Source organism: Diadema setosum, chromosome 13 (genome assembly GCF_964275005.1).
Source record: "Diadema setosum chromosome 13, eeDiaSeto1, whole genome shotgun sequence".
Lineage (NCBI taxonomy): Eukaryota > Metazoa > Echinodermata > Echinoidea > Diadematoida > Diadematidae > Diadema > Diadema setosum.
In genome coordinates this window covers 30,923,800-31,037,209 of record NC_092697.1, presented here as the reverse complement: position 1 = coordinate 31,037,209, position 113,410 = coordinate 30,923,800, and the positions used below count along the sequence as shown (strand labels likewise).

Genomic DNA, 113,410 nt, shown 5'->3' with positions numbered 1-113,410 from the left:
GTACGGTACCCACTGGTCCGACAGACAGGTCAGAACAATCAATGAACAATAGTCAATAGAATTAAAAACTAGAGAAGCACTCTGAGAGCGCAGTGATCATCAGTGATTTCCACCCATAGGCCTACGTACTTATAGCATGCTGAAAGTGTTTATAGTGTGCTGAAAGTCGCCCGATTTCCCAATATAGAAGCCTTTAATTGTTACGTCATAAACCCTCAGCTGCACGGCGCGCCTCGCCTTAGCAGAAACTAGAGCACGCACTATAGTGTGCGAATACAAACCTCAAATACGCGCAGCCTGAACTCCCAAGTTCATTGACCCTACATGTACCTGCCAAAATATCAAAAATCCTTCATACTGTATACGCCATATATTTCGCGAGTCTAAATTTTCGCGAATCAAGACTTCCCAACAATTTCGCGAGTGGTTAAATTCGTGATCGTAGAGTCGTGTACTAAATGGAAAAATGTTAACACGTACATCACATTCATATCGGTATTAGAGTCAATATCATCGCGTTTTTAATTTCGCGAATAGCAGCCAACTCGCGAAATTCGCGAAAATAAAAACCTCGCGAAATATTCGGCGTACATTGCATAGACCTAGGGACTACAGCATAAATTCCCCCAAAATTCTCGGATCACTACCAAAAGTTAATCGTTTGGTACTTGTGTCATTCTCAACCTTTCCTGCAAGTTTCATCCCAATCTGTTCACTACTTTTTGAGTTATTTTGCACACAGACAAACTAACTAACTAACGAACACACACACAAGCCAACGGATACGAAAACATAACATAACCTCCTCCGCTCCCTTTGGCGACTGCGGAGGTATAAATAAATGGGCTATCGTGTGCGTGTGCAGCTCCGCTTTGTTGATGGCGTGATGCCCATAACACATGTAAATTTGGTTTGAAAATTGACTTTCTTCAGCGACAAATACCTGCTGTTGGAATGCACACTACAAAATATATTTCTAATGACGCTAATAGGCAATACTAATTACAATGACTCATAGTAGATCTAGCACTAATTACGTTAAGAACGTGCTTTTCAATGGGAAACGTAAGCGTCACAAATTGTGTGTAGTCCCACCCATTTACAAACGAGCTGGTTTTAAAGTTAGCATTCTAAGAGAGAGAAAAAAAAAATATCTCATCGCCTTGCTCATTCATCTGTTAAACAAGTTCTAATTACAAAACATAATCTATCATCTAAGTGATAATAATTAAGCTCATCTATTTCTGCAGATATCAAAGTCACTAGTAACTGTCTTACCTTTATTTAATCATTTTGTTCACCTCCAGATCTCAATTTTCCACACTGTGACCCTCTCAAAAATAAACATTCGCGTGTGCAGTCACAATGTGCGCAGCATGCAGCATAGCATGCAGGAAGCGCAGCTAGCTCGAAAAGCTTACATTGTAGTGTAGTAATCAAAGGGCATGCACGGAAGCGTAAGCGGAACTCATGCGTGCGCGTCGCAACATGAGTCTTTTCACTCAAGTGATAAAGCTTAGCAAGCTTGCATAAGAAAACGAAAAGTAAAATATTGCTGGGGGGGGGGGGGGACCTTCCGGTAGGCCTATATTCATGAGTGTACTCGACGATGCGGAGCATGACCAGTGTCAATCACCCTTTTCTTTAAGAGGAATTCAAAGTGTATTTCATGTATTTTGATAAAAATCGGTTTTGAGATGGCTAAGATATCAATTGATTACAATTGCTACTGCAGTATGAACTCAAATACCATCCTCTCCGGTCCCAATCAAATAATTTCTTTGTTTTGTGCCATCTATTAATGCAAGGGCCTACAGTTGTATAACAGACAAAACTTTTCTGGTGCCATGAAATAGACCTTCCTATGATAATACTGTTCCACTGTACAAGCTTTAAAGATTAAAAAAATACAAATGATGCATCTTTCTCACATTTAATCAGTTTGAAATTAAATTGTTAATAAAATATCATTGCCTACTACAGTGCCTTTCTTATAAGTCAACCGTAGTTTTCCTTCAGAATCTACTTTTAGTAAGCCAAGCTAACTGTTTAGGCTTCTCTCGATATAGGATAGAAAAAGTGTTTGTTGCACAACTAGATTATGTCCATGCATTGATACATAATACATGTTCTCTCTCATTCTATTTCAGCACAAAAGACGAAAAAAAAAAAAAAGACAGATGCCAACATTAAACATGGGTGCAAGTCATCATGCCCAGTCTTTTGTACCTTATAATTACTAAGTATAATAATAATAATGCTTAAAATGTTTAGAAAACCTTTTCATCTTTCTTGATATTATTGAGTGTTCCCACTGTTGCTATTACATGATAGCGTTTGACGTGAAAGTGTCAATAAGTCTTTCAATAATATTGTTAGCATGGTCACGTTCTTTTGTTTTGTTTTGTTTTTCTTTTGATCGTGAACGTTAGTTAGAACGACATTTAAAACATGTTAAAAAAATACGAACTAGCAAAAATAAGTTGAATTATCATAAAAGTTGTTTATTAGGACTTTTCTGCCTGATTTTTTCCCCCGCCCTTACCAATAAATCTTCTCTGTTATTGAGGCTGATGGGATCTGGTATTAGCCGACAGTCCTTGAGCGGTGTACGAAAGAAAATCATTCATCCCTAAAGTTATATGTGGAGTGAAATTTGTGAACTATGCAATGCAGCATCATAATACAAGTTAACAGCGAGGAAACTTATTTTCCATCAAGCACCTTTAAAAAAAAAAAATCCTGCAACTCATTTGTGCTCGGGCATGGACGCATACATTGTGTGCAGAAACTGCCCAGTTTTAGGGTGCACGTCACGAGACCGACACCCACGAGTCATACAGCCCACAAGTCATACAGCTCACAAGTCATACAGCCCACGAGTAACTTTGACACTAAGCCAACAAGGCCCACGAGAGTCTTACGCGCCGTGTTGTATCTGTCGAACTCGTGGGCTGTTTTTACCTATAGTGTCGAATTCATGGGCTGTAATGACTCGTGAGCTGTATGACTCATGAACCTGTTTTCAATGTCGAACTCGTGGGCTGTATGGCTCGTGGGTGTCGGTCTAATGGGATGACCCCCAGTTTTATATACCGGTTCATCAGTCCTCATAATTTTATAATGCATGTAATAGACCATCACCAGGGGCGGATCCAGGAATTCTATAAAGGGGGCGCAACTAATATTTCTGGTGCCACTTCCGGGTTTCATTTTTTTTTCTTTTTATTTCTTTTGCTTTTAACGATAAATAAAGGGGGGCGTGCGTCTCTTGCGCCCCCTCTGGATCCGCCACTGCATCACTGTATCATAAAGATCTGTACCAGCTACATTTTTGATAATGCTTTTATTCATAGTTTCTTTCAGAATGACACATACATATGGATTTATCATAGTTTATGAAATACAAGGGGTCATAGACAGAGAGATTGAGTACACGGAACGCAACTGACCTTTCTCAATCAGACAAAATCGCAATGAATTAAAACCACTTGCGCGATGCAATTACATTAAAATGCGTATTCCCACCTTTCTGATGAGGCTCTGAATCAATCAGTCAACGCATCTTGTTCAGTCCGGCATGAAGTCTGCTTATCGACTCAATAAACTGTTATTTCCCCTTATCGACTCAATAAACTGTTATTTCGTCGATTTTTTTTTTCAGATTTAAAAGTTATATAGCCATTAACGCTAATAAAGAGGGATATTGTTGCTCTCTGTGTGTTGAAACTGGGATACATTTTTACACTGGGACCTTCCTCCTACCGGGGAGCCAAAACCTTAAAACAGAGGTCGAGTTGCACTCTCTCTACAAACTAAGTAGACCATGCTTATTTTCAAGATTTTATTGTAACAAACAACATTCCACTGGTCTACCTCAAAAAATTTGTTGCGAAAGCCTCCAAATCCAAGATGGTGTCCAAAATGGCCGCCATATTTACTGAATTTGTTATTTGAATGATAGAATTCGAGAGAAACATCAGATTTCAACAAATGTGATGTCATATGAAAGAGAATAAAATTTTCTACAAGTTGATACCATTTTTGAGGGTTGTTGTGATAACTGGATTGAGATTTTAAGGAAAAAACACTAATTTTTTGATATTTTTCTGAAAAAAGGAAAATCATGAAAATGCTTGATTCGGCATAAATCAGAGAATGACTGAAGGATTATCTTGAAACGTTTCAGGAATTTTGTTTGACATATAATTAATATTTGGAGAAAATTAGGGGTCAGTACCGCTTTTTGTTCAGGAGTAATAATGTCTCAAACTTGAAAACTCACTTTGTAAAAATGGGCACTTTAGTTGTGACAAGACCTTGTTGGTCATAAAACAAGTCTGCGCGTGTCAAGACTACTACACGCACCACTAGCACTGGCGCGTGTAGCAGTGCCAGTGGTGCGTGTAGTAGTCTTGGCAAACGCAGACTCTTGCTTTGACAAACAAGGGTTTGTGCCTGCAAACTAACTTTTCGTACCAAGTGGTAGCACAGGTGACGCTGGTCGCTATTATTTCAAAGTAGATTGTTCTGAAGCAAATGAGATAAAGCATTTTTTTTTTTCAAATAGAGGTAGTAACTTGAAACTTGGCACCAATCTTGTTATAGATAGTTTAAAGGACAAGTTTTCCCTCATAGACATGGGGGTTGAGTGAATGCAGCAATATCAGTAGAACACATCAGTGAGAGTTTGAGCAAAATCAGACAATCTGTTAAAAAAATTATGAATTTTTGAAAATTCTACTTAGTCATTGCTGGATGGAAAGACTACTATAGCTTTAAATGTCACATGAGTACAACGATATAAACAAAGAATAAAGAAAATTCAACATATTTCCATTTTTCTCGCATAACAAAAGAACACATGACTTCTCTCTTTCAGAAGGCAGGGGGAATAATATTACCATTAACATACGTCAGTCGCAAGTCGAAGAAATGTGCACTTTATTTAAAAAGTAAAGTCAAACTTTCACTGATGTGTTCTACTAATATTGCTGCATTCTCTCAATCCTTATGTATATGAAGGTGGACTTGTCCTTTAAGGCAGAATTCAGATCAACCACAAAAAAAAAAAAAAAAAAATCAAGATGACAGCCATCAAAGTTGACATAGTTTATTGCGCCAAATTAAATGTATTATCATGATTTTCATAAAATTTTGTCTGTTGTACTATCTATTTATATGTTTTTACATATTTCAAACATTGTAATGCTATTTCAAACCGTCTTAGATTTTTATGGAGACATTTTTAAGACCAGTGATATTCTACTCTCCAAAAAAGAGAAAAAATCGAGTGGAAGTATTCACTTTTGAAGGAGTGAATAACAGAAAACAGTGAATTTAGAGTGAAATTGGATTGAATTTTGAATGAAAATGCTCATTTTCACTCATTTTAGAGTGACCTCACGGAACACTCGTCATTCTTCGAGTGATCCCTGAGGTCACTCTAAAATGAATGAAAATGAACACTTTCACTCTCAAGTGATTCTGATATCTACTATGGGAAAGCATGAAATGGCCTAAGTTCAGATCAATAATTGTGACACTATAACCAACATGAAATCAGCCTAAAAACAATGTAGGAAAAATCTTATAACAGTAAATACAGTTTCAGCATGCTTATTTGTAAATGTGAATATACAGCACGAAAAATACATTTGGACAGTTTTATTCGAAAAATATACTGAAAAATGATTTCGCACAAGATATTTAAAGGCAAATTTGAGAAATTGCCGCCATGTCGGATTTTCCGGGGGGGGGGGATCAGAAGGGCTTTCAAGGACAAGGATCTACGGACATTATTACACATAGTACCATCATTATTCACGTTTCTGCAACAGCAGAGTAGCATACAAGTAAAAAAAAAAAGCATATCTTTGATACAGAAGCATTTCTTTTTCATCAAAGATTGGGCCTTATGTGACCCAAAATGAGTTCCACTGGAATGAATTCCACCCCCCGCAAAAAAAAAAGACCCTCAATATGGTTTACACTATACAATATCGTTCGGATGTATAGAAACATATAATAGACAGCAATATAAGATGATTAAAAGAATATATAAATCATAAGTTGAGATTTAACTTTGACGCAACACACATAATGTATTGTTTACCATTGGGATATCACATTCGATTTATATGTGCAGGTTGGTTGTATCACAAAACATTCTTCCATGTATAGAAATTAAAATAAAGACTAAATCATACGAAGATATCACCATTTCTTTACAAGACACCATTAACCATGATAACTGTTGACAGCTAAGTATAAAAAACCCCCGTTCTTATCAGATCTATTTAGTATATCTAATAATATTTGCAATGATTATACTGATTTAAGTTTGTACATTAGTTGTTCTATCCCTAACTCACAGTTTAGAACTAGTTTGAGGAATTAACTAAAGGTGGGTTTTGGTTTTACGTGCACTTATGGTAAATAATGCCTTGAACGACAATCTCAATCAATTACTGCCATCTTGAATTTTGTGCTGATACTATTTTTGTCACTAAATATGACACATTGGCAAAATTTGTGCCAAATTCCAAGCTCCTATCTCTTTTTGGAATATACTTTTTGTTCAATGTTCAATCTAATCTGCCTCAGAACAATCTACCATGAAATGCTACAGTAATAGCGACCAGCGTCACCTACCTGTCCACTTGGCATGAAAAGATAGTTTGCAGGCACTTATAAGTCAATAGACCATTACAGTATTACATGTGACCATGTATACATGTGACCATGTAAACACATTGTATGCAAAATTTATAATGCATAGATATATCTTTTTTTTTTTAAGTTTTAGATATTAACATGTCAACAGTGTATGATATTGCTTGTAATTCCATAAACATGAATTATGTCTCCTCTCAGTAGATCTCAATCACAATCGCAGGTTTCAAAATAATTATTCGGTTCTTCTTTGATAAATACTAAATCATGCATTTTTACATTTCATTCTTTCTTCAAAACAATATAAAAATATGAATTTCCTCCCCCTCCCCCCCCCCCCCCATTTATCACAATACACAGCTAAAGTGGTATCAACTTTTAGGAAGCTTTTATACTCTCCTTCACATGACATCAAAGTTTCTGCAATCCGATGTCTCTATCAATAGAAATGTTAAATCAATAAAAATGGCGACCCTATTGGACCGTATCTGTACTTTGGAGGTTTTTGTAACAAATCTACTGAGGTGTAATTACGACACATTGCTTAGTACGCTTAGTAACTTTATGTATGGTCTTATTCATAGAGAGAGTGGAACTCGAAAAGTAAGCACAAACTTGGATTTGACCCTCTGTGACATCTTTGGAAACAGATGCGTGTAAAAACATGATATTATGTAAAATGAGATTTCAAGTTTGAGACATCACAACTTCTGAACCAAATACCATACTGACCTCTAATTTTCTCCAAATATTGATTATATGGGAAAGATGTTAATTTCTACATGGTTTTCGTAAACATTTTTAATTTAATTTTTTTTTTTTACTTTTTAGAGAAATATTTACGGTGCATTCTGAACAATGTCTCCATAAAAACCTAAGATGGTTTGAAATTTACAATTTTCAAATTTATATAAAAACCATATAAACAAACCATATAAGCAAAACAGACAAAATTATATCAAAATGGAAATGATACATTACTCTGGCGAAACACACTATGTCAGCTTTCATGGCCTGCAATCTCGATCTTTTTTTTGAGTGATTGATCCAAATTTTGTTAGAAACTTTCTAAAGCCAGGTTGTTTCAAGCTTCTACCTCTATTTGAAAGAAATTTTTGCTTCATCTCATCTGCTTCAGAACAATCCACTTTGAAATAATAGCGATCAGCGTCACCTAAGCTACCACTTGGTATGAAAAGTTAGTTTGCAGGCACAAACTCTTGTTTGTCAATGCAGGAGTCTGCGTTTGCCAAGACTACTACACGAACCACTGGCACTTCTACACGTGCCAGTGCCAGTGGTGCGTGTAGTAGTCTTAACGCGCGCAGACTTTTTTTATGACCAGCAATGTCTTGTCACGACTAAAGTGCCCATTTTTACAAAGTGAGTTTTCAAGTTTGAGACATTATTACTCCTGAACAAAAAGCGGTACTGACCCCTAATTTTCTCCAAATATTAATTATATGTCAAACAAAATTCCTGAAACGTTTCAAGATAATCCTTCAGTCATTCTCTGATTTATGCCGAATCAAGCATTTTCATGATTTTCCTTTTTTCAGAAAAATATCAAAAAATTAGTGTTTTTTCCTTAAAATCTCAATCCAGTTATCACAATAACCCACAAAAATGGTATCAACTTGTAGAAAATTTTATTCTCTTTCATATGACATCACATTTGTTGAAATCTGATGTTTCTCTCGAATTCTATCATTCAAATAACAAATTCAGTAAATATGGCGGCCATTTTGGACACCATCTTGGATTTGGAGGCTTTCGCAACACATTTTTTGAGGTAGACCAGTGGAATGTTGTTTGTTACAATAAAATCTTGAAAATAAGCATGGTCTACTTAGTTTGTAGAGAGAGTGCAACTCACTCGTTAAATAAGCGAGTTTTTGGGGTTTGGCCCTCTGGTTATCCCCTGGAAATCTGTTGATTATTTTCTGAGACGTTACAAAATAATTTGGATGTTCGAATTCATCAAAGTTTTGCCCACAGTAGTTGAGGACGGCAAAACTAAAGCGGTTTGATACTAGTTGCAAATACGTCACCTAAAAATATCATATATATATATATATATATATATATATATATATATATCATTCATAAACTGAAGACACACGACTCACACTATATATATATATATATATGTGATAGAAATAATAACGTTATATTTCTATAGTGGATAATTATGTATTGTGATAGTTTACATCAGCAATAATATCAAACACCTTGAACAATGAAGAGTTTTATCGCAAAATGAGCTAACTCAATTCTTGTTAAAGTTGAGATATTTGTGATTAAAACTGCTAAAAACAAAGAAAACAATAAAAAATACAGGATGTATTTAATTATAACTTCCAGAGCATTCCTTGTTATGTCACAGAGAGGTTTAATTTTGCTCTATCTGATGATGGACTTACTTTGAAATGTTTAAAAATGGCGCTTAGCTCATTTTGCAATAAAACTCTTCACATGTTTACACAAGTAAAAAGACAATAAGTTAATACATTAACAAACATACACAAGACGGGCTTTTTGTAATTTGCATATTTCTTTTTTTTTTTATCAACGATGATAAACAGGAAAGGTGTGAATTTACATAACATAATTATCTTAGAACAGTCAGAAATCGTTTAGGAATATTTCCACTGCAGGAATATCTTCTTTTTTTTTTAATTTAAATTTCATCAATGTTTTCAATGAACCATTGAATGAAAATAATCTCCATTGCCCTCTCGCGTGTACATGACATTGTAAGCTATATATTCAGTCAACTACATGTGTATAAATGAGCAAAACATTTCAACTGCCGCAGGTATGTGACAATTATAGATTGATCGTATTTAAGAAAATAAGATGACGAATTAATAGAATCATTAATTGCTGCAAACAGACTTTATTTTGAGTCAAAATCAACAAAACATGCAAAATTATAATACAAAAGTGTCATGCTTATTACGGCTGTTACCAACAATGATGCCTTAACACGTTAAAATGTTGGGCTCTGTATATGGTTGATGTTATTTATTAAAAAAAAATCAAATGCAAAATGTTCATACCATATTCTCAAGAATCAGCGATATAACGTAATCAGCGTATTAATATCGTAAATCTAATTCTGTTTTTGATATCCTCCAGCACGATGACGGTGAATGATTAATGACTTGATGGATAAATGTTATTATCATTACACTAGAAATATTCAGTTGCTTTGGATAATCTTCGACAGAAATGATGCTCTTAAATCCAATGTTTCCCCTGGAACTTGACTAAGCAGCAAATTAATGATAAACAGCAATCTGTATAATACACGTGAAACATCAGAACATGAATTGCACATTTTGAATGCTATGATGTGGTTTGTTATTCCGGATTAAGATTACAGTTAAAGGCTAACCCCAAATGAGTGAATGGAACAATAGTAGTATACAGAATACATCAGTGAACGTGTGAGGAAAATCGGACAATCCGTTCAAAAGTTATGAATTTTTGAAGTTTTGGTGATGAGACCGCTGGATCACTATAGAAGACTATATACGGATCATGACATCACACATGGACTGGTGGCTATATACAAAGAAAATATAAAGAAAATTAAACATTTTTTTTCTTCATTTTTCTAGCATAATGAAAGAGCACTAGACTTATACCTCTTTTAGAAAGCAGGGGGAATAATATTACTCCTGACATAATATGTCAGTAACAAGTCCAGGGAATGTGTACTTTTCACATGAAATGATATTTTGTGGAATTGTCTTTATATTTTCTTTATATCGTAGTCCACATTGTGATGTCATGATCTGTATTAGTCTTCTTATCCACCAAATTTCAAAAATGCATAACTTTTCAACGGATTATCCGATTTTCCTCAAACTTTCACTGATGTGTTCTTCTAATATTGCTGCATTCACTCAATCCACATGTATATTTGGGGTAAATTCCCCTTGAATCTGAAAATGAAACAGTTCGTTATTCCGAAAACGTAATAAGGGTCGCAATTCCAACGGTTCATTATAGTACGCATGCACCTTCTCTTCATCTTTTTTTAATCTGATTAACTAACCGTCGGAATAAGAAACCTTTCATTTTTCATTTTCGAATTAACGACCCTTTATTCGCGGAATAGTTAACATTCGGAATACTGGCATTATATGTTAAATGTTCAAAATGAACGAATCCGTTTTTGGATTAACGAACATCTAGGTATACGGAATTTGCGTGTTTCAGAATAACGAACCGTCGGAATAACGAACTTTTGGAATGATAAACATTATAATCTTGAAAGGATTCTTTTATAGCTGACTTTCGGATTTTTTGTTTCTATATACCAGGCCCGTAGCCAGGATTTTTCAAGGGGGGGGGGGGGGGGGGTGCGGTCACTAAAAAAACGGACCTTCGGTACCAATACCAATGATGACACACACACACACACACAATTATATATATATTCTTTGGACGACCGAACTACAAAAGTTATATAAGAATTTGCGCGCGAAGCGCGCCGCAAAATTGTGAATTTTGACTGTTTTAATGACGTTTTAAAGTCTCGAGGAAATTTGTATTTTTGTCTGTTGCATGCAATCGCGTTACGGTATTTCATCTAGGAAATAGTAAAAACTCATATTGCCAGGAAGTTGCAAAGTTTAATTGTGTTCGAGACTCTGCGCGCGTAGCGCGCCACAAAATTGAGAATAGTGATTTTCCTGGTGTTGTTTTAACTTTTATTTTTTCTATTGTATACCCGCGTTAGCAGGCCTGAAGCCAGGATTTTTAAAGGAAGGGGGGATTGCGTTAATTAACAAAACGGTCCTTTGATACTGTCCCGGGAGGGGTAGCGACAATTAAAAGGTGGACACCATGCATGCTCATACATGGACTTTTAAAATGGCCCCTAAACGAGTAATGATCATATGATTTTTCCGGGCCTTAAAAACAAGTATTCCTTAAATGTTTCTTGCACCCTAAAGAAGTACTTCATCATGATTGAACAATATACAATTTTCCCAAATTTCGGCCTTTTTGATACCCTTTGATTATATACGCTCGTACATCACACTTTCCATCTAATCCGTGAGAAAAAACGACCCCTATATTACGCGTTTTCTTTAGCGAGTATGGTCACGGTGTCCACCTTTCAGTTGGAGTTTTCCATCCCATTGGATGCTGTTTGGAAGATTAAACATTCACTCTACTATACAGTATATCAGCCGTTGGTATGCGAGTTTGTCAAAAACGAAAATAAATAAGAATTTTTTTAAAACGAAATGAATTGTAAATGTGAACCATTTATATTTTGCCTCCTTCTGGTAGGATATTTCCAGCATTTCCGAACTTTCAAATAATCATTTTAGATTTAATAATATTAAAGGTAGTAGATCCGATTCGCAAACATCTCCAATATCAGTCAAATGTCATATTAACCATCATGCTAAGAAGGTTTTCTTTGTGAAATTTGGAGGTCAGTGAAATTCAAACATTAAACATCCGTTAGCCATTGGAAGAAGTTGAGTGCAAATTCAGACCTAAGGCTTAGTGCTCAGATGTTTTCCTATTTGATTTGATCTGTCTTACTGTGCACACTAAGATACATACTGGAATGGTTATTTCTTATTTATTAAATTATAGTAGCATATTTGGTTACTAGCTGTCTCTAGGCATTTTCGAATTTGGGCTGCAAAGAGATCCACTACCTTTAAGTTAGAAGAGAGATAAGTAAATAATGATAAAACAAACAAACAAAAAAGAATGAGTTTCTTTTGTAATACTATCTGAAAATTTTTTTACTTTACCATTTTACTTCATAGCTCAGCACTTTCCATTCTCTCTCATACCCTCTTACCCATTACATTTAAATGAAATACAACTAAAATGAGTTTGCGTGCCTGCATAATACTCTTTGGAAATTATAAGTGAAAATGTTCTTAGGTTTTGGCTCACTTTAAAATGAGAACCAATAGAACTGTCACAACATGAGAAAATGTATAAGTAATAATCAACACTACATTTCCGAATTTGGCCTGCAAAGAAATCCGTTACCTGTAAGTTAGAAAAGAGATTAGTAAATAATGATAAAATAAACAACAAAAAAGAATGAGTTTCTACCGCCGTATCCAGAACAGAGCCTGAAACGGTGCAGGCTCAAGAAATCGTTTGTACTATAATACGTCTTGAAGTACTGTGTGATACTGTTGACTCAGACTTCTACAAAGCTGTGAGAATTGTAATCCAATCCGACTCATTACCTGAGATATTTATGAAAATATATCAATAAAGAATGTAAATTAAATAACGATGCGTCACAATGCAGTCTAACGCTCTCACAATGCCATCGTACGTAGGGTTTTTCACTGACTGTTTTTACTCCGGAGCTCTTGCAATATCCAGGCTTTATCTTTGTGAGACGTAGATATAAAATGTCTCAGGTTTTCGATTATAGTAATTTCGAGGAAATCTCTTTAATTTTTATCATATATGTAAACTTGAGGCTATTAGATTTTCATCCACTTACCTCTGTTCCTGTGAAAAATGCAAGTGTCAACCTCAATGTCATCCACGAATCGCACGTACTCGGGCGGCCAGTTGAAAAAAAAAAAAAAAAAAAAAAAAAAAAAAAAAAAAAAAAAAAAACCACCGGTCACACGCGCCAAGGGCCATGGCATGCAGTGCCAATATAATAATAGCTCGCACAAATTGATACATAGCATTTGTGTTTGTGTGCATGGGGACGATCCGATGGTTCATACAACAAAAGGGTTTCGTACAATTATTTTTAACATTGTTAAACGTACTCTTCCACATTTACGTAGCATATAAGGTGTCTTTATATTTATCGGGATTGTTATCTTGAGAATTGCTAAAAACCGTTATTATGAAAAAGTGGACCTTTCAGAATTTGGGGGGGGGGGGGGGGTTGCGTACGCACCCGACGCACCCCCTCTGGCTACGGGCCTGTATACTCTTTAATACGGTGAAAATTTGGTCGAAGTGTTATTTATCGGCAAGGAGTTCCTTTCAAAAATTTAATTTGATAGTATCTAGATAGATTGTTTTGATTTACACTATAGAGAAACCAAAAGAAATTTAATGCTCAACTGGAACTACTGAAGGATAAAAAACTACTTGCTATAAGTATTGGCAGCAAAGAAAGAGAATAAAATATGAAAGGAAGTTATAGAAAGAAAAGAAAATGAAAGAGATGATATTAATAAAACATATCTAGGGAGAAAGATCTATATTTAAAAAAAAAACAACAAGGAAAGTTAGAAGAAGGAAAACGAAAGAGAGAAAGAGAGTAAGTCAGAAAACAATAAAGAGCGTGAGAAAAATCTCTCTCCCATGATAATTTGTACCGAGTAGTTTAAAGACTACCCAAAGAGATTTTTAACTCTCCTCTCCACCACTTATACGAGTACTGGGGAAAAGCTCTTTGAGGCTACCATACAAAAGGACGCCACGCGAAAGCGCCACCACGCCGCAGTGGATGTTCGGATTGCTTTTATCATTGGCATTGTATTGTGTACACTACTAGCTAGCGCGAACTAGCGATGAGCTACAGGTCAAGTGCATGCACGATAAGAGCTGTGTGCACTCCAACGTTGAAACTACGTCTTCAATTTGAGTTGCACCCTGAAGAAACATTTGAAACAGGTGATTTGGGGTCTGCATGCGATGATCGCCACCCTGTAGTTACTAGAGGAGATTCTTCTGTCCAAAGCAGGAGTATTTCGCCCTTTTCCCACTTAACGAGTACCGGGAAGGGGCGATCTTCTCAAGATGGCAGTAACAAAAGTGGCGCAAGTAAATAATGTGTCGTCGGCAGCGACGCTGGAACAGGTGCGAACTCTGTTCAGCTTCCTGGGCAAAATCGAAGACATTCGACTCTTCCCAAAAGAGTAAGTAAATTTACCAGAATCTGGCCTGTAGACCATTCAAGTTAGAGAGCAAGACTGACTGATTCTACCGATTCTTCACTTATTAATTTAAGTGTAACTATTAATGTGTAAAACAACTCTTAATGTGCTATGGTGCAAACATGGTAAACAATTGACCGAAAGATCGGTCTGTATCTGTCCGTCGGGGAATGTTCCGCGGAGACTACGTCTGGCTTCACGGATCCCCTCCGTATACGGAGGACAGCGTCAATGGCAAAATATAAAAGAGTCCTCCGGACAGACGGATCTTTCTGTCTAGGTAAACAACCGCATGTAACGCTACTGCTAGGTCCTATAATGCCACATTATTTCTGAGACACCACTCACCAGTGAAGCCATGCTTGGAGAAACAATCCGCTTTTCCAGAGCTACCAAGTCTCACGCATTGTGAGTGAGACTCAAGCATTTAGGGTGTGTCTCACGATCTCACGCATGACACCCGTTTTTCTCACGCATTGGGAGCATAGCCCAAAATATTAAAGTCAGAGTTGCAAGTGAAGGCATATTTCCCTTTTGTCTTTCAAAATAAGTAAAAAAGAGTCACTTAAGTATGCACCAGCTTGAACCATTAAGAGCTAAAAATTGAAAAAGCTCCCTACCGTGGGAGGGTGGACACCCCCCTCCCCTCGCTCAGTCGTTTTGCTCCCTCGCTCACGCACATGCACATGATGCATGCGCACCGAGATGCCGAGTCATGAAAATCTCACTCATAAAAATTTTTTGAACTTGGCATCTATGCTTTTCAAATCTTGTTAAGTTAAAGTAAATTTAGATATTTGTTACCCAGGAAATGTTGAGCAAAGTTGTCGTGAAAATGCCAAACTTTGCTTTTTTTGAATTATTTCATTGATGTAGGATCCTAGGGCCTAAATTGTATGACAGGTCTACGAAGTATGATCATTTTTCTTTCAAATGACCGGTTCAGTAGCCATATTATTGTAGAGGCATTATTTTACTTTTGCATGCAAAAATAGTCCCAGAAACTTACAATTTATTCGCAAATCCAGTAGGGAACACCACTTCGGCACTTGATAGCCAGTCACCACATAAGATCAAACTTGTCTAGATCTACCTGTGGCAGGAATGGAATCACGAGAAATGCTTTCATCGTACTGTGGCATTGGGCGATTAATCGGTCCGTTTGGGTGGCTTTGTGCTTTTGAGCAGAATAGACTAGACCTATGCGAAGTTGGCATGCGGTCGACTGAGTTGGAGGTGTGAACGTGGCACATATTAGAGTTAATGGTGTTCTGTTCAATGTTACTGATTAGCTATAGCTGAGTGATGTCGTTACTGTCTGAATTAAAATATGTAGATCTAAATTCTGAAATTCACGTAGACTTTGAGCTGAAGAGACGAGAAGTTAAGCAGTTGTTATGCTTAGACACAAGTCTAGTATAGTAAGGATACTAGATCTCGTGCAGGGACTTAATGGTCGCGCATAGCGAAACTGCATATACAGTCTGTAGCAAGCGATATTATGCGTACCGGTAGGACTTAGCGCAAAATTTGCCGATACGCCCATGGAATAAACATACCTGACAACCGCTAAACATGAGAAGGAAGCCGGTAAGAAATTTTGATTTCGAACAAATTTTTCACTAAATTTCCAATTTTTTACCTTGTAATTTACCTACCGTACAGTAGCTTAAAATCTGTTTTAAGGATGTTGTAGCTTAGAGACGTGTCGTCTCGCTTGTCTCGTTCGTAGCCGATAGAATTCGTAATTTGTTCGATCGATCGTTTACGATATTTTACGAAAGCCGAAGCACGTTACAGCCGCAGAGGGGCAGACACTTTCACGCATGAAACTACATAGGGCAGCTGCGCGACCTTTACATAACCCGAGAAATTGAACGCATAAAATTAAGTCCGACATACAAATGGTGACAGCGCACTACTTCGTCATCGTATCATGAGGAGATTCTGGGAGGTGATTTTTCTGCATTTTCGTGATACATGTATATATTGAAAAATTCAGATACGATTGTGGAATAATTTCTATTATAAGAGCATCACAAATTTTCGTGCACGATATCTAGACCCCTCAACCATACTACCCTAGTAGGGTTGAGCTTACAATAGTAATCTGTACGTTAATTGCAACAAAAGTTAGGCACCATGCACCACCACTCTAGCTACAAGATCAGGACCAGACGTCAAGTCTACTTGGGCACTAACCAGTAACCAGTAAATTTAACTCCGGCCGGGTGCTGCTTGCTGTAAAGTGTAAAGTTTAACCAGGAATTTACAGTAACACTAAACACAAAGAGACCTACATGTAGATTCTAGTATAATTGAGTAATACGTACGTACAACGAACGCACATGATGGGGTCACTTGTGTGGTCACTCTAGCGCTAATCTAAGTTTGTGCTTTTGCTTTTTGTACCCACTTTGATGTTTTGAATTACCAGTCCAAGTTGAACCAAAAATTACAGGAAATACTTAGAGTTTAGATTTTAATAGCTTATAATAAAGTTTCCAATAATTATTCACATAAATTTGCACCAAAAGAGTTGTTGGGAAGCATTGATGTTGCTGTTTTTGATTTTCACACTGTTGCTCAAAACAACCCACTCTCCATGTACATTGTAACAGCACATACAATGTACACGTAATGCAAAAGACCTGCACTAAGTTTCAACCTCCTGTGCCAAAACTCAACCGCACACAAAAGCATACTGTTTTACATTGTACAATTTTGCACATACCATATATAGGCAGCAGTCAAATTTTGGAGGAAGTATTACTAGGAGTATTAGTAAGAATGCATAATGGTCGAATTATGGGCAGCTTGCTTTGATAAGTCACCCGAAACTTCACCACAATGCACTCCAAAATTTAACCCCTGGCTACATGTAGAAACCTATGCTTATGTGCATGGTCAAATTTTGGCATGGGAGGTCGAATCTCGGTACTGGTACTGATTCACCTCAAAATTCTTTGTTTCTTGAGCAGCAAATGTCGGCCCCCTACTATTTCTTGGTGTTTGGAATACTGTAAAAGTCGCGTAACAACTCTCAGTGACTGAATTAGCTTTCAACTGTTTTACCCAATGAATGCCATAATGACCATCATTGTTAACATTTTGTGCTTCCTTTTACAGCCTGTAGCTGTATATGCAAAGTCTCTGTGTACAGTGTGACCATCATTTGTTTTGTTTTGTTTTGTTTTTCTCTCTCTTTTAAAGGGATTCTGTCCTACCGGTGACAGCACGGATATGCTTTGTGCACTTCGAGGATCCCACCAGCGTGGGCATGGCCCAGCACCTGACCAACACAGTCTTCATTGACCGGCCCTTGCAAGTCACACCATTCCTTGACGGTCAGTTGGAGAGATTTGGTGTACTCGTAAAAGAGTTGCAATCGCCATTTGTCATGGAGAAACAATTTTGTATTAGTGCTCACTGATATAGAGTAAATGTACGGTAATTGTAATCTCAGTATGAAAATTTTAATTCACAGTTATAGGCAACCTTAAATCACCTAAAGTACAATGTACATAGTTACAATGTACACCCTTGCATATTATTCCAATAATATTGGATATTATGATGCCATTGGCACTGTTGACTGGGTCTTCATCGTATAAGAGGGATTACATTGTCCCGTCCGAGTTAGGCAGTTGAGATGTTACTAGTATTATGTTTCTCATTCTGTGTGTAGTCACAGACACAAGTGCAATGTGACTTCCTTGATTCAGTATTGCTGTACGACTGTAGTTTCAACTGTTTATCAAAGTGTGTCTGGTCTATATTTTGTCCATTTTGAATCAAGTCCTTATGATGCTCCCCTGGGTAGATGGGAAGACCAACTTCAGTGGTAGTCATGTGATCTTGAATTGCCTTTTCATTATGTAATCCAGGGGAGCATGCTTGGAATCAATGTTTGTTGACATCATTAGCCTCCACGTTTTAGAACTACTTGTACCTTTGCTTAAACGTATGATTGATTGCCTCGTAGTAAGTAATGATGATAATAACAATAATAAGAATAGTAATGATAATAGTGATGGTGATGATGACGATGATGATGGTAATAATGATAATCTAATTGATAATAATAATAATAATAATAATAATAATAATAATAATAATAATAATAATAATAATAATAATAATAATAATAATAATAATAATAATTATAATAATGACAGTGATAATAATACTAATACTAATAATAATAATGATAATAATGATAATAATAATAATAATAATAAATACAATTAATGATTGAGTTTGTGGTTTGATTTTTTGCTGAAGGTGCCATGCCAGAGGAGAGCAAGGCGCTGCAGATGGTTGCCAATTTGACGGGCGGTCTCAGTGGTGGGATTTCGAGCTTGATGAACAACCCCGGGACTGGACTCCTCCCGACCCCGCCACAGCCCCTCATGTCTCAAATCACTCAGGTAAGGCATTCATTGAACATGAAGGGTTGTCTCATGTGAAAGAAGTGGACATACAATTCACAATAATTCATCCACCTGTTCCATGGACTTGATGTATATATGTGTGCAGTACAGTTTGCTGTCTATTTTAAAGAGGAATTGTTATGTTTTTCACGTCACTTAGACACAGCTGAGCTGTCATTTTGATGACTGTGCAGTGAGAAAGCATGCTGCTTTCATTCTTGATACATTTTGGCAGAGTCAGGGATATCACCCTATCAGTAGACAAGGATTTTTTGTGTTGAGGTTGTGCCTACATGTACACCAAAATTTTGCACAGTATGTTTGAGGGAAGTATACAAATGTAGGACCTAGGAGTGTGTGCAATAGAGAGATATACGGTTTTCTCGCTATGATCTGTTGGTACCTACTTATGCAGGCTTTCATTCACTTGTAGGTCTTATACTGCACTCCCGATAGAAAACCAACAAAATTCTTGTTGCAACATAGTTACGATATACATGTACAGCTGTAGGTCCCAAAATTGTCATCTGTCATAATGTGACCCTGCACCTCAAAACAAACAAAAAGTCACCAGACATGAATTTTTAGTTAAGACCATATTCTGAAAGAGCAGACTTTAAGCTTTAAAATGATGTATAACTCAAATCAAATGGACTCTCCTAACCTATCTAAATATTGGAAAGAAAGCACAAACTCGGGAAAAGTGTGAACTGAGAAAAGAGGCTCTGAAGTACAGTGTCTATTCAAGCGCTTAATCTTTACCAAACCGTGCTGGCTGTGCGATGAATGGGACAAAAAACAAGTAAACTACCATAGTAACAACAATGAAGGGATTATCAGATTAAACTGAAATTAAGCATGCCTCATTAACACATTATGTCCATAATTAATGCCAACTTTCAAAGCAGTAGCACTATCCTTTCAAAAGTTATTACAGTTGAAAGTGAAGAGTGTGGACAAGGTTTTTCAGAAATGAAAAAGGGATTCTAAAGACACACCTAATCACACTATTCTACCAAAAATGTTCGAGATAAACTGCTAAAAAACACACTTTCCTGCCCATTTTATGATACCAAATTTTAGCATAATGTAAAAGAAGACCCGGTCTGTCAGAAAATATGAAAAAGTCAAGTTCGGCTAGGTTGACCCATTTCACTTATTTTCAGTCCTCATGCAAAATCAGTGTGTGCGACTTTATGTTCGTTTTGAGGTGCACGGTCTCATATATACTTTATTGTTCAACTGTAACAAAATCTTGGTATAATGAAAGAAAAGTGCTTGGACCGAGAACTTTGTAATAACAGTATAAGTTCTCATACTTTCCATTGTTGTCATTCTACACACATCCAGCCTCCCGCTGGCCTGGCTGCTGCCAGTGTTGCTGCAGCTGCCGCCGCCGCTGGAGACAGCTTCTCTGCCCTTGGGGTTCCCCAGCCACCCCCGCTCAACAATGTGGACCCGTCCAAGGTAGAGGAGATCCGACGAACGATCTACGTAGGCAACCTGGATTCTGCGGTGAGTTGAGGCTTTTCAGTCAAGAAAAAAAAGTGGAATGTCAGGAGTGTTGTCTCCTTATTTTTAGACTTTTATTTTTTGTTAATTTTGATGGTCTTGGCATTTTCAATGCAAATTCTGTTATTAGAAGAGACAAAAACCAAGAGGAAGGTGGATTTCCTCTCATTTTCCATTTAATTTCCACAGAATTTGAATGTTATGAAACATGTTGATATCATGTAAATTATCCTGACTGGAGAGGGGAGTCATTAGATGACAGTAATCTGACATGATGTTCATGTGTGCACCTAAAGTATCATGCAGATCCAAATCCGAGGTGATCTATCACTTAGACTACTCCTACTTTGTCTAACAGCCATTTAGTCTCAACCCACATGGTCTAATCCTGTGTCTTCTACAAGCAGTTCATCTAATGACCATTTAGTCCAATTTCCTATTAGCCTCATTACCAGTTGGTCTACTTACAGATGGGCTATGCCCATTTCGTCTAATAGCCACAGTTTATTAGACAAAATGGAAAAATATCCAAGGAGTCAAAATTGCAATTATACCATCTGGTCATTAGACAAAATGATGATTAGCCAAACTGGACATTAGACCAAGTGAGGATTAGACCAACAGGCATTAGACGAAATTGATAGTAGACCAAATGAGTGTAGCCGTAGTGGTGTTAGGTGAACTGGGAAGTAGACCATCTGATATAAGACCAAGTGGCAATAAATCCAAATGCTATGTACATTATAATAGTTTGTTGATATTCAAAGAACATGGCACCAAAGATATTCCATGAGTTTGTCCTACTAGATCTCTAGATATTATCTTCAAATCCCAAGAAGTTTCCCATGTTTTTTTTTTTTTTCAAATCCACTTCTTTCTCATTGTGAAATTTGTTGTATTCTGTGCAGACGGTGACGGCTGAGCAGCTACTTACCTTCTTCCAGCAAGTTGGCGAGGTTAAGTACGTGCGCATGGCAGGGGATGAGACGCAGCCGACGAGGTTCGCCTTCGTCGAGTTCACCGACCAGAACTCTGTTGTCAAAGCCCTCACCTACAATGGAGTCATGTTTGCTGGAAGACCAATCAAGTAAGTTTCTGTTCTGGAATGTACCTCCAAGTCATATAATCAGTGCTGCTTCTGTATGTTCTCTTCATCTGCCAGTGCTTAATATCAGAGACTCCAAACCCGAGCATATCTTAAAGGGACTGTACAGTACTGGTTGAGGTGGGGATTCATGTTTTGAACACTCCTAAGTGAGATTATGAAAAGCCTCTTATGAAATATGAAAGAGCATGTAATTTTAAGAAGGATTCAACGTTTATTTGATGAAAATTGTTTTTCAAATGGCTGAGATAGCCAAAAAATGCTAATAATAAAAGGCGACATGCCACAACTTTATTAGGATCTATTTGTTTCACCCTGTTTTTGGATATCTCAGCCATTTCAAAACCGATTTTCATTGAATAAACCTTTGATACCCCTTAGAACTGCATGCTCTTTGACATCTCATAGAGTGGTTTCTGAATATCTCGCAAAATGTTAACAGCAAATCCTCACCTCGACCAGAACTGTACACACCCTTTAAGGGTTATAGATGCTGTCTGGTGATATATCTAAGGCTTAGTTTGAGCACATATGACAAAAATAAAGTTTTGCCTGAAGGAGCTAAATTGTTAGAGGGAGACACAAAGCCAGAGTAGGAGAAACTCGACTCAAGTGTGAGAGCGGTAAATTTTGCATCATGGCCTCAAAGTAAGAGATCTCCTGCCAAAAGCAGGAGAGTTTGAGTCTTTGTATCACCTGCAGCAATGTCAGTATTTTCTATTCACAATATACATGTGTGTGTAAAGTTCATGATAACTTAACTTCTTAAAGGTAACGTCGACTGGGGGCAAATTAGAAATGTTTTTAAAAATGTGAAAAACAAAGAAAATGGAAAGAGAAATTGTATTTTCTGTTATGAAATGGAATTTTAACTATGGAAAGTGTTGATTGCCCCCAGGAAGAGTGTAACATACGTTTCGATGTCTTGGTGTGTACTGTGTTTGTAAATGAATTTCATTTATTGTTGAGGCTTGTATTTAAAAAAAGAAGAAGAAATGTAATGTCTGCATCTTTGTCATAAGCAGCAAAACCACAAGCATCAGTGTCACAGAAGTAAAAAATGGGGAAAACTGAAATTGTAAATCTTCCATCTAAAGGGAGAAGTGAAATATTCATTATGAGCCCCTGATCCTTTGTTAGTTTCTCATTTTCAAATCTTGGTTTCTAATAAAATTGCTTCAAATGTTTGCCGCAGGATAAACCATTCCAACAACGCCATTGTGAAGCCGCCTGCGAAGACCCAGGAGGCCATCCAGCGTGAGCTGGCGGAGACCATGAAACAGGTCCGAGATGCCCAGGCTCTCATTCAGGCTGCTATCGATCCAGGTAAGCTAACCTTTTCTCTCGCTCGATTCTCTTCACTAGGCTGTGAAACGCACACACACAAACGCACATCCCTTCATTTATGCTTTATTTACCATCGGTAAATATGTCTTAAAGCAAGGTATCGTTTTTCTCTCTTTCTCTGTCTTTCACTTACTTTTCTCTTCTCAACCCAACCGAGTGTATCTTGCTACAGGGCATCACCCTTAATGTACATATTTAGAAAAAAAAAGAATGGTTGGATCATAGGCAGATGTAATTCAATGGGGAGATAATGTTTAGAACTAAAATGTAAAAATCCAAGTCTCTTCAAGCAGAAAAATTGGTCTAATGGGCAGTGGCAATTTGACAGGAATGTTATTTAAAGGGATCATATAGTTTTAATCAAGACCCGATTTCAGGTTTCTAGCATTTTTTTGGGCAAGATAATGAGAAACCTCCCATTAATTATGACAGAGCATGTAATTCCAAGAGGGATTCAACATTTATTTCATGAAAATTGGTTTTGAAATGGTTGAGATATCCAAAACAGAGCAATCCAATAAAAGGTAGGATCCACTTTTTATTAGGATTGCTTTGTTTTTCGTTGATTTTGGATGTCTCAGCCATTTCGAAACAGATTTTTATCTAATAAACTTTGAATTCCTCTTAGAACGGTATGCTCTGCATTATTTCATAAGTAGTTTCTGGTATCTCGCAAATAGTTTAAAGCCTAATCCACATCTCCACCAATATTATACTATCCCTTTAATGCAAGATTACATTGATTGATTACTTTAATGAAGATGAAAATTAAATTGATGAAGAAACTGATCAAGGGTACATACAACTTGGGAAAATACCTGGATGAATACCACTGACGAAACTTAATATATCGCCAAGAACAGACAATGGATCTATCTGCATGTATTACTATAGTCAGAATAAAAATAATGTGATCGTTGAGGTTGAGGAGAAATCGGTGTGTGCAATAAGTAATTGACATCTGCATACTTGCCAACTAATAAGATTTTATCAGATTCAGTAAGATTTTTTGCATTTAAAATAGCAAAATAAGATTTTCTACATTAAAAATAGCAAATAAGATTTTCTGTCAGAGAAATAAGATTTTAAAAGAATATTTAGATATATCTTTCATGTTTATTTTCTGAAGATTTGACTGAAAGTAAGATTTTTAACTTGTTTGCATATAAAATAAGATTTTTGCAATCCACGAGTAAGATATTTCATCTTGAAATGTTGGCAGGTATGCATCTGTTTCCACGGATAAACAGATTCTTAAGAATAGTATTTAGAAGTGCAGTAATACCTATCATATACACATACTCTGCCAGTCAACATAACATTTACCCAATGTCAGTCCCTGTGCATCATATTTTAATCCAAACCATGTTCGTGTTTTATCAGGAGTTCTTTCAAATAGTCATATTCTTGACCCCAACCCTAGAACTGTTCTGGTACTTTGTCTTCCATTTACCTCCACAGGAAGCTGCTCAATTTCTGATAGTGATTTTAGCCGCTAATTATTAGTGTATGAATGTTGTATGTATACATGATGAAATGTTTTGCATCCTCTGGAGTAGATAAAAATTCTGGGTTTTGATTTGGTTTGTTATTTACACGAGACCTCCACTACCCAGACAACAACAGCAAGAATGTGATAATAAAGTTTTATTTCTTTGTTTTATGTTTTTCTCCCGTTATGTTGTCATTTTGGGGGAGAGGTTGGTCAGGTGACCCTTTATAATTAAGGTAGAAATTGGTTCAGCATATCTTTGTGTGGACATTTGGAAAGGAGTTGATTGTTATGCACAGTGTGTCATGTGTCTTGTGTCATGAAATGGTGGGACAGTTCCTCCTGTGCATGTCAAACCACAGCTTTGCATTCATATTGCCTCTTGATAGCGGTCATTAAGAATGAAGAGAAATTCCAGTTGCTGATAACTCGAGGGTTCACACTCATGTAATCCAAGATCTGTTTAATTATGGAGGGTGACTTCATAATGTGCCGGTCAGGTTTAAATCATTGGCAGTGTGCACACTTAAACGATCATTAAATATTGTGAGCTGTTGCCTGTTACAATTTTTCTTGGAGAATAGCAGGAGTGGTACAATGCAGTGTGTAGGTTTGCAAAAATTAATGCATTTTGTTTCTTTGCAGCATTACAACCAGAGCTTAAAGACAAACCCAAAGGTAATAACACCGAAATGTCGTATGAATATCATAGAAAGTACAAATATCATTTGTCATCATGTTCATACTGGGCTCAACAGCAGTCCTTACAAAATGCCATATGATTACTTGATTGTAATAGATTGCTAGAGAGATTCATGCACTTTACTATTTGTTTGGGGATTCAGAAGCAGTAGAGGTGAGTCAATATATCCATACAAATTCAATAGTTTACAAAAATTATATGGAAGCCCTCATCTCAGTCATTAAAATGTCTGAATACCCGGGTACAAGCCTGCTGTACAAAGTACATTGTATGTGTTTTTTAAAGTGGAATATGATCGTTTATTTTTTGTGCTATGGGACTTTTTAGAGTTATTGTTTTAGTTTGTCTGTCACCATAATTGCTACTCAATTACCAATTTGAAGGATGTGTATTTTACTGTTTTTAGCTTACTGGTACACTGTATTATCCATCTTCATAATTCTGGTATGAACATGCAATGTACATATGGTATTAGATCAATGGAGATACACAGTACAACGTCTGTACATGTAGGTCTGACACATGTTAAGTTATCGGGACTGGTCTAAATCCTTTGTCCTTAATTGTAATTTTTGTTTTTCTTTGATTTAATTTGCTGAAGTTTTTCTTTCCTGGGTGCACTCTACCCATTTTGTCATTGGTGTTGCACGCTCATCATAAAGAAATATGACAGTGATCATTATTGAAATGTGTGCCCATGATTAAATTGTGTTTTGTTTTTATTAATCCTCTTCTATTACTTGTTATCTTGCCCAGTCATTGCACCTGTCGTCGAGGAGAAGGAAGAAAAGAAAGAGAGGAAACGCACCCCAAGCCCGAGTCGGCGTCGCCGTTCACGATCGCGATCCCGTCGCAGGTCACGATCTCGTTCCCGCAAGCGGTCAAGGTCTCGCCGAAGATCCCGGTCATGGACACCTGCGCGTCGCCGTTCCAGATCACCAAGAAGACGCTCTCGAACTCCGAGGCGCAGGTCCAGGACTCCGCCAAGACGATCGAGAACACCCCCACGCAGACGAAGGTCACGTACCAGAACGCCGCCGAGGCGCAGACGTTCAAGGTCTCGCAGCCGGGACAGAAGATCCCGCTCAAGGTAAATAGGAAAGACTTGTTTTCTCAGTCTACACTCTGTGCTGCTAGCATCATTATTTTTGCAAGAGGGTGTCAATACTTTTGCACTGTCAAAGTCTATTTGTTGGTGACAGGTAGAATAGACTTACATGGAAAATGGTTTTCGTAACTTAAAGTAAATATCCTGGGCCCAATGCATAATTCCAATTTTAAGTACTTCCCCCGCCTCCAAAATAATGATGTAATTATCTAAAGCAGGGCTAGACACAAATCTTTAAATCTGAAATTTTTGTGGCCCGAAATAAATGGAAACATAGCAATCCATTTTTAATCGTAAGTGCCTAATTGGGCCACCAGAAAATATCCTTTTTCGAAATTTACTGCCCCAACATCAAGGCCCTGGGCCATTGAGCCTTGGGCCATCAGGTCACTGCTAATGTCGAGCCCTGTCTATAGGCATGCATTCGTATGTACTATTTCTTGGATGACTTCATGGCAGTGGTTGTGGTTGTCAAAGGTGCTCCATTTCCTCATGTGTTAACGCTTTAAGTAGCCATTTGCCTGTTCAGTCCCCATTGGAGTGACATAGCAGAGGGTCACAGATTGGGCACACCATTCATCATGTGATATGTGATTTCGGCCTATTTGTGCTCCTTCTATACTTATGTTTCTTTGCCCACCTGTGTCATAACTTCTTCCGTTGATTTATGATTTGACATTTCACCTGAATGTGTCACATTTTTTTGCAGGGAGCGGCGGAAGAGATCGAAGACGCCCCCCCGAAGCTACAGTGCACGGAGGCGATCCAGGAGCAAAAGTCGGTGAGTGTCATCAAACCAGGTCCTTTCTAAACTTTTCAACAGTTTGGGGTCTATTTCATGTGTACATCATTGTAAAGGACCCAGTAGTGTAGGAAAACATGGGTGGTCCGATTGGATCAATCTTTGTTCGCTGCCTACCGAGGTACATTCGAAAACCACCAATAGCGCCCGTCAGCGAATATGTGCATTGATGCGTACGCGCATGTGGATTCTTCAGCTGTGTGTATACTGACATAGAGATCAGTGATGAAGCTGTACACATTTCGTTATGGGGATTCTTGAATACATCCAAGCTGGGCCAGCCTTCCCATTCCATGGTATCCCATGCAACATGGTCTTTAATTCAATCATGGCAAGAAGATGATGGGTAAGGTTTATTATAAGAACAAAACGGGAAGAAGAAGAAAGAAAATGGTACTTGATTGATTGAATGTCTGGATTGGTTTGTAATTCTTTGTAAAATGAGTTGCATCAGTTACTTCATAAGATTACCAGATTTGGGATACGGTTTTGTATGGACAATTTTCTCCATGCAATAACAGTTATGCTTGATCAACAGTTAAACGTTCATGGCAAAGAAGCCAAGCTGATGTCACATACCTCTGATCATGGACAACTCTGGCCATGGACAACAGAAGAGAATAGTAAAATTAGCATGACTCCTTCACATTGCTTGCAGAATGCATTTAATAGTAATTCCACTCAACTTGAAACACAATCATATTTTAGTAACAGCAGGATTCTTCAGAGTAAGATTAGCATCTTCAGAGATGAAGAAAGCTGGCACATTTTCCAGAGAAAAGAATGTGATCATGATGTTCAAGTGTGCCCATGGGAAAGAACAAATGTCTGATCTCGATACTGACTGATGGGTTCACATGAAATGTTATTCTCGTTTCGTTTCTGCAACAGGGACCGCAGCCGCTCCCGATCTCCGCCACCCAAGCGGCGTAGCTGGAGCAAGTCACCCCCGCCCCGCCGCCACAGCCGCACCCGCTCCCCGCCCCCATCCAAGCGCCGCAGCCGTTCCAAGTCCCCCTCCAAGTCCAGGCGACGCTCGCCCAGCGGATCTCCCTCCCCACCTCCCAGGCGGAGGTCCAGGTCCGGATCCAGGTCTCCTCCAAGGAAGTAAGTTGTCACCATCTGTGAAAAGCTCCATCAATGCAGTTTCATTACAAACAAACAAAATAGTTTATCAGGGGATAGCTGGACATGAAGATTGAGAAAAAGTATTTTGTAGACAACTTCCACCAAGTGGTGAAATCATTTCGATTGTGTTGAAGTGTGTTTGTGGGTCTTCTTTGTAAACTTTAACACTTTTTGACCTTTGCACTCAAATTATTTGACACCATATACATGTATGTTTCTATGTAGTCAATCAATACCATCACTTTTTCCCCCCTTCCATTTGATCAATAACATGTTTATCAAATTATCTCTCTTTCTGTACCAACACTTCCTAAGGCTAGGACCATCATTAAGACAAAATTGCGAGTGATCTCTAAAACAAAATTGATCATTGAAGCACCATTTGAGAATACGTTTGAATGTATCAGCATTCTCAAAAGTTTGATATTATTCATTTATCATCGGGGTGGGACAAAGAAAAGAGGTAAGATGGTGAGTGATGGGTAGACAGCCGGATTTCTCACAGATACTCTCAGAGGGCCCTGACTTTCATCATAGAGAACTAGAATTGGTGTGGAAATACTTTTAAATTTGAGCTGAAATTTTAATGAAGTGTGGGAAATTGGATGCACTGTGGTGAATTTTTCCTTTGGTGAGAACTCTTAGTAAGACATATGTTTCCTGTAGCCCAAAGGCCCAAAAGTAAAAGAGTAGGTTTCTGTGCTCAAGATTCTCATTCATGTGTGCTATGTCTGACACAGTTAACCTCAAGAGGCATGAATATAGCCAAGTTTTGGTAGATCGTTTCTGGAATTGTACTTAGCTTAAGGATTTTCTTAACTGTTTGTAAAGCCACTGTGTGAAAAATTTAGCCTTTTAACCAGCATTCTTTGATGATTCACGTCACTCGTCAGGCACAAGAAAGAGAAGAAGAGCCGGCGCAGCCGCAGCAAGGAACGCAGCAGCAGCAGCAAGAAGCACAAGAAGGACAGGGAGAAGGAACGCGAGCGGGATCGGGATCGGGACCGGGACCGGGACCGGGACAGGACCTCGGACCGCACCAAGTCCAAGGAGGAGGAGAAGAGCTCCAGCAGCAGTAGCAAGGCATCCAAGGTGAAGCGGGACTATGACGAGGAGGAGAAGGGCTTCAACAGCGATAAGGAGGAAGAGAAAGGGGTGGCCGAGGGCAAGGGGAAGTCTGGAGGGGGCGAGGGGGACGCGGACATCCAGAATGTAGACATGGATGTCGATTCTGATTAAATCTTCTCAATTTGTGACATAGGACAAGTTAATCTAGGAGTATGTGCAGTTTTTGTTAGTTTAGTTGTAATACATTTTGTCGTTTTTGTGTAGCTACTTTTTTTTTTCTTTTTTGGAAAGTCTCTGTTGAAATAACATAAGACCTGTGTATGGTGAATGCTCTAAAGTCCCCCCATCATTCCTTTGACCCCATCATAAAAAAGAAATGATAAAGGGCATTGTAATCTTTTGCTTGGATATCAATGTTGGTTTGTGCATAAGAAGATTTAAGCTACTAAGATGTCACTTAAAAAATTCTGCCCCTCTCACTCTCGTTTGATGTATTTGCTATGGTTAATCCTGCAGATGTCAGCACAGTAGAACATTCAAAGAGGTTCTTTTCGACTTAAATTTTAGGTAAAGGCTTTATCGTCATACGACTCCTGGATACAGCTTTGGGCATGTATTGACATCTATCTGCAGTAGCTATGTGTTTGTGCTTCAAAAATCCTGCTGCTTAGATTCATCACACATGTGCTATAAACATATTCAGGCTGACTAAATTCATTTTATAAATCCTGAAGTATGATATGAGAGGGTGATGCCAAAATTGTTTTCATGTAATTCTTTGACTTGATCCCATTTTTTTAGTTTTCCGCTTCAGGTGTCCCAGGTCTTGGGGTAAGCACTTGACAGCTGTAAATTTAGGGAGGTAGTATCATATCCATAGAAATAACCTACCCCAAAGCCCACATATTGTCATAGCCTTTTTTGCAAAGGCACAAGAAAGGGTATGCAAGTTGTTCATATTTTCTAAAGTCACAAGTGTTGACGTAAGAATACAAAAAACACAGAATGCTAAGAAAAAAACCCAAATACTATTTTACTTGGGGAGAACCAAGAAATTTGTATATTATGAGAGAGGACGAGTAAAACCAATTAGGCGAGGTCTCAAGTACCTGTAGTATACCACGTCCTGTAATTTTTTTTTGCATTTTGAGGAGTAACCAGCTTAATACCTTTATACACCATTTGTATTTGTCTTGAGGAGCATGCCTTAGGTGCACAGATGTGAATAAAGATTTCAGCCATGCAATGCCAAAACCTACAGTTGCTTCCTATTTTTATTCCATGTCGTGTGCGATTAGACTCGAGGTGGAAGATTTTGTAAGACTCTGCGAACTTGTGTGTGTGTGTGTGTGTGTGTGCAGGGTGTTTGAGATAGTAATTACGTTCAGAATTAAGTCTAGTTCTTATACAACACAATCTGAATGTATGGGAAATAGTATGAAAAGATATAAGTGAAGATAGAAATGACAAGGAAGATAGAAATGACAAATCTATTTGTAAACCTGTAAACTAGTGTGCAATGAGGGTGGTTGTCTTGTCTTTGCAAACCATTGCAAACTAGAAAAGCTCTCCGAGAGCGCAGACTTCCGCCAAGCATGCAGCCCATTTCCACCACTGATCTTGTTCTTCCATAGAGATATCAGTTATTTCCACCCATACGTACTTATATAATAGCATTGTGTGCTGAAAGTCGCCGGATTTCCCAATATAGAAGCCTTTGTTATGTCATAAACCCTCAGCTGCACGGCGCGCCTCGCCCTAGCAGAAACTAGAGCACGCACTTTAGTGTGCGCATGCAAACCTCGCGCTGCGTGAACTCATTCATTGACCCTACCTGCCAAAATGTTGAAAATCCTTTATAAATTCCCAAAAAATTCTTGGATCACTACCAAAAGTTAATCGTTTGTTACTTGTATCATTCTAAACCTTTCCTGCAGTTTTCATCAAAATCCGTCAACTACTTTTTGAGTTATTTTGCACACGGACAAACAAACGAACGCACAAACCAACGGTAACGAAAACATAACCTCCTCCCTTGGCGGAGGTAATAATGTGGTATTTTGCATTCCAAACCACAGCTTCAAAGGTATGCATAGAGCTACATGTAAGTAGGGAATTCCCCGAAGAGTTAAAATGTACACAATATCATGACTTGGCCATCTTACACTCTAAATTCATCTATTAACCACTACAATCTTGTCTTGATTAACAGGGTTTTAGGGTGCACTGGGCATTCAATGGCCCGAATTCACGAAGGTGGTACAAATAAAACCATGGTTTAAACCATGGGACAAAAACCATGGAGCGCCAAGTGTCGCACGGAATATTTCGTTACGAAATTTGTCATTTCGTAACGAAATGACCGTTTCGTTAACGAAATCATCATTTTGTGGACGAAATGTTCATTTACAGGGTAGTTACATAATATTGTCATTTCGTTACAAAATAATCATTTCATCGACGAAATGACTGATTTTGTAACGAAATATTCTATGCGACACTTGGCACTCCATGGTTTTTGTCCATGGTTTAAACCATGGTTTCATTTGTACCACCTTCGTGAATTCGGAATAAGTACAATGTATTTGTAGCACACTATTTCTACCCATTTGTTTGAATCTGGGAACATTGTAAATGACACTGTGTTGTGTTGTACAAATATAATTGTGTAACAATATGCAGAACTGTTCAGCAGATTGCACAAATTACCAGGTACAAGATTCTGGTGGACCACTCAATCTCACTGTTAACAATGGCATCAACAAGCACCAGGCAAATGTTAAATCTGCAGAACTATACTGAAACCTCACTCAAAATAATGAAAGCAAGTTTAACAATTTTTTTTTATTGTTTGTTTTTGATACGTAAATTTGTTGATATATTTGCACAGTAAAGACAAAGTAAAAAAGAACATACAAAATCCCTTGCAGGATTGTAAATAGTTGAAATATGAGTCACATTAATGGATGAAAATAGTTATTAAAGTGATCCACAAAGATTGCTTCTGTAATAGGTATCCTTACCAAACCAAATACAGTATACAAGATTTACAAACTACAATGTAGGCTGGCATTCTACTCTTTCAGTATTTACCAGGAGCCCTTTCTTGTGGGACAACTTGTACAAATGAATGCTCCATGGCAGAAAAGTTATATGACTGCATCGGACTGTACATGGTATACTTCATATTGCTATTAGTGGATACAGTACTCGCCCTTCAAACATTTCCCAGTCTCGTACATGCACTACGATTATGACAGTGAAAATCTTGAGCATGAATAATTGTGTATCTTTTTTTTTTTTTTTTCTGGGCCTATTTCACAGAACGTCACCTGTGAATTTTATGGACAAGAGTGTTTCAATACACATCTGAATAGCTTAAAAAATTGAGTGTTGATATTTTCATGCTTGTTCAGTACAGTACAAAACTCGCAATAAGATCCAGACCCTGAAATATTTCCTGGTCACTACTAGAAATATTTGTGACCGTGCACCACAAAACAAACAAAAAGTCGCACCCCTTGATTTTAAGTGAGGACTCAAAAAAGGTGAAATGGTTCAACCAAGTCAATCTTGAGTTTTTCATATTTTCTGAAAGAGCTATCCTTCTATATTATTCTTCAGTTTGGTATCTTAACATGAATGGGAAAGTGTGTTTTTAGCAGTTTTTCTACAACCCTTTTTGGGGGAAGAGTAGAATGATCAGATATGTCTTACAGGCCGCTTTTCGTGTCTTGAAATCATTTGCACACTCTTCACTTTCAAGTCTAATAACTTTTGAAAGAATGACACTACTGCTGTGAAAGTTAGCATTAATCATAGGCAGAATGTGCTAATAGAACATGCTTAAGTTCAGCCCAATCTGATAATCCCTTCATTGTTGTTACTCTGGTGGTTTACTTCCTGTGTTTTGTCCCTTTCATGGCACAGCTAGCACGGCTTGGTAAAGATTAAGCGCTTGAATAGACAGGGTACTTAATTCGTTGAGGATGGACTGATTTTGCTACAACACACATTTCCCATAGACCCCTGCCCGAGTATACTCAGGACTCGTTCTCAACGGGTTAAGAGCCTCTTTTCTCAGTTCACACTTTCCAGAGTGTGTGCTTTCTTTCCAGTATTTAGGTAGGTTAGGAGACTCCATTTGAATTGAGTTATACATCATTTTAAAGCTGAGAGTCTGCCCTTTCAGAATCTGCCCTTAACTGAAAATCCATGTCTGGCGACTTTTTGTTGGTTTTGTGGTGCAGGGTCACACTTACATTCTCACTTGTCTTAACGGTGAATTAGGAAACTTAGTGAAAGGCAGATGACTATCCATTTTCACACCTTTCACTATGGAAGTAGAAACATTTCATTTATCTTACCATTTCAAGCTAATGACAAGGGAAGTCTGAGAATGAACACACATTAACCCTTTCAGTGCCATGTACTTTGGACAGTGTGTACAACCCTTGAGGGATTTCTGTGCCAATTGGGACTTTAAGCACACAAAGGTTTAACATCTATCACAGAGACTACCTGATACAAACGTTCTCATGCAGGTCAAATACATGAATTCAAATGACACACGGGATGGACAAACATCTTATGTGTACCATGTATGGCAAATAAGTCTAGGCAACTTTACTCTGTCAGCTGCATCCTGAGATGTCTTTGCTTTGATGAAGAGAATCATTTTCATTTTGCCACTTACTGAAAAGAAAGAGCATGTGAAAACTAGCCCAAAGTCCCCTGTAGAAAATAAGCCTGGCTTGTATGAACTGCTTAACCTTTATACCTCCTGACAGTATTTATAATACAAGTAATGCATTTGTATTTGTGTGTATGTCAAATTAATTAAACTTCATCCGAATACCAGCTTTTAATAACATTTGGAATGAAGTCACGATATTAGTAAAACAGGGATGCCAATTAGAATGAAAGAGAGGACCTGAGGAATATATCTACATGAAGCAACTTTGTACACAACAGGGCCTGAACTTTGAACTACTGGGGCGTGAATTCAAATTTTTGCCTGAAAACTGGCATCCCTGTTAAAAGCAAGACAAGACAAGTGTATAAACTACATCAATATCATAAAATCTATGCAGATTAAATGAGAATTCATCAGAACTCTCTCAAAACCTTGATATCATCAGCTACTGTAAATCTGGGTGGAATGACGAACTTCTGGAAAGCAAAATCATATAATTCATATGCCAATCCCAATTGTCACAGTGCTCCAGTAAGTAACAAGTTAACGTTTCTGAAATTGTTGCATGTATGAAAAAATGCTACGATCACTTTTACTTTCTATAGAGAACACTGATTTGTTATGCTGGTACAATATAATGCTGAGCTTGTCTGAATCAATGCTTTACAACTCAAAAGACAAATGCACTGCAAATGGAAATCTTACATATAACTGCCAACTTAAATGTATATTTATGCACATATTCAGGTGTCTCTTATTTACATCAGCATAAAATGTGTAATGCAGTAGTGACAGAGATGGACAGGGTGTTCACAAAAGTTCACATGAATGCACATGTACTGCAAGAATTTAAGTTTTATAAGTACAGATGTCATATTACTAATACAAAGTAATAAGTACAGAGTGTACCAAAACATGGGCATTGTTTCTTAGATTGTCATTGGAAATGACAAATCTAGAGAGGGCACAGTTTATTTGCAGCAAACACATATTTGAAATACCAGTAGTGAAAACTCCACAAACCTTCAAACTTTCAAAATCTTTTCCACTCATTTCTGTGAGTCTCTGAGATTGCTGTCTTTCTGACCAGCAATGTGTCCACCTAAGAACAGAGTCCAACTGTTCACATGCAAAGCCAGTCTCCTATTAAAAGGTTAAACGTAGCATGTGATGTTGTAGGAGAAGACATTCTTAGTGAAAAGTTAGCCTGGTCTGTCCATCCTTGGCTCCCGGCACCTTCTCAAAGGTCAGCCTCCGCTTCTTTGTCATGGCATCGCCAAAGGACGTGCTCTGTGCATGGACTCCTGGAAAGGCCAAGCAAAGAAATGAAAATGTGACCGTGCATCACAAAACAAACAAAAAGTCGCACTCCTTGATTTTACGTAAGGACTCAAAAAAGGTGAAACGAGTTAACCAAGTTAATATTTAGTTTTTCATACTTTATTAAAGAGCTATCCTTCTACATTATTCTTAAGTTTGGGATCATAAAATGAGTGCGAAAGTGCATTTTCAGTAGTTTTTCTACAACCCTTTTTTTTTTTTTTGTAGAGTAGTGAGATCAGGTATGTCTTAGAGGCCCCTTTTCATTTCTTGATAACCCTTTGCACACTCTTCACTTTCAAGTCTGACAACTTTTGAAGGGATAATGTTACTGCTTTGAAAGTTGGCATTAATCATGGACAGAATGTGTTGATAGAACACGCTCAATTTCAATTTAATCTGATAATCCCATCATTGTTGTTGCTCCAGTGGTTTACATCCTGTTTTTTTTGTCCCATTCATCGCACAGCTAGCAGAGTTTGGTAAAGATTAAGCGCTTGAATAGACAGAAAGACCGTGTACTTCAGAGACTATTTTCTCGGTTCACACTTTTCCATAGTGTGCGCTTTCTTTCCAATATTTAGATAGGTTAGGAGAGTCCATTTGAATTGAGTTATACATCATTTTAAAGCTTAGAGTCTGCTCTTTCAGAATCTGTCCTTAACTAAAAATCCATGTCTGGCGACCTTTTTTTTTTTTGTTTTGTGGTGCAGGGTCACAAATGATAACCAGGAACTAAACAGGGAAGCTCCTTGTATCAAGGACCCCCAAAATAAGACAATTACCTTGTTACGACAGGGTACAAAAACAGAATTAAAAAGAAAGGAGTCACAGGGACGAGCAAAATCACCTTGTTTGTTACATCTGACCCCACGACGTGCCAGATTCACCATGCACACTGTGAGTTATTTGTGTCAAGTGGATGCAAACAATAAAAATTTATTAACTTTCCCCTCCCCCCCCCCCACCCCATCCCCTCCCTGATCAGTGAGGAATGCAATTATGCAGAGCAGGGTTGTAATAAGGAAATCAAGCTGGTAATTGGTTCTGAGAAATTGATCATAGATCGTGGTCAAAGTTTGAGCTGCAGATACCTTGGAGGAAAAAGTCTCTTGATGGCATCCTATCTGATATGGCACCTTGAAAGAAAGCTGGCCTGCATGCAGAGTTCTGCCAGGAGGTCTGGTAGCCAGAAGACTCTCTCATAGCTTTGCTGGGGTGCGGGCAATCTTGGAAGAGGTGGCCGGGATAGCTAACACCACCCTGTGTGGCATCTTCCAGGCTTTGACTCCACTCATGTGATGCTGTGTTCCTCGTGGTTCTCTTATTGCAGCTCCTGCCTTCCAAGATTGGAGCAGCCCTTGGGCACGGTTGAGCCACACCTATGTGCCTCATGGATGGTGGACCTTCCAATGGCTTACTGTATGACGATCTATGTTGACCAACATCTGATGCAAAATTTGAAAGAAGTAAAGTGTAGATTAGATGGCTTTAAAGCTAATAATGAGATCATTTACTACAAAGTTCTACAATGTTACATTTTGAAAGATTATATTTAGAAATGATATACAGGATGTATTTACAATTAAATATGCTAGTTATGAAAAAAAAAAACCAGTATTTAGTGGTTGTTGTATCATCTTGACTACAAATTACTGGATGAGTATCAAAACTTACATGTTCTTACAAAGGAGTAACCTCAAAACAACTTACCAGCACATCTAGCATGGACTGCTGCTTGCCTGTCAGACTGGCCATGGTATGAGACCTCAAATTCATCAGAGAGATGATCAACATATCTGCTTTCATAGTGTTTCTGATGAAGACTTTGCATTTTCCTTTGCTGACAGGGCTTGGAAGTCTCATCCAACATATCTCTCTGTAGATTGGTCCTAATCGAATGTAAGATATCAAGTCTTGAGCTGTTCAAACGAGGTTTGTTGGCCCTGGATGTCAATGAATGTGGCACTTCAGCATCTGCTGATGTTACTCCCTCGAAGATCTGGTCGGAGATGTTTTTCTGGCTGTACTCTTGACCCTCTGCATGTCCACTTTGTGGCCAGTTGCACCGCTGACCACTAGCTCCATCTTCATCAGATGTTAACCTATTACCATATACTGGTCTGTAAGTACCAGGGTCTGTGTAACCCTCGGGCGTATCCCATGGATCATAGTACAGCTTGTACTCATCATTATTGCCATCAGTGCGATTCTCATATGCAGCAATGAGCTCTAAGGGTGTCTTCAAGTCGTCCGGTACATGGCGCCTTGCCATCGTTGCGTCGGCACGAGTGGACTCTTGGCAGTAGGGGAAAACCTCATCCTTCTCAGGTTTAACCCTAGGGACAGTCGCATGGTGCATCTCTTTTCGATGTTGATTCAGCATACCAGGCCAGGTGCCTTCTGCTCTCTTAAGCAAGTGGTCTGTGTCGGCTGTCGGAAAGTGCTCTCCTTCAAAGTCATGTTGAATCTCAGTCGTAATGTCGTGTTCTTCCTTGATGGGCCTGTGCACTGTGCTCGCATCCGCTGCTTGCCTTGTGAAGACTTGGTCCCTGCGGGCTTGGCTATCTCTTGTGATCGAGGCAGGATGCATGTCATGCACAATGCTACAGAAACTCTGCAAAACAGAATCAAACTATTCAAAACCAGAGGTGCCCAAACATGTCTAATTGAGATTTGGACTCTTATGCCCTTACAGTAGTTTCAAGCTGCATTTCCCCCACATTATGAAATTATAAGCCAATCACACCTTCCCCCAAATGTTGCCTTGAAATTAAAGAAAAATGCACCACAAGCGCTGTTGAGATCTACGCTTTGATGAAAATAAATGAAATGTAAATTACATGAAATGCCATTTCTTACAGTTAATCAAATAGTGATCTTACAGCACTTTTGCGACAAGGTCTTGCCCTCTGTTTGCATTCAGGATTGGCAAAATCTCCAGTATTAGACAATTGACCTATAAAAAATCATTACAGTGGACTCCCGTTATAACGAAGTCCTCGGGACCGGCAGTTTTCTTTCGTTATATCAGAATTTCGTTATAAGCGAACAAATAAACAATAGAAATACATAGAGTGGATGACATTGCAGCCCAAATTTTTACTTCGTTATAACCGGAATTTCGTTATAACCGTGTTCGTTATAACGGGAGTGCACTGTACTGCAAAAAAAAATTAAATGAAGTACTAAATTGCTCACATTATCAGGTATATGATAGAATTACAATGTTTAAGTTTAAATGAAAGCATTGCATCAGGAAATGGCACTGGCATCATTTTATTACATTCAAATATGCATGACAAAGTAGAGTCAGACTTGCACCAGCCATTGCAAGGAAATAAGATTACATACTGTGTTTCTGACCTCTGCTGTAATATGTTTTTTTCTTTTTCCAAAAAATCTGCTTACTGTACTTGCCGGTGATACACCACCATTATATCAAGGTTTCTGAAAGTTTGTGGCACAAACACAAAACCATTAGATCACAAATGTGTAGTATTTGTTGCATAGATTATGCAAGTTCTGATAAAGTTTATATTTATATTGTATACAATAAGCATAGCATAAAATGTCTTCTAGTCTGGATTGTAATGCTGGTGTGACATCATAATCTCACCTCAAGCATTTTCCTTGGAATCCAGGGGCACAGCTGCACAAGGTTTTTGAGAGAGGCTGTGAGTAGAGATGTGAGTGGAGCGGCCGTCAGCATGATCTGGGCACTCATCGAGTTCAGGCAGGGGAACCGGACCAAGAACTCTTCATGCTATGTGCCAGGGAGCCAGAAAATGGACAAAGGTGCAAAGCATGATGAATGATTAAGATGTTTTCATGATTATAACATGATGATTTCCTAAAACATGCTGCATTCAATTGTCCGTAATTGTCATACGTCTGGCTTAATCACAATGTCATTTCAATCCCCTCCCCATGAGATTTTTAAACCTCTGTAGACTGTACATAGAATCCACAAGGTCCCAGCATTCAATGAGTTAAGATCGCAACATTCCCCATCTACAAAAAATAAAAAACTTCGATATTCCCTTTATAACAATCGCATGTAATTAAATAAAATTCCCAAGTCATTAACGATAACAAACCACATTCTAATAACACACTTTTCTTTTTTTTTTTAAATGCACTGTCAAGTGAAAAATAAAAAGGGTCTGAAAAGCTGCTGACATTAACCTTCTACTTCTCAACTTCAGATGTGATACACTTTAGTTTACAAGCTGGTATAAGCTACTAAACTTGCACCCGCTATTGAGCTTTTACTTACCCTGGTAAGACGGTCCACTAGCCACGGCCTTCCTTGCCAGTCTTCCAGACTCCAAACAGGTGTAGCAGTATGCTGGCTGAAGGTACAGATAGACTCAATGGCAGCAGCAGTCTGATCACTGTTCCCAGAATACATCACCTTCACGGAAATCACAAGCAAGTTATGAGATGAGTTAAGATGACACACTGTGGAAAATGTATACTGAAACCTAATTTTGAAGTCAAATTAGTCATACTTTTTCCAGTCTATCTATATTCATCCTCCGCAGTATTGCCATTACATACACTTCATGCATAATATGTAACCCTACAAACAAGCTATCGCATGAAGTTAGTTCATCCATAGGTATTTCAGGTATTTGTCTTTAGAGCCTTTCTACAAATCGTTTGTATGTTTTCCTTCATGATCTGAAGCTGAAACACTGGCTTGAGGATTTGATGGCAGACTGGATCAGCGGCTCTCACCAGCACTGAACACATTCAAGTCAATGCTGTACAAATAAATATATTAATCCTACTCATGCACTTGACAAATGTTTGTAATTGTAGCAACAAAAGAAAATGTAGTGACCTATACGGTATGTGACCTTCCATCATATCAACTAACAAGGTCTTAATACACAAGATGAGTTTGGGTCACAGTTTATAAAATGACTTTTGTGAGTTTTGTGATGCATGGTCACAAGTGTCTTAACTGCATGACATGCATTTTCCACAGACACCAGTCACACATTAATTGTGGCAAAGATAGTTACTCACTTTCACTTCAAAGTCGTTTGATTTGGAAGAGAGGTGTGACAGTGCAGCATGTAGCTTGGTAGTGTTAGCAACCACCTTCCCTCCCAGGGAATATCTGTGGCAGTGAATAATATGAAATATGGACTAAAGGAGGAACATTGGTCAAAATAGATTATTGCACATACTCTTAATCTCTATGATGATGAGACACAAGATTCTATCATGCTCAAGTTGTTCGCAATGTATGAAAGAATGACAATAATGATAGAAATGGTTCTTCATGTTAGGAAAATTCCTACATGACATGTCAGTAGAAGTGCTTGTGTAACACGGGGTCTGTCAAGAGTCTTTTCCAAATCTATTCTTTTGTTTTCAACCTTACAGAATACTAACCAAACAACAAAACAATCAATCAACCACCAAACTAACTGAACAACAATCTATCTAATTTTATCAATAAACAGACCAACAAATCGACCATCCAACTGAGAGCCACGACCATCAACCACTCACCGATCAACTGGTAGACCAACCAACAAACCCACCGACCATCCAACCAACCAAACCACCAACCAACTCAACCAGCCAAACAACCGACCAACCACCAACCAACCAACCAACCAAACAACCAACCAACCAACCAACCAACCAACCAACCAACCAACCAACCAACCAACCAACCAACCAACCAACCAACCAACCAACCAACCAACCAACCAACCAACCAACCAACCAACCAACCAACCAACCAACCAACCAACCAACCAACCAACCAACCAACCAACCAACCAACCAACCAACCAACCAACCAACCAACCCACCAACCCACCAACCCACCAACCACTATACTAACCTATTGGCACCACTGCTCCCCTCCAGGATGATCCAAAGGACACAGAACTGCTGGGAGAGGAGAGTGATGGTGCGTACCAGTGGCTCCACTGATCCATCCTCCTGCAGCATCTCCATCTCCTGGAGGATGACACCGGTCCTCTCATCAATGATGAGGTCAGCTCTGGGCAGCTTGGAGGGAAGGCTGGAGGAAGACTGACCGTAGGCACCAGACCGTTCCACTATCAGGACATTATGTCTAAGGATTGAAAGAAAGATATATCTTTAGTGGTTGCTTCGAAAGCAGTGGTTGTGATCTAAATGGATAAAACATACATTATTGATGTTGTCTATGAATTGATGTATGTCGCAGCATGTACACCAACAAAACTGAAAGATGCATGAAACTTGGACTCGATCAACAGACATTAATCTATCATTATCTATCACTACAGCAGTGCAGCTGAAAAGCATGGACATGGTGATATAATTTTGGTAACAAGCTCATAAATATCTCTTTATACAAAATGCTGATGGATTACGCCTTGTCGCAGAAACAGCACAGTCAATGTTTTTACCCATGATAAGTGTAAAATATTGATGAGATTATGCCCTAAATTCACCTTTCATGACATTCAAAATGTCAATCAAAAACTAACATTTTGAAAGCCCTCTGCTGACAGAAAATATCAGGAATAATATTGAATCCTTTGCTATCTTACCTTGTTTCCAGTAGCTGAAGGAGTGTAGTAGAGTGTGTGATCTTCTCAGATCCCACAAGTTTAAGAGGATCTACCTTCCTTCCTCTATCATCAGTCGACTTTTTCAGATCTGGTCATGTAACAATAAAAAACATAAAAAGATTTACTATTTCCATATACAGATAAAAATCATCACAATCAGCACGTATGAAAAAGGGTAAAAGACTGCTACAGAGTACAGGTTCACATATGTCCAATTTAGTATACGCCTGCCTATGCCTAATGCTGTTGAAGATTGACAATCTACACATATCTACTTTAGATATTGACTTACTGTAAAAGTGGATATTTTTGCAGAGTGTAAATTTTCACACATTTCACGCGACCAGAAACTATTGTGAAAATAAAAGAATGGGAATATTTTTGCTTGTTATATGTACCAATGTCTTGATTCTGCAAAAGACTCTCTGATCACTGATTTTAATTAGGATTTAATGATTTCCAAACGGGACAGAAAGAAAAATAGCGATCAGAACAAAAACAATTCCAGCAACAATATATAAATGGCAAATCAGAGGGAGCATGGAATCTTTTGATATGCCCATCCTTTTCAGCAGTCTTACCTGTACCTCCGCTGTCATAGCACCCAGACGCAGGAGCAACTGCCACGTCCACCACACACCTCAGCTCGATGTGGCGGATCCTCTGACGCAGACATAGGTCCTTCCAGGGGGACTTGGGGGAGGCCTCGTACTCCACTACCAGGCCAAACTGGGCCCAAGGAAAGCTCTCGTCTATCTGGGACGGGGTGGCTACGAGGGCATTGTGCTTCTCCAGCATGTTGCTGATCGCCGTGTATGTCGTAGGTGAAGACTCCAGGACACACGAAGACATACCTAATGGTATTCCACAGATGAGCATCAACCCCCCCCCCCAACACACACACAAGAGTCAAATGCATTCATACACAAAGGAAAAAAGGATAGTCATAAAACGGGGGTAATCAAATTATTCAAACATAAATGATCAATGAGGGATGAAGTATGTTTTGTTTCATAATAAAGATTTGATTATTCACAATTCTATCAGATCATTAGTATAGCGTATAATCACATTTGAACAACTGTAGGCAGGCACCAAAAGAGGTGCCCTAAACAGAGGAAACAGTAAATGTCAAAGTGAGAAAAGAAAGCATGTCTACTGGGACCGCTAGGTGATGAAGGATTACAAAATGGTATGAAAGTAAAATTATGCCCAATGGTATCTTAGCTATGCCGGAAATCCTCGCAAACAGCTGATTTGACATCAATGCTGTCGTCTTATAGTATTCAGTTTTCTGCAGAGAAAATAGGTAATGGCAGCCGCAAAATGCTTTATTGAGATGCAGCTGATCAAAAACTCAGCTATAGGCTGTCCCATCATGGCCCTTCTCTTTCCTTGCAAAAGAATTCACCAATATAATAAGAGTACTGACAAGAAGCAAAGAGTGGCAAGGTTTTATCTATCTTTGAATCAACTGCAGAGTTTGTCTTTTATTATGCATTAACACAGCAGTGATAGCTGCTAGATGTAATTGTTCCTAAAGGCACACTCAGAGTAGAAAGCCATGTGACAAAGGAATTTTTCTGTGACCTGCTGGTAATCCATTGCGTTCCACTCACTGTCATTTGTATATGAGTACAACGGCTACACTTGAAATGAATAACGATAATGTTATAACTTTATAATATCTGTTGTCAAACCTTTGATTGATGACAGCACTGAGGAAATGTTTTCAGCCAGCTTTCCACTATCACGTCGAACAATAACAAGCACCTGAATGGAAATTTAACACAAAGGAATTCTTCTCAGCTACACAGTTCAGGAAACATGAAACCACATCTTACTTGGTATGAACATGACAATGAGATCAAACAAGGTTCAGACGGAACTCTACATCTGTATCATGTGGTATGCATAATATTGACAGTGAATTCCATAATTCACAAGACAAATTGTTGTTAACTATTAAGTATGTATAAAGCTTGAATAGATACAAACTTCAATGGTTGTTTCAAATGCGGATAATACCTGCATTTAATGCTGGCAAGTGAAAGGAGATTTGAAAAAAAAAAAAAGGTCTGACTGCATCATCTAAAATGCAAGGGAAATTCAACAATTTGAATACAATATATTATATTTTTCACTCAATATGTTAACTTATCTAACCTTTGGATCATGATCTCTGCCTTCTTTCTTGAGTTTCTTTTGGAACCACTCTCCCGTAAGCTTGGCCAGCTCACGCAGCTTTGGGTGTAGTTCATTCCTGGGCAGCAAGCACTGCTTCTTGAAGAGAGCACATCTCAACTGCTCCATGCAACCTTTGATGTTATGAAAGAATAGTTATTATGGTACTCACCCATTGAGGACGAACTGATACTGCTTAACACATATCACCCATGAGACACCTGCTCGAGTATACTGGTACTTGGGACAAGTCCTCAATGGATTGAGGACGAGTCCCGAATATACTCAGGCAGGTGTCTCTGGGAAATGCTTGTTGTAGCAAAATCAGTCCGTCCTCAATGCGTCAATACAGAATAATGGCAGGTAGGCATCACTCTGAAGCATAGATCATACTTATGAAACAATGCAGGGTCTTTGATACAAGATCACAGCAGACAATTATGATTTTGGATTCTTTTTCTCAATGTAGGGGCGCTGTGGCATAGTGGATAAGACTCCCGACTCCTGATCGGAGGACCCGAGTTCGAGTCCCGCCCAGCGCTTATGTCCTTGGACAAGATGTTTTACCCACCATGTCCCTCTCGACCCAGGTGTATAAATGGGTACCTGGCAACGCTGGGGTAATAATAATGGCAGGGCCCTCTGGTAGAGCAGTGGCAACACTGAAGAGGTTACCCTGGGTAAATAAGACCTTATTATTATTGTTAATGCAATAGCACAACTACATGGGATTAGTACAGGCACAAGTTTTCTTTGAGACTCATATGTGCTCTGCTGTGTTTGTTACACTCTCATGCAAAGAATACAGCAAAGTTTGTGCAATGTGTGTCAATTCAGCAGTGAAGGGCAAGTGTAAAGTAATCAGGTTAGAAAATGGCATATCTTGCTACAATCTACAATGTACCAGGGGGTAATTGTCCAGGGGGTAATATTACCCTAGACCCTCTACTGCATTAGAAACTCCCATCAAGCTTTATTTAGCATCTAGCAACATGATGCAATGAAAAACATCCCCTTTAAACAACAGAAAGACAAATGGAAGATTAATCTACATGACACAGCATGATAACTATTAAGTGAACCTAATTGTTAGTGATTCTATTATATGGACAAATCTACAACTATAGTTACTGTTCTGCTATGCGTACCTTGCAGAATGTTGTGATAGGTTTCACTGACTGTGCCCAGGTGCATGATGGCTGTGACAGCATCACAGTGGGTGATCATATTTGCTGCAGTCACATAGCCGTGCAGGAGAATCAAGTGCTTGTAGCTATCCTGGAACTCTTCCTCTGGATAGGGGCAGTCACACAAAATCAGCAAAACTCACAGTCAGGGCATGCCTAAAATAATCTTCAGAGCATTGATTTCCATGTATAATTTCTTGATATAACAGATCTGAGATCTTGAATACAGAGTCAAATTTTGACACTTTTTCTCTGTGATGAAGATGAAAACAGAAAATGATGAAAAAAAAGAGAGAATAAAATCAAGCTGCAAGAAATCTCACTAGAAAAAAAAAAATCAGATAATCTCATGGTTCAGCAGAAAAATATGGGTCATGCATCAAGTTTTTGATAAATCAGTATATCTCTCAGAAGGAATGTTAGCTCCTAAATGAAAGATATAAAATCTAAATTTAGCAGCTGATACCTTTAGATTTAGAGTCAGAAGACCATTAAAACTAGGGACTTATGTCCTTGTTCCACTGTATACATCATGAAAGAGCAAAGAAAGGTCTTACTTGTTTCTGGGTTAGCTGCATCATGTTGCTTGCTGTGCTGAACCAGAAGGAAGCGGGTAATGTCCATGGTGAGGTTCGTGAATGTGTAGGACGGAGAGAGTGACCCCTTCTTGTGCAGATGACTGACCACTGGGTTACCAGCTTCCTCCAGCATCCTGACCATCTCAAGAAATGGTGCTGTCAATCAATGAAATTGTATTACATAAGTAGCAGATTATATGAATTTTGAGTACCAGGTGTGAAAGCAAACAAAAAAATATGCAACAGCTTCAAATGACACAATGACTGAACTTGGTAGCAAACCATGGAAAGTTGATGTGTGATGAAAACTTCACATGTAAAGTTTATAAAGACAGATGCCATACAGTTCATACTTACTCCCCACAGTGACAAAATGTATCAAAGCAGATATTTTGTCATCATGAAAACAAGAATTGAAGATAGCTCACTATATCACTTCTGCACCATTTTTGTATATTTTAGATGTATTGTTAACGTGTGTGTATGCATTCATGTATGTATGCACAATGTAGGTATGCACGAATGACATAGGCATGTTCATATGTATGAATCATATTCGTAGGTAACTATAATGTACCGTTCTAATTTTTTTCTTTATCATTTACAGCGATAATCTGAAGGATTATGGATATCATTACTCACCAGTGAGAGCTACTTCAACAAGCCTACTCTTAATTTTCTTGTATTCTGGCTTCACAGGTGGTGATTCCAGTGGTATGTCAAGCACTACCACTGTTGCTTTAGTGTCTGGATTTTCCATCACCAACTCCTCCTTGTTACCTGTCCATGGAAAGTTAAATGACATAATGTCTGAGTGATCAATTTTAGCACTGCAGGTTGGATCGATTATACATATAGTATGTTGCCATCTCCATAAGATAAGCACATCATTTTTTTTTTTTTTTGTGCTGTGATTGTGCACTTTGTTTTTTGTCTCCAACAAATCAAAGGCCCTTCTTCAGCTGAATTCTTGAATGCAAAAATCAAATGAAACTTGGCAAGAGTATGGAAGGGTCTGGAAATATGACATTTGGAAAGAAAAACAAAATAAAAAGATTCTCTTTTAGAATACTGCAATATGCAGGTCCTTCACCCATGAACGTTAACATAGAACTGTAAAAGTGGATATTTTCGCGTGATTAATTTTTTTGTGCTCGGCCAGGTTAGAAGAGTTTCGCGTGTTTTTAATTCTGTGGAATCAAGACAGCAGCTACTGGAACATATGGCAAGCAAAAATATTCACATGCTTTTATTTTCACACTAGTTTAGGCCTGGTTGAGCAAAATGCATGAAAATTTCCACTTTTATAGTACAGGAAAGCCCTTTCATAAGAAGCTTACTTACAGTGTGGTACCACTTTAAAAGAGGCGAGGAAATCCCTTTTTTTTTACTGGAGTATTTACAGTGTAGCTGTTATAATGAGGTAAAATCGCCGGCCCCGGCGACCTTGTTAGAACTGGGTCTCCTTTTATTGATTGACAGGTTGGTTTGTACAGAGAAGGAGAAATGAAACACTAGCAACCTGCAGTCATGGCTTGAGTTGAAGCTGTAGTTGCCTCTTTAGGAGCTGGTGGCTGTGGAGGCTGCAGGGGACGAGATGGCACCCTTGATTCCAACTCAGACGATCTATTTCTGAGCTTCAGAAAGTCAGCAAGGGGATCTGCGGCCGTCTCTCTACTCTGACGACCTCTTCCAGCATCATCCTTCACTACCACTACCGATTGGGATGATTCACTTGATGTGGTCGATGCTGCGATAGGTTGTCCAGAATCTTGCATTTCAATGGTAGATGTCTCCGAACCTATCATTTGGACTGGATTTTTGTGCTCCTGACCACACTTGTGTGAATCGATGGGGTTCTCATCACTCCTTTGGACAGTCTGCATATTCTGCTCGCTGACCTCATCAGGTGAATATCCTATAGGTGTATAACAGGATAAATACTATCCATGAAGATGAAACACTGCCTTTATTAAGGCTTTTCTCTTAAAAGGGCAAACTTTTGCAAATTGAGTATATCAAACTGGGCTCATCACATAGGCCTCATCTGCTCATTACAAATTCATAAAAAAAAGGAGTACATTTGTACATATTTTGATATCTCCCTCAAATATGCACATGTTGTTATTTTCATGCCAGTTCAGCTGAGTGCAAAATTCATGAAAATGCCCATACCAAAAGGTACTCACTATTTACTCTGTACAGTATGTAGAACAAACATAATCTAAACAGAGAGACGGGTTATACCAAAGAAAAAATATCTTTTATTATGTATTGTGATGTGATTTATGTATTCAATGTTGACAAAATATCTACTCTGTATGTTTCTGTTGGAAATGGAAAAAAATAAACAAATGAATGAATGGACAAAATGGAATCATACATCAATCTCCCTCTAAACTATTTAATTGAAGTCAAATTGGAAGCAAAATTGTACAGAATTGCTGCCAGTGTCAGCCACTATGATGTCTTCCAACTGCAGAAAGGCTACTTACAATAAAAAACAACAACAACAAACAAACAAAAGCTAAAACCTGTTGAATAAACTCGATATGCAAAAAGTGCTTGCCGCCAGACTGCTAGGCTTATATTTTTCACTGCACAATATTTACTGAAGTTTACAGATGGAACACAACACCTGTCTTCTTTCCTTTCAAATTCATTTCTTTGACATGGATACGAGAGTACCAGACTTCTCCATAATACTATGGCATTTGACACAGAGTAAATACAATGCATTAGTAAAGTGTAACTGGAAAAAAAAGTTAAACTCAGTCTATCACTTGTTAGATTAAATCATTATGATTTACAAATAAAACATGCAAAAAGATGCAAAAAGAAGTATACGCACTAACCTAAATTTGTGTGCTTCATGTTTTGTCCTTTTTCACTAGACACTTCAATGTGTTCCAGAGGAGCATCGGCCGCACCATCATCTGCCAAAAATTAAGATATTGTTTCAAAAATAACTTATTTCTACTTGTGACTGACAGTTTGATATCTGCAAACAACGTCTTTCTCATCTACCACACTGCATCCCTCCACATTTGAGTATTGTGACTGTAAGCTCAGTCTGGGTAACTGCTCTTTGCAGTGCAAATGTATCCTTTTCATTGACTTGAAATAGTAAACTGATTCGATGCCAAAAACATATTCTAAAAACTAAATTTGCAATAAATGTTAAATTGCAATTGAGAAATAGCATAAAGTACTTGGTTAAAAAAAAAGCAAATAAACTTTATTTCACACTAGTGAAAACATGTATTGAAGAACCTCAATTTCAATGTACAAACTTTTGTAGTATTTGTTTCCACTGCATGCACTTTCTATAATAATCAGAATGTTGAAACATCACCATGCGGAAAAGGATGTGTCGGATTAATGCTAGACAGCCTACCTACGGAGACTTCAAGAAAGTGCACTGGTGTCTCCCGGGCATATGATTCTACCGCCAAATTAGGCAGCTGCCCTTTGTCGCCCTCCAGACTCTCCACAGATCTGTTATACCGCTTCATCGTCTCTGGGGGCATTTGCAGCGGTTGCCATGGTAATTCAAGCTCAGCATCATTGCCATCCTTCTCCTTGTTCACGGTGTAGCGTGGCACGGGAATACAAGTCGCCTCCGAGAAAATGTCGGTAATCCCACTGTCGGGAACTGCTGAGCAAGATCACACCATATTGTCATGCAATGGTTTACATGCACACATGGATCTATTCTATAAAAAAAAGTAAAACAACAAGGCCATATTCATTCAGCAGAAAAAAATTTTCGGGAATTGCAAAATAATACATCAAGAATATGACCCCCTTATCTGCTTTTATGAAGGTACAAATGACAACATTTCTTGCTTTCATTCTTATACATGTAATCTCACCCAGTGGCATGTCCAAAATCCATTTGTATGATGTTTTAAACATATAAAGCAAAAGTGATTGTATTTTCAGCTCAGTTCTTCAATAGTCTGCTCTCAGTTCTAATCATATTTTGGTCTTAGAAATGAAAACTTGGGACTTACTGACAATCACATTGCAGGAAAAAGTAATTACTTTCATTCAAAAAATATACTTTCTTTTCTTGAAAAAAACAAACACATACTTTATCATCAAACATACTAGGTATAGACAGCTCTGATATGGGTATGTGATGGCCATCTTGCTTGACTGACCTTTAAGACTCAGTGCCACTGTGTCATGAAGGCTCTGCTCTGACTTCCAGACCTGCTCCTCGGTCCTTTTCTTCGTTGTTGGTGAAACTATTGTGGTGTCACTGCAATTAGGATAACAGTACTATATCATCTCAGCAAGATGTTCACAGGTGAGTTTTAGCAATGAGCAACTGGGCCACAGTATGATTCCTACTTGCATAGTGTTATGGTCACACAATGACAGCCAGATTATAAATAACTATGTGTAACAAGTAGCTCACAAATCAGGGTAGATCAACAACATGACATTTTTTTTTTTTTTTTGGGGGGGGGGGGGAGATAAACTTCACTTCTGTCTTATTGGTTATTGAATAAGGAAAGTTGCTGACTTACATCACACTGAATTACATAACTTCTAGATCAGACAAATGAATGACATGTTCACTCAAAAAATATAGGGGCTCTGAACTCAAATTTTTGTCACTTACCTATTTATTTATTTATCTATTTCTTTTAACAGCATGATTTAGACAATGGAGTAATCTAAATGAGGTTAGAAATATGCACAATATTTTATGCTCAAACCTTTGTGTTTTTGACAGCATGACATGGACAATGGAATAACCCAAGCGTGATTAGAAATATGTAATATTGTACGTTCAAACCTTCATAATTTTACAGCATGGCTTACAGATTATGGAGTAACAGAAATGTGATTATAAATATGCAATAATAATATTATTATATCAAACCTTCATATTCTTCAAGGAAATACATTCTAATAATATGATTAAGTTATTCTATGGATAAATATAAGTGTGATTGGTCTAGACTCACAAGCAGTCAGTAGGTGTGAGAGGTAGTTTACTCTGTGGCTCCAGCTGATGAGTGTTTCCAGTCCCTGCTGTTCCACCAGTGGATGTTGTTGGACTCTCAAGGGAGATGAAAGGGTTATACCCCGATGTAGTTTGCTCTGAAACCACATTTTTGTGTCATGATCATCGTGGATATAAAAGTGTGTGAGAAAAAGAAAATATTGTTATTTTCTAGGAAGAAAACAAGAAACTGAGTAACATTGTTTTGTACTGCAAGAAGATTTAATGATCCAGAAGTTAAGTGCAGTTTGCATTTTGTAGATTAGTCAATTAATTAGCATTAAATGCTGCAAACAAGGCATTTTGCATTGATACAAATTTTGCATACTCTACTACATTCTGAAAAGATATTGTGATCTCTTATGGTCAGGTGTTAAGTTCCAATGATATTCATTAATTTTGCACAAGTAATTCTAATTTTATTGAGAAACATATCCTCACTGTGGATATTTATGACACCATGAAAATTGTTATAAAATTCAAATGCTCCATACAGAGGCAGTAGAAGCTGTTCAAACAGAAAGATTAACAAAAGATGTAAAACAAACAGAGATGCTAAGAGAGAAAGAGAGATTGAGAGCAAGAGATTGTGGGGGGGGGGATAGAGTAGAAGAGAGGGGAGGAGGGGGAAAGTAAGAGAAGATACAGAACAGTCTATCATTTGGTGATGACAATGATATAGCCAGTAAACTCTAGATATGAACAACCATTGATATACATAATCTCACTGACAGTTTCAGGGAAAAGCATTTGATGTGAAGGGCTATCTCACCATCATTGTTCAGGGTGACATGATCAGGGCCTGAAGTAGGGATACTTGACAAGGTCTCAACAGATGGAGCTCTGATATCCTTTAGAGGACGGAGGGGTCCTGATGGTGCCGATAAACAAAAGAAGTAAGTTGCCACAAATCAAATGGTAACTTTTGCGGAAGAGTACTCGGCCAAAAATGCAGATACAAGAGGATCATGGTTTGGAAGGGTCTCTGCAGGTCAATTACTATATCTCATCTGCAGTGATGTGAGTGACCAATTTCTAAACAGGGATCAATTCCAAGGGGCATCAGATGAGAATGATATAAACTGGTCTGGACAAACTAATCTAATGTCATACCAGTAACTTAACAATAATTGATAAACTGACACAGCAATTAATGATCACTGGTTAAGACTACAACTCAACAATAACGACATGATTATTACTTAGTGGCAGGATTTTGAGAAAAGCATTCTCACAGCGTTCTTCCGCATTGCTCTTAAAGGACAAGTTCACCTTCATATACATGTGGATTGAGTGAAGGCAACAATGTTAGTAGAACACATCAGTGAAAGTATGGAGAAAATCCGACAATCCATTCAAAAATTATGAATTTTTAAAACATCTGTGCAATCACTGCTGGAGAAGACTACTACAGTGTATGATGTCACATGCGTACAACGATATAAGGAAAATAAAAAGAGAATTTCACAAAACGTGACTTTTTGAATATAGTGCACATTTCCTCGACTTGTTACTGACTTATATTAGGGGTAATATTATTCCCCCTGACTTCTGAAACAGAGAAGTCGAGTGTTCTTTTATTATGTGAGAAAAGTGAGAATATCTTGAATTTTCTTTATACTTTCTTTATATAGTTGTACTCATATGACATCACAAGACATAGTAGTCTTCTCATCCAGCCGTGACTGAGTAGAAACTTCAAAAATTCATAACTTTTGAACGGATTGTCCGATTTTCCTCAAACTCTCATTGATGTGTTCTACTAATATTGCTGCATTCACTCAACCCACATGTCTATGAAGGTGTACTTGTCCTTTAACATCACATAATTTTTTTAGACAATCAAGATTATAGGATTTCCTTTCATAACAAAGTTTGGATCAAACATATTGTGTGTTTAAAAAAAAAAGCTGAGGTATTTTTCTTTTTGTCAAAGCACCATGAAGCACACGCAAAAGTTCATATTCAAATGTATAACTATATATTATATCATTAAGGAACAAGCAAAATTTCAGATGGAGCTCTGATATCCTTTAGAGGACGGAGGGGTCCTGATGGTGCCGACAAATGAAAGAAGCAAGTTAAAGCAAATCGAATGGTAACTTTTGCAGAAGAGCACTAGGCCAAAAATGCAGATATTAAAAGGATCATGGTGCAGAGGGGTCCCTGCAGGCCAATTACATCTAATTTGCAGGATATTAAACAAGGATCGATTCCCAGGGGCATATCAGATGAGAATGATTTCTGGTCAGGACAAACTAATCTAATACCATACTAGTAACTTCACAATAATTGATAATGAGCACTGGTTAAGACTACAACTCAACAATAACGACATGATTATCATTTAGTGGCAGGATTTTGAGAAAAGTACTCTCACAGTGTTCTTCCGCATTGCTCTTAACATCACATTTTTTTAGACAATCAAGATTATATGATTTCCTTTCATAACAAAATTTGGATCAAACATATTTTATGTTAAAAAAAAAAGCTGAGGTATTCCTCTTTTTGTCAAAGCACCATGAAGCACACGCAAAAGTTCATATTCAAATGTATAGCTATATAATATCATTAAGGAACAAGCAAAATTTCAAGGACTGAAATTGATATACACGTAGACAGTGTATCTGTCAACCAGTAACCACAATACCATGACCCTGATACTCGTAATCACGGAGTTTCCAACACAATTATGGTTAAAGGCAGTAAAGAGTGTGAAGAGACTCCATTCATGTAATGCTGTTATTAATATTATGTGATGAATATTACTTTCTTACCTGTCTCTGACCAATCAAATTTTGTCTTGACCTCCAACTTTTCCTCATGGGAAATGATTCCACTGATAACTGGCAGTTGAACAGTGAGGCTGGTAGTGGTCAACACATCGGGCAACATCATTTCCTAAACCATAATCAGATGAAATAATGAGCCCCGACATTTTTTTTTCCTTTCATGAACAAATGCATACCGTTGCTTTGCTGTTTGTTTCAAACAAAAAACAAATGTAAGACTACATTTGCACTTGTGTGGAGCATCTGCAGCAACTGTAGTAACCGACTGCCTTTCTATTGACTGCTAATCCACAATATGAACTGTATGCATCCTGCTTGCCACCTTTCCATCTTTAAAACTGCAGATCTAATAGGGGCTATTGCCATTTCTATTTTTTTTTTCTACAGACACAGTAGATGTTTGTTCCTAGTTCTGTTTGTCCTTGATTATTTATCTTTTTTTCCATGCTGGTTCTATGGTACGTACATAACAACTGCAGTGATAATTAGCTGTTATCTGTTCAAAACACATGCATCTCTGCAGAATAGACACATAAGCAAAACTACACAAATCTTAACCTTTCAATCTCTGGGAAGGGCTGCTAACGTATTTTACGATCTAAAATAAATACAATGCATGATATTACCTTGTTCCTGATCTGTGTCCCAGTGTTTTGTAGATCTACCGCTAGTTTATGTTTCCCCTCAGTTGATGATGCCAAAGAAGTAATGGCATTTTCAGTGTCCCTGGATGGAGTGAATAAATAGATGAGTATAGGAATATGGCAATAGTTTGTCAACTAATATCAATGCATATATTTGTTCCACAGGATACTGATGCATTTCAAAATAAGAAGAATTTAAACCCAATGTTAATAGGGTAGGTAACAGAGGAACTTGTTCTATCTGTGTACAACATACAGCAGTGTACACTGATGCTAAAGGACATTGTGAAGTTGGATTGAAAAAGAAAAGAAGTAGGAAAAAAAGTCTTAGTGGCCAAACCTTGGCTGGAGTACTTCAAGCTTAGACTGAGCTGGAAGGTCTGCAAATGGGTCTTTAACAGTCTTCTTCCCGAGTTGTTTACAGAGTTCCTCACACGATTTGCTTGAAACCGACTTGGCCGTCACTGATGAGCCAAAAGTATCCTCGAGCAGAAATCTAGCAGTGACATCATCTTGAAAACAGAGAAAGAACAAAGGTGACATTTTGCCCTTTTCTATTTTTTTTTTCCAAAACCTGTCTACTGACTGAGGAATGATTCAGTTAAGTCAACATGTAAGAGTGTGTTCGAAACTTGGTAAAGTGACAACAATAATTATAAACTAATTTGATATATCAATTTCATATTTAAAAGTTTCGACATGCTCAGTTATATGAAAAATCAAGGCAAATCAACCGCACCAAAATTTTCTGAGAACACTGCAGACTGCAGAAGGCTCATGCGTGTAAACTAAGAAGCCAAGATCCATTACCACAGAAATTCTACAACTAGCTTGTGATATGGATTAAAACAATCCCAAAAGGTGGCTTTGTTTTACCATTGACATTTAAACAAATAGATGTATTGTGGTAAAAGCATTTCTTGCTGCATAATTATGAACAAATGAGATTCATTTTGAAAATGATACATATACTAATATGTTGTTTGAATTACAAACCTTCAAGGAGCAATGGAGTAGCTTCATCAAGAGGCGGTACCACAGCAGTCGTGGCAGCGGTAATCTTGTCCACAAATCTAGACTGGATGCTTTCACAAGTTTGAGAATCCACAGGGGGAGAGTCTGGGTTTGAGCTGGGGACAATATCCAGTTCTAGATTTTTGCGGATTCTATCCTGTTCACTTACATTGGATCTGGAAGAGAAAGTAAAAGCATAATGACAAAAATTCAAATGTTCAGAGATGTCAAAAACTGTAAGGTTTGTGGAGCTACACCCTGCAAAGTAATATGGTTATGTTACATTCAGAATTTAGAAAATGTGCCGATGTAAACCACTTGTCCAACTTATTACTGCATATTCAGTTGACCCACAAAACCAACAGGGAAGCATGTTGTCATGCTTCCTGCGGTAAAGAAAGAAAGCTGATCTCACTGACATATGAATCTGCACGAGTAATGGGAACCTTATTCCCCTCCCCCTCCCCCCCCCAAAAAAAAAAATCTTTGCTTTGTGATAACTTGTGTGTACCATGATCAATGAGCAGCTGTCAAAAGTTTGTTCATTTGACACAAGATTAACCCATTTCAGAAAGAGCTGATTTTTGCTATAATTAGCATCTCCCACAGACACCCAAAGAGTGCACTCAAGGACTAATCTCTAGTGGGGAAAGAAGTCCAGGACAATTTGAAAGTATATTGTCCATCTTAAAAAAAAAAAAAAAAATCATTATGACTTTGAAGGGTGGTCTCAAGCGATGTCAATTCAAACAATCACCCAATACACTCACTTCAAGTTCAAGGAGAAATTCAGACATTGAGCGACTCTACTGTGACTACAAGGGACATTCTTAATATCCGCATCAATATGGTAACACACTGCTCCAGCTTCCTGCAAAAACTTCATTCTTATGTAGACTCTCTGCATACTCAACATCCCTGATTCTTTTTTTTTTTTTTGGGAAAAGATTTTGATAGTCTTACTTTATGCAAACAGTTTCTTCCTCAAAGCTCTCCAGGTCTTGCTTTGCTTGCACACTGAGTGAAGGAATTTGCTTGATGTCCTCTTGCAGTGAGATCCCGCTGAGTGAAGTCCATATCATCTTCTGTCCCTTTGCTACAAGAGGAAATTTGATATTAGTCAATGCAGGAATTTTGAAGTAGTAAAGCTCAGCTGGTATCATGAAAATCAACAAGATCAAAGTTTTTAAAAACTCTCAATTGTTCATGCAAAAGCCAAAGATAATACCACTAATCTGTGGGCTGTTCATACATTGTCCCCTTTGTTTCAGTGACTTATCTTCTTTTTTTTTAACAGCATACTGTAGATTAAATATTATGTTTTATTAGGGCAGAGTTCAGCTCATTAAAAAAAAAAAAAGATATTGAGCACCCACAATCCTCAATAATCTATGACTTTTCCTGTATTTTCATCATCTGCAAAGGACATCTACACGTACAAGAAGATTGACTTCACAAAGTCTATACTACATATAAACACGCATGTTGCATTTTGACCACGATCTGAATGTATTATTACGTCTACTACATGACAGGTTATCTTTAGCATGCATTAGTCAATATACTTTTTAATGTTTTGAATGGTGTGTTGCCTTCAATGATTATGATCTATAGCCAGTTTTCCAGTATGAGCATGAATCCTGCCATTGTGTTTTTGCTCTTTTTTTATCTAACTCAAGGAAAATGTTCCATTCTTGAGTGAGTATCTATGGGTTAAGGTTTTGACGAGCACCTACAATGTATATGAGTCCACGGGAGTCTTTTGCTATAATCAGCGAGGTTCTCTGCATCATGCTCAAGACATGATGGTAGGACCAGCAGAAATTTGTTGAAGAATCCTCGACGATATTTTGTCGCCTGAAACAAACAAATAAACACACACACAAAATTAAAGAAAGAATAAATGAGACAAATACCAACATAGCCCACATTGGTTTGTACAAAATTACACTATAAATAGGGCCTAAATGTATCTAAAATTGAAAAGGTCCTATAGCACCAGATGTCAGATGGGCAGTTTTGAATGTGGTTGGATTTAAAGTTTTGCACATGACTGTGTATTCCTATATCACAAGTCTGGAATGTTTATTTCTACTAATTCTACCATGAAAGAACCCTCATACATAAAGACAGAGAGCATTATGAATTGTGGGAACAGATAAAGATTCAGAAATGTGTTTTTCTATTTTTCTGATGGGGTCTATCACTCTTTATTTTGACGTTGATGGTAAAGTGAAATTTGTCAAGGCCAAACTTGAATATGGAACCACCATAGATCTAACCGATTACTTTCATCAGTTCTAGATCTAGTAAGTAATATGAAATAATGTTGTCTAGACTTTAGTATCCACATTCACACAGAGATGAAAAACTAGTGTCTAATCAATACTCTTGACCTGCCGTGTGTTTAATGTTCTTTTTTTTTCTTTTTTTTTATACCATTCAATGCCACACTGTTTGCATGCACTAACCATGGGCTGGCATTTATTGTTTGTTTTTGTTTTGTTGTTGTTTCTTTCTTTAATGTTAGATCTAATGTTTGACGGTTTACAGTAGCACATCTTAGTTCTTGGGGGTTGACCTCAGCTTAAGTTACTGTAGGCCTAGATCCCTACTGTGGTACTCTTCAGAACAGAACAGGACAGTATTTTTTTTTTGATTATCTAAATAGAGTGTTCTATGTTCATGCATTGCTTCAGAGCAAAAGAGGATTTAATAATTCTAAAAATCTAATGTTTTAGACTGTTCACTAGATGTAGAGCGAGAAACGCTTGGCTTGTTCTTATCTACTGTAGATATCGACTTAGAGAGTCTACCTAATCCATTTCTAACTGTTAGATGTCCAACACTTTACCCTCTATTGACAATACGTGTGAAATATGAATATAGAAGACGTCTAGGCGTAGTGGCTAATGCTGTTCCAATGTGCATTTACAATCTACAGTAGGAGTCCTATCATTGTTTTGCTGTTGATCTCGTTTATTATCGGGTTTTTCAGTAATAGAACGTCTAAGTTGGACATCATCAAATCCCCAACTCGTGAAGAATGCAAAACCACTGCGCATAATCCTACTCATGTGCGAAAGTTCATTCTTTACGCGTAAAGCCTAAATAGAGGGGTGTTGACTTCACAATGTACAGTGTCGATGTGTTGTGTATAGTGAGAGTACTAGGTCTCGCGCAGGGACTTAATGGTCGCGCATAGCGTAACTGCGTATAGCAAGTAATATTACGCGTAGGATTAAGCGCAAAATTTGCCGATACGCCCATGGAATAAACATACCTGACAACCGCTAAACATGAGAAGGAAGCAGGTAAGAAATTTTGATTTCAAACAAATTTTTCACTAAATTTCCAATTTTTTCAAACAAATTTTTCACTAAATTTCCAATTTTTTACCTTGTAATTTACCTACCTTAGCTTAAAATCTTTTTTTAAGGATGTTGTAGCCTAGACGTGTCGTCTCGCTTGTCTCGTTCGTATGATCGTAGCCGATAGAATTCGTAATTTTGTTCGATTGATTGTTTATAATATTCTACGAAAGCCGAAGCACGTTACAGCCACAGAGAGGGGCAGGCACTTTCACACATGAAACTACATTGGGCAGCTGCGCGATATCTAGACCCCTCAACCATACTAACGTTAGATATCTAATGTTAGACATAGGCCTAGGTGCTACTAGTAGAAAGTCATGTTTTAGACATTCTAACAGTCGCTTCATCATCTCTCTGGGGGCACTTGCAGCGGTTGCCATGGTAACACAAGCTCAGCATCAACTACATGTAACACGTTAGACCGAGTCTGCTAGCGCTTAAACACTCGTTCGAGGTCTAGAATAGGACACTAATCTAACGTTAGACCTAACAGTAACAGTAACACTAGCTACAGGTTGTAGGCTAACAGTTAGTTATTAAAGACTAGATTCTAACTGGTTAAAGTAGAGATACTAGGCCCTACAGTAACAAATTGACTTGAGACTAACAGTTTTCTAACAGTTAGACAGCTTATCCACAGCACTGAGCAGATGGGTTCTATTCTAACGTTACGCCAGGTGTAGGCCCTAATATGTTAGAAAACCAGAAACTGTACTAGAATGCGTCTACGGGGTTCTAAACAAACAAGAGACTGCAACGTTGTTGCATTCCGGCTTTTATGTGGGGCAAAAACACTGACTGTTAAGAGTCTAACGTTACTAGACTCTAACGTTACGTGGTGTAGACACTAACGTTAACGTTAGGAAATGATTCGTGATTGGATGAACTGAAATTAGAACTCTAAACAACGCTACGTGGAGTTCTACATTAAAATCAGAAACATAAAACACGAAGTCTAGGCAAGTTTATAATGAACTGAATCTACACTTTTCACATTGATTAGACATCTAACGTTAACTAAACCCACCTCTGAAGCAAAGTCGAGCGCCAAATATCGAGGCATAGCTACCGACTACCGAGTTCCTGGACCTGAGTAGGCTGAGTGACTGTTGCTCTAAACTGGTTACCCTTTTGCAGCAGAGTAGGATCAAAGTGATTAACGTTACAGCTCTGCATACGAGTTATATGGGGAGAAACTGGATGAAATTAAGTCTTCTTCTTCTTCAGCAGCTCAGAATTGGAATACTTTCTACACAACATCCACAACCATTTCCGGTGCTATGCCTATGTACACGTCAAGGACAAGGTGGCAAAGTGCAGCTGGCCGGCTGGGTGGGTTCGGATGGGCCGTAGGCCTCCACTCCCCTAGCTAGCGCATAGCTTAGGCATGCAAAGCCGAAAGTGAATGCATCGCTGCGCACCCATGGCCCAACCTCTTTGATCGCTTACCACGTAAGGCGCGGTAATAGTGAGAGAGCTCAGAGATCGATCACCGATAAGAGGTGTTTGTAATCGCGGAGATCGTGATCGATACTTTCGTGTGAACGATACGATAGCAAAGACGATAATACATTATTATTAATTCCACCTCCGACTCTATTAAACAAGAAAAAGGGGTAGGCCTAGGCCTATTGAATTAATAAATGAAAGGATTTCACACTTATACTTGTTATAGGAATATTTTTTCAAAGAGAAACACAAGTTTAGAGAAAAAAAAAACTAAAAAGAAGCACCATGCAGGGTGGCAATGTTTGCCATTGCCCACAACAACAGCAACTAATGGAAGGCTGAAATGTTTTGGAGCATTCATAATGACGTATTATAGAAACCCCCTGGGACAGCGACTTCGTCCAATGACCCTATGGCATGACCCTTCCCCCCGCAGCCCCCCACCCCCCACCCTCAAAAACTTTCCGCGACCCCTGTCCATATCAAATCCCTACTTAAGGATTTGACCACACAATGTTTTACAGACATAAATTCATCGAGTTCAAATTTACCTTTAAACAAAAAGCGCAGTAAAATATCAGAATGGAATTAAAAAGAAATACTCTCACGATACAGTGACATTTTGCTATCGGCCATCATGAAACAAGTTCGTTGTGAAGTGACAATTTTATCGTCTTACAGGTTTTCTTCGGCCTTACATTTATTTCTTTGTTTTTCTTTTGTACAATCATTGTGTTTGTTTGGATTTATTGCAATCCACCACACTTCCACAGTTAAAATGAAATTCCGGCCGGGCCACTCTGTTATGTTCAAATTTTGATCTAAATAGAATTTGTATATTAAAAAAAGAATAAACGAAACGGAAGAACTAGTACCAAGAAAACCGCTCGTAAAATAAGAAAGTTGCAATAGGACTGCTGTTGCTCATGGTTTAAAGAAACAATAGGCCTATCGAGAAAGAGCTCAAACGCAAAAACAAATATATCCATTTTCATCAATTTGAAATATTTTGGACTCCTGAAAAACACATAGAATAATACAGTATATATATATATATATATATATATATATATATATATATAATAATAATAATAATAATAATAATAATAATAATAATAGACTATATGCAATAGTTTGATCTCTTCAAAATTACTTCGTGTTCTGTAACGAGTGCAGTGGCATTGAAAATATTTCATTTTTTTCTGTATCATTTGATGACATATAATTTTGAAAATTAAAAAATGGCGTTTATCTGTTCTTGCATTCCACCCTTTATTGTGATGTATAAGACAATGCAAATTAATTATCTATCGTGATAATGTCATCCCAATCGCATCCGGCGTAATGTCAATTGCTGATATCTACGAGCGAAATTTATTCTGTTGTGACATGAATGGAGTGAAAAAGAAAAAAATATATCATGTGTGTCTTCGTATCGAATTATACCGGTAGACATGTAGCTGTATAACAATAGCATAAAACTTTAGCCTTTATGGGAAAGAATAATTACATTTATATTATTGTCAAAAGGCATCTTTTTTTTTTCGAGCGTATTTCGATAACAACCAAAATAAATTAAACTTGTCGTAAGACCATAACTTTCTCTAATTTGTTTATGTGTGCAGTGCGACAACTATCACTGTTCTGTGAAAAAAGTGTTGTTGTTGTTGCTGTTGTTGTTTGGGTATGTGACCCTAAACTTATAGATTTTATTTTTTCCATCTATTATTATTTTTACAACCAGCTTTATTTTCCTTGCATATACGACAGGATGGTGCATGTGGAACGAACAGAAAGAGACCAAAAAAATATACAAAAAAAAAAAAACAGCTGAGAAGCAGAAAAAGGAGAAAAATTACAATAAAAGGGATTTTTTCAAGTTAAAATGGATTAAGTAATACGGGAAGAAACAAAATAAATCCATAGATGTTTATACACATCATGGATATAGGTTTTAACGCCGATACATTACCATGAGATGTAGGTCTGATCTTTATTATTATCATCTTGGTCCATTCATAATAAATTTAGTAACGCTTTATTACCTCTCACTTTATGGGACGTTTGTGAAAAAGAACTCCTTCCACAGATACCCAACTTGTCATTTTAATGAATTTCATTTGCCTTTAACCAGGACTAGATTTACTCAGTGCACATTTACTTTTGTCGGACCAAAATTTTGGAATAGCCCTATAGTGATAATTCAAAAGGGGCTTCAAATTTGAATGGCATTAAAGTTAAGAAAAGAATTTTCGTTTTTAGATATCTATAAAGATTCATTTGAACGTCATCATTTTATATATATATATATATATATATATATATATATATATATATATATACATATGTATATATTCTTTTCATATTCAAATAAAAAAAAATTTGGATGATTTCTCAATGATCGCAAAAGTACTGGAATATTCAATATCATTTTTCTCTCATGTAATGCGTATGGTTTAGCGGCTCCGTTCACCCATCACTTCCTGTCTTCATAATCGACATTGGGTTTTTTTTCTCTCTCTATTTTCCAACCATGTTATCAGTTCATTTTCATCTCTCTCTTCTCTCTTGTTCTATTTTCAGCATGACAGCGACTTCCTGTTTGGATTCATCTGGGTGTTTGTCTAGGGCTATTTTTTAGTTTTATTCGTAATTCGTGTAATTTATTTTGGAAATTAGTTTCTATAAAGTCGAAGATCATGATATATAGATTAAATATGTATAATCATTTTATCATGTTTGGGGGGAGGGGGAATGCACCCTACAAGCATTGCTTCTTCAGCATTCCTTCCCGTTTCCTGCATCTTCTAAACGTCATAGTGCTCTTTGTGCTTTTTCTTTTTTCACCCTATCATTTGTATAAATTCCATTTATCATATTTTGAAATATTTACATAATGTAGGACCTACTTATGTTTTATGTGAAAAAAAAATGTGTTTACAAGTTCTGCTGGAGATGGAAAAAATGAATGAATGAATAAATGAATGAACATTGTTTTCTCATATCAGATTTTTTTTTGTTTTGTTTTCAAGAAAGGTTCGTTTCATTTTTATCACAAATCAACTGTCATGGTAATATTTTTATGTAGCGAACAGTTATAGCACAGTTTACAAAGTACAGACGTACAATATGATACATATAATATCTATGTCTATATTGATTTATTTATCTCAATACTACAAAAAAGCCCCTCAAAATCTTTATTAAATACGACACTATTATAATACCAAAACCTCAATGATTGTGGTCTCCACAAGCAATATTATTCACCATCGATTTGTATACGCTTTTCTATTAAAATGTGATGAAAACTATGTATTTAGAGTCTGAAGGACTTTAACAATTCCCTCCAACGAACACCCCTTATACAGCTTATGGGATTGGCACTGATAATGCTAAGTGAGTTAACAAGAAGATAGTATTGCTATCAATTTAGCACATTTGCGTCATTGGTGTGTGCCGCTTTAATAGTAATTGTTCTACTTCCCAATTTTCTGTCGTTTGTACTTGAGCTATTTCGTTGTATAAAGGGTACAGTTTGGGATTCACAAAGTCCATGTGTGTACTTGGCGAGGTCTTATCATTTCCTTTCTATCGAACTGAAAAAATGATATCTAAGAAGCATGAACTTCTCATTTTGATTCATTGTTTATTCATTAACGCATTGATTGATATAGATTTATTCATTCAGTCAGTCATCCATTTATCCATTCATTCAGTCAGTCAGTCATCCATTTATCCATTCATTCATTCATTCATTTATTCATTCATTCATTCATGTTTATTCGAATAAAGCGAGGTATACCGTGTGCATGCTAGTGCCGGTCACCAGGGGTGAACCACAAGGGGTCGCTTTTCATCACCTGTTTTCCGGGTTTTTCGGGGGGGGGGGGGGGAGCAAGGCGTAAAATTTGTGAGCTTTTTTATACTTAATATGAATAAAACTGACTGAACACGAGGACATCAAAAATGGTAATCCGTCTTTCAGATCAAATATATCCATTTATTCACACTGCATACGTACATACATACACATAAATATACATACAAACACACACAAGCACACACACACACACACACACACACACACACACACACACACACACACACACATACACATACAACACACACTACATAATAAAAATGCTTAGTCAGGGGAATAAAACACTCAGACAAAATGGCTCTAATTGTACCGGAATGCACCGTATTTTGTTGATGGCTATAATTATAGACATTTTCGGCGCGCGAGATTTTCGCGCCATTTCAATTTCCTTGTCTTCTTTTGACCCGTTGGATACTGCTAGAAATGCTAAAACAATATTTTACACCTTACGCATTAGTCTTCAATGAACATCGCACAACAGCAGCAGAACATATTAATGGTATGCACATTGGTAAATATTGTAGCGCAATGCCCATACTTTGTGTCCATGCGTGCAGGTATACATTGTAGGACCTATATGGTATAACACTGGTGCTGGTTATATAGTGACTGGCTTTATCCTATTGTTATTTCAAATGATGTATTTCATGGAATCCATTCAAAAATTTGAAGAAAAAAAAACCCCAGAGAATAATGTGACGAGAATCAACGAGACACATGGGGAAAAAATCATCAATGACCTAAGCACACAAATCAATTCCATATTCAAAGTTTAACTACAGATATTACTTTATGGTTATGTAAGAATAAGAGGAAAGACATACACAGTTTTGCACATAGTAAGCAAGATCTGTGATATTCTTTTAATTTCAATTGTATTATCATAGATATCGACTGAATAATTTCTTGGCAGATATAATTGATAAGTATATTCCTTATTTTAATTCACAGCAGTAGTCAACTAGTCTAAATCAATTCAAGGAGTAATTTTACTACTAATAAAGCCTATAGCGTCTGAGATATACACCTACATCTCACGGTACAGTTGGTAATGATTGTGGGAGGACAAGATTTCAGTTTCTAATTACCAAATCGCTATCAAAAGCCTAAGTGAATCCGTTTAATTTCCTTTCTGGGATGAGAGAAGACAATTTTACTGTCGAAGACAATTACGAATGCGTTATGCAAATTTAATCAAATAGAATACTGTGCACTTTAATACGGTTATTGCTCAAGCTTACAGTAATTATAGAGAAAGACTAGAAAATAGAGAAAGTTTCCTGTGTGCTCAAGGCATTATAGTGTAGGCCCTAAATGGCAAATCAAAAGCAAAGCTATCATCTTTTCGCGTATTATGAACACTGCGTTGGCAAATGGATAATATACATTGCAAAAAAAAAAAAAGTCATCTGTGTTATAATACAGTCATCTCTTCTTTCTTATTATCTATCAACTTTTCGTCATTAATCATCCTCTGGATGTTGGAGATAACCATTCTTGAAAGACGATTCAAGATATCTCAAATAAATGCATGAAATTCATGTTGCCTTGTGTATGAAAGCAGATGCATAATGGCAACAGCGGAGAGTAATTTTAGGAAATGGGAAAAACGAAGGCCGTGACTTCACTCAGCCTACAACAAAGTAAATACGGGTGCTTTGTAAACAGCAACCACAGATCTAGACATAAACAAGCTCCTTATCTTTACTTACTCTTCAATTTATTCAGGCTGCGTAAAAAGCAAAAATAAAAAGTAATGATATTCAGTAATCATTCTTCAATATTATTATGGTTTATACCAGATGCTAGTATCATTCCAATATGACGTCTATCTTTGTAACTTTACAATACGTTTGAGGAAGCGCTTGAATTTTCTCCACAGAAGAAATGAAAGCCTCTCTGAATAGATATTTTGTCATACGCCATCTCATGTCATGAAAAGTCAAATATATAAACGAGAATTCTCTCAAATTCATTAAATTGGAATTCAAAGAAGTGTAATGCGGGGAAGGTATGCCTTCCAATGACCATCAGTTAACGTTCTGGGAGGCGAGATGCAAAAGGAGAGGAAAAATAACAATCGAAGACAACGAGGAGAGAAGAGAGTTTTCTGTCACATTCTGCACCATATTCCGAAAGTATATCCATGGAGTCTTGGCATGGCCCCAAGGTCTAGGTCTTCAAGCCGACTTTCCGTCCACGTAATGACCTTTGCTTGAGTTGAGAGAACACCATAGTCCTTCAAACAGCAGGATTGCTTCCAAGGCACAGTCTCCCAATCAAACGCCCTATAGCTTTTACACACGCAATATTGCAGTTGTTGATACGATTAGAATAGCACCATATATATTTTTTTGTTTGTTTAAATAATCACAGCGTCATCATATTGTCGTTGGCATAGGTCCAATCTTTCGTCATGTTTGCGGCCTCTTCTGCACAACGGGGATTTTCCTTCGTATAATGACCTTCTTCACCACTCTTTTCACCACTTTCCGTATGACTCTAGTCCTGTTTGATGTCAGTGGGAGCGTGCCGCTCCTTTTCGCTTCGTAAAACCTCTTCAAGAACGGCGTTTCTATGGACGCGTTTCGGGGTATATTCGTCAAGTTCCACGCGGGCCAGCGAAACTCGATGTTGAACTTGGTGGCCCAGCGGGCGAACACGGCCTTTTCCGTAATAAACTTGTGTCCCGAAGTCAGCTTCTCTTCGCTTCGCTTGTAATAGTCGCACTCGCGTAGGCCGTCCAGTTCGTAATAGTGATAGAGGGTCGTCGCATTCGGGTTCTCGCTGCAAAACGGAAACAAGGAACGAGTGAGAAAAGACAGGGCGATTAGAATAGTGGAAGTGATGCCTATGATAAGTAATTTTGATACAATAATCAAAATAATTATGCAATCATCTGCAGATTTCTCAACTATCCTATACGATTATCGTATTGGGTATCTCTGACTCTTGCTGGCGTATAATGAGGCAAGTGGCTGTATGGATGCATGTATGACAAAACGGGGGGGGGGGGGGCATTTTAGTGCGCAGATTTTTTTATTCTTTGTTCTGCGAAAGACGTCACTTTCTCTAGTTCAATTAAGAAAATTGGGGGAGAGAAATCGTGTATATATGTATATATGTATATATATATATATATATATATATATATATATATATATGTATATGTCTATATATATATATATATCTTTTAATCTTCTAATTGTGGCATAATATTACCTGCATCGCTACGTCATTGAGATGTACCAGACAATACATGTGCTTGCTCTATTTAAATCCTGTGAATCTCAACAGGAAACTTTAAGACGTAATAAAGACTATTTCGTCAAAAGCGTCATTATCATACGCTCAAACAAAATCAGAAATATACCGTTCATGGTTCTACAGAAGAAAAAAAAAAGAAATGCGAGCAATAAATGAATCAGAAATACCAAAAAAAAAAAAAAAAAATCGATGAAATGGACGTACATGCAGAAATTTTCTGGAGCCAGACCAAACACGTCGACCTTGTCACATACATCCACAGCAAACAACATACTCATCCAGCCAGTCGATAACCATGTCCGAGCTTCTTGCCTGTAGAGTAGGTGGGAAAAGAAAACATGTCGGTTGAATACTTTGAAAACAAGTATTAATCATTTTATCATTTTCCTAAATCAAGTAAATCATGAGTCCCCCTAACTTGGCCGGCTCTTTATTGTGTGCTTGCTTATCAACTTCCACGCGTTCAAATTATTCATAAAAAGAAGTTCGCAATTATTACAAGTTATATATATAATTGCTTTTGCCAAACCATGGTCACGAAAATATCCACACTTGATTGGCTGCAGTTCAGCTACTACCATGAAAACTGCAATATCAAAATACTGTAACTACTTCATGAAATTAACTGGGATCCAGATCGTTCCAGTAAAGAGAATGAGCACTGGAGTAAATCAATGCAAAAATATTAGATTGCCCGTGAAAAAGATGCCCTTTTGTTACGGTCAGCCTGTTTTCACATTCCCTCTTCATTTCAGCATATCATCCTCACCGTCACAAAATTTCCCTCATAAATTTCACGGTTAGTGTGATTGCCACCTAAAGTAGAAGGAAGAAATAATAGTATACCTGCGAGATGTAATATCCAAAAAAGTGATTTCAATTTCGTTAAATTATTTTCAAATTGGGCATGGACAGCAGCAGTATTACCGAATGGGTAGGCCTATATACAATCGATGGTAACGGCACACGACGGAATGGTCCCGATCTAAAAATATATTCAACGATTCTAAAAGAAGAATCATATTCTATTGACACTCTGCACGTTGAAATCAAGGTGATTTAATCCGCAAGGTGTCATTTTGTGAGCCATGTTGCACAATGTTATAAGAAAACAGCCTCATCACTGATCAGCAGATACAACTGCATGTCTTAAAGGAGACCTCCGGGTGATTTTCAGACTTTTACATTTGAACAACTATAAATTGGTTTCAGAATTTATAGTGATTTGGATGAGGAATATGAATGTTTTCAAAATCTTATAAGAAAATCACAATGAACAAGGATGATGACATGGCAGCTTCACCATAAGAATGCATGAGTTGGGGATCGATGAAGGAGAATAAAAGAAGAAATCGTGCATAAATTCCACACAGGTGAACTTGTTATTAAAGGAAACGGTACTGTATTGTAATGAAATTACATTGCTACATTTCTGAAATAAAAGTCTCCTATGTCACTATTCTTGTTCAGTGCATGGCCTAAGTTGTTTTGGGTTTTCAGAGTGTTGATTTCTCTGCTCAAGGATCACTATACATTCCACAAATCTTGTGTATACATAGAGCTGTCGATCTATGTTCTACGTGATATGAAAATTCTCTAGACTTCCTCTTAAACATCAGCAACATGAAATGGGTAAATAGACAGACAGAGAGGTTAAGAAAGATTAAAGGAAACCAAAGCCAAAATATTTGGATGGAGTGAAAGATAAATATGAAAGTGAAAGTGAAAGAAAAATATTAGTAGAACGCATCAGTGAAAGTTTGAAGCAAATCGGACTAACGATTCCAAAGTTTTGAATTCTTAAAGTTTCTGTGCCATCATCGCTGGATAAGGATACCACTACACTTCATGACGTCATTATGTTGACATCGATTGTCCGATTTTCCTTAAACTTTCACTGATGTCTGAGTTGTACTAATATTGCTGCTTTCAAATTCAGGATTGCTTGGCGGCAATGCAGGACTGGATGAGTGGCAATTTCCTGAAACTTAATAATGACAAAACTGATGTGATCCTGATTGGTTCCCGACACCAACACTCTGTGTTTGAGATGGACCACATTTCCCTGAATGGCCAGAATCTGTCGCTCTTGGAATCAGTTCGTGACCTTGGAGTGATCCTAGACAACAGATTGAATATGAATGACCACATCACAAGTGCCTGTAAGAGTGCCAACTACCATCTGAGGAACATTGCAAGAATTCGCAGATTCTTGTCTGAATCTGATGCAGTCAAGGTTATTCACGCCCTAGTATCGTCACGCATTGACTATTGTAATGCACTATTAGCTGGTCTGCCTAACTCTTCTATCTGTCGCCTCCAAAGAGTACAGAACAGTGCCGCCCGTGTTCTAGCTCGTGTGAGGAAGAATGTTCACATCACCCCAATACTAAGACAGTACCACTGGCTTCCAGTCAAGAAGAGGATTGAGTACAAGATTCTTACCCTTGTTTTCAAGGCATTACATGGCATTGCTCCGAAGTATCTTCAGGACTTGGTTACAGTAAAGCAGTCAGCTTACAGCCTACGTTCTTTGTCTTCGACGGTGCTACATGTTCCCAAAACTCGGACAACCTACGGGGATCGCGCCTTCCTCTATTTGGCTCCTTCACTTTGGAATAAACTTCCGGATAATGTTCGTAACATACACAGCCTAGATACTTTTCAACGACATGTCAAGGCATATCTTTTTGCTCAATCATATGATTAGGGTTCTTTTTTTTTGTGTGTGTGTGTGTGTGTGTGTGTGTGTGTGTGTGTGTGTGTATGTGTTTTTCTTCTTCTGTTAGGCGTTGTCATTGTATTTTATTGTTTTGTATGGTATGGCACTGTATTGTAATGTACTATTTATTTGTACCTTTTCTATTTTCTTAAGAGAGAGCAGAAAGCGCTTTGAGTAGTTTGTAACTGGACATAGCGCTTTATAAGAAATTACTTATAATAATAATTACTTATAATTTCACTCAAAGCTGTTATTCAGGATTAGGTTTCCTTTAACATCAATACATGCAGCCACATAAATTGACATAGAATGTGTATAGAGACAGACAGATTGAGAGGGAGAGGGAAAGATTAGGAAGGAGACAGCGGGAAACTAGAGACAGAGAATACACAAGCAAACAAAGTATCGGCGAGTCGCATACGACATGTCGTCTGCTAGACTTTGCCTCGCGTCTGCAGTGACAGGCAGCTGATACCATACACGGTGTCGGCCCCTGGAGAGGCAAAGTCAATTTACGTCATCCGACAAACCAGTGGGTATAACGTGACCTTTTTACCTGGCGCATAAGGCTTTGTTGTATACGCTTGGAGACTGCTTTCATGTCCATGCGCATATATGAATGTATCGAATAATGCGATAGTGTGAAAGGGCGAATGTGCACGTGCTTGCATGGTTATAGATGTAATGCATTGATCTTCATGCAGAGGCGGATCAGTTGCATTGGTATACAGTAATCGGCTTAAACTGGTTATTGCGATTGTGAATGTAACATTCATGTTCTATACCCTCGAGGCTACCCTCCCCCTCTTTCTCTCGCTTTCTGTGTCTGTCTGTGTGTGTGTGTGTGTTTGGCAAGAGACGGAAAAACAAGATGATTCGTACCTGCTTAAACCTGTTTCTGTCTGGAAGAGACTCTCGGCAATCTTGACTTTATCGGGGGTGAGGAGGAAGAACTCTACCTCTGGATACACCTTGGAGAGGTTGCGAGCACTCTTGAAGTACATGTCAGAGGCCCTGTTAACGTTGACGTTATACAGCCAAGGAACTACGATCTGTAGCGGTGACGAGACAGAGAAAGGCAAATGACGTCAACTTTGGTTTCCTGCATTAAATGGGTCTTGAACGTCGATGAACATTATTCAATTCACGGGGGATGGGGAACGATTGAGGACCACGAAAGAATCATTTTGATGATTTTGATTGACCTTAATGAAACCTGAGCAGCAACCTGACGTATTTTGAAAGATTTTTGTAACATTCGGCAATTACATATTCTTCACGATGTCTATAATACTACCTATTTTCATGTTTTCTGCTGCATCTTACTGGGGCAGAGTTGTTCGCATGAGGCCTACTACAAAACATCTTGGTGAGCATGAACTTCACGACATTGCAACAAATGACAAAATTATGAGTGTATGAAACACAGAATCATGATAGAAACAAAAGTGAGTCAAGAAAATTGCTATCATAAGCAATTACAATACTTTCAATGACTTCAATATCTCTTTTACTCTTTCTTTCTTTTGTCATCGTCATGCTTCATTATTGTGCAGCGTTCTATCAATTTCACTCTGTCAGACAATTAGTGTCACTATGATCATTGATTTGCCCTTACTTTGATAATTGTTTAAAAACTCACAGTAAAAAGTATTATATTATTTTGATGTCATTCGTGAAAAACATTGTCATAGGTCCACTCTTAGCGATGATTTAAAAGAAAAAAAAAATCGGCGGTCAAACATCGCAGTACCGTCATGACCGTAGACGAACCTTTTCAGCTCTGGTGGACTGGTTGCGGAGAATCTCCGCCTGAAGCTCTTGACTTGTGTTGAGCACTTTAAGGTTTACGTGGCCCACGATTCGGATGGTCGTCCGAATGCCCACGTCAGCCTCGTAACCCGTGACGGGAGCCGAGTTCATGCGTAGGACGCACGGGTAGCTGTCGATCTCGGCTCCTGCCGAACTGTTGACGAGATGACCCGAACTGGACACGAGCGCGCACTGCGAGCACCGAAGACGGAGACTCTGTATGAAGAAAAGGCAACGACCATAACGTAATGATAGTAAATGTGCATAATAAATTCCATTTCCTCTCCACATGGGTGTATAAAGCATGTAAAGTATATCAATTCGGAGAGCACAAAGGCGTAGACGTACAGGCTCTGTCCAAATCGATCGTAATGGTGAAAGCATTGTACTTGTATACAGTAATTGAGGAAGTGAGAACGTCGGTATACTGTATGCGCGCTCATACAGACCGGTCTCAATCTGATACAAACTTAGTAGGCCTAAGTGAACGTTAGAGATGGAGACTTCATCTTTTGATAATCCTGTTTCAGCTAATCTGATTTGTTAGTTCAAAGGGTTTTGCAATAGGAATTTATTATTACAGGAATTGGGATGATGTCCTATACGGCTACTCACCTCTCCAGTTTGAATATTGTAATACCCCTCGACAACGGGAGGTGGAGTTGGCTTAGCGGTAGCATTGACATAGTGTACTGAAGTTAAATCCACTGCTGTTGTAACTGGCACTCGGGAGTCATTTCCTCCATATTTGTGTCTTGAATGCCGACCGGCATCAACAATTTCTATCTCCTCTCGCTCCTCCTCCTCCTCCTCTTCTTGTTCTAAAATATGAAACGTTCTTTGTTCCACAAGATTTCGGGATTTCCCTGAGTCGGCAACAGCGCCGAAATCGTTCGACCTGCTTAGAACGATTCCTTGCCAGTCCACGACCTCGTCTTGAGCAGAATTCGAATCCGCTCGTTTTCCCGCCACCCTGACGTCGTCTGCTCTGTACAGATGCAGGGCCGCTATGTCGTCTGCTATGACGGCTTCCTGGCCCCGCGAAAACAAGACGCTGTAGAAACCCGAAGAGCGCCCCGCTCTGGTGGACCCATCGTGCGTGCGGACGTCTGTCCTCAGGGTATAGAATACATAGACGGTAACGGCTACCACGGTATACCACAATGTGAGCAGTACCAGACGACTCCGTGTCTGAAATGACAATAAGGAATATTTCATTTCAAAACGAAGAACAAAAACAACATCAAAAGAACAAAATCAGAGCAAAAATAAAATAAGTGTTGTATTGAGTAGGTCTGCGTCTTTTTAGAGGCTTTGGAAGACTGGTGCTTGATGAAGAAGGTTCAACTTTATAACCTTGTATTATTCTAACTCATGTTTGCAATGATTGAGCTAGTTAGAGAGTTCACACGGCCTACAATGGCCTATACAAAGTTAGTTAACCAGGGAGTAGATCTTTCTTTCTTTTTTTCAGAATATCAATACTTTTACTGGTGGAGCATTTAAGTGTCATGATGTTATTGTGAAGAACTTTACAGAGTATGAGACGAAATAATCATCAAGTAATCAGGACTAGTCATTGCAGTATACACAGAGATTCTGTCCTTCTTTATTCGCTTTGATGTTTGAGCAACAGCTCACGTCAAAGCGAAAGAAATTGCTAGCTAACAATCCCCTGTCTTACCTTTGCAATCATAACTGAAAATAAGCAGTGATAACTCATTCAATTAAATTTAATTCGATTTAAGTGTATGTACACTTTCGACGAAATATAATAGCATATGAACTTCACTTTTTCACTTCACACCGATGGAATAATGTAGACCATACCATACTTTGTGATATGAACGGAATACAACAATAGTGGAACATCAAAATAATGAAACATTGTTAAAAAAAACCCATCAAACTATGTGTTCTTTTGACATTATAATCATAACCCTCGTCACGTAATAGGTTTGTTGAGTGACATCTAAATTTCACTCGCCAAACTATACAGCAAACTTTGTCACAAAATGAGAGAAAGGGGGGGGGGGGGAGGAATGGTGTGAAACATTGTAATCCACATTAAGAAAGGTAACGAACGTAATGCGTTAGTCTTATCATTGCCGTAGGTAATGTTTCACACCTGCTAAAAACCGATCGACGGGCACTCCAAAACTCCGATTATAATTAAAAGAACACATACAACACCACAAGACCTCTACAGGAATACCCAGAAAGACACACTGTAGATTATCACTATTAAGAGTTAAAAACTACTAAAAAATATATTATTCTGTTGAGTGAGCAGAATCATAATCCATGGCATTACATGAGAACAGCATCGTTTTTATGATTACTATGCTATGGAAGGTAAAAATCGATGTTGTTCTCTTCTTAATCAGTGCTATTTGTTTGATTATACTACTCATAGGCAGAGCTTACTCAATCATGTTCATCAGGCGGTTATCCACTCACATGCAGTCACGTGGGACATTATTTTTAAGCGAAACATAAAAAGTTTCCATCTCACAGTAAAGACACATTCATAGTCGAAGGGGGTGGTCATTTGCATTTATATCTGGGAGGACGTTTTGCTACCAAGATGGTTGTTGCTATATAGCCATCAACATGAGACACAAAAAGAAAATCTGAGGAAATGAGGGACGAAGTTTGTGCGAGAGAAGACTGCCGTGACCTTTCAAAGCGTGACATTCTTATGGAGAAAGAGAGAGAGATTGTGAGAGGGAGAGGAAAAAATGAGATTGAGCTTGGCGGTAGATCGCATCATCCCCCTTCTGCCGCTAAATTTGATGAATGTACAGCTGGTCCCTCCGTGCGACAGCGTTGGAGACGCCAGATTTAGCATCACTCTCTCACGCCCTATTCCTAGCTTCCCTCCCGCCCAACAGCGGCGCATACATTACTCCGTGTTTGCTTACGGTCTGGCAGTGTCTGGGATGCCCTATACCTGATCCAATGAATTCAGTCCCAGGGACAGTGACGTTCGCGGATCGGTTAGATTGCATTGAGTGATGTCATTGATTATGATATTAGGCTACATCAAACTTTGCTTGATTAGAATGATAACTTTCGAGTCCGGCCCGTACCCAATTGACTTTATCTCAAACGCAAGCATTTTTTTTCTACGTCATATTCCAGGCAATCACAAACTAAAAAGCCAGATTAGCTTTACAAATTGACATAAATTCTATATATAGACTTTACTATCAAACCTCTATTATATAGAACATGATGACAAAAATGGAAGGCTTTACGAGAATGATAATGAAGGAGCAAGCAGAGGCCATTGGCCTTTCTATACGACTGGGATCCCACATGTGATTTTTATTTTCATTCTAGAATACACTTCCAAGAGAAAAACAGGGGAACCATGGAGGGGAAATGGTAGGAACTGCAGAAAAAAAGGTTATACTTTCAGTGCATTTTAATCATTCTTCAAATATCTATAGAGGTATAAAAGACTGCATACTGCTATCTTTGCAATAATGATGATGATGATGATAATGATGATAATAATAATAATAATAATAAGAATAATAACAACAACAATAATAATAATGACAACAAAAGATAAACATAATGATGATAACATGAAGAAGAATATTTATAATATTGATTGTTAATATAAGTAGGGTTACCATTAACATAGTTTCTATTACCGTGATGGCAGTGGATTCTGACATTTTCTATAATCAAATTCTCAATATATACGTTTAAAAGGAGTTTTTTTTTTTCATCCCGTAGCGCTTAGAGACATTTCATTAATGCGCTGTATAAATGTTGTGAATTGTTATTATTATTATTATTATCATTATTATTATTATTATCATTATCATTATTATCATTATAATCATTGTCATTATTATTTCCTGGAGTGCTATCGTCGGCGACAGTCGCATCCTCTTACACCACGCTCCGCCTCACCTTTCTTCCAATGCCCTTAAAATACAGACATTCACTGGGAACGAGGCTGTGACGAAATACTGTAATAACTTCAAATAGAGAGAGTTCAGCAATTTACGTCACAGTACTCAACGCTATATACTGTTAATATTGTCTGCCAGATTGTGCACCATACAATAATGTGCTGCAGCCCTCTCGCATTCGGTTACGCTTGATGCAGAAAGATGAACCTTCAGCAGAAGGTGGTACAAAGCATAGAAATATTAACGAGGTGCTTCTAACACACTGTCTGAAGCTCGTTGTTATAATACCATGCACTGAAATCGGGCAGAACGGAGAATATTATACAAGAACGGTAAAGGCAGGGTGAATAATATTTCTCCTGTTGGGGTGTCATAGAGATAATATTGACCTTGGCACTTTTGTTCACTGACACGAGCGACGTATCACCGCCTTATAGTGCTTTAAAAACTCTGGCCCACAAGACCTTGATAAGATATAATTTGTTTGTTTTTTTTTTTCTTTTCTGGCTGAGTTTCTTTTTACTTTTTTTAATTATCGAAATAATAAGACCAACAAAAACACTCTCTCATGCCTTGTGAGAGGACTGTGCGGCTTTATTTGTGGTGTGTGTGTGTTGCAGATGTTTATATCGATATCGAGTATCGATTCAGGCGGGCTCCACATTCTGAAAGATACTGTCGTGTAGCAGAGTCGTTCATTAACCGGAATATAGATGACAGATGAGAAGACAATGCAGACTGATTTTTGCTTTCTTTGACTGTCACAGTTGAAGAATATTATATAATTCCCAGGTGAACGAAATTCCAGATCAGTCGCCGTATTCGAGAAACATTCATCACTTTGAATGGTGAACGGGGGGGGGGGGGGGAGGCGGAAGGGGGGAAGGGGGGGGAGGGGGAAGGGGGGGTTGAGGATAAGAGAGGGAGAAGAGAGAGACGGAGGGGGGGGGGGGCGTGAAATAACAGCACCTATATTGGGAAGCGCAAATCGTTCGATATCAAAGCCATCTTCCCCGACTGCAAATAGCTCGCGTCGAGCTACTATCGCGATGTCGAATGTATTTCCATATCTGGCACGCGAGAGTCAGTATACTGGTAATAATATACGCCCACATGCAATAATCCACAGCCACGGATTCAACTGCATCTATCCGAGCAAAGCACTATAATCTGTCATGTGTTTGTTATCCGAGACCGCAGACTTAAGGCCTACACGGTAAAGAACAGAAGATATTGCTGTCTTTGTCGGTGAAAATATCACACCGAAAGAGCATCATATAGGTAGAAGTCCGCCGTTATTAAAACAACAGAAATAACAACAAAAGCATAACAAACGGCAATATTTTCTGTTAAAGGAACGCCCTCTTTGATGAAAGTTGAGATAATTATCACAATAAATTAGGGCCAATATTATGGCAGTCTCATCCCTTTCAAGGTTATGATAAAACCTGGAAATTGAGAAACTGATTGCGTTAGTCTTCCAATCTGCCGAAAACACCGAAAATATGAAGAAAACAGCAAAACAGAAATAAAAAGAATCCTTGCCAAACTGAATGGCAGATCTGAAACTGGCGTTCTGCTTCTAGCTTCTCACTTTTCTAACGTGGAAAGCAATAAAGGATCGATGAGCTGGAGGATTTGGGAGATGACGCAAATGTTCATTCTTGGTCATTTGTCCACATCTTTTCTGCCCCTGCAACCAATATTAACATGAAATTCGTGGATTCAGGTTGATTGGAGTTCGCATTGGGCGGCTCTTTACACAGCTTATCTTTTTATCTATATAGTTGTACTTTAGAAGTCTCCATAATGTAAAGACATTGCCAAATAATGTTAGTGTTATTGACATAGAATGGAACCATTGAATAACTTTCGGCTGAATTGATCAACATTCGGCAAAAGGTGACGTTTTATCTTCTGTTGGTAAAAATCACACAAAGTATTTGTGATTATACATTAACCCGCACCCCTCCCCCCTCCATACGAGAACAGTTTATTGTTGAATACAGGATGGTGCCCCACTGAAATTATTGAAAAGCTTGCTTCCAAAAGGCGCTAAATCCATCATTTTCAATGGATTTAGCGCCTTTTGGAAGTAAGCTCTTCCTGGTCGCTGACGAAGAATGCGATGACTAACCTGTTTGGTGTCTTGTTTCTAAAACATGCGCTTTCCTCGCCAGGTTAAAGCGTTTTAATGCAAACGGAGGTTTCGAATTCTTTCAATATTACCACAAACCATCATGGAAGAGCTCATGACTGAACTCCTTCAGAAGGAATCAGGGAAATACTCTTAGGATAAATGTTATCAGAAATCCTGGAACAAGATGTTTCTACCCATGATCTCCCTAAAGAACCAGATGTAAAAGTGAGTACGTAATCACACTTGTGTATTATTATCTTCATCATGAACATCATCATTGTTGCCATCATGATCATCATGGTCATCATTATTTTGTCAACAAAGAGCTGTAATCGACACTCATACCTGCATGCCTTAATAGTGGACACCTCACCTATATACACATAACGGCGAAGGGAAAAGAAATGATGTCTCAAATGCTGCGTTACTGTGCTGAGAGAGACGGTTCCTCAATGCAGAGAGTGTTTAATACATAAAGGACCTGTAAATGTTGCTAACTCTCTGGCATATTACGGAAAGAACAAGCATTCTGTAAAAGAAGAAACGTAGGAACAAACATTCTTAATGTACCGTGAACTGATCTTTCGGTCTATGAAAGGGAAAAGTGGTCACACATGGTCACTCCTTTCCTTAAAAAGACACGGAAATATCCCTCATATTAAAATGAAATAAGGACGCCATTCTGCGCAGGAGGAAGCGCACGAACTTTTTTTAATACTGATTTTGCCAAGATGCTGCTTGTTAATTTTCATAGGAAACGGTGGCAGTGAAGGGAGATCGAGGAAGGGTTTTATTCAACTTATACAACAATGGCGTCATTCTGAAAGGTATCCCCCTTAATGTCAGTGATACTATCAGCCATAGACGCAATCGAAAATCAAAATGCATATTGCCAGAGCTACATCTTATCTTATCTTGATGTCACGTAACACCCTGTAAACTTTTTGCCTGTTATTTCTGTCGCCATCAAGCACACAATCAAAGAAATGAAAACAAAACTAGACAAAACGGTTAATATACTGTGCCCCTTTTTGTCACACAAAAATGATTTTTGGAAAAAAAGTCAAACAGTACAATCAAACATACTAAAAATTTTAAATTAGTCGGCGCGTCAAAGCGGAAGAGGATCATTTGTTATGGCCAATCAATGTTGGTATCAAAATCGCTGCAACTCTTTTGGAAACCTAAAAAGCTCTTTGCTACATTACAGCTGAAACAGAATGAATTCATTTCTATGACCGCTAACTTAATTCATTTTTTTTCGGCATGTGCTTTAGTGAACATGATGGCGCCGGATGATTTTATTTCTTCCTGTAATGTGTCTTGTTCTCTGCTTCCTCTCCGTGTGCACGGGAGGGGATGGTAACGAAATGTAATGGACGAGATATCAAGCCAGTCATTTTTCCAATAACGCTCAATCGAGATTCTGAAATCGTGGCGTTCCGCTACCACTTAATGCTCACGGAATGATGGAAAGAGAGAGAGAGAAAGATAGAAAGGGAGATTGAAGACATAGCGATGGAGGGAGACAGGGATAGAAAGATAGCATTAGAGGGGGAGAGGGAGGCGAGAGGGTGATATCACGCATCACAAAATTGTCGTCGCGATTTTATTCAATAATATAATATTTTTTGATCAGGGAGGTGGAATATCTCTTCCACCTCCCTGCTTTGATAGCCCTCTGCCCTATGCAATACTTAGTCTTCACACTATGAAAAGAAGATGTTCACGGGCAAGTGAGAATTGGGCACGGGGAATATGGCCTCTATCAGTCCAGACACGGTCAAAGTTCTTCGTTTTTGCTAAGGAGCTGCACGCTCATGCAACATGCATGCCATTCTTGCCCGGGGGCAGCAGACCACCTTCTGCAATGTGCTAAAATGCTTTTACTATTTATGATAATTGCAGTCATCAAATTACAATACACTGAGAGGGAAAAACGATAGAGCTGGGAGAGTGCCTAACTCCTTACTGCACAAGTCTGCATCATTATAAAATAATTCATAGTACGGTAATTTACAAACGCGTACATAGTGTCAGCTATATACATGATATATGACTATGCCTTCCGCATCGCTTTACGGCACAACCTCCATAATATGATTACACGTAACCAGTTCAATACGATATTCTAGTATTTCCACTGATTTTACAAAGGAGCCACAAGATTTTCGTATAGTTAATTACTTAAAGAAGAAATCCACTCCAAAACTTCATCAGTTTCATAAAAAATCTCTGCAGCACAGTGCAAAAAATGATCAAAATTGGATAAGAAATAAGGAAGTTATGACATTCTAAAATTTCATTTTTTCTTCTGAAAACACTTCTTGCCCAGTTGCTATGAATGTTCAAATCAGTAAGTTGATGATGTCATGTTCTCACAATTCATTCATTTCATTATGCAGAAATGACAAAAATCTCATATTTAAGCTGTACAATATATTGTAATGATCTATCTTTAATAAAACCACGCAAAACAAGAAAGAACAAAATGTTACCTCTGATAATATTTTGGTATGGGAATATGCTTTCTCCTGTATTAGCTAAAAATAACAGTTTTTTTTTAATATTTTGTATATACATGAAAAATTGTGAGGGCATGACATCATCAACTCACACATTTAAATTTTCATTAGAACTGTTCAAGAAATGTTTCCGAAATTCCTTATTTCTTATCAGATTTTTGTCATTGTTCGAACGTTCATTAGGGAATTTTTTTTTTCTCTTTCTTTTGGTTGTTTGGGGTTTGTTTATCATTATTATTATTATTATCATTATTATTATTTTTTTTTTTTTGGGGGGGGGGGACTGGTGGATTTCCTATCTATGGACGGCGACACGTTCTGATCGTTAATGCCATGGATGCTAAATGAGCGTGTCTGGTCTCGTCACTAGTCTCGTAAGTTGCGAGATTTTCTAGCCACAGTAACGAGAAGGACGATCACTCACCTTACACGATGTCAACCTTCGCCACCAAGAGCGCATCTTGGCTCCGACCAGGCAGGCGGCACCGTGTCCTTGCAAACCACTCGCCTCGTCTTGTCACTCACAATCTCATCTTTCAGTAAATCATCATCTTCCCACTAATGAGCGTCTGATCATTTGCCGGTGAGGGCGTGACGGAGCTTAATATTTCTCCCAACGAGTCCGCCGATAATGTCCGTTGACGCTTTTTCACACCTTTTGACTATAATTCCCTGCCGCAATTGATGGAGCTCTCTTGCGGTGGCGCCTGACTTCGGTAGGTTCTCCGGTCATTGTTAAAGGTGGCGCCCCATCATTGTGCTCCCTGCAAAGCATTTAAAAAGGAAGAGAAGAAGAAGAAAAGAAATGCATATGGCTCAGTCTCAGGGTGTACGCATACCTCATACTACGTAGGCGGGCACGAAAGTCGTCGCCCCATTTTCTTGATAAAGCCGCAGACATCAAAGTCGAGATAAATGCAGAGTTACAGTATGTAGTCTGCTCGAAATTTTCAAATCTTGACATCTTAGCTGCTTGCTCTCTAACTATTAACCCATTCCTACGGGAACCTGGCGGCCTGTGTATCAAATCTATGGGGATTTCAGAATTCTGCATGGAACGGGTTAATGTCAAAGAATCATTTGAATTACGTTTCAGTTTTCATGACAAATAATTTTTATGACTATACAATTTCGAATTGCCTTGTTATAATATGTTGCAATGATAGCATCCTGCATGCTCAGCTGCATCTGAATTTCGAAGCCATTATTCTAACACATGCACTGTGTTTATTTGGTTGCCAGCTTACTTGCCCTTTTTTTCTTGGGGGGGGGGGGAGGGGTGGTAGTTTTTTCTTTAATAACATGAGGACAATTTGAAATTTGTGAGTCTAAATAGGAAGGTTAGAAAAGCCCCCGACTCCCCCCCCCCCTCCCTCAAAAAACAAAACAAAACAAAACAAAACAAAACAAAGCAAATGGAAAGCGATCAATGTTAAGCCACTTTCTTAGGCTATTATGTTATTTATGATTATCATGAGTCATACGACGATTTGATTGGCTGCTCATAGAATAGGTGTTAAATATGAATTAAAAGACAAAAGTAAAAGATAGAAAGAGACATCATATGTGAAGGTTATGATGTGATTCTCACAGAGAAATTTCTGACAAGAGCGTGAGAAAGCGAATGGGGATGAAAAATGGGAAGTGGCGAGAAAGGACTGAAAAAAAAAACAGTGAAAAAAAAATTAAACAATAGCATTATATCAAATATAAATTCGCATTTGTGGAACTGCCAGAAAAGCACGGACATGATAGAGTACACCAGATATATTGCACTTGTGCATCCTGGAACAAGATAAGAAAAAACAAAACGAAACAAATGCTTATGCATTTACTACTGACTCTATGGCGAGGTGATAAGGACAAAATGTGATTTGACGGGGAAAAGCGGAAACTCATATAAGCTATAACATCTTCGATAGGAGTCTGTGGGTTTCAGTGTTAGTGCACTCTTGAAAATTAATATGTGTTATGATATGACTGGTGGAAATGTTCCCCCAATTTCATCCACTCTCACTCAATCAGTTTTCTCCTCGGCTATCCCACTTTGCCGAAATAACGGAACAGCAATGCATTTGAGGGCTTGTTGTTATTGCTGTTGCTGTTATTTTTTTTAGGGGGGGGGGGATAGGGAATTGACGGATGCATGGTTAGTTGAAAAACAGAAGCTGCAGACTAAACCTCAAACGTTTTTCCGATGTGTTACTCCTATATACCAGCCGCACTAATGACAAACATCCCTCGCTATACGTGCGTGGGACTAATGGCAAGGGAGCTACCTAATCCCAATGTCCCGAACATCGGGCAATGACGGAATGGTATGATCATGGAGGGTCCATGGTATGATTATATACTCAGTGACGCACACAAAACCCATTTGCGACACGTATTCTGTTATTTCTTTATGCAGAGCGTCATTTGATGTATTACTGTACTGCAATTTTCTACTTCAATGTCAGGTAACAATAATGACCAATGTGATCGTATCTATAGTTTAAATATAACATGATCTCGATTATGGTTAAGCCCTGACCATTTTACAATTATCGCTGCTGCTGTGAATGCGGACGCAATATTGCTCCTACTGTATAAATGACAGTACCTTAACTCATCGACTACCATCTAGTAGTCACGTGCAAAGGAAAGTGATATTTCTCATTTTTGTGAGGAACAGATTAAATATCACGATATCATGTGATTTTTCTGTGCACTGCAGTGGAATGTTTGCGCGGCGAAATGACCCTAAAGCATTTTAATGTTTGTCATGAATGCAGCAGATAATTGCTGAATTGTTATTTTCAAGGTCATAAAGACCTTTTACAGTAATTATTATTCCCAACCACTTCTTCTGTCACACCATGTTAAAAAGCTGGTCGATATTATTCATATATTTCATTCTTAGCTTAACATATTCTATTCTAACAAACAAGAAATTAATGATTTCCTTACAACAACTTAATAGACGAAGACTTATGATAAGGAATATCTTCAAAATAATAATTAACCCTCTGCGTGCCATAGTTATTACCTGTCCATGAATTTGTGTGTGAAATTTGTCTGTGAAATTTGTGCATATTATTTGACGTATTGGCACAGAAAGGGTCAATGACCATATTTGTATGTATATAAGCCAGTGACGATAAACCGAAAGACCGAAAACGAAAACCAAGATATAGCCACAACAAAGAAAATTCGACAAAAAGACCGAGAAAATGGAGTGTCAGGACAAACGAAACATGAGATCCGTTTAGTGAAATTCAACATTTAAAAAAAAAAATCATTTCTGCATGGGGTGGAAAGCTCCTTGCTTCTTTAATAGATACAAGACTTATGCTAACACAAAGTTTTGATCCTTGTGAAACTGCCCTTAAAAACTGTTTAATCAAATCATCCCAGTCACCAACACAGCTCAAACTGGCTAACCGGAAATCACCGATGCCAAGTGGAAGGGCGGCGGCGTTGACCACTTGACAAGGAATTCAAAATTGTGCTGCTATCTCGATTCTTTAAAGATTCATCACTTATATATGTTAATGTAGCAAAATGTTGTTGTTTTCTGTTTGAAACATTGTTTATTTCCCGCATCTCACAGAAGAGGAAGAAGGTATGTGTTCTTCACAAACCACTGCAACATCATCATCATCATCATCATCATCATCATCATCATAAAATCACTATATACTACTACTACTACTACTACTACTACTACTACTACTTCTACTACTACTACTACTACTACTACTACTATTACTATACTACTACTACTACTACTACTACTACTACTACTACTACTATACTACTACTACTACTACTACTACTACTACTACTACTACTACTACTACTACTACTACTACTACTACTACTACTACTATACTACTACTATTACTGATATTATAATTATTATTATTATTAGTAGTAGTAGTATAATATAATACATCCCTGTCCTATACTTCTGCACTTGCAAAGAGAAATGTGGATTGAGTGAAAGCAGCAAAATTATTAGAGCACATCAGTAAAAGTTTGAGGAAAATCGGATAATCGACGTAAAAGTTATAAATTTTTAAAAGTTTGGTGTTTTGGATGAGGAGACTACTTGAGTTTATGACACCATGTGTGGACAGCAATATTATAAAGAAAATATAAAGAAAATTCAACATGCTTCCACTTTTCTAGCATAATGAAAGAGCACTTGCCTAACCGCTTTCTGAAAGCACGGGGAAAAATTACTACCCTTAACATAATGTCAGTATCAAGTTGATGGAATGTGTTATTTTCATGAGAAATGAATTTTTGTGGAATTCCCGTTATATTTTCTTTATATTGTTGTTGTCCACACATGACGTCATAACCTCTAGTTGTCTCCTTATCCAGCGATTCCAACATCAAACTTTAAAAATTCATAACTTTTGAATCGATTGTCCGATTTTCGTCAAACTTTCACTGATGGTTTCTACTAATATTGCTGCTTTCACTCAATCCACATTTCTCTTTGGGTTTTGGTTTCCTTTCAGACAAGAAATTCAAGTCAGTGTGAGCAGTTCCTACTGAAAACATAATGAGTCTTACGAGTTTATTCGTTGTCGTAATCAGATGTCAGGTACTAGGCCTACTATGATTATACAGCAACTCATCACAAAGTTAAGCGTCATTCACTGAAAACATCGGCCATCGTCCCATGGCAAGTAACAAATGCTGCGGAAATGCATTGCCACTTTTGTGCACATGTTTAGAAGAAAAGGGTTTTAAACGAGAAAATACAACTGGCTAGTGTATAAAATTTGATAATTAAATTGAACATCTTTTTTGTTTGGTTTGCACGTTTGGAAAGAGTTTAAATTCAAGTCAGCACTTCACTCCATTTTTAATATAACGTATCTAGTGGATTCATTTAGAAATGCCAATTATGAGCACAATTCCCCTTGTTACTCCCGAATGAACGATGGGTGGTTCTTCGGTGATCACAGAATAAAGACTGATTCCTCGCGAGAAACACTGACGAGACAATTAACAAGCCCCGTAGTAAAGCCTTGTCCACCATCGCCACTCTGTTGTGACTGCACGATAATTGCCAGGTCCAGTTCATTTTCAAAGATAATCCATTCCAAGACCATGTTCTTCAACAACATGGTCATGGTCTTGGAAAGATAATCATGTCAACAACATGAACATGGTCTTGGAAAGATAACCCATTCCAAGACCATGTTCTTCAACAACAAGTCCTGTGGGTATTGATGCGATAAAGACGCAATGGTGTCTTACGATTTCATGCGTTGTCTGAACTTGGCCTTTTATTCTATAAAGACGGAGTCACTTCATCCTTTCTTTCTAGTAAAGCGTGGTGCTGAGGGTGACCAAGCGAATCGAACACAGCTGGTTGTGAGAGAGGGAGGCAAGATGCTTAACGCGGTGCAGTAATTCCCGTGATCCCTCCCCCTTATTGAGTCATGAACTCGCGACGTGATGTTATCATCATAAACGTGGTCCTCGACGAAGCAGCTGTCCACAAAACCTGTGGGTTCTCATTATTAGCATTGTTGTTGTTATAATTGTTGTTGTTGCTGTTGCTATTGTTGTTGCTGCTGCTGTTGTTGCTTTCTTCAATCATTATAGTAGTCATCATTATCATGTCCTCTGAATTTGCGGGAACGTTCCGCGAAGGTCAAGTTAACAGCAAGGGACCCTCGATGAAATTAAAACAGTCAAATAACCAGCAGAGAAAGTTTTCTCAGAAGCGAGGGGAATCCCATTTTCTACACTTTCCCACAGATGTGATGTGTGTGTGTGGAAGGGTATTAAATAATGAGTGCCGCCCATGGACACTATGGTATGTACCATAAAACAAGCAAAAACAAACAAACAAACAAACAAACAAACAAACAAACAAACAGACAAACAAGCAGACAAACAAACTAACAAACAAACAACTCTGGTAAACGAAAAGGACCTATCAACCTCATTCACATATCCTGGCGGTTGGCATGGAAACCTCTCCGCGATCTTCAACGATGACTGATGACAGGGTCAGATTATTATGGCTGTTAATCAGCCGAGACCGCTAACCACAAGGGAATTCAACTTCAAGGCGTTGTTCAAAGGCGCTAGAAGTAATTTCCTCTTCCCGTGGATACGAACACATCGTACACACACCTCCATACCTTTTGTCACGAGAAACAAACTGTAAACATATTCTAATCAGCACAGTGGAAAGAAATTGCCACTACATCAGAAAAACAAAACAAACAAACATACAGATATACATATAGCCTACACAACTGATGTAATCTAAACAAACTAATCATAAAGATGTGAAAAAGACGCAATTGACACATTTGTTCCATGCGGTAACAAGACTCATTGTGTTTGAAAGATTTTATCACTAGTTGTCTCCCTCTGTGCAAATGAACTTACAACATAGATCTATCTTCTTGACAAATGTTTTAACAATATCTTGCTTTTGAGACTCATTATGTCGGAAATATTATGCGGAGTGATTCATGGCTTCACTGTTTTAATACAACCTTGGCTTTAGGGGTAAAAAAAGCAGCAAAAACAGCTAAGTTCTATCGACTACAGTATATGTATAATCAAGACTTTGCACGTAGGCAGTGACCAACGGAAATGGGACACTTCAATTCAATACAAAGTCTACCTTGCATATCGCTCTCATAAAGATCTTTACCCCTTGAATGTCCAGGCAGAAGTTACCTACACAATGAACAACTCTCTGAAGAATGCGTCGATCGAATATCGCCTATTATGAACACGGGTCCCGAACAAGCCCCTTATAATATGAGGCATATCTAAAAAAGAAAGTGGTAACGAAGCTGACTATTGCTGGAGTATATGATATACAACGGAACTTACCTTTCATGTCCATGGAATTCTTGAGGGCTGTCTTATTACTGTGTATGTAAAATTTGAAGCTAATTCCTTGGTTATCCTCTGGTTATCCTTGTGTAGTGGAAAGAAGGCGAGAGAAGTAAAAGCACCGGCTAGCCCTCCACGACACAGAACCGCGATCGATAATGACTTGTCAGAGGAGCAGGCGATCGGACGTCAGTCCTTTCGCTCATGCGAGCGAGCTTTTGACTCTCACACGTTGCGGCGTAACACAATGCTCGCGGCTGTGTGTTCGTGGAGACGGCCGTTGTTACGTAATGTGAGCAGAGGAGGCGAGATCGTCGCAAAATGATGTGAAAATGTCGATGAACGCAACATTAAATTTCAATTCAACTTAACATCAGACAGATGAAGGATAGCCAGGCTTTAAAGAACGGATGCGAGCTTCCTACGCAGCGAAGCCAGCAGACACTTTGCATGTATGGTCTGTATTGCCCGTATCGTGAAAGGCGACCGCTCTATAAGATCTGTGGCGCTGTAATGCCCTTTCACGACGTAATACGGCGACAGTAAGATCACTTGCTCGGCTGTCGATATCAAAGGCAGCGTGTTGCGGCTGAGGCGGAAATTGACTTGAGAGATGCGTTCTAGTTTAGATGCTCCATTCCGGAGAATGGTACACCAATGACCTCCCCTGCGATCTTGAACTTCTTTCGAACGTGCTTGTGCTTTTCAATTCAATTCAATTCAATTCAATTCAATTCAATTCAATCCAAATGAGATTTTATTTCCAATAGCACATTTTTGTTGACACAAGTTCAAGGGGAAAAAGCACAATGTATTACAACAATATGAAATCATATACATGTAAAACTAATGTTCAAATAAATGTGTTATTGGAAAAGAATTGCTATATTTTTATGACGTAATTTCCTTGGAGGAGGGGCAAGGTAAAACAAGTGAGAAACACATTACATTTTTTATTTTTAAGTCAGTAATAAAAGTGACCAAAGCATTGAGGTTATCTCATCTGCTGATGACAGTTTGTTAAAGTCAATGATGCATTTGGAAATCCAGCACTTCTCAAACATCTCTGTCTATATCTCTGTAAGTATGGACGCATGCAGTGTTCGTAGCAATGATTTAATCATCAGAAGCCCAGGTCAAGAAAGTGGATGATGGAGCTTCATGCACAAAAGGGCCAATGCATCTCAGTCTCCAAAAAGAAGACGAGGTGGCATCATGACCAGGCATCATGAATGCATCTAGAATGGCGCTTGGAGTGCGGTAGTCCTCAACTCTGCTTAGAGTGTCTGGGTATCATCATCACCCCAGACCTGAAGTGGAACCATGGAGCTACAGTAGCTCCATGAGTGGAACCGTCATGTCTTTGGAGTTTGCCAGAGGGCAAATGACATCTTAAACAGAATTCCTTCGTCGAAATCTTCACATACATCTCCCCCGGCCACTCGACTCAAAACAAAAGCATACAATACCCTTGTGCGTCCTCTTCTGGAATATGGACGTATAGTGTGGGATCCACGCACCTGCAGGTTCCATTCACGAGCTCGAGATGGTTCAGAGAAGAGCTGCTCTGAATGTGCTCAACCGCTATCACTACACCTTTAGCGTCTGATGAAATGCTGCATCAACCTGGCTGGAGGACACTCCAGAAGAGAAGGGAAGAGTACGCTCGGGATTTTGTACAGTCTACAAGATACAAAGAGTTCATAGACAATGACGTGCTCAACAGCTAAAACAACTACTCTCGCGCCTCTGAAATGCTGCAACAACTTTGCTGGTGCACACTCCAGAAGAGAAGAGAAGAGAAAAACTCAGGCTTTGCACATTCAGCAAGATGCACTTCTCCCTGGTAGATGGACCATGGACTTTCCATGGACTTTCAAGGGATTCACATCAACCTCGATCCCTACACCGTTCTCCGCTCCAGGACTGAGCAGCACTTACAATCCTTCTTTCCCTGCACAGTGAGGCAGTGCCCGGAGGCAGCGGAACAGCCTAACGAAAGAGGCCGCCACGGTATCGTCTGCAGATGGAGGCCTTTCGTCACCATCTAACCGGGAAGTTGAGACGGTCATCTCCCTGATCTGACGGAGGGAAGGCGCTAGTTACACAGGATGATATTTTACTCATACCCTATATACAATCACTCTACATCATTACACTTGTACATTTCCAGTCCCCTAAACACACATACAGAGACAATCTACAAGAATCTTCAGGATTGAAAGAGGCAGATACCAAAGAAGGAAAAGAAAAAGAAGAAGAAGAAGAAGAAGAAGGAAAAGACAAAGAAGAAGGAAGAGGAGGAGGAGGAGGAGGAGAAGAAGAAGAAGAAGTAATAAGGGGTGCAAGCTGTCCTCGAAACTATATAATAGGCTCCCGTAGTTTAGAAAGGCGACTTCTCAGAGATAACGGTTATATGGCATCCAGTCCAAGTATACGTACCGTTTCCGTGTTTTTTTCGAAACATATCATGGTACTGAAACAATCTCCGGAAGAACAGAAGATGTCTCCATTATAAAGAATAACAGGATTACGTTTGACTTTGTCTGATTCAATCGTTGTTAAAAGTTCAGTATTTTTCGTCCCATTTAACTCCTTGCATTGACTATGCACATTTGTAGTTGGAGCTTATAGTCTGCGTTACACATGGTTTTCTCATAACCACCGCCCTCGGCCATCGCAAGTGGACTCCCACTGAAGCTCAGACAACTCGCCAAGAGTGCAGCTATATCCAGTACTACATTCAGGCCTGGGAAACTGTCTGAAAGAATCAATTCAATAGATCACGAGCGAGAAAACAGAGGTTAAACGGCCGAAAGGTTCAACGTGTCTGCTACTGGGAGGAAATAACCTCTGTTTCTTCTTTTTTTCTCCCCTTTTTCTGCTGTCCTATAACCACTTCTGGCAATATTGTTCACCGTGTAGGCCTACTTGGTACACATTGAACTTTCTTAGAATAATAGTGTGTTCACAGTTTGGTCTACGTGGCTGTCAGATCACTTCTAGGTTCTCTTATTGACATGACAAATGGGAGTGTAAATGTTACAGTAATCATTTATTCTCGCTCTTACCTTTCTTTTTCTTTTTTCTTCTTCCATTTTTCTTTACAAAACAATACTACTCAAACTTTGATTCTTTATCAGTTTGTCCTAGTATGTATACTTTTTTAAAATAAATATTTCCATTCCATTCTATGCACTTCATCAAAAAGCTACGTACAGAGAAAAAAAAAACACCTGAGTACTCTAGTTTCAACGAATGGGATGAACACGAGAGTGCAAAATACCTAAGATCGATTAAGAAGGAGAAAATAGTGTGTTAAAATGTATGTATGTCTACTGATGTGCTGTTTTGTCAATTAGAAAATTGCGCCTACCAAATCATCATAATTTCGGGCTTGAGTTTTGGTTAACGGTAGCAAAAATTAGAAATCTTGAGTGGGAACTGATAAAAAGCATTTCTTGTTTCTTGTGATACGCCAATCATGCCAATGGAAGAGTTGTGAGGAGATGAAAGCACATTCATATATTTTGCATATTAATTACTATAATTGTCATCAATATCAACGTTTATGAAAATATTACGTGAAACTTAATCACAAAACTTCCTAGTCTGTTAGCATGCTCTCAGTAGTCCTCTGTCAATGAAACACGTATCGCAGGAAGAGCGGAGCAGACGTACAACATCCATTTCCATCATAGAACTCCTACTTCCTGTCAAAGATGTACATGCCGCCACGTGTTGCCATGACGACGGGGTATCAGGTGGTGGGCTGTTGTTGAGGTGACGAATGTCATGGCGTGGTATGTCGATTGCTCTCGGAGGAGACTTCGCCACATCTTCCGATCACAACATGGCTCGATTCGCATCAAGACGATCAGCAGTGTCACGAGAAGGAGGGTGGTTTCCACTATAGATAATATTCAGATGTAGTCTGATATGTCTTCGTCGCTAACTTTAAGAGACATAATGAAGTGCTTCGTAAGGATTTAACTTCTTGTCGTCAATGTGGTATTTTGCTTGTTTGGGGGTTTTTCCCTACAGCCCCGTCCATCAGGATTTCCATGTGATGATAATTGCTTTGGAAAAGAGAAACACAACCCAAACAAACAACGGACTAAACCTTCGCCTTGCTTCAAGCAACTATTTAAGCATTGTTTCTTGATTTCAGAGCGACAATTAATGATGGCAGAGAAAGTCAGGAAAGCTTGAAGTTTCCCATGTTTTAACAAATGGGTGATATTAGTCGTGGCCAAAATATTGCCAAATTGTTAACTAAATCACAATAACAACAACATTTTAATTTCACTTCTCGTGCACAAACCAATAGGAGCGTTGTAAAGTGATGACATGATCACGGTTCCCAATTCGATCACCTTATTTGTGCTGAATCTAACATCACCGAATAGTAAAAACAATGGATACTTTCTCATTTCAACCCTTCTCACTTTCCATCCAATTTTGATGAAACCACTACCACTCCCGTGCCTCCTGGTTTTATTCTATTTATCAAAGCAAAACTTGAACACTGCGTGGAATTTTATTTGAAACATGGAGTATACGAAACATTGTCCTATATCATCCTACGCGCAGTTGCTTTCCTGTTATTGCGATCTTGTCATCACGCTCAATCAAAATTCTTGACTCGTATTTTTCTCCTCCAACCATTTTTTTTTTTTTGGTTTGTTTTATACCGTACCATGCCTTCATATATAGGTCTACTCTAAATTACTGTACATTTGGCAATCTGCAATTTATAGTACATTACCTTGACGCTCTTATTCAAGTTCTACTTTCTTTCCTACCTGAGGAAATGATATTCCATCTCGCGTGACTGTACGCACCGTCAGCCTTTACTCCTCGATTTTTTTTTTTTTTTGCCAGCCGATAGTGCATTTATATTTAAAGGAGTAGTCGTGGGATCCAAAGCGCTGTGTTAGCTTGGTTGTTGCTGCTTTTTTACTTTCCTTCTACAGTTCTGCAAACCGACACTCTCATATTGACACACTTACTCGGTATGCGCTATACGATATCTTTTTAAAGCAACTCAAAATACGAGTAAGGATAGCAGAATATTAGGTACTCATAAATGAACATAATTATGACAGAACCACCATTCCTGTAGGAGGCATTAAAGTAAAAATGTCAGTACTTCTTATATGTATTTGTCCCTCTCGGATCTTAAGATTATAGTCTCACGGTGTGGATAATTTTGTCAGGTGAGCTTAATAAGCAGATTGAGAGATCGCGTCCCCGAAAACGAGAGATTTTCTCCCGCGAAACAGATGGGAAAGAAGTCATGCCCCTTTAGACAAAGTGAAACTTGACAGCATAATGGGGAAGTAATGACTGCAAGAGAAGCGCAACTGTAGAAGAAGGAGATGAAGGAGGAGGAGGAGGAGGAGGAAGAGGAAGAGGGGAGGAGGGGATGAGGAGTGGGAGAAGGAGAAGGAGGGGAGAAGGAGAAGGAGAATGAGAAGGAGGGGCAGGGGAAGAGGAAGAGGAGGAGGAGCAGGGGAGGAAGAGCAGGGGGAGGAGGAGGAGGGGGAGGAGGAGGGGAGAATGAGAAGAAGGAGGAGGAGGTGGAGGAGGGGAGGAGGGAGAAGGAGGAGGAGGAGGAGAAGGAGTAAGGAGAGGAGAATGGAATAAATACCCTGTGAAGAATGTTGTTAGATGTTTTTGATACACAGTATACTCAGTATCTCTGTAAAAACAATATTCCAGACTAAATAATTGATCCTAGTATGAAGAGCTTCAAATAGGCATTTCGTAATAGCCTTATAATGATCAGATTAGCAAACTCTACGATCTCAGCAGTAAATCACATTTAGAAGATTTAATATGAAGCAAGAATTGCATAATGAGGCACGTCAGTATAGGCCTACAGTTCTGATTAACTTTTTGTCGTTGTTGTTGCTGCTGTTGTTGCTTTGTTGTTGTTGTTGTTGCAAAAGAGCAAGCAAGCAAACAAACAAGTAAACGAACAAACATGCAATTTCAAGTGAACTTTTCATTTGACGATTGCTCTCTTTATTCGGTCTTTTCGAGCAACATTTTATATTCAGGTCTACAGAGTCAAATGAAAATGTATTGCAAGCTGCCTGCGACAGCGCAATTTAACCGTCGCCTGAAAAAGTTCAATCTAAGTAACAACGTTTTCGGGAAAACTGTTGATTTCTGGCTCACACAGGCACAAGCCGCAAGGCTTATTAAAATGTCAGGTTTGCATATTGTAAAGGCCTATATATAGTTCCACTGCATCGCACGAGCCGAATCTTATAACAAACCGGCTTGGGGGGGGGGGGGGGGGGTGAAGAAATGGAGATGAAATGAAATCGAGAGAGAGATTAGCTTAGATCGGATTAGATCAAGTAATCAAACTTTATAAACCTGGCGTGGACAGAAATCAAAACAAATCGAAGCAGATGAAGACGGAGCGAAACGGATAAAAAGGCGACTGATTAAGTTTGAGGCGCGTATACTGTGCTTCGAGGGGGGTGCACATGTCTACGTCACAGGATCTGCATAGAGGAACAGAGGCCTCGTCTGGGCCCGAAATCAATCCGTGTAGAGATGTCTGTACTAATGCTAAATGCCTCTCGCTATATCTGTCGACGAGAAGTAATTGTTTCTATTGATGACGTCACGTTCCCCCTCACAGAACGACATGGCTTTCTTATGAATTTCCACTGCCTTCACCAAACCCAATTTAGCGCGCTCCCTCTCTTTTTTTTTTTCTTTGTGTATGTCATTCCCCCTCTTCAACCTCTCTCTTCCTTCTCTCTTCCTCTTTTTCTGTGTCTGTGATTCCTCTCTGGGCCTCTTGGAGTAGGCAAAGTTACATCTTACCATCTCTTCCCTACACCATTCATGGAAGGCATATTGATGGTCTCCTTGCATTTGTTATAATCAGTAGGGCCTATAGTATGTTTCTCTGCTCTATTCGTTTGTTTCACATCTTTCATGAATGGCCGGCAGCTGGTTTCTATGGACGTCAATGCCAAGGGGGTTAGCGGTCTGATATCTAAACCAAACTGGGCCGGAAGAGCAACTCAGCTACGATTTCTCGTCTGGAGGAAAGTTTTCCTTGGTTACCATGGCAACCACTTGTTGTCCTCTGGTGCATCGCCCACCATCCCCTCTGTTGGCCAGCCTTGAGAGTCCTTCATCTTATATTCTGTTACGTTGATAGCTACGGAGGGAAACAGGCTGAAACAAATATTTTGAACGTGTTAACCGAATTCATGATGTGACACGCACGCTAAACGGACTATTTCAAGTGCGCCAACGCAAAATAGACAGAAAATAGACAAAAGAAATCTCTCGGATTGTCTTCATTCCATTTTCCTGCGAGCTTATGACATAATCTTGTGAACATAATGTGTTCTTTTCTTATCCTTGCTTTAAGGCCACCAGTCAACTCAAGTTCTATCATTCTTATCAATGGCGGTCTCCCGTATTCTGCATCTTTCTAAAGCTTGTATCAAAATCTAGAACACAATTTGTCATTTTCTGCGAAGCGTACAGGGTATGCAAATGAAAATTTTGTTCATGATTAACAAAATGCCATACGTGGCGGCGTATGTGTTAACACATGTGTTAACTTCGTCTGCGTTCCTGAGAAGCAGTAAAAAAAAAAAAAAAAAAAATTACACGCCCGGGAAAGAAATAGCCGTGCTGTTTAGCCGATCCACGTTGCAGGTGTCTGCACTATATCTTCCAGAGAAGACAGTATTTGTGTCTACTACATCTCTTCCCTCTCTAAACTCTAAATCTAGTTTTGTGTTTCTCTACCTGTCTACCAAGTCCTCTGTATGTGTATCTATACTCTACCCTCCTATCCCTTAATTCATCATTCTATATAATATCTATCTATGATATAGCTAACTATATTAATATCTGAATATGCAGCTGTCTATCTATACAATGTATATCTTTCTATATACACGATATATCCATCTATCGATATGTATATATATATATATATATATATATATATATATATATATATGTTGAAAATTCACGTATTGGCTCCAATATAACGAAGAATCAAGAAGTATCTGGTAATGCAGTTTTTTTTTATTGGCAAAAAAAATGCATTACCAGTTTATTCCTTGATTCTTTGATATACATGTATATATATATATATACATATATATCCCTCTATCTCTTTCCATCCATTCATCTATCTATCTATCTATCTATCTATCTATCTATCTATCTATCTATCTATCTACCTCAGGCTATCTATTTATCTATCTATCTATCTACCTACATATCTATCTATATCTATCTCACCTTTACTGTCTGTATCATCGGACTTGCACATCTAGGGATATATGCATAATATTCTTGCTTTCTCCCGAAAGGAGCAGTATATTAACATAGCATCCTCTGATAGCATGTATGTGGCAAATACGCAAGTCATGAACTCGACTGACTTTTTGAAATACTTCATGCAACGCTGTCTTGGACCGTAATGCACTGCGCAATAATTGGAAATGTACTTTGTATGTTTAACACAGACACGAGGTCTTCAACCTCCGAAGAGCCCCGATGATATGAGCCTACTGAGATACAGTGGAAATATATTGTGGTGATAATCAACATTTTCAATTTCAATATAACGAAGTTGAACATAATCAAATATATGCTACATCAAATCAAAAGAAAGAAGCAATATGTTTTTTTTTTATATCAAAACTTTATTAGCTTATATTTGTTTGTCGAAAAAATAGTAATCTTGGTAAAATAATCAGTTGGCCAATTCATACGGGACTACACTCTGACACATTTTTATAAAAACAGGTTAGTTTGTCAGTTGTGCTTGGCTTTTTATATCACAGATGATATTCAAGACAGAATCAGGTAACGCATCACGTTGAAATCGAGAGGAGAAAAACATGCCAACTAGAATTTGATGCATTTTATATGAAAATAATTATGTTCTTGAAAGTCTGCTGATGACGAGGATTTATCTTGGTCATGTTGTTTGAAAAAATACAGAAAATTTGTAAGTTTCAAAATACTGTTTTAAGTGTTTAGATTCATTTGATTTACTTGCTGCCTAGGCAGCAAAATCTAGAAGGAGAAAAGAGAGATTTCCCAAATTTTCCTCCCAAATTCAAATGGAACAATTACGAAAAAAGAAACGCCAAACAAACATAAAACGATAGCCGTAGATGCTACATACGGGAGTCGTGTCAAGTTGTTGTTGTTGTTTTTTCATTTTAAATCTCCATCTTACTACGAGAAGAGTGGTATTGGTATAAGTTCAAGGATGCGAATCATGAGGGTGCATTCAAAATGATAATGCTAAAAAATACACACTTCTTAGGTGGTCCAACGAGTTCTGAATGAATATTCACAGAAGTGATTTTTTTTTTTTGCTTCCTCGGAGAGATATGTAACATAATAATATAGTCAGGAAGCACGCCTTGCTGACTGTTTGCAAGATGTGCACATTTTTCGTGTCGTCATTGTTAGAAAGAGGTCACTATATGACGTGACCTCCTTATAGCTTAAAATTCCCGCAGAGCAACATTCTGATTTATGATTGTTTGTCATGATTCTTTGACTTTTGCATGAACTCTACCAACTGTCAAGTTCAAGAGCACAGATTTCTTAAACCGAAATGGAAGGTGAAAGTGTACAGTTGCTTTTCTTCAAGAGTAGAACCCTCCCACAACTGGAAGCGCGTCTTGATTAATTTCGTGAAATGCATGTGTTCTGTAAATAAACTAGCATTATCGTCACATATTTGCCAAACACCTGTCATGAGATTTCATGCACGTTCCTGATAAGTCATTTCTACTATGTTTTCAGTTCCAGTGACTCTACGGGGATGACTATGGCTGTGTTACCAAGTCTCAACTCCTTGCTCCGTTAAAAAAGAGCGATTTTTCAGAGAATTGATGCATCATGTACCTGGACCTAATTTAGCAAAAGGTAATAATAACATTGTTTTCAGCGATGTACATTCATTCCAAAGACACATCACCACAGGTGCCACGTTTCGTACAGTTTACATGGCATTGTAGGGATATTCAAGATATGTCTCTGGAAAAAGTTATGGGTGTCTCAAAAAGTTACGATGCGACCGACATGATATCCGATCAGCGCTATCTACGACTTCCTGTATGAGGTCATCCCGAGTTCAGCTCTATCCTGCCACCTGACTCGAATGATCAAGAAGGGTCAAAGGAAACCAAAACCCAACGAGAAATGTGGATTGAGTGAAAGCAGCAACATTAGTAGAACACATCAGTGAATGCTTGAGGAAAATCGGCCAATCGATGCAAAAGTTATGAATTTTCAAAGATTTGTTTTTGGAACCACTGGATGAGGAGACTACTTGAGGATATGACGTAATGTGTGGAAAATAATGTAAAGAAAATATAACAGGAATTCCACAAAAATGGATTTTTCTAGCATATTAATTGAAAGAGCATTTGACAAACAGCTTTCAGAAAGCAGTGGGAATAATGTATTGCTACCCTTAACATGTCAGTATCAAGCTGATGGAATGTGTAATTTTCATGAAAAATGATTTTTTTTTTTGTGTGAGTGTGGAATTTCCTTTATATTTTCTTTATGACTGTTGTCCACACATACTTGTTGTTGTTGTTTTTGTTTTGTGCTTAGTGGCGTTTTCCATTCTCATACTTGTACGTTATAACCTCTAGTAGTCTCCTCATCCAGCGGTTCCAACACCAAAATTTTAAAAATTCATAACTTTTGCATCGATTGTCCGATTTTTCTCAAACTTTCACTGATGTATTCTACTAATGTTGTTTCTTTCACTCAGTCCACATTTCTCTTTGGGTTCCGTTTAATTTTAACATGGATTCCACTTGGTTTGAGATTCCGAGATGTTCAGAGAGGTGCACAGTGATCTCAAAAGGTACATGTATGTGTGTGTGTGTGTGGGGGGGGGGGGGGCAGATGGGAAAAGAGATCAAGCGTGCATTTTTCCGACCTTTGGCATCTGCACCAGCAAGTGATTTTCAAGATTGCGTGCACTCCCCGTCCCTGCATGGTATTACAGCATGTATGCTTTTAGGTATCATGGTATATTGCATCGGGATTCAACAGTATAACCCCATAACTTGATCGTGACCCTCACAACACAAACAACATTTGAATAAGAGATAGAATGTGCTTATCTAAACAACCCCTGGAGTATAAGAAGCAGTCAATGCTATTTTGTTTGAAATTCATACAAATTAGTAACTTTAACTGTGTGGAAGCCTATGACGTCTACTTGTATGAATAGGGCCTACAGACAAACATTAACGCTTACACTATACATACATCATCATCACGATCAGCGGCATGCAGAGAGAAGAAGCGGTAGCTTTTTTGAAATGAGAAAAAAAAAACAATATAAGCGATAAAATGAATACATGGGGTTAAGCAACATAGACTGATGACATACTTAAATACTGTTTACTGGTCTTCGACAAGTGCTGTAAAACAATGTAGTAATCAAGTCTCATAAGGAAGTATGATAACTTGAAAGGCAAGCCGAAAATAATTCACGTATAGACGGCTTCTTTCACGAATCCGTTGATATAGAATACTCTTCAATAATTTTTGTTTCTCTTTTTTAAACATGATCATGGTTCTCTTTTACACAGATAAGATGGTTTATTAACCGGCCCCTTATACATCATCAGCTGCTTTTGTGTTTGTTCAAAGATGTCATTGCTACGAAAAAGGTGATAGAAGTGTAAAAAGACTGTGGTTGCAGTTGGGCCAGATCCTCTGGCTTACACCTTACCGAGTAGAAGTTACATTAAGTGGCAACGTGTACAACAACCTATCGATATAATAAAGAACTAAAGCACTCAGTTCCCTAATGCCGACTGGGCTTGAAGTCACTTACGTAAATAAAGTTCCCAGTCTTGTATCTCGTTTATTCACTATATACACTAAGACAGAAAAGTATAGGTAATACAGACGATTGTACTGATAAACAGTTAACATCATATCAGATGGTGCAGGTGTCTACGTCAATCACTTTAACACATGACTACAATGACGTATAAACAGACATCTTATAATCAAAAGCTGTTTTAGCTCTTGTTTAATGTGTGATCGATGATAGAAAAATAATCAGACTGATTATTCTGGGCAGTATAGGTATGAAGTTAAAAACAATACTCGTTCGAGGCTGACGCATGAAAGCCATCGTAGTCCCCCACAAATTCAAGGCTACAATATTCCTCAGGGGAGAAAAGTCATGAGGCAACAATTTCCGACCTATATTTACCACATCCTTGTGAAGACAGCGCCGAATATTAGCTCGCTTGGATATTGCGGTATGTAACTGCATTTATGAACCATCGACAAAAACGAAATTAAAGATCAGTAATAATAAAGGTAAAGCCGCGTGAATCTTGCTCGTGCTATTGACGCTTGGAGAAGGAGAGAATCTCGGTGCACTCCTTATATTGTCTTGTGGAATCCGATGTCTGTGTCAGAAATGAGTCATTGCAACCTAAGTGTTCAAATATAAACACGATCCTCCCGAAAGTGGTCCAGCAACAAGCAATAGAGTTTCTGCGGTCAGTATACAAATCGTATTTAAGTGATGTTCAACTGTGCACGCATAAGCAAGCGTAGGCGGCAGAAGGTGTGCAATTAAGTCGTCCTGGAAACGCTCGAACTGTATAAGAAAATGGACTATACCTAGAGCATGAAACACATTGGCTATTGTAATTAGACATAGAATGAGGAAAAGATAGATAAATACATAAAACTGCAGTGCCTTAAATGCTAATTTCACGTCATTGAGCTCAAAATAACAGCCCGCGTTATGGAGACATATCGGAAAAAAGTAAATAAGAATTCATAAAAGTCTTAACGTTGACATGCTAACTGTAATTTCAAATCATTTTGTTGAAAATAAGAACCCGTGTTTTGGAGACATATCGGAAAATTGAATTGAAGACAAAATTATTCATTTAAACGCAGACAACTCGAGACACGTTAGAAATAAAACAACAGAGACCAACAAAATAAAGCTAAAGTATAGGCTTTCAAAAGTGTCTGCAGTTAACCTTATTTAATGCAAAGGTATTTGAACTGAATTCATTAAAAAAAAATCTAATGGGCCTTACCATAATGACATCAGGAGCTACATTTTGCGAGAAAATCCTGCTGGAAAGAACACTGTGTCCCACAGTGTGAACACACTGTGCAGACAGTGTGAAATCTCTTCACACTGTTAAATTCGAGCGTTTCAACAGTGTGAACACATTGTGAATCATCAATTCACAGTGTGACACAGAACATTATCGTTTGAACACTCTGTGAAACCAAACCACAGTGTGAAATCATCTCCACCCTGTTAAATTCGAGCGTTTTAACAATGTGAACACATTGTGAATCATCAGTTCACAGTGTGACACGGAACATTACCATGTGAACACTCTGTGAAAACCAAACCACTGTGTGAATCATCTCCACCCTGTTAAATTCGAGCGTTTTCACATAGCCGACTGTGTGACCACACTGTGGAACACTGTGTACTTTCCAGTAGGGAAAAGTATTACAAATCACTGTCTATCTTTATTTTCACCGTGGAAAGGAATTTTCGTCCCAATCAGTGACAATCTTTCGTGCGAACGGAGACATTTGAAAAAAAAAAATAACTGAAAAGGAACACTAATCTAATTTGGTAGGAACTCACTTATTGACTCCGAGAACAAAGTAATCATTTTGGAGACGAAGCCTTCTCAGCTGCTGCACCATGTTTTTGGAATGAATTACCTGTTCATAACCGTTCCTTGCAAACATTGGAATCATGAAAACTTACCTTTTCATAAAAGCATACACAGTACAAAGCTGATACCAGTCTGCAATTGTCTGTAGCATAATACATTTACTCCGCAATTCGCCTCAGAATAGTTTTAGCAAAGGAGGTATGACACCTCCTTAGTTTTACTACATAGATAGCGAGATGTAAATGCGTTGTATCATCATCATCTCTTGATGATAATGGGACCGAAAACAAGTGAGATGCCACTTTACAGGATTAAAGGCAGACGACATTTCCTCACACTGTCAAAACATCCTTACCATTACTCCAATTTCCCTGAAGATTTTTGTTGACCATTTCCCTCTGTTTTCATCTTGTCATTTCACATCAGATTATCTCTTTGGGCTAATTATGTTGTGCTTGTGAGTTTGTTTGCATACTTCCTTTTGTATTGAATCGGACTCTTTGGCGCGTGTCATCTTGAAGGGTACCATTTTGAATGATACGTGAATATTAAACTGAAGTTGATTTTTACGATCTTTCGTGTGAACTGAAATTTGAAATGGACGTATAGTTGATAACTGGGAATAACCACATTTCATTCCACACCGCCGAAATCCCGCGAGAAAGTGTAGCTGAAAAAATGGCGTGTAGTTGTCTAAACGTATAGGTGGTTACTCTATCACAAATTCATGACGACAAACTATGCATCACTTTTTATGGTGGACGTCTAATCGTTTTCGCTAGCAAAGAGTATAGATTTCAATGCAGTGAAGTCATCTGCGACAAAATTGCAAATCTCTGAGAATTCTTCTGCCCCTGGATGAAATTTTCAGCTCGATATTGGAGTAGATCTCACCCCCAACCCCAACCCCGTCTTTCTTTCTCGTATATTTCAAGATTTTTAATTTACTGTATAACTGAAATCAGAATTTATGGATGTCTGTTTTATAACAGGTAAAAACAAATTCACAATGTAGACCATTACAAGTGACCTACGACTCTTTGTTCATTGACTAATCATATGTGCCAATTTGATAAAAGTTGAAATAAATATGAGAAGAAACAAATCAGATTGAATGAAAACAAATATATTTGTAAAATGGCCGATCCGTATACTTCCCATACACTGCCATATGCTTAATGTTAGTAGTATCTGTACGTGTGATAATTTTGTTTATGATTATTACTCTGGCAACGTGAGTTAGCATCAGTAAGGATGAATTATAAGACCTTTCTTCAAAATGTAAGATTATGAAGGCACAATAAGATAATGTAAACGATAAGATGTAACTAAAATCTTGAAATCATAAGAGGGCCGGACATACTAAAATAACCTCTGTCCAATCTTTCTGCAGGATGAAGATAACAGGAAGAAGCAACTTTCTTATTGCATGTGTGTTTACGCTCGTAAAACCGTATTCTACTACTGGATTAACTTCCGGGTTAACCCTTTGTGTACTTTGAGTGTCGATTGGGACGGAAAACCTCATAGCGTTGTGTACACTGTCCAAAGTTCCTGGCGCAGAAAGGGTTAACGTGATGAATGTGTCTCGTTGATGAGAAAGATAATGGGAAAGGGCGGATAGATGGGGAGAGATAGGGGAAGAGAATTGACATGTACGAATGATTATACCATTCATTACTTTGACTCCGATGCATAATTATGATATGATTGACTTACCAGCAGACGTGCTCCGAGGAGTTTGAGGCGCGTAGAAACGAAACCCGCTTGTTGGAATGTCAACGGTATAGACATGCACTTTGAGACGTTTTCTATCAGCCGATCTCTGAAGCAGCCGGGGCTCGCGTGAGGTTCGCTCAGAGCTTGTCTTGATCCTAATGGAGGAGACAACCACCAGCTCATACTCTGCACACTCACTGAATGATTTATGTATTTCTATATAGAAAGAACGATCCAGCCTTGATACCGAAAGATGCCAGCACTCGGTTCTCCAGCATCCAATTTTCCCGTATGTCCTATCAGTCGATACTTCAACTACTGATGACACCGCGCAACTCCCCAGGCCTTCGAGCCTGTGCGAAGAGAAGGCACCGCGTTTCCGCCGTATGACCAAGTCGGGCACGTGTGCTTGCCAGCCTGGAGTGACTTCAGCTCCCTTCCATTCAGAAATGGCGAAGGGCGATGGGGGTAGGGGTGGGGGGGGGGGGTGGGGGGATAGGGGGAGACAGGGAGGAAAGAGATGATGGAGACGGAGAAGGATAGATGAAGGGGAGGAAATCACGAGGAGTAGCCGACTTTAGCCACAGGTAAAAACCAACGTCACAATAATAAAGGACAAATTTGTTCTGTCTGGCACAGCGTGAGGCGAAAATTCACAAGTACAATCCCCCTCTTTCTTTCTTTTTTTTCACGTTTCAATCTCTCTTACATTTTATTTCTTTTGGTTGAAGATGGAGCTGATGGCTATCGCCAAGGGATGAGATATGGAATCAAGACTACATAATACCATGGTAAATAAAGCCAACATCAAACATAAATCATTGAACCCCCCCCCCCCCAAAAAAAAGGACAAGAAGTGAAGACATATCATATTCATTAACAAAATTAGTTATCATAAATAATGGAGATTTCAATGTACTTACATAGTCTGAATATTTCAAGAAGAAAACATATTATGTTGGTATTATTTTTAACCTTGCGGTGATTATGTTTTGAGACATATATACAATGTTAAGAAACCATGATGACTCAGAATTTTTTTAATTAATAATCAATAATTAATTAATGATTTATAAGTTTTAGGACACACTGGAAAAGGATAAAAAGAAGAAGAGAAAACATTAGACCATTGACATTAGGGAAGGGAGGCAAGAGGAGAGATTATCATAGAAACAGAAACAGACAGGAAAAACGGAACCTTAACAGGTGGTCATCTCGGGGGATTCGCTGGAAAAATATCTAGAAAGAATAAGCTCGCGGATGTAAGAAAGAAAAACGAAGACTCGACCAGTTGACCGAAAAAAAAAGAGGCTAGGGAAAATGAAGAGGACAAATAATATCAATGAGCAAGGGAAAGAATGATCTTGACCTGTAGAAGGATCACTCTGGTAAAAGGAAGAAAAGTGACAGAGATATAGAACGAAGCTGAAAAAAAAGAAGAAAGATGACGTCAGAAAAGGATAAATGAAATAAAGAAAAAATATGAGGAAACAATTAAAATGCAACATTCAAAATTGGATGATGATGGAATAGATGACATCAATGCCATTAATAGTGGAAAGCGTTGTTGTCAAGATGCTATTCATTGGCTCTTCACAAGGACTGGAGAAATGTGTATTAAAATTACTCGAACATTTTTTTTTTTTTTAAACTGGGGGCGCTGTACATTATTCATTCACCCCCAGCATTGATTGTCCAGCCCTGCCGTCGGATAAAAAGGACTTTACGTTCAATGCTACTGAATTAAACCCTCTTCAGGATAACCAGATCTGTGTGTACTTGTCAAATCAGTCATGGAAATTGTACGTCTGTTTCCATAATCTTATCCCAAAGAGATCATTACAGGTCAAATACTTTTATCATTAGGAAGACACTTTTTTATTACTGACAATAAATTTACAAAGACTACCATTCTATCTCAACTTACAGAAAAATTTGATAACGAAAAACATGTGAATACTTATACATTAATGAAATAATTTGAATATTCCCATGCTAAGCATTGTCTGGGATAATCTAAAAGATTAGCATTACACATAAACGCTGTTATTATTATCATCATCACTATCATTGTTTTTATAATTACTTTCACTAATATTACCCTTATAAGGTATCAACATTGTCATCAATTTTATAGTATACCTTCAGCTGGAAGTCTGACACCAATTTCATAGACCAGAAGAGAACAAAACTGGAATACTATTATACTCTACACCAGAAGTCAGAAATCTTATGGCATTGGTATAGTATGACGAGAAAAACAATGATTGTTCGTATATCGTTCTTATTAAAGCCAACCGCCATCACCCAACGTCATTGTTGGGCAATTTGGAAGATTTCTTTTTCTTTTTTGAGGGGGTATAGCTAATCATGATGATCAACAAATTGAGTGGAAGAAAGATACATAAAGTCACAATAAAGCACTTCTTTTTTCCACTGGAAGTGTTTCTTCTAATTAACAGTGTGACGTATTACAAACTGTCAATCTTCACTAAGATCCCCGCTTGTGTGTCGCTTTGTGACATATAGCACACACCCACACATACTCACAATAAGCTCTATAGTGCATGTATGCGGCACTTCCATTTCAAAGTAAAAGATAAGGAACAGAAAGGAATATTAGTTTCCTGTGTGTAGAAAATTGTTTTTCTATGCCCGAGTAAGAATCCACTGCTGGAGAGACTGAGAAATAAAGGTTTGCTGGAAGGCATGAAGGCTTTTACGTAAATATCAAATTTCTAGCATTGCAAGAAAAGTTATTTTGCCACTTTCTTATAAGGAAATCCTCCCCCGGGGCACTGCTTTGTGATTGCGTCTTCCCATTGTACTTCATGAGTGAGGGAGGGAGAGAGAGAGAGAGAGGGAAAGGGAACAAGCGAGATGTATTGTGTGAATATTATTAAAGTTACTCCAATACGTTATCAGTGCCGAGAACGCTGCATTTTACACATTCATTCCAGACACGAACACACAGCCTGCTCATAGAAGCAAACTCAATGGATTATACACTCACACACACGGCCGCATCGTCTTACGCTCGCAGTACTATGATGTACTACCATCACCAACGCGGCGGCGCCGTTTAAATATCAGTATCCCCGCAAATGCATGAAGCTGCAATACGGGAGGCATTGATTAAAACTGACGATTTCTGTATGCGCGGATTTTAACAACACAGCAGTGCTGATCTTGACACGCATTTACCACGTATTCCATAACACTGTGCTGATAATGCGAGAGATGGCCCTGCGATATACTTAAGCACATTTGCAGAGCTAAGTCGATTGTATCTGTTTAGATTCAACAGCAGCTTACAGGGTAAGTCTTTAAATCCTCATATCCGCAAGAAGATTGTGCTGATATGCTTTTAATGGCGGGCTGTCTGACCAGCTTCACGTTATCAGTCAGTGGCGCTCGCCTTTATTGTGACTAAACATAGGCTTACTTGTCATGCGAAACGCAGTGGAAACATGGGTTTGAAACATTAGCAATGTCAAGAGAATATACTACCAAATTTTTATGCAATCACATGCGATTTAATGTTCAGTCTAACATATTCCATTGGGGAATATCAGATGAAATGCTAAAACAGACGTCGTCATACTATGTGTTCGCCTATAAGTATAGCAAATGGATATGCATGTTGTCATATTCTCACCTGATAATATCAAACTGTTGATTTTTGCTTTATGCTCGAGTCCGAACGTATATCATGATCAATGTTTCGTTTTGAAGATAGGAAATGTTTTTTTTTTGTTTTGTTTTATATGAATCAAATTAAAGGCCTGCAAACATTAGTGCATGTGTATAAAGTTTATGCATTTATACTACGAATTAAACATGTCTAATGGATATACATGCATTCACACAATGATCATGTACTATCTGTAGTCAAAGTGGCATGAGTTTTTGACTCTGTTGTTAATACAACTGTACTGGCTTGCTACTATTGGAGAAGCAGTTTTCATAAGTTTTTCTTCTACATCACATTTATAATTATATAATATATGATATATACACGTGAAATTCACACACACATTATATATATATATATATATATATATATATATATATATATATACACTTACACTCAATATATTTATTATGAATATGTATACTAATAGGGCCTACATGCAAAATTTAATGTTAAACTACGTGTAAGTGAATTCATGATCTCATGGCACTAATTATATTCAGTTCTGTTTTTGTCTTGGTGCAAAGGCAGCTTTGTATTAAACAGTGTACTGTGGCTCCCGCTGGCAGTAATTAAGATAATTATAATCATGATAGCAGCATCAACGGTAATAATTGTCTATTACTTCACTGTGCGATGTAAATGAGTTTGTGCTGCGTTGGCGTATAGCTTACTCATTAGTAGTTATTTTCACGCGTAATGATAATACAGGTATTGCAATTAATCATGGCTCTCTGTCCGTGTTTGCACAATGATACACATTCTCATTACGCCAGGTGAAAAGTCCTATATACGCAGCTGAACATTTATATATCAGTTTTTATTTCGTATTACTACCAATCCGGAAGATTCCAATTCTCAAAAGTACGGTATATACAAGAGTTACTAATGGTTTGTAATTTGTTGGTTTCCGAACCCCTGCGTATCGCTATAGATGAGCTATGACTGAAGGGAGAATCATTAATATTTGTACGTGACGTCAATACACAGGCTTGTTCAATGTCACTCGTTAAGTGGCTGGCCCTTGGATAATGCCTTCATTCCATCCGCTATAACCTTCCCTTATATATAGTAACTGCCCCTCCCACGCTCGTGTTAATTTGAATGATTAAAGACTATTAACCCTGAATGATCTGGACAACGTGCAAAGGGTGGAGGAATATCACACATCCCTCTTTCAATGAAAAAGAAGAGATATTTCCAAAGCGATGGATAGGGGATATACAGATATACAACCTATAATTATGATATTAAAAAATCGTGGTGCATGGTCTCAAATGCACTACACTGCATTGTACGACCTATAGCTATTTTTGCCTTCGTATAATGTACATTTTACCAAAGAAACAAGCAATATTATAACTATAGTCATGTCAATGATACAATATGTATCAAAGCTACATTGATGTATACTTATTCCAGGGAAGTGAGAGAAAACGTTTTAGTCTCAACTCCCTGCTTATTCATACCGTTTTTTCTTTTTAACTCGTCGAGGACAAGCTGATTTTTCCATAAAGAACATTTCTCATAGACACCTGCCCGAGCACTCAGGGCTTGTCTTCAAATAAACAGTTCACATTTCAATATACTCGCGTACAGGTGACTTTCAAAACATCCAATATGGATCCATACGAGGTGGAAGATGAACCTCGGATGGTGTCGAGGAATCCCATGCTCGTGCCCTGTTTCCTCGCCGTCGACTACATCTGCATGGCAGGCGTGGTCGTGCTGTGGTTCGTGCTCCTCTTCACCGACAACCTTCCCGGAGCGGCCAACCGTGGGTTCTGGTGTCACGACCGTTCGCTCCGAATGCCGTACTTGGAAGATGAACTCTTCACGGAACAAGTTCTCTACATCATTTGTTTTGCCACCCCGTTTATCATGGTCAGTGACGTCTTGTACCGACAAAGTGCACATTTAAAGATAATCATTTGCATTCGTCATCTATGCACTATAGTATGACTTATCATTCAGAAAATTGTTGTGATTCAAATGCATGACGCAAAGTGGTTTATATCGAATATCCCGAAGAGGTACAATATTGGGACGCTGCTATAACACAGATAATAAATGCACACCATTGGCCTTTAAAATGTGTCAGCGTAAAAGAAGTGAAATTTTAATACCTTTAAGTTTTTCTTTTTTTTTTCTTGTCTTCGACTTTGTCTATGCAAACAGACAAGTTTTTGATAAACTGCAACTCCAGTACAGCTCAAGCCATGTAACTACAGTAGTTAGATGAGACAGTGGACCTAAATACGTATTACAGGGATTGATAGCTCTGAGAGTACGTGTACGTCACTTCAGGGATACAATACCGTGACTAGCAATTAACTTCGCGTTTCAAGTACATGTAGTAGCTTGAACGTTGTATTTTCTACTCGAAGACAAACCCATTAGCAGACGCGAGAGTCATAAATCAATACTCAGGAAAGACGATTGTTATGATGATGATGATCAAGTTTTTCTCGAATTTTGTTGTGACCCCCCCCCCCCCTTCCTCACCAGATTCTGTATGGAGAGTGTATGTTGGCTCTGTGTTTGTGTAAGAAGATCACTGATGAGATGATGACTGGGAGGAGGAAGATTGTAAAAAGCTGCAGCCTGAAGCTTTACCCTGTCGTCAGGAGAATACTCAGATTTTCAGGTGGGGAAACGATGTAGCTCAAATTAAACATTGAGGATTCAAGTCAGTAAGTCAATTCAGTTCAGTTCAGTTCTCAATTCGATTCGATTCAATTCAATTCAATTCAATTCAATTCAATTCAATTCAATTCAATTTAATTTAATTTAATTCAATTCAATTCAATTCAATTCAATGCAATTCAATTCAATTCAATTCAATTCATTTCAGTTCAAGTCAAATTCAATTCAATGATATACATGTTTTCAAACCAAATTTGTTACACTATTCTTGCTCTGAGGAAAAACAAAATTGAGGGGTCCACTAAAACATCAGTGGAGCTTGTATACTGTGGTCAACTCATACAATCGACTCAAAAACTTACAGTAAGGAAAATACAAAGTAATTCAAAACATGACAAACATTACAGGGCAGACAAAAGAGAAAAACAAACAAAAATCAAAAGACAAATGCAAATAAAGATAATATCTCATACATGTACATCTAAACTGACAGATGGGGCAGGGTTTGGGATGTGATATTTGAGGCACATGATGTAATGCAGGTTAAGATATCTGTTTGATCATCTTGATCATCCCACATGAACACTCACACGCTCATGTCATGTTACGTATTTGAAGGCCATTCAAAAAGTATTTATATACACATAACAGTTGTACATCGTATTTCCTTTCTTCTTTGTAGTTAGATATAATTCATGAATACAAAAATATTAATTCTGCTTGTTCTAAGTCAACGACCTACAGGAAATTCTACTTTTCCTGGTGACGAGCATCTATATGACCGGATTAGACGTGCATACCCACTGACAATCCCCGAATTTCACAAAGAAAGCAGGTTTTACACTTTATAATTGTATCCCCGTACCCTGTCTCCAAAGGTGTGTTTGCCAGTGGAGCCTTTGCTACGTGGATTATCACCGATGCCGCGCAAAGGGTGACGGGATTGCAAACACCCTACTTTTTGACGGTGTGTCGTCCGAATCTCACAATCATCGACTGCACACGCTTTGTCCCGAACGCCGCGTGCACGACTAAAGACACCCTTCTAATAGAACAAGCAAGGTAAACGATGGATCATCAATAATTCTAGCACTCTTTAGGCGTAAAAAAACCAAAAAACAAAACAAAACACGACTCTTGCTTCGCAAAAGCAACTTGCAAGTGTCCACGTAAAAGACTTGTGGCCTCAGTTCGTCTTGGGGGAGTGGCCCAATTTCCGCTTGACTTGACGCCCTCAAACATTGACAGGAATTGTCAAAAATGTTTGTTACTTTCATAGCATATAAGTCAAAATCCCTTGGAGATGTCATGTGCCATGGTAATGAACAGATAATTGTTTATTTACCAAACAAACAAACATCGTCAACATAGTCAAGATAGTCAAAAGGTAAAGTACAGTTTTGGCAAAAAAGAAACGGCAATAGTGTGCAGGCCACTCGAGGCCAGTCCTTTCAATGTATAAAGTATTTACAATATTCACAGAAGCAATGTTATGTGTACACATTTACAGGTTTTCATAGGGGATCATTTATACATTATTTGATAAGAGATACTTTCGTAATGATTTCTGAAAAGCGTTACGGGTGTTCACCTTTTTACATCCTGTGAAAATCCTCTCCTAATTATACTGCCCGCATAAGGCATGGAGTGTTTACCAGTTTTAGAACTGTTTTTTGTTGGTCTGTAATTCATATGTATTTTTAAACCTTGCATCATAATCATGCTCAATTTTAAGACAAAATCGGAGCCATCGTGCGGTAAAGTATGATGGATTAGGTCAAACATGTCTCTCAGGACTTTCTTGCAGAGCAAGCTCGACGGAGATAACTAAACAAACCCTTGCTTTTCAGTCCTCCAGTCCGAGATTTGTAAAACCATAATTATAACATTTCATTTCAGATCGCTAAATTTCAGAAATTCTCATTCAAATAAAATATTCAAACAACGAGACATTTGAAATATATCGCACTAATACAAACAAATAAAATGTTTAGATGCATCAAACTGACCATGATTGAACACTTTTAGTTACCTAAAAATAAAGAAATATGAAATTATTTTGAATATGACTCTCTCTCACTTCCTTTTGATTTGTGAAATGTACAGACGTTCCTTTCCATCTCTGCATGCATCGCTTGGGTCATTTACAGCGGTGTTCACAACAGTGAGTACAAGAGCTGGAAGAAAAATCTTCTCAAATGTAACCTTGCCTTGGAACTCAGCGTTTCCATTTTGATTGTTTTATTTTTCTCGTCGTGTGTAGTACCATTTCTTAACTTCTCAAACTCTCTGTCACATCGGGAGAAAGAAAAATCGATCAGATTTACAACTATTTAGATCAGAGGTTTGACCTATTCTGAGAACAACAGTAACATCAGATTATCTTTTGCCTTACCACTTTTTCTTGCCAGAAAACTCTGATTTGGGGTCGATTGTCGAAGGAAATTATTCTGACAATAATTTTATTAGCAAATGTCTCAACTTGATCCCTTCACTTCTCCAGGCGTATTTGACAAGCCAGGTCCAAATACCCTGCACGCGGCTACCGATCCCTCTGACGTGTTTGGCGCTCCTCGCTGGCAGTTTCCTCTGGGGAGTGACGCGGGCAGCTCGCTACAGACACCACTGGCGAGATGTGTGGGTCGGTTTCACGCTTGGAACAATGGTGGCGCTGTACCTGGTAATCATGGTTATGAATTATGATTTTTGGAAAATGGGGAAATATTGCTTTATTTCCTGTACCAGTTGTCTAGAGTCCAGTAGGCAAATTTTTCCTGATGTCAATTTACTTTACATGATGATAATATTATATTCTCTGCAGTCTAAAAATTATAAAAATGAATGGAAGAAGAATACTATTCAGATAATGTCAAATTTGTATCGGTGAATTAAAAGTACTGCTTATAGCTCAGTAAAACTGAATAAACTGCACACACTGCTCGTCAGGTATACTGTTAGACACTTTAGACACCTTAATAATAAGATCGAGACAACCACCTTGCAAACCACCTCCTTTCGATTTTCAATTGCAAGAAGTATCTGAGGATTAATTTGGCCAGCTTTCATATCATTTAATAGTAAAAATTGTTCGTTGGAGAAAAAAATCCGATAAAATTTAGAAAACTATCATCAGACATGACAAAAACAGGTCTTCAATGATGCTTAAAATCGTTATCTATGATTAAGAATTCGTGACTATTGAACGTTGAAATAAAGGTATCCTTCTTTTGGCACGACATGCTCGTCAGTACCAAAAAGAGGAAGGAAGTCTAAATGGGTTCTTCTTAGTTAAGCTTTCACTAATCTTTTCATTTTCATCTTCTGCCACCACCCGAACAGGTGTTTGCTGTGCTATCTTGTTTTGAAGAGCGCCCTCAACAGGATCCGGCCGCAGCCGTACGGAAGGAGCCGAGCCCGAAACCATCCCCGCTGTCCGGTTACAGACTTCCGCGGCTACGCGTGTGTAACGGTGGACACCTTGGCCAGGTATCGTCAAGAGACACTGTCGACTTTGTGTAGTGAATATCTTTGTACACAAAAGGGGTTCGTCACCGCATTTACCCCCCCCCCCCCATTTTATTTACTTTAATAATTTCAATGCATGCACGTATTAAAGGGAGGGATATGACACACTTGAACTAAAAAGCAATAATGTAGTATGATTCTTGAAGTGTTTGATGTCTTCTTTACAAGGGCCGCGGAATCCGGGAAGGGAACAGGGGCTAGGGCTGTAGTTTGTTTGTTGATAAATGCAGCAAGTATAGAAGGAAGCTCTTTGTATGCACTTCCTTCGTCACATCAACTTTTGGCATCATAATTTATGGATGAAATACCAATAGAATACATTTCTTTGTCACCACCTTCCTAAAGACAGCATCTGATCATCGGTATCGCTTGAGATCGGATGAGTTTACTTGCTTAGTAACTTCACAATGCTTACTTTCTCTCTCTTCATTTACTGTCCAGAACGGCCAAGCGTCCTATCACAATCCGTCCTTCATCGGAGACAGTTTCCATAGAACTCGCTGATGAAGCTCCGCACATCATGGATCACGAGTCACACATTAGCACGTCTGGGTCGTCAACTTTGCACACAGCACCATGTAATAGTCATTATCAACCTTATCAACATCTTGCCAACTTGCAATCACTCACAAAGGAGGCTGATAAGCCGAAGATTGCCGAAGATTGCTAATATTTTGCAACACAGATAAGAAGAATGATGTTACAACAATCACAATAAGATGGTCGATAATCATAACACGAGGTGTGTTACGTAGCAACGCTATTCACTTCGACGTTTCGTACAACATGACTGTCTTCGAAATTTCGAAGAAGT

The 113,410-nt window shown here is 38.3% G+C and overlaps 5 protein-coding genes across 5 annotated transcripts; 2 read left to right on the top strand and 3 right to left on the bottom strand.

Annotated features, from left to right (window-relative positions):
* The first annotated feature begins 14,287 nt into the window (after positions 1-14,287).
* LOC140236793 (uncharacterized) lies at positions 14,288-30,540 on the top strand. Its single transcript, XM_072316730.1, has 11 exons — positions 14,288-14,570; positions 17,802-17,935; positions 18,873-19,018; positions 20,372-20,536; positions 21,442-21,620; positions 22,834-22,964; positions 25,123-25,155; positions 25,937-26,270; positions 26,998-27,069; positions 27,982-28,197; positions 29,112-30,540. The coding sequence occupies exons 1-11, from the start codon at positions 14,452-14,454 to the stop codon at positions 29,455-29,457; spliced, it is 1,875 nt and encodes a 624-aa protein (XP_072172831.1). The 5' UTR covers positions 14,288-14,451; the 3' UTR covers positions 29,458-30,540.
* Positions 30,541-32,111: 1,571 nt separating this feature from the next.
* LOC140236840 (uncharacterized) lies at positions 32,112-37,913 on the bottom strand. The gene is made up of 3 exons (XM_072316775.1): positions 37,016-37,913; positions 36,397-36,750; positions 32,112-35,286 (listed from the first exon to the last, which is right to left on the bottom strand). Exons 1-3 carry the CDS (start codon positions 37,893-37,895, stop codon positions 35,174-35,176), a joined length of 1,347 nt encoding a protein of 448 aa, XP_072172876.1. The 5' UTR covers positions 37,896-37,913; the 3' UTR covers positions 32,112-35,173.
* A 996-nt stretch (positions 37,914-38,909) lies between these two features.
* Positions 38,910-56,393, bottom strand: LOC140236585 (uncharacterized). Its single transcript, XM_072316510.1, has 22 exons — positions 56,275-56,393; positions 55,294-55,487; positions 54,638-54,809; positions 54,280-54,379; positions 53,639-53,762; positions 51,634-51,732; positions 50,824-50,959; positions 50,008-50,108; positions 49,239-49,496; positions 48,697-48,777; positions 47,364-47,759; positions 46,484-46,621; positions 45,821-45,997; positions 45,225-45,368; positions 44,059-44,210; positions 43,593-43,665; positions 42,474-42,746; positions 41,872-41,980; positions 41,172-41,408; positions 40,340-40,433; positions 39,582-39,719; positions 38,910-39,068 (listed from the first exon to the last, which is right to left on the bottom strand). Exons 1-22 carry the CDS (start codon positions 56,391-56,393, stop codon positions 38,910-38,912), a joined length of 3,474 nt encoding a protein of 1,157 aa, XP_072172611.1.
* A 10,038-nt stretch (positions 56,394-66,431) lies between these two features.
* LOC140236583 (uncharacterized) lies at positions 66,432-81,171 on the bottom strand. Its single transcript, XM_072316509.1, has 6 exons — positions 80,840-81,171; positions 72,434-73,009; positions 71,780-72,034; positions 70,889-71,058; positions 67,489-67,596; positions 66,432-66,804 (listed from the first exon to the last, which is right to left on the bottom strand). Exons 1-6 carry the CDS (start codon positions 80,873-80,875, stop codon positions 66,432-66,434), a joined length of 1,518 nt encoding a protein of 505 aa, XP_072172610.1. The 5' UTR covers positions 80,876-81,171.
* Positions 81,172-108,045: 26,874 nt separating this feature from the next.
* Positions 108,046-113,100, top strand: LOC140236582 (phospholipid phosphatase-related protein type 1-like). Its single transcript, XM_072316508.1, has 7 exons — positions 108,046-108,309; positions 108,934-109,072; positions 109,950-110,133; positions 111,178-111,235; positions 111,575-111,751; positions 112,411-112,557; positions 113,038-113,100. Exons 1-7 carry the CDS (start codon positions 108,046-108,048, stop codon positions 113,098-113,100), a joined length of 1,032 nt encoding a protein of 343 aa, XP_072172609.1.
* The last annotated feature ends 310 nt before the right edge of the window (positions 113,101-113,410 follow it).

Coding starts and splice junctions, on each gene's coding strand:
- LOC140236793 (XM_072316730.1), top strand. CDS start 14,452: ATGGCAGTAACAAAAGTGGCGCAAGTAAATAATGTGTCGTCGGCAGCG. Junction 14,571..17,801: donor ATTCGACTCTTCCCAAAAGA/GTAAGTAAATTT, acceptor TCTCTTTTAAAG/GGATTCTGTCCTACCGGTGA. Junction 25,156..25,936: donor GCTTAAAGACAAACCCAAAG/GTAATAACACCG, acceptor TATCTTGCCCAG/TCATTGCACCTGTCGTCGAG.
- LOC140236840 (XM_072316775.1), bottom strand. CDS start 37,895: ATGCATCCTGCCTCGATCACAAGAGATAGCCAAGCCCGCAGGGACCAA. Junction 36,751..37,015: donor AGTCCATGCTAGATGTGCTG/GTAAGTTGTTTT, acceptor ATTTTGCATCAG/ATGTTGGTCAACATAGATCG. Junction 35,287..36,396: donor AAGAGACTTTTTCCTCCAAG/GTATCTGCAGCT, acceptor TGGCCTTTCCAG/GAGTCCATGCACAGAGCACG.
- LOC140236585 (XM_072316510.1), bottom strand. CDS start 56,393: ATGATATGGACTTCACTCAGCGGGATCTCACTGCAAGAGGACATCAAG. Junction 47,760..48,696: donor CATGAAGCACACAAATTTAG/GTTAGTGCGTAT, acceptor ATACACCTATAG/GATATTCACCTGATGAGGTC. Junction 42,747..43,592: donor AGTGCTGTCATCAATCAAAG/GTTTGACAACAG, acceptor GAATACCATTAG/GTATGTCTTCGTGTGTCCTG.
- LOC140236583 (XM_072316509.1), bottom strand. CDS start 80,875: ATGCGCTCTTGGTGGCGAAGGTTGACATCGTGTAAG. Junction 72,035..72,433: donor ACAATATTCAAACTGGAGAG/GTGAGTAGCCGT, acceptor TTCTTCATACAG/AGTCTCCGTCTTCGGTGCTC. Junction 66,805..67,488: donor GCTCCAGAAAATTTCTGCAT/GTACGTCCATTT, acceptor TCCGTTTTGCAG/CGAGAACCCGAATGCGACGA.
- LOC140236582 (XM_072316508.1), top strand. CDS start 108,046: ATGGATCCATACGAGGTGGAAGATGAACCTCGGATGGTGTCGAGGAAT. Junction 110,134..111,177: donor CTTCTAATAGAACAAGCAAG/GTAAACGATGGA, acceptor TGAAATGTACAG/ACGTTCCTTTCCATCTCTGC. Junction 112,558..113,037: donor ACGGTGGACACCTTGGCCAG/GTATCGTCAAGA, acceptor TTTACTGTCCAG/AACGGCCAAGCGTCCTATCA.